At 36.7% G+C, this 137,109-nt stretch overlaps 2 protein-coding genes across 2 annotated transcripts; both read right to left on the bottom strand.

The window, feature by feature from the left end:
* Positions 1-6,453: 6,453 nt before the first annotated feature.
* On the bottom strand, positions 6,454-29,708 carry LOC149793398 (uncharacterized). The gene is made up of 3 exons (XM_089967380.1): positions 27,759-29,708; positions 16,941-17,018; positions 6,454-9,217 (listed from the first exon to the last, which is right to left on the bottom strand). The coding sequence occupies exons 1-3, from the start codon at positions 29,158-29,160 to the stop codon at positions 6,873-6,875; spliced, it is 3,825 nt and encodes a 1,274-aa protein (XP_089823506.1). The 5' UTR covers positions 29,161-29,708; the 3' UTR covers positions 6,454-6,872.
* A 30,018-nt stretch (positions 29,709-59,726) lies between these two features.
* Positions 59,727-116,718, bottom strand: LOC149793399 (protein ERGIC-53-like). Its single transcript, XM_089967381.1, has 15 exons — positions 116,540-116,718; positions 107,140-107,196; positions 103,715-103,812; positions 100,606-100,713; positions 97,488-97,549; positions 95,334-95,433; positions 91,381-91,504; positions 85,662-85,717; positions 83,468-83,559; positions 82,438-82,483; positions 80,208-80,390; positions 77,853-77,950; positions 77,039-77,225; positions 73,381-73,484; positions 59,727-70,856 (listed from the first exon to the last, which is right to left on the bottom strand). Exons 1-15 carry the CDS (start codon positions 116,685-116,687, stop codon positions 70,820-70,822), a joined length of 1,500 nt encoding a protein of 499 aa, XP_089823507.1. The 5' UTR covers positions 116,688-116,718; the 3' UTR covers positions 59,727-70,819.
* Positions 116,719-137,109: the final 20,391 nt, after the last annotated feature.

Below are 137,109 nucleotides of genomic sequence, written 5' to 3' on the forward strand. Positions count from 1 at the left end.
AGATTGTTAACATGTTTATTATCATATCTGATAACACATCAGCATTATTTTCAATCAGAACCAACTAGATTTCATAATTAATCAGGTGGAGTAACACAATAACAAACATTATCAAGATAGCTGCCATGGGGGCTACACTGCATGTCTGATCAACGCAAATTTTTTAATTATGACCAACTAGATAACATACATCTTCCACTGACAACACAATGCTGAAAAATATTTCATCTGAACAGGAGTAGTAATAACAATATGGCTGATGTGATTGCCATAATGGAGGTCAGATCATCAGCTGATGTGATGGCCATAGTGGAGGTCAGATCATCAGCTGATGTGATGGCCATAGGGGAGGTCAGATCATCAGCTGGTGTGATGGCCACATTGGAGGTCAGATCATCAGCTGATGTGATGGCCACAGTAGAGGTCAGATCATCAGCTGATGTGATGGCCACAGTAGAGGTCAGATCATCAGCTGATGTGATGACTATAGTGGAGGTCAGATCATCAGTTGATATGATGGCCACAGTGGAGGTCAGATCATCAGCTGATGTGATGGCCATAGTATAGGTCAGATCATTAGCTGATGTGATGGCCACAGTGGAGGTCAGATCATCAGCTGATGTGATGGCCATAGTGGAGGTCAGATCATCAGCTGATGTGATAGCCACAGTGAAGGTCAGATTATCAGCTGATGTGATGGCCATAGTGGAGGTCAGATCATCAGCTGATGTGATAGCCACAGTGGAGGTCAGATTATCAGCTGATGTGATGGCCATAGTGGAGGTCAGATCATCAGCTGATGTGATAGCCACAGTGGCGGTCAGATTATCAGCTGATGTGATAGCCACAGTGGAGGTCAGATCATCAGCTGATGTGATAGCCACAGTGGAGGTCAGATTATCAGCTGATGTGATGGCCATAGTGGAGGTCAGATCATCACTATTTTCAGCTAGGACCAAGTACATATCAAATGGACATTTTAGCGACCATCAAAATAACCATCCATATTTACAATAGCAATTGTAAAGGTGGCTGCTATGGTGGCCATACTGGATGCACAGGCAGCACTTTTTTTTCTATTCAAGAAAAGCAAACACAATATTTTCAAGATGGTCACTGTGGTGGCCACATTGAATATCCAAGCAGAAACATTTTTATTTAGGACCAGTCAGACATTATAAGAAGTCTTCTGGTGAAACCACTATGTCATTAAAATTTTCCATTCAGAAGAAGTGATAAGATTCCCAATACAGCCCCTGCAGTAGCCAAATAGGACATCGATAACACCAATTTCATTTCGGATCAACTGGACATCAAATAAAATCTAGTGAAAACCCCATGTTGATATGGCTTTCCATTCAGGACAAGAAGCAATAAGTAGATTTTCAAGGCCCCAGTGGTCACATATTAAACACTGGACTAGCACCATTTTCACTTAGGACCAACTAGACATCATAAGTAATCTTTTAGAGAAAACCCCATGTTGATATGAATTCCACTCATGATTGGTAATAAAAAGATTTTCGAGTTGGATGCTGTGGTGGCCATGCTGGATATCATGTGCTGGCAGATCTGGGTCTTTGTGCAGTTTGTTAGAAATCATCACAACATATACCTCGATCTACCAGCACAGTATGCAGCGGCAAATCGGGGTCAGTGTTGTTTGAAGTGTGCTTGACTTGTGAGTATATAGGGTACTTTAAGAGAAGTCTTATAATACATATGTATTTAATCTGATGAATAACAGAACATCTGATTCGACTTGATCAGCACCATTTACTATTAGTCATTAAAACTGAAAAACAAGACAAGATAAAATAAAATAAAGATCTCGAAAATTTCACTGCTATAAATTTCATTGAAGAGAGCAGCAATGGGACCTGTTGGCAGCACAAGGACCTGTTTCCCTGTTCAAACTTCAAACTCCTTTTTCTCCCACTAATTAATCAGGTTCTCTGTAAACATTTCCAATTTGTGGGGAGTTAACAATTTAACACATACTATTGTATGTAGACCAATTTTCAGTCTTCATTTTGTAAACACCAGTAAAAGTGGTTTAACTTTTTGATTCTATCACCGACAAAACCAAGGCATTAAATGTCTAATAAATTGATTCCAAATCAAAGTAACTGGCAGGCATACTACATTTACTACATTTATTTCCTAATTTCCAATTTCCCCACTTTAATCAATATTTATATTGACTGAGACTAGATTTTGTAACACATCCTTCTACTTCAAAATTAATTTTGTTAAGTAGTGAATTTTTTGATTTTAGAAAAAATAATATTTCAGCTGCAACAGTAATCACTCATTATAACGCTGTCCATGGGAACCATACAGGATAAGGCCTAACAGTTAGAGTGCCTTATAATGAAGTACATGATACAGTCCTCCCTCCTTTTAATACCATTCAAAAGGAGTAAGAAGATATGGCATAAATGTGAAACTGCCTTTTAACAAAGTACATGATACAGTCATCCCTCATTACAATGCTGTCCATGTGAACCATAGAGTATACTGTCATAAAGTGAGACTGCCTTATAAAGAAGTACACAAATATTTCCCCATAAAAACAGTTCACGGGAGTAAGATTATACTGTTTTCAAGCAAGATTGCCTTATAATGAAGTATATGATACAGTACTCCCTTATTATAATACTGTAAATGGAAGCCATATAGTATACTATCTTAAAGTGAGATCACCTTATAACAAAGTACATCATACTGTACTCATTATAATGCTGTCCATGGAAGCCATAGATCATCTTAAAGTGAGATACCCTTAATGAAGTACAAGGTAATGCACTAAAGCTGTACCAATGTCACTTTTTGCCGATTATGCCAATACCGTGTATAGCCGATTATTAAAATTGTTGATACTGATTATGAGACTGATTATTTCAAGAAACTGCCTGTTCTACAGCTAGTGAAAGCACTAGCATTTGATGGCAAGTAAACCATGCCCTATTTTTTTATAACTAACAATGCCTAAAATGGGTGCAAATTAATATTAACAGTTGAAATGTGGTCTCAAGCTACCATACATGTGATAACTATTTCCCCATTTTATATCCAACCTTATTTCTTATTGTTAACTCATATATGCAAATAAAACTTAAATAACATATTTATTCCGAATTAGTTTTTAGGGGGCACATATGGTCTGTGATATGTTTCTTCATTCCTTCTTTTAATTTAATGAAGGTAATCAATGCTTATATATATGGTACAGTAATGCCTGGTCAAGTTGACTCTTTTAAGTTTCATTGGTGGGAATGGAGATCATAATTTGCTTGTCGAGAAAAAATCTACAGCATTCAGTGATCCTTCCTGGGATTTAGGAAGCAATTCACTAACAAGCAAAGCATGTAAAGCGCGGAAAAATAAATGTCTGAAGTAGTCTCCTGGTTGACGGAGATGTACTTTGTGAAGCTAGCCACGGGGGGGGGGGGGGGGAGGGAGGTCAATTCTTGAATGCATGAAATCGACGGTTGCATTATACGTCACTTTACTTACATTGCAAAGTACGATCATAGGGTTTTAGTATTAAAATGTCATTATCTAAATAAAGTTTCTTACAAAAGTATTATTTGGAAAATAATATATATAATATAGATTTGCTTAATACCTGATGTTTCTATTAAAAAAAGAAAAAGAGAGACTGTAGGAAAGTATACATTTTACATCTGATAATGCATTTATTTCAGGTGACAACAGTTAGATCTATGCACTAACTAACGGTGATGTGCAATGCAAAGACCATGGAAGTAGTGCAAAACAGTCATGTAACGATTTATTTTGTAATATTATGGCTGTATTGCTTGTTGTCAATAAAGTAATAACTATCCCATCTTTTTCAATTTTCATTGCCTATTACATTAATAGTCTTGGAAAAATATTCACTACTTATTCTGACAATATTTTTTGAAAATTGGCAACAAAATACAATGTATTGAGATTGGTGAATTTTTTTGGGGCGACCACTTTTTAAAAGCCAGGACCATCCCTGTAATGTGTATGCTGGAAGTTCAACGGCCACACGAGGCCTCGCTGGCTGCTGTGATTATGATGAATGCATGCATGGTATTGATAATTTGTTGTGAGCAGACAATCAGCGGTAGTTTACAGCAAGCGTGTTAAAAAGTATTTACTTTTAAGAATATCCTGTCTTTCAATTAACCCCCAAATCAAATGTTTATTCCTTAATTTCCACTATTTAATTCTGATTTAAAATTCAAGACATGTCAAGATGAATGTTATGATTCAATTTATATTTTGGAAACATGTTTACATCGACATCGATTATTTCTGCCGATATCGATTATACCGATTGTTCTAATAATCGGCCCGATTATGAGTATGACCGATTAATGGGTACAGCTTTATCATGCAATCCCTCATTTTAATGCTGCCCATGGGAGTTATAGAGTACATTGGCATATTATGAGACTGCCTTACAATGAAGTACACAGTCCAATAATCCCTCATTTTAATGCTGCCCATGGGAGCCTCAGAGTATATTAATTTATAAGACGTAAATTTACTGCCACTTAATGAAATGAGATCAACGACGACACCAACCTTTTAACAAAGACTATAATAACAAAAGGGTCTTATAGTGGGGGGGGGGGAGAGCACATAGTATACAGTCTTAATGTGATACACGCTATAATGAAATGCACAATACATATAATTTTACTACTAACTGATAACTATATCTGCCTTATAACAGGAATCACATTATAACAATGGTCCTTATTATGAGGGCATACTGTACTTAACACCAATGGATTGGAGCAAAAGTCCTATCATATCTACAGAAGGGACAATGTCAATTTTTAAATTAAAATGTTGTATCAGCATTTTTACTTGCAACTCATGATGGCATCACGTATGTTTAGCAAAAAAACTGAACTTGTGTATTAAGCACATTGGCAGTTCACAGCATACATTACATATTCATAGTCAACACAATCCCATTAAAACTCAAAGAATGTTCTGGTCTGACACAATCCCATTAACACATTAACCCCTAGCAACGACTTGACGGGGCAGGATGTAGTAACCTACTGCCAAGCTCTGTAGCGTCATGGTCTTACAAGATACACTAAAGTGGGTGGTATTATAGAAAGGTAGACAGATGTAGCTCCACAATGATACCAAATAATCTGGAATATCTAGATGCACTACGAAATACAGATAGAAAAACCTCATTTTTTGGACCTGAATTTTTTTTACACAAAATTCGCCCGTCGTCGGAATCCGATTTTGTGTCCCGACTTTTTGGTCTCAGATCCAAGGCAAACCAGTATGAACGGCAAACAGACAGATGAGCCTTTGCAAAAACAGACAGATGAGCCTTTGCAAAAACAGACAGATGAGCCTTTGCAAAAAGTAGGAGAAGATGGGCATTTGGAACAAAGAGTGGTCTCCATACAAAAATAATGGCTCCATTTAGAGCACCAAAAAAAAAAAAAATCCAACTTTTACCCTTCTGCTCATGTGTGAGTCAAATAGCCAATGAAAAACGATGTTTCTAACACAACTAGGCAGTATGTTATTAAAATATGACCTGGGATTCGGTGTTTTCGAGTCTATTCAGAAAGCTCCAGGGGTTAATGTGTTAGAATGTTCTACACATTATACATGTAAACATAACACCTATTTATATAACTACTTATTACTTCAAGCTTGGAATCATCAAGGGCAGTTTTTAGTAGCAGATGGGAAGAAGTTCCTTATGTTTTACACTTATTCATTTCAATTTCTCACTGACACACAACTTTCATATACATTTTTAAATTACACGTGTATTTTAACAGCAATATCATATCCTGGCATTATATACAGTCCTATACAGACATGATGGAAAACATGTCTAATAACACTGGATTAAGTCCAAGTATTTTTAACCTGAAACCAGAGTTGCAAGCAAAATGTAAAACAAATTCTCACTCAGTTACCAACTCTAAGTTGCAATATAAACTGTACTCTGTAGAAGCCTAATAACTCTGAGCAGTGTATACACATTCAACTTAGAATCGCTGTTTAATACAGACTTTGTATATATCAAGCTGTTTACCCTATTTCAGGGCCAGTGAGTCCATGTTTTGTTTACACAAATATTTACACCTGTAAAGAACCCGTAAATGTCATCAGATCTGTGTTCACCTGAAAAGGAGATCCTCAGCCAAAAATTATGAAGCCAGATTAAAAATCTGGATGTTAAAGGTGGATTGATTGGGCAGAGGGGGGACGACAAACACACACACCCAGCTGAAAATGCTTCTTCAACAAAGAAGGATATATGTTAATATCCAAATTTCTGAATGTATATGGACTAAATATCAGGTAATTTAAATGTATTCAAGCAAAGAAATAAAATGTTAAATATATTGCCCATTAAACGTAGCTTTCAAATCCTTTAATTATATAATTTACAATCAATCAAACCTTCTGTTTTCCCATACACAGTGACACAGTATTTCATCACATGATCCCATCATGTGACATATTTTCATGAATGAAATTTGTAATGGCTGTTCCGGCGACACAACCAAGGCCTTGTCCATGAAAAGGCAGAGCTTTCTTCTATTACTGTAAACAAGGTAATAAAACTCTTCAGTGCCTCATTAGAAATTTATTCATACCAAGAAAATCATGAGGTTTATTGCACTTACATATTCTTTTTCTTGTAATAAACAAAATCCTAACAACCAAAATTTATTAAACAAAGGTTACGCTAAACATGAAGTTTATCTTCTTCTCGCCAATTCCCAACGCCCAAATTCATGTGAGATAGCTATACCAGAAAAAAAGATTTTTTAAACTTTTACAACCAATTCTTTTTAATCATACTGAAATCTGTGTTACCCTTTATCTTCATTTGAATTCTGCTGATGAAATGCTAAATTAAATAAATTTGGCATTTCTTTGTAAACATTGATGTAGACTTGTTCAGAAATCATCTGTGCTCTTTGCATAGCAGCTATTGTCTCTTGAGCACTCGGATTAGCAGCCAATGTGAGTGCCTCAGTACCAAAATGGCCTTGTGCTCCCATAGACAAATCAACAGCCAATGTTCCCATGGTGCCTTCAGAATTCTCTCCAAAGTTCAGAAATTTGGAATACTTTGAGATCCATCCTGACAGAGTACCTAGGGGAAAGTTGAATACTCTTGCAGTGGGGCGAATACCCACAAGCTTAGCACATTTCACAATCTCAATTTTATCCTCATGTGTGATATTCTTAAATTTAAGTGATTTTGCTTTTTCAATTTTTTGTTGTAAGATTGGGAATTTGTCTCTTAATAAGAATTTAAGAGCAGTCACTTCTGATTTTTCCTCATCATCAATATTAAGTGGATATGTTGGTTTGGCAACAGAGTTGGAAGAACTAGCACCAGTTTCTGAAATGTCTTTTGTTTCAGAGTCATTTTGAGAATCATCCATTGAAGTGTTTGTTTCATTTGCAAACTCCCCATCTTCTGCAGTCTCCTGATTTGGCATAAAGTCCAGATGATGTTGATATTTTGATATCCAACCAGACAATGTACCGGTTGCAAGGTCCATCAATTTAGCAATTCTCCTAACTCCTACACATTTTGCATACCTCACAACCTCTAATTTCTCACTTGCCTTCAGAGATTTATACTTGTCAACTCTAGTTTCCACAACCCTCTTAAATATTTTTTCAAACAAGTCATCATTTTCCAATATTCCACCTTGAATTTCTTCCTTAATATCTTCAAAGCATTTATCAACATCAGGTTTGTGCATAGATTCTGCAATTAATCTGTCAACTTCACTGGCCACTTCATCCTCATGATCAGGGGCTTCACGTGGGGGTGGTCTGCCTTCCATGTTATTATCCTTGTATTTACCTGTATCATCTGATATCCCTGACTGGTTTTCTGTCTTTATTTTCTTTTCAAACACATTTACAACATCAGATTTTGATTCATTCAACATGTCTGCATTAGATACCACTGATGGTTTTTTATCTTCATGTGAGTTTGAGTTGCCAGATTTGATAACTGTTGATTCATCATCTGAGTTGTTCAGTGCTACAAATCGACTGAGTAAAAAAGAAGAACCTGCACTTTCTGAGTCTTCTGGTAAATTTCCTTCTCCATCTTCATCCTCAAAGCTGTTCTTACTTTCTGTAGAAGATTCATCATCTTCTCCATAGTATTTTTGTTCTCTTTTCCGAGTTTGCATTTTAGATTCGTAGGGGGTGGTTTCCAAATCTGTGTTGGTCTCAGTAGACAGAGGACATGAAAGATCCAAGGGAAGAGAATTTTTCTCATTTTGCTTCTTATCTTTCTCAGATGCTGCTGTTACAGTATCAGTGGTCTGTCCTGATTTTACCTTATATGGAAACTGCCTCATCCAGCCCGACACAGTTCCAAGTGCAATTCCAAGACAGCGTGACATTTCGCGAACCCCTATCAGTTTTGCATATTTCACTACCTCATGTTTGTCTTCTGCACTCAGACCCTTAAACTTGCGTTCCTTTTCATGTTTAACCCTTTTAACCAAGGCTTCAAATTTCACATTACCAGTCATGCAGTGCTTTTTCTTTTTAAGGGTGTCATCATCTTCATCCTTGAATTCCATTCTTGTCCACATTGAGACCGCAGATTTTGAGACACCAAACAACTGTGCTGCAACACTGACTCCATGAATTCGAGCATATGCTGCAATTCTCTTTTTCTCCAGCACAGAAATTTTGCGATACCGAGTGAATTTGAGATCCATTAACTTGCGCATCATTTCAAGATTATGTCCCATGGCAATCCGTGCAGGAAAATCTATGTGAGGTAACACTTGAAATCTGTTACTGGGAGGTGTGAGGAAGTTACTGGTAGGTATGACTAGGTTATTACCAAGAAATGGATGGGACGATAAAGACATATTCAGCATAGCTGGTGAGAACTTGCTTTCCAGAGAAGGGGAAAACTTTTCAAAATTAATTTCACAAGTACTGCTGTCATTAAGTTTTGTCATGATCCGTCTAGGCGTGGACTGTTTCCGTGACTTTTCTGGTTTAGAAAGAGTAGGACTGAGAGTGCAGGACATATCTGGCTCTTCAGACTGGTCTGCATCTTCCTCGGTTTCTTCCTGGGATTCTTCACTTGATGATTCCTTCATTATTCTCTTTGGCACCTGTTGCTTGCGAGACTTCTTGTTTTTACAGCCATACGTTTCAAGTGCTGTGTTTGAGAAGAAATGCAAAAATTAAATTAATCACCGATGAAGAAGTAAAAGACTGCAAATGCTATATAATAAAAAGGAAGTAAACATAAAATAAACTCCTCTGTATGGGGGTGGGGAATGGGATGTGTATATTCTGGAAGTATGGGAGGACACCTCTCAGGCTGGGTTAACATAGTTAGGAAAATACAATACTCAAATTGGCAATTTGTGTATTAGGATTTAATTTTTGCCCAGATATTTAACTTTTGTAATAATGAGAAGAAAAAAAAAACTGTTGAACAAGTTTATACAAGGATCTCAGATGCTAACTGATGAATAAGAAATTGCAAGCATTTTAAAATCTGGAGGCATCTGGCTAATTCCAAAGCAATGCCTAGACCATTAAAATCTGGAGGAATCTGGCTAAATCCAATGCAATGCCTAGACTGTTTAAATCTGGAGGCATCTGGCTAAATCCAATGCAGTGCCAAGACCATTAAAATCTGGAGGCATCTGGCTAAATCCAATGCAATGCCAAGACTTAAAATCTGGAGGTATCTGGCTAAACCCAATGCAATTCAAAATCATTAAAATCTAGAGGCATATGGCTAAATCCAATGCAATGCCAAGACTGTTAAAATCTAGAAGAATCTGTCTAAATTCAATGCAATGCCAAGACCGTTAAAATCTAGAGGAATCTGGCTAAATCCAATGCAGTGCCAAGGCTGTTAAAATCTAGAGGCATCTGGCTAAATCCATGCAATGCAAAACCATTAAAATCTGGAGGCATCTGGCTAAACCCAATGCAATGCCAAGACTGTTAAAATACAATTTCCATGAACAGCTTTGCAGAAATGTTTCTTGTTTTTCTTGTGTTCAGCCAATATGGTACTTTCATGGCCTTCTTAGAATTAGTATGCAAACATGAAGGCAATGGACTCCCTGCCAAGCCAATGCCTAAAATGAAAAACTTTTACTAAAAAATGCAGAACCAGAAAATAACTTTTCTCATTAGCAATTTGCTGCTGATTTCTAGATTAAGTTTTACTAGGAAATATTTGTTGATTGTCTCTCTTTATACAATTATACAACGAAACTATTACTAAAAGAATAAACTCACTTTTTATTCTTCCTGCTATTATTTGGCGAGAAAGTAACAAACTTTAACACTCAGCCTAATTTAAATACATCTCTTCCTTGATAACTCGAGCACAACAGGGTCCACAAACATAGACCACACTATAAGCAAGGCGTGGGTTACTGAGGGACCTCCACAAATTGAGAAGAAAAAAATCGCTTTAACATCGAGAAAACCCTTTGGTGGGGGAGGCAGCATTAGGGAACTGGGTTGTTTATTGACTGAATCCTCATTTTACAATCACGTCGATAATAACTATTAATAACGTGCTTTTTCTATTGAAGTTATTTGTTATTCTGTTTAAATAACATTTGTTTTCAAAATGTCCAACATATGCGAGATAGTTCCAACTGGTTTCAACAAATATCACATGTATGTGAAAAAATCTGTGTATTATGTCACTGCTTTTTGTTTTCTTGATGAGTCTGGTTCCCATTGTGGTGTTAATATTATCCTGCCAAATCAGGAGTCCCCAGTGCAGGGAAGTAGACTAAATGTCGATACACCACCAAACAAGATTCCTTTTATTTCTCAAAAACACACAACATTTATTTCGTGAGACAATTGTCAACGTTGAAACTCAATTTTTGTATAATTCAATTAGTACAATACTGATGTCGTGAATTAATTAATTGGAATTAATAATGAAACATCTTATCATCCTTGAGGATATCCCTAAGTGCCAGTTCAAGAATTCTCTGAAACTTGCTTGCCCACAATGGTCTGTATCTGTGAAATAAAGGTCTTTATTTTATGAAGTATTTGTTTCACTTGACTGAATTGTTATGTTTGATCACAGGTATGAAAGAGTTGGTTAATTTAAGGTAGTTATGTTATATACACCATAACATTTATAAGTGTTCGATTGATCAAATGAAGTGAGTTCACCCAATATATGACTGGGGCTGCTAGATTTTAAGTTTGTAGGATTTTTGTGCCTTTAATTTTTCTTTTATTCCACCTCCATTATTTGATCCAAAAGACATAATTAACGTGATAATACAAAGGTGGCTAGCTTTTAATTCAGTGCAACAATACAACAAATACTTCCAGAAGTCAGTTATCAAAACATGGTTGGCACTTAATAAGGTTCTCAGAGAAATGCTTGCAGACATAGCTGTTACGGTAGATTTACTCATTTTACATTTAATTACAAGATAACACATTGCATTTATGACAATTACACTTAAAAGAAACTAAAAGATAAAACTAAAACACAAAATTCAATTGACAAAAAGAAATGATTCAATATTTATTTATTAATGTACTGCCTCCACTCGGAGTGAGTGACATTTCCATTGATCAAAATTTCCTTACGTTTCACTAATTGCTGTGTGCTAGGAATGCTGTTTGGAAAGAAAATGTAAAAAATTGTATGACCTATTTTTAAATTTGATATTTCATAGTGTTGATTAAAATTTCCAGGTCCTATCGACCGTTTTTTTTTAATGATAAAACAAGAGATACATCTAAGTTTATGTTACCAATTTTAATTGCGATTTTCTTCAAGTTCAACAAATAGGGATCAATTTTTGGGGGTATTTTCTGGTTTAAAAAATGGGATCCATGCCTGACCCCACATTATAAGCGGGTTCGGTTGTTATCAGGGTGCAAGTTACTGAGGGAATGGTGTAGTTTAACACTGAACTTTATCAAAAATATGTTAGCAATGCAGCAAATGTAATCTTTAGTGTTGGTGGACACAGAGATGAAGTGATTGCTTTGTTTAACGTTGACCCTAATCAAGGGTTTGAATGGACATATGGACAATGAGACAAGCATGGATACCAAAGTGATTGCTTTGTTTAACAATGATCCTAATCTAGGGTTTGAATGGACATACAGACAATGAGAAAAGTCTGGATGGCAAAGTTACAGCTATGTTTAACATCAACTCTAATCTTGGGTTTGAATGGACATAGGGATGATATGACATGTATGGTTTGCAAAGTGATTTTACTGTTAGCTTTCATCAAGGCAGGCTTAACATAACTGGCATTTTTAACAGTGAATCCACTTGCCACTAGCAAATCAAGATTTCAACCACCACAAAACTATAAACTAGTCAATTTCCAGTCGATAAACGGCTGACAATGAAATTGTTGCCACTGAGAAAAATTAATATGTCTCTCTTTTCTACCAGTGTGGGTTTGAAAATAAAATATTATAAATTAACCAAATCAACTTCATTTATTCACATCAACACTCTTGCAGAGCAAAGTCAACATTTCTAAGAAGAAAACAGCCCATGGCAGTGTGGCTTAACTTATTGCAAAACTTTGTTTTGTCTTTTTGATGCAGTGCTCTTGATGATGCATCTAGGTTGCTGTCTGCTGTAGTGATGAAGAAACTGAATTAAATGCAAAAGTTAGTGCAGGTCAATGAAGCATGAAATACTGGTCACAGTAACTTATATCTGAGATGTGTAATACTGCTCATGATGTAATTAAATAATTCTGCTGGTAATATTGTCTCTGAAACTAAGTTCAATGTATGGGTTAATGCAAGCCATTGGAGAGTAAAATAATGGATGCTATGACCTAATTTAAGTGAAGACTAACACTCTTCATGAACTTATGTCACTCTACAAGCAATAATGTCTGAAAAATGGCATAAACAGATCCTATCCAAGAGAAAATGAGCTTGCAAATCAATGAGCCATGAAATATAGGTCAGTGACAATGTTTTCAATGACAACTATAGTTATCCGCATTAAACATTTTCATATCAGATCATGTGACTATAAAAGCAACAGTGATTGAGAAAATGACCAGAATACAAACTCTAACCTTAAGGTTGATACTAAATACATGTACACAGACATGATCACTCCATAATCCAAAAGTGCTTTACAATTAGGCAACAAATATAGTCTTTGACCTTTGGCTAAAATCTTAATCCATATCACCACATGTAATTAATTTGAGAATCAATCATCAGATGCTTCCCAAAATTCCATATATAATTACACATTAAAAAATTGTAAATTACTGCCAAGTGATGGCCTGAAAAGAGATTAACATCTGAGAAATATTTCAGCTTTTAACACAAGAATGAGGTAAAAATATTTTTTTTGATAATAACAAAATCAATATCATATACAATTTATACCATGCTTCAACCCAAAAGATTTAAAATGCTTGTTGCCTGGACAAGTGAATATCCACACAGGCTAGCAAAATCCCAATGCAGATTACAAGCTGGGAAGTGTTGTTGTTGTTATAGGGTTTAACGCCATTTTTTCAGCACAAGATAGGCTATACATGGTGGCCAGTATAAATAGTGAAGGAAGAACCAGGGAAAACCCCGGAAAGAACCACCAACCCATGAGAAGCTACTGGCAAGCTTTCTCACATACCCATAGCTGCCAACCCCCGACTACAAAAATACTGACTGCTTATGACAAAAATACTGATTGTCAGGTAGAAATACTGATTTTTATAATTTTACTGCATATATAACTATTTACAACATCTACAACTGTCACTAAAGTAGGACAGTAAGTTACTTAATTATTTGATGTCAAAGATACACGTGTTGCTCTCTTGCACCTTCTGAGCAAGTCATCAGACACAGCAGGGCTTGAAATTAGCAGTAGTCCACTAGCCCAAGGTTAGCAAATTTCCTGTTGGACTAGTAATGTTATTAGTCCAATGGGCTAGGAAGTTTCTGTTATCAATAGTCAGCGTTTGTTTAAGCCATTCCCTAATAAAGACTTGACTTAGCAGATGTTCTGTTGAATCAAAGCAGTGGCCGTTGTAAACACAGTCATAAAATATTAGCATGAGAAGATGAAGTCAATTTTTGCCTTGGAAAGGTGCGTTGCTATAACAAGAATCCATCCGATTTTGTGCATTTCACTTAACAGCGCAAATTATGGTCCTGTCATTAACAACAGAAGTTTGGTAATTGAGCCTAATTAATCTAATAATGAATTAAATGTTAAAAAATGACATGATATTACACTTTATTCACTAGACCACAGTAACAAACTACAAAGCGGTATACCACACAAAAGAACGCGGAAAAAACTTTTCAAAGAAATGAGTTTGCACGTTTCTGTTTAAAGGTCTTTTTCTTTGCTCACTACCTAAACACTCCAACAGTCACAAACAGGAAACTACATATTTTACATTTCCATCGAAATAATTATAAGAATTAGATCAATTTATTACGATTACATTATTGACACATCCTTTCCATACAACTACTTTTTCTATGATGATAAGAATAGTTTTTATAGTTGTCCCTTACAAGAGTGAAAAAATAATTGAATACATGTGGAGATATCCATGCAGAATGCTGTACATTTGTTGAGAATTAAAATCTCTGAGCATGGGCATCTAAGATTTGAAAAGTTTCCGCCTTATTATTAATTTCAACAACACACTGATTTTCAATTAATTAGGAACAATTACCAAACTTACGACTTATGATACCGTAATTGGAGCTGTTAAATACAACGTGCCGAGTGTCAGATGGCTTCGTTTGTTGGGAACACACCCTTTCCAAGCTGAGACTAACACTATCTTCTGATGCTAATATTTTATAACAGTGTTTACAATAGCCACTGCTTTGATCATGCAGAACATCCGCTGAAGTTAAGTCTTTGTTAGGGAGAGTCCATTTAATTGTGGGAGGGGGCAAAGACACATGTTTTGAAACGTGTTTCTTGCTGACTTTCTTATATAAAGGACACTATGCCATTCCTTTTCTTGCTTTAAATAATTCGCATCAGCTATACTATAACATCTCATATTTCAGAACAATACACAATTCCCTCCTTATAAGACAGGCAAAATGTGGTATTTGATACAAGGTGTTCAACCACCATAAAAAAAGTCAAAAGTTGAATGAGAATGATGAATAATTCTCATGAAAAGTGTAATGGAAAATTTCAGAAGAAATGGACAAAAGACGGAATGGCTGAATTATGACGAGGAAAGGAACGTCATGTAGTGTAACTGGTGTATGCAATTTGCAAAAACAAACACACAGAAAACATACAGTTTTGTTGTGGGTTGTTCGAACTTTAAAACTGAATCGGTAAACATACATGAAACTGTGTGACGTTGTTTTGTGAACAGGACTACGGTAGTAAAGATTTGGCAGGACTAGTAACTTTCTCAACATACTAGTCCTTCTGGCTACACAGAAATTTGTGATAAATTCGAGCCCTGCACAGGATGGTTTATTTGAGTCTTTTCCACATCTTGTCTTTTCAATCATTGTTGATTCCATTGTACCATCTTTCATGGATTATCTGAATTGTGTGCGATTCTTTTTTATTGCACTAAAAATCCTCTCACAATCAGCATTAGAGTGTGGTAAAGAAATAAGTCCTAACATAAAATAACTCAGACAATTGTCTCCACATGAACTCTTCATCTTTGACATCAGAATCCACAGTCCATCAACACTATCACAGGAGAGTATTGTTTCAGTCAGGGAGCTGATCTGATGGCATGAGGCAAACTGCTCTAAACTTGTTCTAAGCATCAGAAGATTCGCTATCTTTTTTCAGCAGTAACATGGAAAATTTCTTGAGAAAGAACCTGATGTCTGCAAAAGAGACCCCTAAGCTTGAGCTAATTTTTGCAACTCCTTTATGAGATGGTTTCATAAATTTAAAGATGACAGAATACCTGCCCTTCCAGTTCTGCTTTCTTTTCTTTGCTGGAGAAAATTCTGACTCTTCTGCTTTTCTTTTCGACACACCATCAAGATGAGATAAAGTGACAGCAGCAGACACTCTGCTCAATCCAATTGGCGGCTGGTGGTAAAATTTGGCATGGCAGCCTCGATTTCAAATGGACCAATTGTATTTTATACATGTAACACATTTACTATAATAAAGGAACTGAGTCCCGTTCAAAACAGAAGATTGCATGGAATTTTTTTTAACAATATTTTTAATCGAAAAAATGTATTTTAAATAAAAAAAACATACACCCATATTCAGGTCCAAAATACAGGACAAATATGGAAAAAATGGGACAGTTGGCAGCAATGCATGATACGTAACATTGCCACATTGGCCAAAACATGCTGGGAAGGATGAAATCTTGTACTACCTGTTAGGTATTTCCCATCTCTGTACCCTCTTTAAATGCTATAGATGAAAGCAATAAAGTGACCCATATTAAAAGTGAGGGAACCTGATATTAACCTATGTTCTAACAAGTCTGTGTCACAAAACAACAAGGTATTTATGTAAAATCACAAAACAAACTTTCCTCATAAGTCACGAACAAAATTAGGTGAATCAAATTAAGACTCATGAATACTACAATTAATAATGGGATTCATGGCGACATCAACACTAAAACAGAGGCAGTGTTATAATGGGGGCATTTATAGTGGTGGATAAGTGAACATGGATATTTCCAAAATTTTAGATAGTGTGCTTGTAAATATCTTATCCAAGGTTTCTGACCAAACACCCCTACAGGTGAACCAAGAAACCAGCTCATTTAAGTCATCGAGTCTGGCATTCGATTAATTATCCAGATTTTGAGTTGATTCATTTTACATGTTGGCATTGTGGATCTTGTATTGTAGCACACGCGCACACACAACATAACATAAATGCAGTTACGTACCTTTTCCCTCCTCACCAGAGTCGGCTCCTGGCTTGATCCACTTGTCATCGACCTCTTCATATCCTTCCACATGCATCTCTGAAAAGAAATCATTCTCTATGACATGGAAAAGAAAATATGAAGTAAACTGTACGATTATCTATCATTCTCACCTTCCTAAAACATGCATCAGTCCTAACTGCAGAAATTTTATGCAATAATTTAAATAAATATATAATATACGGTACACACTTTTACCACAATAATTATGGTACTTAATTTATTTCACATCATTTTAGTTATATGTTAATCAGAACAAGTTAAAATGTGATTTCACATGATTCAATAATACATTCATGTTTTAATGTACTATTATGATGACATCCCTCAATATAATGCTCATTCACTTATAACATGGGCAACATCCATGAAGTGTTATAACGAGGGGCATTGTATTGTCTGGTTTTCAATATATGTGTGTATGTGCATGTATGTGTGTATATGTATTCATGGCACCATGATATCAATTTTCAATTACCATCTATACTCACTAATAAGTCCAAATGCAAACTGCACATATTTGCAGGCACATAATGTACTGGCAGATCTTGGCCTGTGCAGTTTCCTACAACTACTGTTGCAGTGCTCAAATTTCTTTTTTAAAGATGAGCTACTAGTCATAGCAGGGTATAGTTTCCTTTGTTATCATCGATTATCATCAATGAAAATCTTGAGATATATTATAGAAAAACTTACATATTTATGCCTTGAAAAATGCTATGTGACAGTTTAATATCCAAAATATGAAAAATAATAATGATGCCAAGCAGTGTCGAACATAAAACTATTTCCACGTATTCTGCATTTTTGGGTAATTTTCATGTTTGAAAAATGTTTCATTTTGCTTTTGGGAATTTGCCTTTTTCCAGATATTTCATGCCATAAAGTTAAAAACTGTTGCTATTTGTGACCAGATCACATATGTGCAAAACTGAAATGACAGAAATGTCTGCATACACATAAATATAATTCAGACATTTAGCGTGCTCAAACTGATATAGATCTCATTCATTTGACATGTTACTAGTTTCACAAGATACATCTGAATGCAGAAAATTTAATCTCTTGACAGAGATGCCAGAAAAAATTTACAGTTGCAATGTGATTAACACTGAGATCTCTGACCCAACAGAAACTCTAATGTTGACAGAAATACCAGATAAATTGACATGTATACATATGATGTGATTAACATTGAGATCTCCGATGTAACAGAAACTCTAATCTTGACAGAAATACCAGATAAATTGACAGGTATACATATGATGTGATTAACATTGAGATCTCTGATGTAACAGAAACTCTAATCTTGACAGAAATAGCAGATAAATTGACAGGTATACATATGATGTGATTAACATTGAGATCTCTGATGTAACAGAAACTCTAATCTTGACAGAAATACCAGATAAATTGACAGGTATACATATGATGTGATTAACATTGAGATCTCTGATGTAACAGAAACTCTAATCTTGACAGAAATACCAGATAAATTGACAGGTATACATATGATGTGATTAACATTGAGATCTCTGATGTAACAGAAACTCTAATCTTGACAGAAATACCAGATACATTAAAAGGTATACATTTGATGTGATTAACATTGAGATCTCTGATGTAACAGAAACTCTAATCTCGATGGAAATGACCAATATAATGACTGGTATACATGGAATGTAATTAACATCAAGATCTCTGACATAACAGAAACTCTAATATTGACAGTGATGACAGATAAAATTACCAGCCTAACTAGAGTGTGATTAATACTGAGAACTGATGGAAACAGATTCAAGGTTATGTTCTGCTGACCTTTTGATTAATCAATCAAATTAAAGCCTGCACAATTATGAAAGTGATGAACACCATTCAGAACTTGTTTCTAATGACAACTCTTCTAACACAATATGTAAAATTATACTTGATTTGTTACTTAATCTAAATGGACCTAGTATTCCACAGGTCTCAAGAAAATGGACTTTTATCAATGTCTGTCGGATCTACTTAAAATTAGCTGGATATAACAGTGCAATGATTTTATTTTCTGCATGGAAAAAAGAAACATGCTGCTTAACCACAGGGAAAGACAGGAGTGTCACAGTGTATTGACCTATTACTTTGGCAATAACGATTTTGGGAATACTGACACAAAACCTGTAATTTTTTATTTCTATTTTTCATAAATCTGTGCACATTACATTAAAATTTAATTGTCCAACATGAGCTTTTAGCTGTCTAGGCACAAGTATTCTAATCTTTGTTGTTGCTGTTGTTGGGTTTAATGCCATTTTTCAGCAGATGATAGGCTACGCATGTCAGCCAGTATTAATGGTGGAGGAAGAACCCTGGAAAACCCAGGGAAGAACCAACGACCCGCGAGAAGCTTCTGGCAAGCTTTCTCACATACCCACATGGGCCAAATCCTAGACTCGAACCCACACATACAGAGGTGAGATGGCAGTGATCCATAACGGAGAGTGCTTTAGACCACCCAGGGCCCCTATTCTAATCTTGTGGAGTCTATGTTTCACATAATAAACTAACAACCTGACGTTGAATTTGAACAGTAGGATTTACCTAAATGGCACCTCATGATTGGTGTTGGCATGAACAAAATGTCAAATGAAGAATCCTTGATCATCAGAAGGGACTTCTCTTCTTTTGTATAACGTGGAAAATGTATCTTCAAGGACTTTTCAAAAGCCTCCAAAACTTCAAGGATTATTTTGTGTTATGAAATCTGTACCTTCTCTTAGTCTGTTAACTACCAGTGTTGTGTATTATTTAGTTTGATCCACCATTTATTTTTTATTATTGCATTAAAGGTGTATAACAAAAAGTCTTAGTTGAAAAGTGATATATTTTAATTTTAATTCTTTGCATTGCAGGGATAATTAAATCCCGCCGCCCAATGTCCCGGATGACTCATTTTCTAAGTCAACGAATACAATTTTCCAAGTTAATAGTCACAGACATTTTTTTTTAAAAGTTGGGCAAGTCCATATTTTTGTGCTTTAATCACTTTTACCTATATTCATCTGGCAAGTCTTGCCCTCGGGGTGCAATGAATGCTCAGTTGTACCCATTTTATGCATAAATTTTTTCATGCATGTTACTTATTTGCCCATTTACTGCTGAGTGTTAACAAGGGTTAAGTTTAAGGAATTCTTTAAACCGAGAGGTTCAAATGAACATTTCAGCAAATGAAACACAGCCTGAGGACTTAATCCAAACTGGCTAAGTGCTGGTCATGGTGACAGATATGTACACATATTTTTCAAATCTAGCAGTTAAAAAATATATACATGAAGTTGCCAAATGTGTAATATCAACCAATAATTTGGAATTTTTTAATATTCTTTTCATAAATAATTATTTGTACATTATTTCATTTGTTATTTCTATGGAATAAAGTACATTCATCTTATCAACTCTAGGCAAGTGATTATAATTTGGGACAAGTGAAGTTTCTAAAACCACTTGTCCTAGACTAATGGTAAACTCAAGGAGTTTTTGGCAAAATTCAGCAAGTTCAAGGACTTTCAAAGTTAAAGGTGGCAGGGTACAATTTTGTAAATTGGCCCCTGGCAAATTTCTTAACTTAAGGCTATGGTGTGACTTTTTCAGCTATTAGTGTTTACTATTTAAAGATAGGGATATATTTGTGAACTGGGTGTTTTGGGCTTGTCTTCTTCTTGATGTGTGTTGTGATTTGTATTTTTAACGTAGCTTTAACAATTTTTCAGTCATATCGCTACAATGTCTGCAATGTGGCAGTTTATAGTGATGTCTATCAATGGGGCATCATGCCGCAGACATGTAGCATGATGTCCCACCCAGTCACATTATCCTGACACTGGGCAGACCAGTCCTAACACTAACCTCTTAATGCTGAGCACCAAGCGAGGCAGCTGTTAGTACCATTTTTGTAAGTCTTTGGTATGACTCGGCCGGGGATCGAACCCATGACCTCCCACACCCGAGGCGGATGGTCTAACCACTAGGCCACCGGAGCAGTCGTGTTCTCTTGAAATCAATGTCAGACATGTATACCTTCCAGTTACTCTGCAATATGTTGATAATGAAATACCAATAGTTGGCTAGGAAGAAGAGCTGGCCTCCCATAGCAGTAAATATGTTGGTTTGGGGCAAGTAGAATATCTCAAAAATGGCTTGGATGACAACTATCTTCAGTTGCATCAGCCTGTTTAGTAGACACTTTTGCAGAATTGTCATCTAGGAAAAGGGCTTGTGTTTGCACTGTGAACATCACATGGTGTCAAAAATGACATTCAGACATGAAAATTGCAGGTAGAAATTTTGCGGTTGGGGTGCATAAACTTCTTCTGCTATGAACTGCTATTGACTTCCTTGTCAAGTGGATAATATTCTTATGCTTTGTTTTAATATAGGTATCCAGAAATATGGACCTTTTTGACCTCACTTGTGTATTTGATTTTTTATGATTTTTTTATACTGGGTCACTGCGGCATTACATTTGTACATAAAAACTGGCCCCTGCCCCCTAAAACCAATGTTTCTTAATTTTCAGTTTTCAAGACAACTCCTCAAATTTATGACTTTTCAAGATGTACAAACATTGTTTCTGATGTAAAAGTAAAAATTACATTTCTCCAAGAATTCTAACTCAATAATTAATGTTAGGGATTAACTTCCACTACTTCTTGAATCCAGACCTCCATGGGAGAAAAAAGAAATGAACTTTTCCCCAACTATCTATCATTCAGACTTTGAAAATAGCAGCTAGGGGAAGAAACTCTTCTAAGACACAATTATAATTACCTCCCACTGCCACTTTAAGGTAACTACACATATTCTGGATGCTATCCAGTTCAAACTTATGCAAAACATCATTGAATATGCTTGCATTTGTGCAGAGGTGTGTGAGGGATTAATCACAATGTGATGAGGAGTGTATTCTCAGAAAAACATAATTGTGACAAAAATTTACTCACTTTTTTAAACAGATTACCTGATAACATTAACGTACGCAGAATTGGTAAATGACATAGCAGATGAATGAGCCTTGAACACAGCTAATTGGAGGGGATATATACTGAGCCCTTGTCTGAAGGATAAAACTTTTCTCCTAATGAAAGGCAGCAACATTCAATGTTCACATGTGACACCTACTTAATTGCAATAAGAAAACAATGACATTTTTTTACCTGGAACAAATTATGGGTGAATCCTACAAAATATATAAACACATGGAGAGGAAGTGATATTATCAGGGCCTGAGCATCAACAACTGATGTTGTTGTTGTTGTAGGGTTTAACGCCATTTTTCAGCACATGATAGGCTATATGGCGGCCAGTATTAATGGTGGAGGAAGAACCCGGAAAAACCCGGAAAGAACCACCAACCCACAAGAAGCTACCGGCAAGCTTTCTCACATATCCACATTATCTGAATCCGAGACTCGAACTCACGCAGACAGAGGTGAGATGGCAGTGATCCATAACGGAGAGCGCTTTAGACCACTCGGCCACTCGGGGCCCCTCAACAACTGAACCAACCATATTTAGTTCCCTAAGACTGACTATGCATGCAAACTGAATGCTTCACTGATATATCAGATCATAAGATTGCATTTGAAAGCTTGTGTTACAAAGACCATCAAATCTTATGAGGTTTCCCTAGTTTCTTTAAATATCACAAAAAGCTGAGAAAAGATGCCAAGGCATGTGGACATATCATGCCTCCCAGCTTTTACTGGAATGAAGAGACACTGGGCTTCAGAGATGTTTTATTAAATAGTACCAGAGAGTGTAGACCAGACCTAGCAGAGCTGCCTCTCTTGAAGTAGTGGTCAAGGACAAAAAGCATATACCTTCTGCTTGCCCGTAGATGACACTCTGTTCTTAGCTACAAAACTTGTTTGCATCATATGGACAACATAAATGTCTGATCAAACTGGCAATAGTTTGGGTCAACCAAATGACCCAAGATTTGTCCATCTGAAAGGTGTATCGGTAAAAATTTGCAGGTTGGGCCTCTTATCTTCTAATTATTCTCAGGATAAGAACAGTTGGAGGAAGGTGTAGCCACAAAACTTGTCCTAAATGACTGAGAGAGTGCTCACAGCCCAGGCCTCTGTGGTTCCACCTCATTAAAAAGAGAACTTCCACTGGATGCCAAAAATTGTGCAACTTGACGAAAGATTGACAGGTGAAGGGATCACTCAGTATAAAGAGTCTGGTCCATCCTCAGCAACAAATTGTGCAGTACGTTAAGCCTGTTCTGAACATGTCTTGTCTGGAACATAACCTTATGCTAGGGGCACCAGTGCAGAAAGTTGAGACCAGAATACAGAGCTGGCTCCTCATGTTTATAAGGCAGGTCATCACTACAATCTTGATTAAAAATCTGATCTCCACTTTTTGATGTAGGATAATGGAGATCTGATTTTAATTAGATTATAATCACCAGAAAGTTGTCAGACATTATAAAGGTTACCCTCCTACAAAGATGATCCTTCCATGCATGAAAGGAGCCAATTATGACATTCATTCTCAGACGATTTATCTAAAGGACCATCTCCTTTGGCCCCCAACTGTCATTAACCTCAGTGAAGTGAGGCAGCAAATGTGACAACCATCCACGTGAACTTGTATCTGTGCAAACCATAATCTCTTCCTGGTTCCCACCCCCCCCCCCCAACTCCATGAGAGAAAAGGCTGCTCATGTCCTGAAATAAAACCGAAATTACTGTATGTTTCTAAAGGATGTCATCCAGATATGCTGCAGCAGCTGCTGACAAGATCGAACAAAGTAACGTTGTCTTTGTGAAAACCCACGTTCTCAGGCTGAATAAATAACAGAAGTGCACAAAACTGGCATGCGGTTCCTTGAAATGCAGAGTGAAAAAATTTGTGTAAAGCTGGATGGATATTGATATGAAAGCTTGCATTAGTCAAATCAAGACAATCACAAATTCATTCCTCTCTATGGAACCACTTGCTTTATCTATCTGTAACCTCAGCACAGCTACATATATGTTTAGCCAGTTCAGGAATATAACTTGCTGGAGCTTTCCACTGGCCTTCTCCACCAGTAACAGAACCACACATAATTCTGCTATGAACTATCTCTACCATATGCAAGGAAAGCAAAGAGCATATGTCCTCCTGTGTAAAACCATTGCCTACTCTGGATCCATTGAACCTCAGTCATGAAAGGGGAGGATGAAAGGGGCGAATGCTGGATAATGAAATCTGAAGCCCATCTGAAACAACCTGAATCACCCATTCATTTTGCAGGAAAAAACGTTGACCAAATTCTACCAAAAAAGAAGCCTTGTGTCTATGGGCAGGTTGTCAGCAGGTAGAAAGTCCATCCTTTAGTAGGCTGCCTATATTTTGACTGGAGGATAAATTACAGTCGCCTAGCAAGATTCTGCCTTTTCTCATTCTGCTTACAATCCTCTTTCCATTGGGACTGATGCGGATGAAAAACCAAAGGAAGGGGCATTGCGTCCAAGAACAAAATGAACACAGAGCCGGCTATGCATCTTATGTCAAGACAAGTGGAGAAGTTGTCTCATCTCAGTAAGTCATGGCTACACAACACTGGCCACAAAGTGGCGTGCAGACCTGGTGATGCTGCAAGCTGACTCAGAATCATGTTCATTAAAACAAATTGGCCTGTTAAAAACTTTACTTACAGTAGTGACCAAGTCTTCACCATGTTTTTACAAGTCTGGATGTTGCGTGAAAGAAAGGACACTCAATTATATAAAACTGTAGGGTGGATCACTTCCATGGTATTTTTTATCCAAGCTCAGGACCTTAACCATGTATGAGTGCATACTGTACCAGCAGGAGGAAAAGTTGGCAGAAAACTCCAAATAGCAACCCCAGGATGTCCTAGAGTCCCAGATTTTGTCCATGAGACGAATGGAGGATGCCTTAATCATGGAAAGATGGGTCTTCATCCTCATCATCTGCATCTCCAAGGCCTTTACCTTATAGGCCTAACCAAGCCAGTGATGGGGGTTGTTGTTGTTGTTATGGGGTTTAACGCCATTTTTCAGCACAAGATAGGCTATACATGGCGGCCGGTATTAATGGTGGAGGAAGAACCAGAGAAAACCCCGGAAAGAACCACCGACCCACGAGAAGCTACCGGCAAGCTTTCTCACATATCCACATTGGCTGAGCCCGAGACTCGAACCCACGCAGACAGAGGTGAGATGGCAGTGATCCATGACGGAGAACGCTTTAGACCACTCGGCCACTTGGGGCCCCTCCAGTGATGGGGGGACAACTAGCCATTGACTAAATGGAGTAAATTTCCTCAGTCAGGCAATTAAAATTAAACTCTTGTAGCCCTATCAAGGGTGAGCTATTTAGGTTTTCTCTGCGATCAGTGAAGGAAGGAGGCTGTATTGTCCTCCCCCCATGTACATCATAAAAAAGCCTAATGGAAGAAGTAGCATTATTCTTGGGCATGATGTGTTATGTGCCCAATGTAAAATGAACTGGCAGATCAGTAAGAAACGTTTTGTCAATGGAATGGTTGGATAAGTGGACAGCTATGCAGACAGACTAAACAACTGGGTCCTCACAAAATTTCATATCCAATGAAATAGCTGGCTGGTTTGAGACATGACTCATCAAAATGACTGATCTTGGGTTGCAATCCATTAAGAATGACTGGTTGGAATGGTTTCTTCGAAACTGGGATATCGGTGGATTGTACTAATAACTGAAATTACTTGATATAAAAGCCAGTGAGATCAGATCTATACCCCATGTACCCAGACTTACTGGCACTCTGACCCTGCCGAATCTTAGTAACCTCTCTTATCATGTCCAAGTCTGTATTAGAAATATGACAAAATAAGTCAGGAGACAAAATCTCCCAGTGGTAACAACTGTTTCATCATTTCCTGAACAAGTCTAATCTGAAATGAAAGAAATGTCTCTAGTGGGGTATAGCACAGATGCATCCACTGTACTCTGCTTTCTGCTTCTAGCTGATCTGTTACAGTTCCAAATTGTAACTACAAAAATCTTGGTATGGAATTGGTGGTGGTGGTGGTGGTGGTGCCTTGTGGTATCAACCACTAAGCTGGCTATTTATGCAGCCTTTTTATGTAGACTAAAAGCACTGCTGTCCATAGATTTAGACTTAGCTTCTCTCTCTCTCTCTCTCTCTCTCTCTGCCCTTCAGATTCTTATGCAAGATGATGGTGCACATCCCCTCTGGCCGTACTGTACAGACAAATGCATGGCAATGAGTAAGTATATGTTTAATACAGGCAATGTTTATCATGTGTATCCTGAGAACTTGAATTCTTAAACTTCACGCCTTTAATTGCCAATGTATATTTGAAATGACAATGAAAAAATTACAATAACCCAAAAGTGCAAACTACTGTATATGCTTGCTTACAAAGTCATGTCAAACTGCAAACAATGAAAACCATGATCTGCAATAGTATAATGCATCTAATGATCAGGATCTATGGTCATTGTTCCATTACTCATAACTGCACAGACAGATCTGCCAGCATGTTATGCAATAGCAAATCTGGGTCTGTGCGGTCCACAGTTAGGCATGCCTTAAAAGTGAGTAGATACATTATATCAATAAAAGCACGGAAGTAAAGCACGTGTAAAAATAAAAACAGGGTTTGAAACATAAACATAAGAAAGAATGAATATCAACTATACTAAATACAAAGATAAGGTCACAGACAACATAAAAAAAGTAGCAAATAGTGCAAAAATTGCCTGTGAAATAACAAAAATAAAGTTTTTACCAATACTGGAGGCAACCTTAAATATCAATAAGATACCAACATACAGGCAGAAACTTGGAAATGATGATGAAATCTGATGGAAATGAGGCACCAATTATGCAATGTTGATTATATATCATAGTGAAAGCTTAAAATGAAAAATGTCTGGTATATGGGCACCCACCTAATAGTAGTAAGAGGGAGATAATTATAATGGTGTATAGAAAGAGCCACTTTCATAATCTATATGATGTAGAGATGAAAATGATATACTTTTTCATATTTTCAGGGGATATGGATCTGATAGGTAACAAAAGTAAATCCTTAACCTTAACATGTATTTGATGGAGAAAACAAATTTTAAGACATAAAGTTTGCTCTGTAGATGCTAAATTCATTTCTAATTATGTGATTAGTAACATGGATTTGATCTATTTACCTCTTTCTGGTTCTGCCTTCTTGCTATAAATTCTTTCATTCATTACCTATCTTCATATTATATTCAAATCCTAAGTGTAAATGTAGAAATTTATGTTTAAATATAGAAATTTATGACAGTAGTGCAATCTAATTAAAATCAGATCTCCACTGTCCTGGGTGAAGATCTGATAGCAACAGCTTAGAGGTCATGTTCTGGTGACCTTTGAGTTAGTCAATGGAAATGCAGCTTTCAGAAACTTAAAAGTGAATCAAATCAATAGGCACACATTGATGATCTTCAGCTATACTGCTCAGTCTCCCAAACACATATATATATAAGGCTTTATCTGATTGGCTGATAAAATTAAGTGATTATGTAAATAACACAGGTCTCTAGAACATGGCCCCAAAGCAGCTGCTGTCAGATCTTCACACAGGACAGTGGAGATCTTACCTTAATCAGATTGGAAAGTTGTGTATCTAAAACAAATTTCTATCAATAAGAACATAACAAAAAAGTGTGTACATCTGCATTCATTGAAAAATAAGTATATATGCTTATTATCTGAATTTTACTGTATACCTGATGGTTTATTCTCCTTAGTAGGCAGTGCCTCAGAGGTAGCCTGTGCACTGGGACTGGTGTCATCAGATGACTCATCTTCTTCCTCCAGTTCATCTGTGTCATCTACCTGTGGATGAAGGTGACCTTTCCTAAAGAAGTGGGAGTAGACCTCAGATCCATTTCCAACTTCATCAACAATATCTTCCCTCCCTCTGGCATGACCTTCATTCTCAATATGATCCTTACCTTTTGTATCATCATCAATGTCACCTTCACCATCATCTTCATTATCCCCTTCATATTCCATGTGACCATCTTCAAGGTGACCTCTATCCTGATCATCACATTCAAGGTGATTATTAATATTCCTATGGCATCTATTTTCCAAATGACCTTTGACTTTAATATAATCTTCATCCTTAATATTAGTCTCATTTTTGTTTTGATGTTCATCTTCAGTGTGACCTTCATTGCTCATGTTACCTTTCTCTACAGTGGATGCTTCAATCTCACTTTTAACCTCTGCGTGTCCATCAACTTTAATATGAACCTTATCAATCTGTGTGTAATTATCTGCAGAGTTCTGAACATCCCCTGCTGGTCTGGCCGACAAATTAAATTCTATCCCAGCTACTGATTCAACAAAGTCCATTTTGGTTCTTTTTGACAAAGGATCCGATATCTTAAATGAGCCATCAAAAACTGAGAGCTTCCTTTTCAGTGTATCATTGGCAGTAAATTCTGGTTCCAGTCCATGAGCATTCACACTGAAATCTCCACCAGTATTCTCAGTGAAATCTGGCTTCCACTCTTGTTTCATAGATGGAAAATCAATCAAATTTGTGTGAGAAACTTGTGTCTCCCTCCGTGTGGGATAAGCAATGTGAGATTGTAAATAGGACGCAGATCCACAAAATTCAGATCCTTCTCCAAACTGAGAGTTCAATAATCCTTCAGATCTTTGGATATTATTTGCATCATTTTCCATTTTGATGTCATGAGACCAATTTGTTCCAAAATTAGTAGGCAGTGTTGAATGTAAAAATCCTGTGTTTTGATACTGCAACTGGGTTTCATATCCATAAGTATTTTCTGGTTTGGCACTAGGGTATGAGCTTTCATATCCCTGATTCATGGGCCAAGACCAATCTTGTCTCATCTGTGTCATTTGAGGCACTGATCTCTCCATGTTTAGCTGTGATCCTAATCCCACAGGTCGAGACATGATAAGATCCATGTCTGGAAGCTTAGGAAATGGTGGAAATGATGCTGAGGACATTGTTGATGGAAATGGTGTTGCCATCTCATAATTAGGAACATTGATGTCATCTGGATATCTTTCACTTGGAAAGTTATTGTGTCCCTGCATCATATTAGCCGGGTTTTGGAAGTCATTATATGGTGAAAAAGGGTTGTTCATTTCCGACTATTTATTTCAACATACAGATCACTCTGATATGTACAAATTCTTTTAAACTGTCATTTTGGATTGCATCAAATGTAAACAGAAACAATTATAATTTGCAGTGTGGGTTCTTGGGATTCTTCGTATCGAAAAAGGTCGTTACAATGTTTTGCCAAGTTAGATGTCCAAATTCTCAGGACACAAAATTCTTTACGAATATTTTGTGAAATCATACTTCTGACAGGGAATAAAACAGTGTCAATGAATAAGTCATATTCATCCCAGCAAAATACATGTCATTTTTCAAATGTCTAAATCATGATTGGTCTGTTTCTAAAGTAATTCCTGAAGAACAGTGCTCAGGATTATCTGCTGAACATATTTGTTAAATTGAATTTTATATTTTAGATGTGTCTTCTTGATACCATGTCATGTGTGGTAAAATACTCAGCCTTTAAAGAAATTTGCTATGTTTTCCATTTTGATTCTACACCAAGGACAATTCTAAAAATGGTCCCAAAAACCACCATCCTTCAATAGGACTGTGTCTTCTGTCACTCTATACCCTGTAAAAGAAATTAAAAAAATATTCATGTGAATTACAAAATGTTTAACATTAAAAACAGATAACATTCTCTATGCATTATTGAATTTATCTGATCCAAGAACAAAAACAAGTTATCATTGTTTATGGTTTTTTAAATATAATTTCTGTTTCTATTGCCTGTCAAAATCTTCACTTTTCCTGCAAAATCTACCATAGTTTTCTTAAGCACAGGTTAATGAATACTTCACAAAACTCAACCTACAGTAAAACAACCTACAAGATAGTTACAAATATACATAGTGAATCCTCCCAAACCCAAAACCCTTGGGACCAATTTTTTTCTTCTTCGGTTTTGACAAATTTTTGGTTTAGTTAGGCTTTTGCAGATGTGAAAAAGACTTTTTCTGAATGATTATGCAATGAGAGAGAGAGAGAGAGAGAGAGAGTGGCAATGAAAGCATCAGTGTCTATGTGTGTAGAAGTACATAAAACTAAGAAAACTTGCTCTTTTTTTAAACATACATGTGTTTAATGAAGAATCAACATAACTATTGGCTTCTGAAAATCACATGAAAAAATACAGTTGTTCCTCATGGAAATACCGTCTTCATCCAAATAATCATCCAACGACCTCAGACTGGCCTACTGTCAACCCTAATCTGTGTTGGCATGCATGTTAAATATTGTTTCAACCTTGTGTGTGTTTGGAAGATTTTTCAGGTTATTGTCTCACAGATCAGCCCACTACCGTACTTGCTAACCATAATTAATCTTGTTTCAGTATGATTCAGAAATTTAGCAGCTAAAATATACTTCCAAGTAGAACTGAGTTTTGGTGTTACTTGTTTTCTTTTATGCAGAAAATTGAATTTTTTCAAATTGAAATTTGTTTTAGTATTTGGAGGTGTGGGATTTCAATTTAATGGGAACAAAAATTATGATATTAAAGAAGGAAAAATGTAGGACTAAACCACATTTCAACTTTGAAGGGATTCTGGTATACTGAGGTTTAGGTAGCTATCCCTATCCATTTGAGGCAAAATTAAAATGCAATTAATGGAACAAAATTTATTTTTATAACTAAAAAGTGCTATATTTAAAACATAATACATCTTTAGAAACAAAATTTCTAAAATCCAATATAGCTTCAGCTCAGCAACATGAAACTTCCAATCATTACTCTTAACTTCAGCAACCTCTACCCAAATTCTTTAAAATCTGATAATAAAGAAGTCTTAAAGCCTTATTATCTGGTTCTAAGGAGTTTCGAGAAATCTCAGTTTCACAAAAAAACTTAAAATAATAGCTAAACAAAATTTTTATAGCAATACAAAATTACACAGAAAAATAAACAAGGCTTTTTAAACAAAAACACTTTTTTGCAAAATATATAACGACAAAATGTTATCTTAAAACAATGATAATAATATTATCATTATTGAAATTAAAAGAATATTTATTTAAATCATTTAAATTAGCACATTACAGTGCTCTTAAATATGGTCTTCTCATCAGAATTGTACATCTATAAACAAATGTCCACCACAATTAAATAAATAAATAAATAAATAAATAAGGAGCTAAATAAATAAATATATGTACCGGGTAAATTAATAATGAAATCTCTGAACATTAAATTACATTTTAAAGGAAGCTGGGATGAAAATACCCCGTGGGAACCTCCTTGCGTCGACAACAGTGGCAGTACATATACTCATGGCTATACACGTTCTTTTTTATAAAAAAAAGACATATATGTATCGATATATTTACCGTGTTTAATAAAACTAATGAAGCAAAAGTAAAGTGGATTAACTTGTATTTAGACTTGTGAATGTCTTCAATTTAGTCAGACAAAAGAAATTACTGTCGACAGGTGCCCTATTTGTTTCAACCCACAGTGAGCCTCTTGCGAAGGCATTTTTGCGGCAAACACAGACTTTTCTCTGTATACGCATGCTTTTTATGATTAAAATTAAATCTGTTGAAAGAAAAACACGTAAATTTATAGAAAGAAGATGAAAACTGAGGCAATTATTGTCCTTTCATGTTTTGTTCACCAAACGAAACATGGCGGACAGACAGACGAAGGACAGACGGACAAAAGGACAGTTTTGATTCTAGAAAATTACAGCATAATTAGCTTATATATTTCACTATTATATGCATTGTTTTAACTATTTAAGTAACCTTTCAAGCAAGGTACACACATTTAAAAAAAAGAATAGCGAAAAACCTTAAAATTAATCGAAAATCGGTGGAAAGCAAGCCGTACCAACCTGACAGGAAGTGACCCATAAAGCACGCGTTAAAGCCATTGGCGGCATCTTATTGGTCGAGTTTTTAATGTTTATTGTTACTCAAACACAGACGCTCAAAACGAGATCGATCAATAGAGAGATGTGTTAGTCACCTGATACTGAAACTAGAATGAATGGAATAAAGTAAATATTATATGTATTATATTTACGTTTGAAAACAATGCATTCATGACGTTTTGTTTAATAATGACAAAAACAAAAACAAAACATGTAAAGGCTTTACAAAGGAAATGAGATGGTTCACATGTTCATGTAATGTCAAACAACATTCAAGATCCAAAACAAGCACACACAAAACACAACCATCAATACGTGACATTATTTGCATGAATTTACGGAATTTAAATTGTTTAGAAAATGAGTGATACGAAAATGAAAATTGTAGGAATATACTTATCAATGTTCCAACTATTATAAGAATTTCTGACAGATTGGGTGGAAACAATTTGGGCCTCTGAGAAGAAGGGGCAATTTTGTTAAAGGGAAGGGCAATTTTGGCAAATTATATACATACATACATACATACATACATACATACATACATACATATATATATATATATATATATATATATATATATATATATATATATATATATATATATATATATATATATATATGTGTGTGTGTGTGTGTGTGTGTGTGTGTTTTACATAGATAAAGATACATTCTTTCTCTTATCAAATCATAAATTAGATAAGAAGAAAATAAACAAATTAAACCTTGTAGTGTATGCAATAAATGGATGGGGGTTGGGAGTTGGGTTAGGGTAATGACACGTTAAAGATATTATTGGCTGTATCATGGCAAGGAAAACGGAGCTTAGAGCCTTACTCATGCGCCCATGGAGGCAGCCGACTCAAGCGAAGGTGTGAGTATATTCAATAATAAAATGTAATGGGAAAATAAGGTCAACAAGGAAAACAAGCTAAAATAAAATAAATAGCAACAGCTCTCTCTCTCTCTCTCTCTCTCTCTCATAATCTGCAAGCCATAAGGAATGCAAGATTTTTGTATCCAGTACCTCTGACACTTATGAAATATTTGGAAGTTCGCCTTTCAGTGTTTTTTTTCTTCCTTCTAATATTTTTTATCACACACACACACACACACACATACATACATACATACATATATATATATATATATATATATATATATATATATATATATATATATATATATATATATATATATATATATATATATATATATATATATATATATAATGTATCTGCTATTTGTATATTTATTTGTCTGTCTGTCTCCCCCTGCCGCTCAGTGAACCGTTTACTATGAAAGAAACGGCTTTACTAATTAATGTGACCGCCCCTATAAATTACTTAACAAGAAAAATAAAGAGCACATCCGTTTCTTGCTTGTCTTAACCTCGGGTAAAACACTTCTAAGGAAAAATGGAGACAAAGAAAACCTTTGATCTTCTTAAATCCCCGATTTTCATGGAAGGTGTTAACGTAGGATAGAATGTTACATATATTCAAATTTACCGACAAAATACAGAATGAAAGATATCGATATATTTTCCTGCGCAATTGTATATTCCATTGTTAGGTATATCTAATTTGCATTGTGTGCTGGCTTCTCTCCGCGATTATATATACCGGTTCGAGTCTCGGATTCAGCCAATGTGGGTATGTGAGAAAGCTTGCCAGTAGCTTCTCGTGGGTCGGTGATTCTTTCCGGGTTTTCCTGATTCTTCCTCCACCATTAATACTGGCCGCCATGTATAGCCTATCGTGTGATGAAAAATGGCGTTAAACCCCAGAACAACAACAATATATATACATTTAGGGCCTTAGATTATATCATTGTGATACATCGATACTATCAGCACATAGACACTTTTCCAGGCTATTGGCATATCAGCATCAGCATAGTCATTAGTGGGGAAATTCTATAGATTTTGGCTTGTGATCGAACATTTATGACTATTACACATAATGATGTTAGGTTCATTTTCAATTTGCAATTTTTATTATCGGAGAAATAGTTTATTTGTTGAATTGTACAAAACTTGTTGAGTTTCGCTCTTTTCTGTTGCTTAGCTTACGACGATAGAATCATAATAAAATTAAGAGAAATCATCCGGGATATGAATTTCTTTAAAATGTTTCAGAAAACGTCAATTTGTTTTTGACGTTTAAATTGATCTTGTTTCGGAAATTTCTCGGTCCCTGGCATTCTAATTTCACATAATTTAGATCTCTAAAGTGAAAACAAAAAGGTTTCACAATGTCATCTAAAGTGGAGAACTTAATTTTAAATCCTACACAGAAAGGGTTAGAATCCTTGAAAAGGACGAATTGCTCCAGGTTGTCAGACAATAGATCTTTCTGAGGCGAATGCTTCTTTAACAAAATAAGAAATACAAACATATTTTCTGTTCAATATTGGTGGAAAAGAATGTTTTGGATAAAAGTGTTTTGGGTTTGATTATTAAGTCTCCATCTGGCTCTGAAAGGTAAGTAATAGAATTTTTGACTGAAAAAAAGCTGACTGAAATTGAGAGAGAGAGAGAGAGAGAGAGAGAGAGAGAGAGAGAGAGAGAGCAAATGCGAAAGGAAGAGACGGAAATACATAGAGAAAAAGAAAAACAAGAGAGATACAAATACAAAGAGAACGAGAAATGCAGAATAACAACTGGCAGACGAAAAACACTATTCTCGTTGACACCCAAGTTCAGGTTTTGGTGTCAACAGAAACATTAGATTAGTACCCGCTTTTAATGAATAAGAAATAGGTCAATATTTTTCATAATTTGAGAAGTGCTTTAAATTTGCAAAGTGAAAGAGCTCATTACTGTATTATTACAATGTGTACTCTGCTTCACTGTCGGTACAATAAAGTACTAATTAACATGTCGTTATGGAATGGTTATGGAAGGGTTGTGAGTTAGTACTTGAGGCATATTGACAACGGTTATATACTGTAAAAAAAAAATAATTAAAAAATGGACAGACCCAAGACAAATTTGCAAGAGAAATGGAACAACTGCTGGAAAGGTGGTTCGCAAGCAAGAAGGTTGATAAGATTACGATAACCTTAAATAGATCATATTAGTTGAAGAGTTTAAGAATTGTGTCCATAGTGACGTCAATACCTAACTTGAAGAGCAAAAGTGTTCTCAAAATGTTCTTATTCTGGGAATAAAGTACGTCTTTGTTAATGCTGTTCTCCATAGTGTAAATTTGTCATCAGACTTAGTCTCAGGACCGGAGACAGTTGGAACAATGACGTCTTTACCCGAAGACGGTATTGATTTATTACTGGGCAATGGCCTATTAGGGGTTAATGTTGTGGGTTAATCCAACTGTAATTGACAGATATTGTTTGGATCAAAATATCGATCCTAATGAAAACGAAATCCCTGATTTATACTCTGCTTGTGCAGTATCTAGAGCTATGGCAAAAAGAGCTATTGAGAATGATGTTGATCATGAAATTATTCCTTCTGCTGACACATTTATATGACAGGCATTTGGTGAGGTCATTTACGCTAGTAGTAAATGGGGCCACTTTAGCCTCAAGGGGAATTAGCATTAAAAACACCCCTGGGCCACTATAGCCTCAATGGAAATTTAACATTAACCACCCTGGGCCACTTTTGCCTCAATGGAAATTTAACATGGGCAAAAAACCCTGGATAAGATTAGCGACAATGGGAATTTAACAAGGGGAATAGAGTTTGGGTCTGTCTAGGGACAAGGGGAATTGAACATGGGGAATAGAGTTTGGGTCTGTCTAGGGACAATGGGAATTGAACATGGGAATAGAGTTTGGGTTTGTCTAGGGACAAGGGGAATTGAACATGTTAGAAAAAAAAGCTACTTTAGGGACAAGGGGAATTGAACATGGGATTTTTTTTTAAAAAAAATTTTAAAAAAAGGGTAGGCAATGGAAAGTCAGTCTCTTTTCGAGAAATGTGGGTGGCCCTGAAAAGGGCCTTTGGGTTTCTTCTTCTTCTTCTTCTTCTTCTTCTTCTTCTTCTTCTTCTTCTAACTCCTTAACTTCTGTAGCCATCCTCTTATTTTTTCCATCATTCCTTTCTTCTTCTTCTTTTCTGTTTCTGGTATCCAGTCCGGGTGACCCATGGCTCGGAACTTCTGTTGGATTTTTATCCAGTTAGCGTTCAGTTTCTCTAGTTCTTCCTTATTCTTTCTATTTTCTTCTTCTTCTTTTCTATCTTTTGCCCACCTGTCCTTTATTTTCTCCACTTCTTCATCTATCACCTTTCTCATCTTTTCTTCCCCTTTTTTCAATCTTTCAACACTACTTTTGACAAAGGGCCACTCTGACCTTTTTTCTATCTCTTCCAAAAACCTTCTTACTTCTTCTACCTTCTCCAGAGCCTCTTTTAATGTTCCCACTCTGACATAAGGGGGATTTATTAGCCCTCTCAGTCTCTTCACTTCTTCTTCAATTAATCCTTCTATCATCTCCCTGGCTAATTTTAGTTCGTTCACATAGTGCACACTGGTTCTTAACCTCCAATCTCTTTCAATCCTTTCAACTCCATATTCACCATCCACCATCCAAAAATAAACATGTCTTAAATCATTGAACAGTTGGGACACTTCCATCTTCTTTTTTTATTCTTTGTAGAATGGTTTGAACATCAAACCTTGTGGGTTCTTATAGTGAAAGCTCGGACGTGAAGGAAAACATCCCCTACTTTTCTCATTTCATATAATATACTATCCACATAAGTGAAGCAACATTTAACAAACCCCTAATCTACTATTTACACACGCAAAGCATTAAAACTAAATTCATAATCTACTATCCACACAATCGTACGTGAGCGGTTACAAAACACAAACACACAAACACATACACTAACAAACAATAAACAAATCCATAATCTACTATCCACACAATCGTACGTGAGCGGTTACAAAACCCAAATTATACTCTCCACATACGCTAAGAAACAATAAACAAGCCCATAATCTACTATCCACACAATCGTACGTGAACGGTTACAAAACCCAAACTATACTTTCCACATACGCTAAGAAACAATAAACAAACCCATAATCTACTATTCACACCAACTTACGTGAGCGCTTACAAACACAAACACACAAACACAAACACAAACACATACACTCACACTATGAAAAAAGAGTCAGTGTTTATATTCACACTACTCTACCTACACACATTGGCAAATCTATTGTTATTTCTTTTCTAGAGTATTGGGTAGCCCTGAAAAGGGCTGTTTGTTTTTAACTCCAGATGCACCTATCTAATGATGGCACCTTCCTGGCCTGGCGCCACACACACATCTTCTTCCCCAGTCTCTTTTCACTCTTTTTTGGGGGAGAGCAGAGGTGGGATATGTGGCTTCAGAATCCCAATTTTCTGTCTCTGGGATTCTGAAATTTCCTCTCTCCTTTTCTTCCTCTTCTTTTTTTCTTCTTTCCTCCTCCTCTTTCATCCTTCCCTCTTCGACAATGGCCTCCGCGGCCAGTTCATTTAGTATGCGCCTGGCATATTCCAGGTGCATCTGGAGTTCTAGAAGCTTTACAGTTCTGGTGTTCATTCTGGTGGTGTTGATCAATCAACAAGGGTAGCTAGACTGCCGAGCGAGTTTCAATTTATAGTAAAAGCGCGGTCGTGATGGAAAACATCCCCCTAAAAACATAAAATTGATCTTACCTAGATCATGACTAAAACAACGCGCGGACCTAAAAGAAACACTCACTCACTTTTTTATACTACCCATTACTATTCTAAAAAAAATTTTCATTAATCACTTCAATATACTATCCACATACGCAAAGCAATCCAATCAAACCCCCATATCTACTCTCCCCACACCCCAAACAGCCAAAAACATGATCTTAATCTACTATCCACACCAACGTACGTGAGCACTTACAAACACACAATCCTATACACAAACACATACCCTCTCACTATAAAAAAGAGTTAGTGTTTATATTCACACTACTCTACCTACACACATTGGCAAATCGATTGTTATTTCTTTTCTAGAGTATTGGGGTAGCCCTGAAAAGGGCTGTTTTTTTTTGTTTTTTTTGTTTGATATGACAATCTTTTAGTTTCTAGGAATGCGAAGTCCTCTGAGGATAGACTTTCTGACGATAGGTCTGCTTCTTCGGAAAGAGAAGAAGAACTCTTTGATGTCGATACGACAATCGACAAAGCCTCTGTCAGGTTCAGGTTCCTGCTGCTGCTGCTGCTGTTGTTGTTGTTGCTGTTGCTGCTGTCTCTGAAGTCTGTACTTTTCTGTCCATTCTTCTTTCTCCCTGTTCACTTCTTCTCTGAAGAGCTCTTCTATCAGGTCTTCAGTGACATTTAGCATTCTCACATTCTCTATCTCTTCTGGCTTCGGTATCAGACTGTGTCTGACCCTGTGCAAATTCACGTAGGCTTCGTTTAGCTTAGCTAGTTTGGAGCACATCTTCGTAGGAGGATGAGTCGACAATGGATGGTTAGACTGGAAACTGCCCCGGTTCTTAAAGTCAAAGCGCGGACGTGAAGGAAAACATCCCTCCACGGTTTTCTCGAGCCGCAACGTTCAATGAGTGTCATGAGAGGGATAGTAAGAAGTCAAAGAGCATAAATCAACATTCTTATAGCCAAACAAACCACAAAGGCATTTTTTTTTCAAAACACAACAATTTTTATTCAAAATCACTTAACACTAACCAACAACTCTAACATTTTTTAACAATAATCCAACCATATAACATCAAACATTTTTTTCAAATCACAAACATTTTTTCAATTTACACATTATTTTGGACAGGGCTGACAACGTTGTGAATGAAATTGTGATTTCCACTGTTGGAAGTCATTAGGCCATTGATGGACACTACGTTTCCTAGCTTGAGATAAAAGATAAGCATAATGGTCACAAAACCATCGATCTACTTTCACATCGTTTCTAGAAGAAGAACGAGGATCAAAATGAGTCACTAAATGTTCTAAGAAATAGCCCTGGCTGCGATGATGCAGAAAATACACACAGTACTGTCCGCACACCAAGGAATCTGTGCCTTGTAATTTCACATTATTGAATCGGGTAGTCTGAACATTTCTTCTCATAAAGTCGATGATATCGTCTTCCAAAGGGGGCAATCCATACGAATCAAAATATTCCACACATCCTTCTTGAGGAAAGTAAACGGCTACCCAGTGGGTTCCTGGGAGATGACTTTCGTCCGTGTTGATGACATAAGCTTGATGGTCTTGAGGTTTGCGATGAGGGAGTTCATCTTTAGCACAGACGACAGGATTCCAAGAAGCCGTATACGAACTGTGGTTCAAAAGGTAATAAAGTTCCCAGGTATCCATGTTTTTTTCTTCTTCACAGGTAATAATAAGTCATCAATTCAATCCTGACTTTTTGCTTGAAAATGTCTGACAAATAACCGTTTCTTCGTTTCGTCTCCTCACTCTGATTCAGGAGAGCTTCGATACGATGGATCTCTTGAGTGGTTAATGGTGGACAAGAATGTTCACGCAAGTCTTTATACCACTGATGCCACACGACTTCATCCGAGATGAGACTCCAAGCTTCGTCCAGATACTCGTCCAATTTTTCTTCTTGACTCAACATCAGGCATTTATCGTGTTGAATTTGACTGGGATGATCGTTTTGACATCCATAGCAATTTTTCTTGATCAATTCCGTCATTTTTTCGACCAAGTGTTTGGCAAAACAGGAGACTAAATGGGCTTCTTGTTCTGGCCATCTTGACTTCATCATGATAACTTCTTCGTCTTTGTCTTGGGATTCTTCTTCTTCCACGATCTCCTTACATTCCATCTCCAAAGTTTCTCCACTAGGTAAAGAGGGATAACAGTCTTCCATGGCTTCTAGTATTCTAGAATGACTTCTCTCAAACTGTTGATTTCTATCGTATTATCGAATTCTGCATACAGGATGACGTTCACCGTTTCATCAGGGACTCGGTTTGCAAACTGAATTTCCACACGAATCTGGCCGGATTTTATAGGGTGGAAATGTCCCTCGTCGCTGCCTTGGTCTGGAGTGAAATCAAAAGCCCACAAAGCATAGCCTCCTGCATAATCCTCGTACGTAATGCCGTGACTGGTGTTGGTTCCTAACTGTCCGGTGGCTTCGTACAAGGACAAGTACGATCTTAAGTAATTCTTCTTGGTAAAGTCAGGTTCGAAAGGTCGGGTACACAAGGTCTTGCCATCGCGACTGACTTCGATCTTGGACACGCCAAAGTGTTGAAAGTAGAAAGGATTTTTTTCGGCAGCTCCGTTGAAGGCTGTATTCTCGACGATACCAACGATCAAACGTTTGGGTAGCTGTCCTTGGAACAGATGATCTTCGATCATGGATCGCTGTCCCTTGGGAATGGTGAAGGTTTTCACTTCCACGCGTCGTATGGGATACTTGGCGGTTGTTCTGCTCAACGTCTGACTGACGTCGTTTCCCACTTTAGGTAACACTTCCACACGGCGTACGTAGAGTCTGGCTTCTTGGATTTTGGTTTTGTAATCGTCAGCACCAGCCATTAAATGGAAAGCGCTACTGCTACGATTCAGTCTCAGGCGGACATCCACCCCGTTCAGCAAATATTTTTCTTGCAACCACATGTCCAAATGCAAACGATCCATCAGTTCTAAACTTTGGTTGGGTCCCATGATTCTCTTTCTTCGTTCTACAAATCCCTCATTGTATTCTTTCTTTCTATCAGTTGTATCAGTTTCCAATGTTTCAAACTGGCCTGCTTCGTCAGCTTCCCATACCACACAGGCATCGAGATGAGTGTTCTTGGTGTCTATTCCGTACGTCAAGAGATTTTCCAGGTAGGCACGGTAAGGGTAAGTATCCATGCTGCTACTGACTAGTTTGTTATTCAAGTACAAGTCCACTCCACTGAACAAGGAATGCATGAAATTGTTGACGGGAGCTACTGCTTCAGTGTTTATATCACCTCCTGTCTTATCTAGAACTTTGACTTTCAGGTACAAGTAACTGCTATTCAGATGGATGTAATCTTCGGGCTGTCCTTTGATTTCAAACTCGATGGGAGCGGAATCGGTCAATGAGGAGACGGGATGAAATTCCACCCATTGGGATTCTTGCATCGTCATCATGGTGGGTGGCGTGGCAAACAGATCCAGTTCCGACTTGGAACAAGCGCAAGACTCTCGGTGCATCATTTTGTTCTGTTTTTTCTCAATAATCGAAAACGTCTAAGTCTCGAACGGTTCTTCTTTTCTTTGTCTTTCTAGCTTTAGAGTGTGAAGTCTGGTGAAAGGGTGTTTTCTTCGTCGTCTCTTTCTGCCTTGTCCTTGTTGAATGCCTGACTCGGTAGCGTGCAGGGCATTTATAGGTGTTTCTCGTTGGCCCAAAAGGTCTTTGCCCGTTTGCAGCAAGACATTTTTGCCTGCCCTCATGAAGGCTTCTTTAGGGTTTTGTTTGTCGATGATGACATTTTGGAGAAATTCTTTGCCTTGCGTCAGTGCCGCATCTTTCAAGGCGTGCAATCCGCGTGTCACCATCGGTTTCAACACAGGGGCCACCGAATGAAAGGCCGATTTTAACATATCTCCTAAACCGTGTCCTCGCTGTCGAGCAACCCCTCGGTACACTGGATACATGACTTACGAGTCGTGAGAGAACCGTTTTCGAAAATGGAGTTTCACCGTGACTTTTCCTTTGGTGAATGGAATATTTTGTCCCAGATCTCCTTTTATAGCAATGTTGACCGTGTCCAAATAAGACTTACTGACGGGTAAATAGTGAGGATTTGCAAATTCGCGGTGGACATGATAAGTGTTCCCACCTTCCTGGTCACTGGTCGTGGCACTATCCACTTTGAAAGGAATGACACGCAGTAACGGCACAGAGGTGTGTCCCACCACCATGTACTCCACCACATCGGAATACACAAAGATCAAATTCAGTCCTTGGTTCAGTTCTACAGGGAATCGAAAAAACTTGTAAAATTCCGTATTGCTGTTGATCTTCGGTTTAAAATTTGGAGCCATTTTTGTGTCTCCACCTAAAATATCAAACAAGTCACGATTAAAACTGATGGACAACGTTTGGGTATCCTGAAATTTCATCAGGAAGCGACGAGCCACTTTATGGTACTCCAGGGCGACACTTTTTTTGATTCTGTTCAGGGCTTTGCCAAAGGCTAACTCGAACCTGGAAGCAATGGTGTCCACCAAATGTTGGCCACTAAAATAAAACCCTGACGGAATTTTCAAGGTGTAGATATTGAAGGGTGAATTGTTGGATGGTCTTATGTCCCCTGAAAACCCGATGTCATTCATGGTTTCTTGCAATTGTTGGTTCAGGATTTCGACCTCAAAAGTGTTTTGCTTTTCAGTGATGTTTTGGATTTGTGTAGGGTGAATCATTTCTACCAAAGCCACTTCCCAATGGGCTTCGTGATCTAAGGGAATGGCTTGAGGTAATTTGGCCGTGTAACAGCACAACGTGTTGTGGGGAAACACCTCCATGGAACTGTCACTGGGTAAGGTTAAGTAAAATTGGTTTTGGTGACTCATAATTCCAGAGTTCTGTGGCTGTCCGAGGGGTTACTGGACGTCAGAGGCGTGTCTCCGCTCAAAATGGGGTTCTGGTTGTTGTTGGAGTGGTGACTGGCACTGGCACTGGACACAAGGTTCCGGTGGTTCCCGTTCGAGGAGAATTTCAGGGAGGGATTGGGAAGCAGGTAACCGATGCAACTGCTCAATAAAATAGTCCACAATTGTTTGTCTCCTTGTTGCAAACTCAGATTGGCAATGGCTGCCCCGATGACACAATACACCACGAAGATTTGGCAGAAAAAGACGATTTGCGTTTTAGGCACACGTTCTCCGCACCACACTCACAAGGGGTGTTTTTGTAAATCTTGTACAGAAGAACTGGGTGAAGGAGTGGTCGACGTAGCTGCGTCTGTGTGAAAGGGCATGATGGTCACTTCTTTTTATAGTCGATGACTTGCGAAGCGTCGATCCAAGAATCAAAACTGGGTGGATATCCTTTCCAACGTACTTTGACTTCTTTGACACGTCGTTTGCCTACTTTACGGGTTCTGCGTTCGAGAATGCTTTCGATGTCGTACACGTCGTCTTCTTTTTTGGTCACACGTTGTAACTCGGGCAAATAAAACGTTCCTTTGAGCACTTCTCCGTTCATGTCTTCCAATTTATAGACGGCAGGATGACGGCCATGCACTCGTCCAGTGACACGAAACAATTCGGTCGTCCAGTTAGGTAAGTAACCTTTGTCGACAGTGCGTTTGGTTTTGCCATTGCGCACCCAATCTCCTATGGTCAACTCTCCACTTTTCTTGGGGACAGCCCTCGTCGGGGACGTACCAAACAGGCGCTCAAACACCAGCACTTCGTTCTCGGGAGTCACTTCTTGCGGGGCACGTCCGATGCTTCGATGGTAAGATTGGTTGTACGCTTGCACCAGGTGCGGTAAGATGTCGATGTACTTCAGAGTGTGGTGATGCGTAAAATATTTCCACATGCGTTCTTTCAAAGTGCGTTGAAAACGTTCCATGATGCTGGCTTTGGTTTCAGGATTCTCGGTGGTAAAAAAAATGAATGTCACGTTTCTTTAATTCTTTTTGGAAAGCTTGGTTCAGAAATTCTGTACCTTTGTCCGTTTGCCATCGAAGCGGGTGACGACCGCTTTGTTTCAACACTCGTTGCAGGGCTCGCACTAACTCCCTGCTCGATTTGGAAGTCAAGGGTACGACCCAGGCAAATTTGGAAAAGACGTCGATGACACAAAACAAATATTTGTAGCCACGATTGTAGCTGGCCAAATGAGAGACATCGGCTAAATCGGCTTGCCATTGATGATCGATGCCTTCCACTCGGGTGCGACTTCTGGCAAACTTGCGTCGAATGGGTTTGTGTAAAGTGTAGGTAGCTTGTTCTTGTAACCATCGTTGCACTTGAGGTAAACGGAGACTTTTCAGTCGAGTTTTGGCAACACGATACAATTTTTGAACTCCTGCGTAACCTGCAGGATGGGAGGGATCGTAGTAAATGCTGGCTAAGACTTTTTCCATTTTTTTTTGTGTTGGTTGGTGTGTTAATAAGACACCCACTCTTGGAGGATGCTACTCTTTTTCTCTTGGGGTACTTTCTTGGATTGCAATGCTTTGCGTGTGCGGCCGGCAATAGGTGTTGAAGAGGAGGATGTCTGAGCGGGGGATATCGGTTCTTGTTTCACTTCTGTCTTCACTTCTGTCTTCACTTTCTTTTTCTCTTGTGATGAAGAAGGGGTGGCCATCATCTTTTTAATCCATCCAATTCTGGATGTAGGTGGTGTTGTTAACTTGCGTACTTTTTCTGGTGGAGTTTGAAACCCTTCTTCTTCTTCTCCTTTTTCTGTCTTGGTCACTGGTAGTGGTGGTACTGGTACTGGTGATGGTGCTGGACTTTTCATCAAGGTCTTAAAATCTTTCAGAGTGGGTAGAGCTGTTTCGTCTAAAGCTTTCTGGTGAAAGAGTTGCAGTCGTTGCAAGAGTTGACCGTACTTTTGCGATTTTTCTGTTTCGGACAAATCTTGGCGATCCATCAAGGACTGCAATTCGTGTTGTAACTGGGACATCTCGCTCAAATGGGGATTGGGAGGTAAATGCGGGGTGCGTTGTTCTTGCCAACGATGGTATTCCATCCATCGTTTGTAAGGCACTAAAACCAGTTTTCGTCCTTCCATGGGGTTGTCAGGGGTCGATTCTGAGATCTTGGGACTTCCGAGGGCCTTTTTATCTTGCTCCCACCAGCCCTCCCAACATGGTTCCCAAGACTCCGTTCAGTAAGGGACCTAACAAGATGGGTAAAATGCCTCCACGTTGGACCAACATCTTCTTCTTTTGACGAATGGGAATTTTCTTTTGAACCATTTGGCGAAGAACGTGACGATGTTTGCCTAAGCATTGTTTCTGGTGTTTGGACAAAGGGATCGTGCCTTTCAAGACGTTCAAACAGCATTCGCACACGGTATCGATGACCTCTTTGGAGGCTGATTGAATGAGTTTTTCTCGTAGAGGTGGAGAAGCTTTGGACAGGACAGATAACATGTCCCCATGTTTGACTAAACGAGGAGGCAGTCCTTTCCTTTTCTTTCCTTGGGGTTGTTTAGAAGAGGGATGTTTTCTGGAGGGTGACATCTTTGAGTCTTCAGGAGCACCAAAAACACTGATACCCTACTTGGTCACACACCTTTTTTTATACTGGAACGCGTCGCCACTGATTGTCTTTACGTCGTATCAGTTTGAGGACAGGCATGACACGTCGTGCAGGGGTACGCAACGGACTAAATCGAGCCAGTTCTTGCTTGGACAAATCCAGTAAACTTTGTAGCATGCCCGATCTTTCTTGGACTTTGATTTTGGGAGAAGGTACTTTGTGAGCAGCAGCCACTACCACTAAATTGGAGGGTCCTGCCACTGGGGAAGTTCTTCTTGGGGTCATCAACGGAGATGTTTTTGGTGTGATCAACGTCTCCAAGTACTCTTCAGTTCTTGGTGTCATCAACGGAGAAGTGGATGAACTTGAGGCTGCCGGAGACGCGGTCACCGCCGTGGCAGGTCGTGGTTTGCGAGTGTAAAGTTGCGTCCTGGCCGAAGTGCCTCTCTTGCTACTAGTTTTCTTCTGTGGACTTTTCTTTTTCTGGGGGTTCTTTTCTTTTTCCGGGGTGATGTCTGGTAAGAGGAGGGTCCCTCCACTGGAGAAGTTCTCCTTGGGGACCTGTTCTTTTTCTTCTTCTTGGAGCTTCGTTTGACTTTTTTCTTGGGGAGAAGTTTGGGGGCATTAGGATCTCATCTTAAGAGAGAGCTAATGATGACCCCTCCTAGAGTACCCCTCCCTCCAGGTTTCAAAATGATTTGTGTTTTGGTTTGAGTGTCGATGCGGGGATCGGCCAGTTGGGTCAAAGCGACTTTGTTTCGATCAAAAAAGCGTTTGGTTTGAAGAGGAATCTGAATGATTCCTTGGAGTAATTGACGTGCCGTCACCGTGAACCATCGTAAGACTTCTTTGAGACTAGCTTCTAAGACACGAGCTCGTATTTGTGGATTTTTTTCTCGACTGATGCCATACAAGGCACGAATCAATTTGACGGGAAGATGCGACTGAAGGGACGTCATGTTCAAAATGTGTGTGAGACAGACGAAAAGGGTCTGAGGTTTTTATAGATTTTTTTTGTGGAGTGAAATTAAGTCGAGGACGGAGACGTGTACAGGACAGGACCTCCGTCTTGGCACCAGTGGTGAAACAAGTGGGTACGAAATCGCAAATCCTCGGGGGTCGTAGGTTTCAAATCGACGAGTAAATAGGCGTGTGGAGTTTGAGTGGCATCGTCGTACGCCTGAGTCAGCCAAGGTGTCCCTAACTGTTTGGCTAAGACTTGCACTTGCGATTTATCTCGAGGGCTTTTAAACAAGACCACGTAATGCGCATTGAGACTGATGGTGCGATGGGCTTTACTTTGTTGAAACAAATTTTGAGTGATGTAAACGACACTGGCATTACGATGATGCCCTTTGCGCGTGAACCACAGTTTAATTTCTTCTTCGTCTTCTCCTAACATGTCGTCGAAAATGACCAAATGGGTTTGACGGGAGTCAGAGACGATGCCGTCGTCTTCTTTAGGAATGCCTTCCACAAACACGATGGAATCGCCTTGACTTTCTCGCAAGAGGCTGTACGCCGATTGCCACTCTTTGTAACACCACACGATGCGCTGAGGTGGTCGATCGATCAAATGATGTTTATGTTCGATCAAACGTTTGACGAATTCGGTTTTGCCTGAACCGCTAGGTCCAGCAATGAGCATGTTAAAGGGATGGCGAAGATACAAAGCCTCCCAACTGGCACGATCTAAGTATTCGTCGATCACTTTGACAGTAGAGGAAGAGGGAGCAGAGACAGCAGAGGTAGCCATAGTGTTAGGAATGTCACTTGTGACACGAAAACAGACCAGACAAGAGTTTATATACTTTTTTCAGGACACGTTTATTGAATGTTTCAAAAATAAACAGGAAAGACTAAAATACATCAAAGTCAAATAGTTATGTACAACGATACAAGGCACATGAAAACGATCAACGTGAAATAGAAACAAGTCTCTGTAAAACATGTGTTTGGTCACTAAGATGTCTTAGGGACAGAGTGTAATGTTCTGACAGTCTTTACATTGGGTATTGTCACACAAGTGTCCTCCCGAAAGGGTCTTTTGGGAATGTAAACGAAAGTCCTGTCCTGAAGGGAATGGTTGTCCTCGGTAACGGGTTCTTCTGACACTTGACCATTTACTATTGGCCTTGCATATGATTCCTTTTGATATACTGTCCGATATCGATGTGACCGTACGGCAAAGTAAAGTGGTTGGGAAGACGCACTCGCTTCTGGTACACGATTTGATAGACTTTTTCCAAGGGTCGACTGACGATGTGGTGAGTGGGTAAACGTACAATCTTGCTGGGTTGATAGGTTGTCACTTTAAAGTGTTCATCTTCTCCAGATTGCAAGGCTTCTTTCAATACCCCAAAGTTGACCACACGACTGGTACGATAATTCAGAGTCAATCCTTTCACTTTACACTTCGTGTGCACTTCTCCTTGTGGGTCCCGGTATTCGTAGCCGTAATTTTTGGGACCGCCACTGACGAAACTTAGAATCTTGTCGTCGGGATGCTCGTCTGTCCAGGCTCCTAAACGGTCTCCTTCGATGTCAGGGTGCTGTTGACTCGGGTGATGGATGTAAATGCAACTGTCCGTGTCAAAGTACAGGACGCGTTCCCCTAACAGTTCTAAAGCTTCGTACAATTTTAAGCGAGCATGAGCTGTCACGTAAGCCGCAATGATGACATTTCCAAAGGGGTCGTCTTGTACAAAGTCCAGATCTTCTTCGTAATTGACCAAGATCAAATCCTCGCGAACGACGTCCACGTGTTTCATGAATTTGGTTTTGTCGTGAATCATCTGAAAGTAGCGGGAAGGTTCTGTCAAATACTCCGTCTTGGGTAAACACGGACGTTGTGCCATTTTACCCCACAAGCAATTTAACATCACTTTGGCAAACGATCGCCTGCCTTCGTTTTTCTAGATGTGATCTAAAGTAATGCCTTCTTGTGCCCAGTATTTCTCTTTGAATTTTATTTGGTCTTCGGGAGTGTGACACCAGAACGGATAGCCACTGGATTCTTGTTTCAGTTTCAAAAAGGCATCCACGTAGTCTGCGAAAATGCCTTTCTGCGTGGGGTCACCCTTGTGGTATTGTTGTGTCTTGGGAAAGTGACAAATTTCGTACACTTCTAACAGTTGATATCCCATGTCCAGAGCTTTGAACAATTCTACGCTGACCCACGTCCCCGTCAAGGCGCGTTCTTCCTGGGTGTGCTGGCAAGGTTGATCTTGGTTGCACGTTTCGGCACAAGTACGGTACAATGGAAACATCAGTTTGCCTTGACAATGATGAGGTAACACGGGATGGTACAAGTCCGTGGAAGGCAAAACTTTGCACTTGATCAAGCCTTCGTATTGTCGAATGTTTTTCAGGTCGATCTGTTCCGTGAACAATTGTGGGTGTCCTGCAGGAAAGCGACAATATTTGCACACGTAGGGATACAGCGAACACACGTCCAAGTATTTGATTTCTTCTCCTTTCTCTTCGTCGGCTTGGTACAGCAAACAGGTGGCATTGGTCCTTCCTCCGTACAAACTATCCCTCGGGTTCAGCGGGTCCATGAACTGGTAACTTTCCACGAGGCGTTTAAACTCGGGATCGGTTTTCAAACGGTGATCGTATTCGTGCTCCCACATTTCCACCACTTGGTATCCTTGCTGTTCTAACTTTAGGCGTCGCTGACAAGTGGTCTGGTACAAGTCTTCCATGGTTCGTTGTAAAAACTGATTTTTAGTGCCACGGTCAGGATAATAGACGGGACATCCGTGAAATAAGCAACCGTTAAACTCGTACACGATCTTGGGGTTTTCTAAGTCCCAGCCATCGACCGAATGCGTTCCGATGGTCTTTTCACCCCCTCCGTTGCGGGCATGCTGAATCCACTTGTCTTCCTTGTCGCACAAGTAATGTAACCAGCGTAGGGCTTTGACCGAGTATTGACGTTTGACATAGTTGGTCGTTTGAGGAATGATGACAGCCACGGTGTTTTCAGGCATGAATCGTTGTCGGTACACTAAGGAACACGCTTTGGCAATGGTGCAAGCTTCTTTTAAAAGATCGACCCCTCCGTGTTCCATGAACAGTTCTCGAAATTTTCCACAGCAACGTCGTAAAATGTCCATGTCGGAACGACAATACTTTAGCATTTCTTCCTGAAAGTCGAAAGGGTCCGAGGCGTGAGCCTGGTACCAAGCGAAGAAAGCTTCTCGTTGTTAGGTACGCATGTTGTCGGGGTCGTAATAGTGAGCCTCAGGCAAATGGGGTAGAATGGCGTGTTGATTGGCTTCCGTATTGAAAAAGTGTGGAAAGTACCCTTTAGCCATTTCTGTCATTCCAAACGTTTTAGGCATTCGACTCAAAGGCATGGCCAAGTAACTCATCGAATCTTTAAACTGCACTTGTCCCACTTGCATGAAAATGATTTTGGCTCCGTTCAAAGTGACTTTAGGCCGCTCGGTGCCTTGTTCCGTATAATACCTCAAAAGAAACTGTCCATCGTATCCGGAGAAATTGTGAGCCATCACTGTGGCATGACAATGACAATCTCCGTAACGTTCGATGTCCTCTTGGCTCCACGTCTTGTCGATGGGGTCTAAGACCCATTGGGCAAAATTGGCTAACGTGTTCGGTCCTCGAAAGATTTTTTCACGCCCTCCAGGAATCTTGCTGCAGTGAGGGCAATGACTGAAGATAGGTTCTTGAATGCACTTCTCGCACGCTCGATGAGCCACGCAGAAATTAGGAATGTGAATACCAGTCTCTTGCATGGATTCGAAATCGAAAAAGATGAAATTGCCTTTCTTCTTGTGTCCATCCTCTTTCTCTGGTGGGGGTTGGTATTTTTGCACGTAGCATTGGTGTTCGAAGTCCACGATGTGGTGACAAATGTGACATTTTTTCTTTCCTGAACATACGTGTGCCTTGGTACTGTTGGTACGTAGGCCTTGTCCACATGTAGGTCACAATCTCAGGAGTTGACAAGCACATTTCTGCTGTGAACCTTGCGTCTTCAGATGTTGTTGGTAACAGGCAGGGCTGACAAACGTGCGCAGACAAGCAGGACAATGCACTGGTTTTTGCCCTTCGCTCAGACAGGGTGGAGAGGCCAAACATCCTGAGCATTTCAATCCACAATGCTTGTGTTGCTCTCGATTATTATAGCCATAGTCACATTTCTCACAGTAATATCTGTATCCCAGGAATCCAGTGATAGTGGTAATGGTATTGAAATGGTCATCGTGATAATAGACATGAATGTATTTTCCATCCTTAAAGTCTTTCCCTCGAAACAACAGAGGCCCACGCACTTCTTGAGGGTGTACTTTCAAGGTGTAGCGTGGAGCTAGGACATCTTGCAATTTTTGCATTTCAGGAATGCCACAGGGTTTGTCTTTGGACAGGCCAGCTTGTTGTAACAGGAGTTCTGCTTCGTTTCGTTGTTTGGCTCGGTCCGATTGTCGAATAGTTTTCCAGGCTCTTTTCCATTCTGTCGTGTCGTTCGTGTTGGCATAGGTTCGTCCCACCACGATGGCTCGGGCTAAACACATCTGGTCTTGAGGGTTGTTAATTTGGACGAGACTCTTTTTGGTGCTGCGAAGGTCATTCACCAATAAGACCTTTTTGCGTCCTGTCCCTTGAGGAAGAGAGACGTGAGCCATTTTCAGTGTGGATTTACCATCGGTGATGTCAAACTGATCATTAGATTGTTGCACGTGTTGAATCTTGTCCATGACTTTGGAAGAGGTCAGTTCTGCGGGTCTGCTAAACTCGATCCAAACAAGGGATTTCAAGCTGTCGTGATCTATGGATAGTGTCAAGCGATCGTCTTCTTTGGGTTGACATTGTCGCTTGAGTGCGGTGAGCAAAGAATCCCACATCTCGGTGATAAACCCTTCTGCTTTCTCTAACGGTACGTCAGCCTTGAAATCTTTAAACTTCACTGTGTAGGTGTAAGCCGTGGTTCTAAATTTTCTAGAGGAGCGCTTTTTCGTCTCTCGAATGGAATAGTACTTTTCAGGGTTGACTAAGGGTGGTGAACTTTGTTTAGAGGGTTCGGATTCTGGTTCACTCATGTCCTCTTCAAAATCACTGGCATGAATTTGTGTCAAGACTTCAGCTCTGGTACGAGGCGATAGATCACGTTTCTGTCTCTTACTTTCTTCTTCTTTCTTCTCGAACGAATAGGATCGTTTCATCTTGAGTGCAAAACGTCAAATGACTCAAGTTTAAACACCATAGACTAATTTATAGTCATGGCAGACCAGCGTATATAAAAGGGTGTGTGTCTTGTCCTTTCACTATTCATTTCACTCTCAAACCGAGCACAACGATGGAAGAGACTAGCCAAATCGAACGTTTCATCAGAGCTTTGCGAGGGGTCATTAGAAAATTCTCTTCAGACCAGCCCACGGACTACTCTCCTTCCTTTCGAGATAAAAGTCAAGATACTTGCTATATCTGTCAGAAGAAAGGGCATTGGTCTTCAGAGTGTCCAGCCGTCAAAAAAGAAAAAAAAAACAGGGGCTAGAAAAGACAAAAGTCAAGATACCTGTTATTATTGTCAAGAAAAAGGACATTGGTCTCCAGATTGCCCAAAAAAGAAACAAGAGGAGTCAGAAGAAAAGAGGGATTCTTCAGAAGAAGAAAGCAGCCTGGTGAAGAAAAAGAAACAGGAGAAGAAAAGAAGAAGGGAAGAAAGTGAGGAGGAAGAGGAGGAAAAGACTGTGACGGTGAAGAAATTGAAAAAACAGAGAGAGTAAAAAAAAAAAAAGGAACAGAAGAAGTGTATGAACTTTTTAAAGTGCTCTGTTGTGAATTGGATTGTAACTATGGACAAAAGAATACATTAATTATATAAGGTAAGTGTCTTTGAGTTTTGATTTTAAATAAGAAGCTACACTCACGCACTCATACACTGACACGTACTATAGGGGTAAAATGGTTTGTTTTTTTTGTTGATTTTTGAGTTATTGGCAAATTGAAAGGCTATCTCTTTTCGAGAGAAGTGGGTGGCCCTGAAAAGGGCCTTTTTTTGGTGTAGGGGTGAGTTTAAGCAATCAACTTTAACTGCCTTAAGCCTTTGCCACGGCCGAGGCCTACTTCTGATGATGATTGGGTTGAAATCACTAAGGGTGGTACGGTAGGCTTAGTCACAGGGTTGGCGTGTTTAGCTCGGGAAGGTCGTATTCTCTTCGGTCGTGATAAAGAAGTCTGATACATTTGTTTCAGACTTCTTAACTCCGCTAAAATGTCCAACAGTACCGTGGCCGTTTGATTTTCACCCTCTTGTTTCTTTGCTGCTACTTCTTCTTGTTGTTGTTTTTTTCTTACCTCTTCTTGTTGCTGTTGCTGTTGCTGTAGGAGAAAAGCTTGTTTCGCTTCCTTTTGTCGTTGCATAAATTTCTCCAATTCTTCTGTCTGTCTCTGTCTAAAATTCTCCACTTGCGGTAATGAAGAATGAGACGAAGGTTCCGGAACAAATTCTTGCGAGGTAAGAAAATCCACAAAATCCCAATGTACCTCTTCTGAAAGTAAGTCCGGGTTCCCTTGGGTGGTCTCCACTGCTGGTGCACCCCAGTGAATCGTTTTCTGAGTTTCCGTCATGTTGAATCACTGTCGCATAGATTGACTGCACACAGGCGCTAGCGAATCTATATAGACCACGTGACGTCACAGACTGCTCTCTTCGGATTGGATGCGGGCTGACTGAATTTTGTCACGCGTGTTTGGATTGGTCAATGAACTCAATCCGTTTCAATCCTGCCTCTCCCTATAAATAAACGCAGTTCAGCGCAATCACTCACCTGTTCTCGGAGCCTCAAGATGTGGACCGACGTTCAATCTTCCACCCTTGTGTCAACAATGATGTTCAGGACGGACATACCCATGTATGTCCGATCCAAGTGGACTGTTGTCGATAGGACAGATACTAGTCTATGGATGAGAAGAGTTTACATAGAAAGACAAGGATGCCTCAAGAGGGTACTTGTGGATGGACCTGCAGTTAGAAGGAGTTTAAGAAGAAGAAGATGTGACAGATGCCGTCTATGTTAATATTAACATAAAACCAAAGGCCCTTTTCAGGGCCACCCACATTTCTCGAAAAGAGACTGACTTTCCATTGCCTACCCTTTTTTAAAAAAAAATTATAAAAAAAATCCCATGTTCAATTCCCCTTGTCCCTAAATTATTTTTTTTTCTAACATGTTCAATTCCCCTTGTCCCTAGACAAACCCAAACTCTATTCCCATGTTCAATTCCCACTGTCCCTAGACAAGCCCAAACTCTATTCCCATGTTCAATTCCCCTTGTCCCTAGACAGACCCAAACTCTATTCCCCATGTTCAATTCCCCTTGTCCCTAGACAGACCCAAACTCTATTCCCCATGTTAAATTCCCATTGTCGCTAATCTTATCCAGGGTTTTTTGCCCATGTTAAATTTCCATTGAGGCAAAAGTGGCCCAGGGTGGTTAATGTTAAATTTCCATTGAGGCTATAGTGGCCCAGGGGTGTTTTTAATGCTAATTCCCCTTGAGGCTAAAGTGGCCCCATTTACTACTTACGCTCCTCGTATGAATCATTTAAGAGGTATTGCTCATACTGATCCTCATTTTACTACTCATTCTCTTTATTCTAATTAGGGTGAAAACAATAATCACTCGTTGTCAAACAGGAGCAAGATCACGAGGTCTCTTGTCTGTTTCAGAAGGCTATTATAATGCGAAACTGAAGCCACACAAGTACGTGTTTGCTATTTGGTGCAAAATGGGGTTCTTAAGAGAAAACGGAGACCACATGAGGTACCCGCTGGTGACGAGTGATCACTGATCTATCAAAGTTTTGTTCCCAAGTCGTACAGACAGCGTACTGTTTTGTTTAACCCATGAAACTTCTTTGGCTGATCATTTAGGGATCAATAAGACTTCTAACAAGATCTTTGATCAATTTTATTGGCGGAGAATAAAAGCGATGTTATCAACACTGTAAATCCTATCACAATTGTCGGATGGTAGGAACACCCAATCAGAAGATACCTAAGGCTCATATGGAGCCTATTCCTGCATTTGGCGAACCATGGAGCAGAATAATGGGAGACTGTATTGGTCCCTTACCTAAGAACAAGTCAGGCAACCAATACTTGCTGACAATAATGTGTTAGTCTGAAAGATTACGATGCTATTCTTGCAAGGAGTAATAAAACTAAAACAATAGTTAAAAGGTTTGATACTTTGTGGCCTTCCCAAATCTTTCCAATCTGATCAAGGGTCAAATTTTATGTCTGGAATTTTCCAGCAAGTTATGCAGGAATCAGGCATCCAACAGTTTATGTATTTTGCCTCTCACCCTTAAAGTCAATGGGCTTTATAAAGATTTCATCAAACTTTGAAGAACATGATTCGGTTATATAAAGATAAAGAAAAGGATTGGGACGAGGGTGTTCATTTACTGTTGTTTGCTGTTATGAATCAGTTCAAGAATCATTAGATTTTATTCCTTTTAAACTGGTTTGTGGACCTAGTGTCCATTGGACCATTGAAGTTATTTAAAGAGAAACCTATTTCAACCAAAGATTCTAATATTAGTCTTATTGACTGTGTCTCTAATTTCAGATATAAGTTGTGAAAAGCGCGTGTCACCTAAAAAGATACGTTTCCAATGCCAAGAATCGATGACTGCATTGACAAAATTGGAAATGCAAACTATGTCAACAAGCTTTACCTTTTGAAATGATTTCTGCAAATTCCACTAACGAAAACGGTAACGAAAAGGTCGGCATTCGTAAGTTATCAAGATAAAACTATGTCGTTCGGGAAGAAAGGTTCGCCTTGTACTTTCTAATGTTTAATGAACATGATTACATCTGATCTAGGTTGACGCTTAAATCGATGTCGTCATCGTCAACAGCGACACCTGCAAATATTACTTGGAAACCATTCGGAAATTCATTGATCGACTCTGTGATCCAAATTTGACAATTAATTTAGGTAAAAGTGAGTTTTCCCTTGCTTGCGTTAAGTAAAGTGGGTTTTGCCTTGCTTGTGTTACATTTTTAGGGCATAGTGTGGAACATGGCTAAGTCAAAATTATACAAGTTACGATCAAGACTATCTATGAATTCCGTGTCCATCAGTAAAGAGCAATTGAAGCGATTTTGAGGTAAGGCTGGAAACTAACGGAAATTTTACTCCAGTTCATCCATAATCGCTTAACAATTGACCATTGTGATGAGAAAGAAATCCAAGTTTCATTGGTCTGACAAATGTCAGGAGGCTTTTGATAAGTTAAAGGCCATACTTAAACGCGAACCAGTTTTTTCAGCTACAAAGTTCAGTCAATCCTTTAAAATGTATGTTGATGTAAGTCATGTATGTGTTGGTGGAGTATTTATGTAAGTCAACAAGCACCAAAGCAGTCTACAATCGAGAAGGAATGTTTGGTTTTGATACTGGCTTTGCAATACTTAGAAGTGTCAATTGGTTTAGCTCCTTCTCCAATTATTGTATTCAGTGATCATAACCCCCTTACATTCATATGCAAAATGAAAAGCAAACATCTGATTATTTAAGTAGAGTTTAGTGTTGCAGGAATACATCACTGACATTAGACACATCATGGGAGAAGATAGGATGCAGATGTATTTTCACGTGAATGGAAGTATTAGGACTATATAGCTTCATCCATGTTTTGTGCTATTAATAAAACATCTTATGTAATTTTAATTGGGTAATATGCAAACGAAAACTTTACTGTATAAATCTTTCCTTTTCTTTACGAGCAGTAGTATTATCTATATTTCATTTGTATTGTGTGTTGGCTTTTCTCCATGACTATATGTGATGTATATCTATATTGTGTAATTGATCTTAAAGAAGTAATTGAGTTTAGGGCCTACACGCCTACCCACATCTTTTTGTTTTATTTTGGTAAACCTATTACATAGCTAAATCCAGTCTGTGATTATGATCTTAGGCTGTGTTAAGATCATGCTTAATTGAAGATAAACAATTTTACTGATGTTGAGTTCAAGGCTTATCTCTATTTAGAAATTAAGAATGTTATAGAACCAAGTTGTTTACGAATTTGATGGGAAAATTCTGATATTGTGTCGAAGCATTTTATGCAATTGTTCTATTTTTTGTACTTCGTAATTACCAATTCATACCTTAACATCCCGAGTGGAAACACTATTACTGTTGTGTTCAGTTTTTATTCATTTAAATTATTCACTAGAATAACAAAATGCTCATCAATACTTCTTGTACTAAATCACTATTTTGGAATTATTGTGAATTCATTCAAGGAAAATTTGGATCATGATACATCTAGACTGTTTGTACATAACACTATTCCAGGCTATTAGCACGCCAGCATATTTAATAAGAGTTATTCGGAACAACACTAGAATTCATTTGGAATAGTCTTTACTTTTAGACTTGTGATAAAACGTTTATGACTATCTGGGATGTAACTCACTATACTGTAATTTCGTTTTAAAGTTTCACTTTTATTCTAGGGAAATAAATGAAATTATTATCTCAGTTTTACAAAACCTGTTTGTTTTCGCTCTTTCTCTTACTTAAAGACCATATAACCGTAACACCAAGAGTAGAATCTTCGACTCTGACTTCTATTTATATGCTTATTTTGACATAAATTCTTTGATTTTGAAAGAAAATATTTCTTTTTGTTAAAGATTTGTTTTAAATTTAAAAGAGAGACATTATCCAATGTTGATCGATAGATGATTCCAGATGGTTCTGCTACAAACTGAAACTGGCCTTTTCACACACACACCCAAAACACTCCACAAAAATTAGCCTTAACCTCTGAGGTCTAGGCGAAATGTATGCTGACACGAGAAAAAAAAATCGCTTGTACTTTTTTAATCCTAACATGGCCGAGCCTCCTACAATATTCAGCTACTAAATCAACTGATCGCTTTCAGGCGAAACGAACTTTTTCACAACGTTAGGAAAATAAACACTGCTAACTTGCAAATCCAAAACTCGAGGCGATTGACATACTATCCAAGAGTTTCTATACTGTCATACGGATCGAAACGTTCAAGTGCAAGGATCAACCTAAGCCCATCAACTGAAATCCTCACAAGACATTCTTCAGAGTTACCCGAGTGTATTACCCACTTCAGCCACGATGTTTGGGCTTTAGGATTCTTCGTTCCTGACCTTCATCGGAATAAAAAAAAACAAAGGATCTTGCATCGCCCTATCTTGATGTATAGATATCGATCGAGAGAACATATGATCATTCTTCGATTGATCACTCTTTGAGTGCACACTGATGCAAAGCTTGGTTGTGTAATTAGGACCACTGAACATCTGACTGAACTAGAGATAGTTTGGGCCCATGGAAAGGGCATGCAACTCACCGACTCCGCACGCCAAAGCTAAAGCTATCAGAAAGCACGTCTTGTCTGAAGCAGTTCGGCGAAGTTCTGCCTAAAAATTCAAACGGATCCGAGTTAAACCCTGCTAAAAACCACGGAAGACTCAAATTAAGAAAATGAGAAATTTTTGTTAATTAAAGTCAAAACGGACTAGTAGATACGATAAATCTTTAATGTGATCAATATATAGTCTCTCATGATGCAAGATGTCAGATATCATGAAGCATTAGCCATTGATGGTAATCGGAGCTAACTTTTTCTTCTACAAAAAAAAAAAAATCCCACTCACCCACGAGGATAATGTGTGTGTGTGTTGTGTGTGATTTGGATTTTTAACGTAGCTTTAACAATTGTTCAGTCATATCGCTACAATGTCTGCAGTGGGGCAGTTTTTAGTGATGTCTAGCACCGGGGCATCATGCCGCAGACATGTAGCATGATGTCCCACCCAATCACATTATCCTGACACCAGGCCGACCAGTCCTAACAGGAACCTCTTAATGCCGAGCGCCAAGCGAGGCAGCGGTTAGTATCATCTGTGTAAGTCTTTAGTATGACTCGACCGGGGATCGAACCCACGATCTCCCGCATCCGAGGCGGACGCTCTAACCACTAGGCCACCGGAGCGGTCCCACCGAGGATAAAGTAATCCAGTTGCGGGAATTGGAGGAGGGGGTTCCAACTCGTGATATTCTTTCCACAACTGAAGGTTACAATTCCTTTCTTCGCAAGACTATTCGATCAAACAGATCGTTCACCCAGCACTTGTTTCATCTCATAAGATGCATCATCAGAATCAATTTGCAATTTCGACCCCTTAATTGTCGCTTACAAAACTGGGGGAGAGATAGGAGAGTGGTAGGCATAGGCCCCAAACGCCTCCCAAATTAATGCATACTCTTCCCAGGCTTCTGAGACCTGAAAGGTTGAGACAATGGTGGGCAGTTTTTGATTCCACCTTGTCACAAAAAGGTATATCACTGGCCTTCCCTAAAGTGCACAGATCAGTTAGAACAATTGATGAATGGACAACTCTGTGCGACGGATCTTGCCCCTTCTTGACAGCTAGTCAGCCAGGATCTCAAGAATGTATCTGAGCATCAAGGTTATATTCAGATGGTAGCACCACCGCAGAAACTATCCAAACCATATTTGCATAGGTCGGGTGATTCCACCCCCTCCCCCACCTCCGTCTGAGAAGGTAGCACACTACCACCGAGTTGTCCGACAGGAAAAGGGATACTTTTCGTAGCCTTCATTTCCAGAAGGTTGATGTGAATTGATAACTTTTTCGGGTTCCATTTGCCACATCTGGAGAGGACTGTAAAGGGAATGATGTTGGCCACCCATAGCATGGTCAAACATTCAATATGCTCCGGATGACCCAGTGGTCTAAAGCACTTGAATTTAAGGATATATGTGACCTCAGTGTGGGTTCTAGACATGGGGCTGGACAAAGTCGGATTGTGAAAAACTTGCCAGCAGTTTCCCACAGATCGATAGCTCTTTCTAGGATTTTGCCAGGTTCATAAAGGCCGCTATGTACAGTCTATCATGTGCTGAAAAATGCGTTTTTAACACACAAAACCAATCAAACACTGGATCAAGTTTAAAGGAACACATACAAGGGGAACAAGAAATGTTTTCCATGAACATTACTGCCCCACAATAACTTTCTTTTGGAATATATTAATTCGTGCCAGTAAAACCATAACTTAACCAAGATCACTGAAGCACAATCTAGGTTGCCATAACCATCTCGGTACTTGCTATCATGGCACATGCACACATATATCTGCATAAATGTTTAACCAACAATTTACACAGGACACTGACTTAGCGGATAACTTAACCAAATTTACAAAAGCATGCAATATAGATCTAATATACTTTGATGAAAGAGTGTTACACGTCAAGTTGAAATCCATACACTAAGTGCTATAACTTGAAGCAATCAATTAGCTTCCCTACACAAAGTCCTTCAACTTAAAGCAAATAGTGCACAAGAAACAGATCTAAATGCAAAACATATTGGATGGAGAAAGAAAACTATATGCACCTTACACATTTATAGCAGGGCACAAAAAATGAATAAAACTTGCATATGATAAATAATTTTACTTTAGTAACATTACCATAACCACATGATAAGATATCTAGATACATGAAATCTATTAATGACTAGAGAATATGATTCACTTTATTCTTTTAGTGTCAGGTACACTTTCACACGCCTTACAAAACAACATATGATGTATTGGTACTTTCATAATGGGTTCACTACAGGTTTACTCGTTTATTTAGATTTTATATAACATAAAGGTTTCATGCTCAACAGAACCTACTGTATGCTTAATGTGTGTGTATACATACATACATACATACATATATATATATATATATATATATATATATATATATATATATATATATATATATATATATATACACACACATACATACACACACAAACACATACACTTGCACACTCTTTTACAGAGTTCTAACTTTATCAAAATTAACATTCAAACACTCTCCTGCTAAATCATTACTATATCAGATATCTCTGAAACTATGTCAAATAGTCATCAAGCGAAAACCTGTTTAATTTAACTTCTACAAATGTTATGCTCCATGCATCCTACTTCCTACTGAAGACAATAGAAAAGTAATTCACATTCACTTTGACCTGTACTGCACATGTGCAGTTATTAGTTCTAAAAATGAATGCCAAGTCAAGTTTCATGACTGTGCAAATAGAAGTATCAGAGAAATGTAGTTCAACACAATGATTTACATGATCACTGGAGTTTAAAAGGTACATTTTACTGACCTGCTAGAGCAATGCAATGCTGCTTCCAACAAAGAAAACCTTATTAGGTAAGTAATATGTATTGCCTAAGTTTTAAAGGTTGGATGATAAAATATGCCAACTTTGAAGTACTCATGTAGTATTTACATGATGATTCTGACATACCATTAATTAACAGTCAAGCATTACAAACAATTCTACTGAAAGGCACAACAAATACAATACAAAATGGTCCAGTATGCATGTGTCCAATCAGAAAATGTTCAAATATTCAAATGTCATTATGTTTGGTTACAGTGTGATTTTTTAACTGTAACAATTTTCCAGTCATATCGCTACAATGTCTGCAGTTTTGCAGTTTAAAGTGATGTCTAGCTCTGAAGCATCATGCCGCAGACATGTTGCATGATGTCCTATCCAGTCACATTATCCTGACACCAGGCCAACCAGTCCTAACACTAACCTCTTAATGCTGAGCACCTAGCGAGGCAGCTGTTAGTACCATTTTTAGAAGTCTTTGGTATGACTCAGCCATGGATCGAACCCATGATCTCCCGCATCCGGGAACACTAGGCCACCAGAGTGGTATGTGTTTGGTTACAGGGTATTTTTATGCACATACAGTACAAACTCAATACAAGGCCCTTCATTATACAGTAGATACGGTAACTGACCCCACTTCTTTAAGTGGTAGTAAAATTACATGTCTAATCTACTTCTTTATAAAACAGTTGGTTCTTGTGGGAAGTGTATTCAATGGAAGTGAAAAGAAATCTTTAGAGGATTATGAGTACTTAAAAACAATTTGCCTAAAAATTAAGACTACATTATCTTCAAGGGCTACTTTCAGACAGAATTGTGAGATTCAAAAAGAAATCCCATTTTACATGGTGTAGCAGATGGACATGAAAATATGAACATCCTAACAGTTATAAATTAGTTCTTACACACAAAATTAAATGGGCATATGAATAAAACAAGTATGACAATTGTTAAATAGTTGTTTAAGAACATAATTAACAAATTCCCAATATACATAGCATACAAATGTTACAGGCATGAAATGTAGCATACACACACAAAATACATGTCTAAAACCTACAAAAACGGAATGTCTTTTCTTTTCACAAAACTCTTTCCTGGCTAAAGGTACAGTGCCTAGGAAAACCTAGGTTCTTGAAATATTATGATTACTCACTGATGCCACTTTTAAATTAGTATGATATTATATTGCCTAGATTATTAACGTTAGATTGTTTACTTTAAAATTATTTTCTACAGCAACTTTTACTTTATGGTACACCACTAGTTGTAATGTTTGTCTGAAAAAGACTACCAAGCAGCTTTACAAAAAACAGTACCATCTCTTATGACATATATTTGAGTAAAAGCCTGGTTAAACTGTAAACAATGTAGAACACGATCTTATGTAACATAATGCACAGGTACATTTTAATTCAGGGTCTATGTTGTTTGTTCTATTAAGGCCTACAAACAGACTCTGCTCTTCCAATGCAATTTGCACTTGGATCTGACTAGACCACAAGTCCATATGACAATGTCATTACAATGGTTCAATTCAACAGTGAATATTGCCACTATTCAACCGTGTATATTTTCACTATTAACAGTGTATATGCTGTCACTATTCAACAGAGTATAGTTATTATTCAACAAAGTATGTTGTCACTATTCGACAGTGTATATTGTCACTATTAACAGTGTCTATGCTATCACTATTGAAGAGTACAGTTATTATTCAACAAAGTATGTTGTCACTATTCAACAGTATATATTGTCGCTATTAACAGTGTATATGCTATCACTATTCAACAGAGTATATTGTCATTATTCAACAGTGTATATTGTCACTATTCAGGACTATATATTTACCAATAATACCCTAGTAAAGTGGATACAATTACTTTGGAGATCTTGTGTCCATAATATTCAACTCTCATTCAGAATTAATGGCAGATGAATCTGATGTAAAACAGGCCTTTCAGACTGGTTCACGGTCCTGGAGGGGTTATCATCTTTAGCAAAACATAAGAATCATGGGAACAGAATATCCTCCCACCCATCCAGTACCAGCCTTAGCAAATGCGGTGCCAGATTTGGGTCATTTTGGCAGGACCCCCTGGATTCATGTGAGCACGGTATTTGGAAATAAACTTTTAAACAAGTTTTATATGAAGCCTATAATAAAACAGCACCAGTTATGAAAATTTCTTATTGAATTCAGAGTGCAAGATCTTTTTATGATATCTGAAACTAATATACTAAAACGTTACAGTCCCACCCCATATTTTGCCTTTTTCTTTTCTTTTTTAGGCCTTTAAAATGTAGAGTCTATAACATCCTGTTGCACAAATTTATAATAAGAACCTCACTCTGTGCCATAGTCGCTACATAAGCAACAATGTCATCTGGTGATTTACTATCCAATTTCGGATATTATCCCTACGCCAGCCAACTCTGAGGTCACGTATGTATGTCAAGAGCAAAAAATTATGTCCAAATAAATCTCCATTACTTTGTCAAGTTTCATGACTTAATGAAGTCAATCCAATACATGTCTCAGAAGTAATAAACTATTAAAGCACAATTCTTTTAAAAAAAGTGTGAAATCTTTTTGTCGGCATAAAATTATCGGTGCTTATTGGAGCACTTCCACTGTCAAATCTTCATTTGCAGAGGCATGAGATTTTGCATGTTGCAAAGCTCTTCTATTTTGGAGGTAAGTAAATCTTGCTTGTGGTTCACAATCCCATAATGCCTAATAGAAGTGATCAGTTTTTTTTTTTAAAAACACCAGAACTTGTGACATAAGCCTAATAATTATTCAGTGGATGTATATCATTGTAATTCTTGTTTTGATTCCTTCTGCAAACACCTCATGTGACATCTCCTCCATCAATCACCCCCCATCTCAAAACTTCATTCCATTTCAAAAGTCACCCAGGCAATTATCAGAATTTTACAGCAAGCCTTCAAGGTGAGCAACTGGACAATTCAAAATTGTTCATGATGAGACTGTTAAATTAAAAAAATAAAAGTACCGAAAGGAAACTTTTTGTAACAAAATATTTTGATTTCAGTATTTTGAGACTATCACAGACTTCATTCTGAGAAATAATGATATAGTATACCTTATATACTCATTGTAAGTCGAGTCAAACCGCAAACAACAAAGACCATCATCGACTGAGGCATGTTACACCAGCAGATCAGGGTCTAAGTTGCTCAATCTACTCAATACTCCTAAGAAACTGCACAGACCCAGATCTGCCAGTGCATTATGTGACAGCAGATCTGGGACTGTGAAGTTTGCCGTTGGACTTGTCTTATAAACTAGTAGATATAGTTCTGTACATAAGAAGGCCATAATAAAAAAACAAAACAAATGTGTGTTTGAAAAATTCCTATTCAAAATGGTACATAAAGCTGCAAAACAGTATAACCAACTGTGCATTTCAAGATATCTAACCTTTTTATGCCGTTATACAAACTTGAATGAAATGAGCACATTTTGCAGCTTTGATAGGCAAATAGCCAACAAAAAACAAAGCTTTCAAGAACATAATATCACTTAGAGGTTTTGCCATTATAAAGTATATCAACAATATTTTGATTACATATACCGTAAAATATATTATGAACTACAGCTAGCAGCATTGTCGAGGGCCAAACTCTGTAAAATCACTTTGTCAACATCTTAAATAGCAGAATTTTTGCTGAAAATCAAAGTTGTGACGAGATGGACGTTCTGCATTCAGGAGTCACAATACTGCTAAACGACGACAATGGATGCTGAAAACCTAACTCATTCAAGGTGTCATTTTTAAGGTGTGTGATATCTTTGGATAAAAAGCAACTCTTAAAACAGCAATGTGGGATACCTGAAACTAACTTCATTAAAGGTTTCATCCCTATAAAGTTGCATGCCAAATTTTGTTAAAATCCAACAATACTGGCAAAATTATCCTGTGGAAATCAAAGTCAGTAAAATAATCAGAGGCCATAATTCTTGTAAATCATGTTGTGGAAAGATCTTAATAGAAAATTCAAGGTCTCATTAATATAAAGCTCCAAACTGAATTTGTTAATATGCAACAAAGCTTAGTAAAATTGTGACAATTTTTTTTAGACAGTTATGTAATCAGAGGCCATTTCTCCAATAAATGATGTTGTGAAACTCTGGAATCAAACTGATTCAAAGTCTCACCGAATTGGATGCAACATACAAAATTTGGTGATATTGGTTGTATGAAGTTCAGAAGGTCAGGTAATATGTGGATATAACTCTTGCAAATTAGACCAAATCCATGTTCATATTAAACTACATCTGAATCGGATGAATGGTTCTTGATCAATGTTAGTTTTAAGTAACATCCCATGTGAAGATAAAAAGTTAATTGCCAAGGGCCATAACTCAATCCAAAACAAAGTTGATAAGACAAAACCCATGGAAGATATGTCTTGCATCAAAATTTGTAGAATTTGTAGAATAATTCTTGAACTATGCTGGTTACTAGGATTGGGTATATCGGAGATGTACAATTCATGAAAAAGTCCATCAAAATGACCAAACCATTAAAAGACATCCAAATGTATTAGGCAGTTAACCCAACAAATGGCATCTAAACACATTTTATCTTTTAAAGAACAGTAGTTGAAATGGCTCTGGTAATACAGCCTCCAAATTGTGTACTGCAGATAGCTTGCACAATGATACAAATGTTAACAGGTCAAAAAAATAAAGTCCACTCTCATCAATAAAATAAATTGACACAACAAAAATAAAATGTAATAGTCCTCGAGGAAGAACCTGGTTAGAACCAAGGACACAAAACACATGCAGACTGAGGTGAGATGCGTGTGTGTTTGGTCTGTAAAGACAAGCACCGTAGACCACTTGGCCACCCATGACCCCTTGAATAATATAAATGTATCAACATGTCATGTAAGGAATAAAAATGAAGTGAAGAAACTGGTGAATGTTTTAAATAGTGCAGGGAATTGGTTGAAATGTAAACATGGATAATTCATAAAATAACGATCAATTGAGTTGAATTCAATAAGCCTAATGCTACTACAATTAAATTTTCCTTCCTCTGGGAAAATTAGTTAAAAAGAATAATTTTGATTTTTTGTCTGCAGATACAGTGTCTCGCATGTACTTATGCGACACAGAGTAGCATAAGTTTTCATTAATAAAGTTATCAGAAATGGGCATTAAATATAAACCTTTAGAAAATGCATGTATACGTCTACTAAAATAAATTAACACATTCCATATAAAGCTGTTTTGATTCACGCAAGTCAAATTAAGAAAGTGCGAACAATCTTTAAACACATATATTCATAATATCTTATTATACACCAACATTAGTTAAATTTGGCAATTGATTTTCCACCATTTACATACACTCCTAATGGCCCATCTAGCCATAAATGCTGAAATTACTTATCTATACTCTTACACATTGCTACAACAATTGTAAAATAAATCAATATGATTTCAAACTAAAAGCTTACTGAATTTGGACTATTTAGAAAATCTCTGAATACCAATCCAAACAGGGATTATTCAGACATGACCTCCAATTTAAATATTTCAAATTCTTAGTGTAAAATGGACTCAGCATCAAAATGTGAATGAAATAAGACTGTATTTATACCTTGTCTTCCATAAGATTATCTGCAAGTTATAGTGGGTAGTGGTGGTGGGATGGAGGCTAGAACATCATTTAAAATAAACTTTCCCGTATATGGCTACCAGTGGAAATATCAAGACATGAAAATAATATGGTATGAAAGAAGACCACTGGCTCAATGCATCTTTTACTCATCCAACAACACTTGTCAATAAAGACTTTAAAATAATTTTGAGTAAGGTAAGTTCAATGAATTCCCACAAAATATAAAGCAAACATTAGAGAAAATGTATCAAAACTTTACCAAAATGTAGTCACTATTCAACATAATTATTCTACATCTGCTTCTTCCACCACAATTCTGATTTTCTTGTTTGTGTAATTCACACATGTACATATATGTAATATAAACAAACAGGTAAAAAAATAACAAATTATACTGGCTATTCATACTATTAAATTCCTAATGAAACAAATAAATGCTTATTTTTGATCTCTTTAGCAATTTAAAAGTAGATTATACAAGCCTAGCAAATTTTATTCCAAGTTTACTTGTCCCATGGGCAAATGAATTTCATATTTTTGCTTGCTCAATTTAAATTTTCACTTCTTTGTAAAACCAAACATGTTTTAAAGTCTGAATATACCTCCCCATTTGTTTGTATCCCCCTACCAATTTAAAAGACGAGAAGCGAAAAGGATATAAAAAGATGCCCAGAACATAGTTCATTTATTGATTTTTATAATTTCAAACCTGATTAAGACCAGGTGGGGCCCTAATACCATTACTCTCTGCATATTTAATTCCAAACAATTTTTCAGTGTATAAAACGACCTGTTTGCCAGTCATTTCCAGTTCCTGGACAAGTCCATTTTTAGCAAAGGGGTGTATGCATAAATACACATGTATGTACATACTATGTCACCTGCTTCTGATATTTACAATGTCAAATCAAGCAAAGGAAAAGAATGACAACTACAAATTTGTCTTTCATGTGGATTTAACAAGTGGTGTAAATTTCTACGTACATGTGTGCAACGGATAAAACTCTAAACTCTCAAAGTTATGGTAATTTATGGAATTATCCAACAGTTACTGAATAGGATGAACTACGTCACAATATTGTAGAAGGAAATCAGCTTGCCCATAGTGTATGCAACATGACGCCATGTTATCATGGAAAGTTCACTAAGCAAATGGCACTGAGAATGCCAGTGGTAGAGCTACTCTGGTCACATTCAGTTTAGAAATTATAAATCAATGAATCAATTGACACAGTTCTGTGCACTTTTCATCGCATTAAAGATTACCATTATTGAAATCAGTAGGGTACACAAACACACGGGGAGGTATAGCCAGGCTATATTAGATGCTGGTAGTAACAGATTTCTTCCTTACTGACGTGTTATTAAAATTAACTTGCTCCAAACTTTCAGTAAGGGACATTTCTGATGCCTGACACATTATTTTAAATACAATAAACAAGTGCATGAAACATGAAGGATAAATTAAAAACAAACATTTAAACAAAGATTTTATATAAAGTACAAAGAAAATTAAATCAAATAAGTATTACATTGTTTAAGAAACTGAAAACAAATGTGAAAAAAAGGGTCCCAAGCTGGCTTGATATCACTCCCCTGGATTACATAAGTAAAAAGTTGACCATTTTATACTAAACAGGTGTATACATTACTGAAGGAACACAAACATGAGAAATATAGTCATCAAAATGTTGTGATAACTAGTTCAGCCAATCAGATGCAAGATATCTCATTAATGTGTGTTAATCTCACTTACAACATCACCTGTCTATGGCAAAGTTATGGTGTGAGCAAATTCTGACTGGAGTTTGGTCTCTGGAGTGGTAACAAGCTCAGCCATTTAGATGTAAGGTAATGCATGTAAAACTTGTTCTAACCAAACTGATTTAGGATCTTGATAATATAAAACTATTTGCAAGTACGATTGGAAATGTTATATTACTGACAATCTGAAGCGACATTGCATCAAATAATATGCATTAATTTCACTCGTAATCGAACTCAATGAAGTCCTTTCTGACACAGACCCTTTTCACAAAGTTTGATCAAAATCTTATTAAAAAAACCCACAGTATATAGCATGGTAATGAAAGACTCGGATATCAGATCAGAATAACATATTCACAGGTCTCAGTCATAACAAAAATCATCCAACATTTGATTAAACTCACGTCCTAAATAAATTCTTGCAGGTGGTATTCAGATTAGCCAATCATTTCATCAGCATGTAGATCTTGTTTTTAATATGACAATATTTGCCAAAATTAGATCTGAATGATGTAATATGCTCAGCCAATCAGATGCAAGATCACCTGATTAATATGTATAGGATTTGCTCATTACTGAAAAGGCTCATCAAAATCAGATCATAAATATAGCTTCACATTTTGCAACAGTTTCTTCCAACCTGATGCAAGATCTTTATTAATATGTGTTCATTCATTGCCAAACTTATTGATGTTAAGCATATATTCCAAGTTTGATAAAAACCTGAATCAGAAATATGACCTCCAGAGTGGTTACAAGCTCAGCCAATCAGATGCAAGATCACCTCCTGTATCTTGCTAATTACTGAGAGTGTCTAAGGTCTTGATGATAAAAGTATATATTCCAAGTTTGAACAAAATCAAATCAGAAATATGGCTTCCAGAGTGGTAACAAGGTCAGACAATTATATGCAAGATTACCTATCTAAGATGTACGAATTTCACTATCGTATCCTTCCATGATCCTGGTGCCATAAGCCTATATTTCAAGTTTGATCAAGGTCAGATGGCAAATATGGCTTCCAGTGGAACAACAAGCCCAGCCAGCTGGAAGCAACTGCAATTAATTAGTATGTGTGGATCTCACTCATTTAACTTGTATGCAATCTCAATAATATAAGCATATATAACACAGAAAAATTGGATCGGAAATGCAGCCTCCTTATGGCAACATGATTAACCAGTCAGATGCAAGATCGTGTCATTGATATGGATGCATTTTACTCGTTAAAAAACCCATCTGAAATGTTAATGCTACGAATCTGTATAGACCGAAATCATAACTGAAACACAGAATCCAGAGAGATAACAAGCGACTGTTCACAAACACACAACAGATGCTGGGCCATACCATCAAGACCTTGCAGCCAGATGAAATAAAAATGGGTTTTGGTATAATTTCTTCACTAAAATATATCAGGTTTCCAAGATTAGTATTCAAGGCTTTTGCATTTCATAACTTCCCATGAAAGCTACAGCTTGAATTTTCAATTCCTTGTAATGTATCTGCAATGTTATTTCCTCATGATGTCATTCGTGGTTTCCCCAACAGGAAGTTTGCAGCCAAGGGACTTTTGGACAAATGAGTGCTGCAGAATGGGTTTCCTTCACACACTGCATGACAGCCATACAATTCATGGAATGGTAGAGGTACAGAAAAGGGAATTACATCAATTATCAAAATCTTCAATATGATTGCACAAAATCTATTACACACAGAAAAATATTAATATTGTTTGATTTTGAAAAATAATGATTTTGACCAGTACTGTTATTAACAAGAAAATACTTACTTCCCTTTCAAAATTGTATCAGTTCCTTAATACATGACCAATCATTGTACAAAAAATGAACAGATAGTTTTAGTTTGAAATAATGTTATTATTTTTGTAATAATCAGTGTGTTAGCAGAAATACATATAATTTCCTTTTAATTTTCCCAAACTTTGTATTTTGGGCTGAAAATAATACATCACTTGTGAAAAACCATCCTAATGTTAAAAACATTTTGAAGCAAATAAATGACATCACTTGTTTAGATATTTTCATAATTGTAGATAATAATTAGAATACTTTTTATTTTGGTTAGGTGCTTTACAGCAAAGAAACACAAGAAGGTAATTTCGTGCCAAGGCAAATGGAGCAAATTGCTTTGCCCATGGACACACCATGGTAACTGACACAGGATGGTCTGATGGTAGGATCTGAACCTACACCCTTTTGGTTTTAAGTCAGGGATATTAACCACTGAGCCACCATGGCTCCCTAAAAATTAGAATACAATCATTGTGATTGTTTTTAAACAATAGTGAGCAAGATCAACATGTTTCATAGCTTAATCTTGTGAAGAACATACTGCATAAACTTGCTTCTAGTCCAACCACAAACTGTACGTACCCAGATGCAATGCTGCAGAGTGAACTGATAGATTATGGTCTCTGCAGTTAATTAGGAGTAATCAGTAAAATAAAGAACACAGATCCTGATATATCAGTACATTATGTGATAGCATATCAGGGTCTATGATGTTTGCAGTTGGATTCAACTTGTATGCAAGTATGCACGGTACTTATTTATATATAAAATTTTAACACTTAAATTGGCAACGGCATAAAAGTCTGAACTGAAAGTAGAATCTGAATAGTTTGCATGACTAAAATTGAATAAGCATAAAACAAATAACATATATAATAACATCTTATCTGCAACTTCTCAGAAGTGTCCAAGTATGCAGATAGGCATAACTTTTAAAAATAAAACTTAAAATCAGATTGACCCAGTTTTGGCATACAAACAAAGTTCCATTTTCCCTTATGAATAGAGTTTTGTGTGAATGTATTGTGCTTAGATTCTCAAGTACAATATCATTGTTAAAATAGCTGTTTTACATTATTATAAAAATAACCTATGTTTTTAATAGAACTTCTTGGCTTGAGCATCTTTACTTTGCCTGAAAAAGAAATAAGAAAATGTTAAAATGTTATGTACAGTACATTTGGTATGCTAGGTTTGATTTGGTTAGGTGTTTTATAGCACAACACAAGTAGGACCAAGGACACACCACAGTATCTGACTCAGGCTGTTCAAGTGGTAGGATTACCCTCACCCTTTTGTTCAGCACATTAGCCATGGAGCCACCATGGTTCCTGTAAGTTTGTTTAAAAAAAAACTTATTATTATTATTATTATTATTATAGTCCATGTAGTCTCTTCTAACTATGATATAAAAGCTACTGAAAAGGGCCTGAAAAGCGGTAGAATGCTTTGCTTTGCATCCATGTGGCTCTGGGTTCAATTAGTAGTGCTGTTACATACAAGAGTTAGTGGTTGTCAACAGGTCAGGGATTATTTTCTTGGTTCTCTATCTTTTTCAACTCAAAGACAACCACATTCATCCAATTTTTGTTGGTACAAATCTTTATAACAGTTTCTATAACTTTAAGTTCAATATATCTAAATGAGAAAAAGCTAACTGGGACCTGGACAGAGCTGCGGTAATGCAATCACTTTATACCTCAGTGGTACCAGGTTCAATTCTGGGTGCCAACCTTTGCAAGAATAGTGGTTACCCATTCATGTTTAGTGTTTCCAATGGAACAGTGAAACACCATACTATGCTATCACTAAGGCACTGACATTGCATTTATACTCAAATAACAAAACCTTATTTGAGTTTTTTTTTGTGTTAAAATTTGCAGATTTCTTCTTTAGAACCCAGAGATGCTGCCACAAGTTGGAGGAGGGAACATTCAAAATTAAATATTTACCTTACACATCAATATCTGTCTCTTTCTTTCTTCCTGCCTCACTCTGTATTATCTCTAGTGAAATGAACATGAATATTGTTCTGTGCTGAGATCCCCTTTTGCAATCCACCGACTGAAGGGACATAAGCATATTCATGCTTAGCCAGCGTGAACAAGTTGGGAAACTGTTCTTTATGGCTGTTATGTACAATTGTCCACACCTCATAGGTACTCTCACTTTGATATATCTGCTACAAAAATGGATTTTTCACTAACAAGAACTTTGTCAAAGTTTCACTTTCTTGAATCAGTCCTTTGCTGACTACTATGCCAGATTTCCAAATGCTCCATAATGCTGTATTAGGGTTTTAAATCCATCATTGATGTGGTCTGTTTGTTTAGATAGAGGTATTTTGATCAAATATATCCTTACTTTTTATTTCATTTTAGATTCTTATTTATTCAATTTGTATCTAAACCCGTAGAGATCTATATAGTTTTGTAGCAAGTATTCCTCATTGGGATGATCTGAGAATAGAAATGAAAATTGCAATCTACTTTTAAATTTCTTGCATGTTAATTTGGCTTGGTATTCTACATTTTCAACAGTTAATTTCAATATATTGTGGAATTGGGACTGACTGGCATGCCATCTGTTTTTATACATCCAGTACATACAGTGGACTAAAAACCATTAACTGGTATTTCCTGTAACACTTCCTAAGCTCAAATAATCTTGTACACTTAACATTTTTTTAAAATCAATGTTATTATCTCTATGATCTATCAATATGTGCCAATTAAATCATTATCTGATGATGAACCATATTGGGAGTTGGCCATTTGGTGCATCCCTTATTTTAAAGAAGCATTTGTAAAATTTCCTTGATAAATGCACAGTTCAAACTCAACAATGCATGCACCAGATTCAAAGCACCAATCAAATTTGTTTAACAACCATTCATGTCAAACCAAGGTACTAAGATATATAAATAGTTGCCTAACTGAAAAAAGATGTCAGGACAAATGCTAAGAGACCTGTTTTGACTGAGCAAAAATTACTTTAAGGGTCAGCAGTCATATAAAAAATGTATCCAGTGAAAAGTTGTTGTTGTTGTGGGGTTTAACGCCATTTTTCAGCACATGATAGGCTATGTATGGCGGCCAGTATTAATAGTGGAGGAAGAACCTGGGAAAACCCCGGGAAGAACCACCAACCCACGAGAAGCTACTGGCAAGCTTTCTCACATACCCACATTTGCCGAATCCTAGACTCGAACCCACATAGACAGAGGTGAGATAGCAGTGATCCGTAACGGAGAGCGCTTTAGACCACTCAGCCATTCAGGGCCTCTCCAGCGAAAAGTATTGCAAGGGTCAGCAGTAATATAAAAATTGTATCCAGCTAAGGATACATTTTTTCTATGCACAACTTTTATTAACTGATTTGTGGGATTTCTCATGCATTACTGCTTTTCATGTATGCAAATTTGTTTACACATTCACGCACCCTGGCAGCATCTCTGAGAACCTGAAGTTAAAGGCTGAACACCCCAAATAAGGTTTCATGACTAAATTGAATAACCATAGATTAAAGAATTTAAAACAAATCTCTGAAATATGGCAAGCTGTAACCTGTATCACCTTCATCATGACATAGCAGTCAACATGCTTGAAGATGTCACAGCAAACCAGACTAGTCAGTGAAGAAGGACTTCATCTACTCACCTATAAATCAAATATCCTACTATGATGACCAGTTGGATTCCTATTGCGACGAAGAATAACACAGGTGAGACACAGGAAGTCGGGGGAGGACATGCTGTCCCAATCTGAAGAATAAAGAGATAACATGCCTTATACAAATGTCATTTAGTACAAAATAAGGTCGCTAATTAAATGTAAATATTTAAAACTAAGCAGATGAGAAGCCGTACAAACTCAGTTACTGACATATAGCATGAGATAGACATATACTGGATATTCAAGGTTATCACAAAAATTTCTCAGGCTAGCACTAAATTTGCACTGGAACAATTCATAGAGCTAGAATACCAGAAAAGGGGTCTGGAATTTTCCATTTTGGATATGGTTACAATATATATATATATTTAGTCGATAACCATTACTAGCTTGCATTCTCCTTTGTAATCTACCTCTTTATCAGCAACGTTTTTTTTAACCTAATACAAATCTGATTTGCTGTGAAAAATGCATTTTGCATGTTCCATTAATAAATTTAGTTACTTATGTAATATATACAACCTAGAAGATATTATACACTTCAGGGGGCGCTCACCAGTTATTATGTACTTTTGAGAGAGTGATGTATGTAAGGTGAAGTTGTTTGTATTTAAAACAGGCACAGTGGAGAGAATGTTGGCATACCTCTATGCTACATTAATATAATGTGGATGATATTTCTTTGAATATTGTACTTTTGGAAATTGTACATAGATCTAAGTACACTGATAACTAAAATGACTGCTCCCTTGTGCTAAAAAAATCAGCCAAATTAGTCTAAAGTACACTATACATAGCAGCTATTAAAATAGGGAAAATGAATTTTGCCAGACTAGACAAAACCAGCTTCTGAAAGTGCAATAAATAAATTACCAAATATATAAAATGTAAAAAAGGTTATCGTTTCTTTTTTTTATACAATTTACCTCTGAACTTCAGGAAGTGAAAATGACCAAGTGGAGCTAGCACTTTTTTTGAAAGTTGCACATCTGGAGCAAGGCCAAGCTGTATACTCTATAACCCATATTACACCCATCAATCATACACCAACATATAGGGAATTAAAGGTTCTTTCAATTATACCCAAGACATACAAGGTTATTTTTAAATTGCCAGTATAACCAGTGTGAGGAAAACCAGGGAAATTCTTTTTCTTTAAAATCCTAACCCTATGCAAAATATGAAACTGTAGAGCGCCACCTCAACAACATTGAGACAAAACTGATGACAATGGCTCCACATGTTTAGTCATCAAATATATGCAATTCATTGAAATGAATCACCATCTGAAAATTATAATTACCATTACCGATTTCTGAATCTATCGAAAAGATAAAATAATAGTACAAGCAAAAATAGGAAAAAACCCGTTCTAAAGTAACCATGATGTTTTGTTGATGAAAAAGCAAATTTTGATACATGTTTATAAAGTTACAATCGATGTAAAAAGCAAAATATCAATTATCTTTCAATTCAAAACAAATATTTCCATGTACAGGGTTAGAAGTGAAATTAAATTTTTAAATTAAAGGGTATTTAAATGTTTTTTTTCTCACAGTTTTAATAAGGGGGGAGGTTCAAGATACGAAACAGTTGAAAGATTATCTCCATGGTGAGCATAACATTTATTAACAATTTTTGAAAAGCATGCTTTGTTTCTAAATAGTATGAAAATAAAGTGAAACTTAATAATTATAAAAAAAGTTCCACTGAAATGACCTCTTGCACACTGCCCAGCATAATTAGTTGGTTTCTCTAATGTGGGACTAAAAAATTTCTAGTGGGGTCAGGTAAGAACACTTCATCATTATATATATATATATATATATATATATATATACACACACACACACATTATATATATATATATACACAAACACACACACATTATATATATATATATATATATATATATATATATATATATATATATATATACACACACACACACACACACACACAAAACAGTTCGGTTTCTCTAAATTTTGAAATGCCTCTTTTAGGTTTCTAAGGTATAAAATAAAATTTTAGGTTTTCTGGGGTCCACTCCTAACTCTGATGTGCTTATCTAGGATGATATGGAGAAAATATGATCTAGTGGTTGGCAAGAGAGTGAGTTGAAATCAGGAGTTACTGAGTTTAATGCCCAACATGATCACTGCCTGGTGCCATCTTTTCTTGGAAAAAGAACTTAAATATGATCACTATACACATCACAGCTGTAAATGGATACTAACTTTGACCATGTGTGTAAGTGGGATCTCATAATACCAGAATCAGAGGACCTGTGATGTCTACACAGCCACACAACAATAACTATCTGAAAATGAAGCACATCTGTGGGCTTTTCTTATTGTTTTATCTGTCTTCTCTTGACTCACATAGGCTAGACATGTCAAGATCCCAAGGTGTCTTCTTTCATGGATATGATCAGACAGTTCTTTTTCTAACATTCCCTCTGCATCATTTGCAAACATAAAAGGGTCTTTTCTTTTTTCTTTTCTGGATTACAATATACACACACAAAAAAGATGCCTCTCTAAAAAATGGGCGTGTGTTTAACATGTAACAGAGTGGCATTCCATTGGTGGTGTTGGTGCTTCATTAGGCATACAATCTGAGTCAATTCACAATATAAACAGCAGGGTAAGATTATACTTTGTGGGTCACCCATTGGTACTGAAAAACTTTACCTTATTAGCCATGATATATTTACTGTTCAACTGGATTCAGTGGCGATTCCATGAGATCTCTACTAAACAAGGCCCAAGGCTCGGCTAGCATGGGTATGTGGGAAAGCTTGCCAGTAGCTTCTCGTGGGTCGGTGGTTCTTCCCTGGGTTTTCCAGGGTTCTTCCTCCACCAGTTATACTGGCCGCCATGTATAGCCTATCTTGTGCTGAAAAATGGTGCTAAACCCTAGAACAACAACAACAACTAAACAAGGCTTGAATATAAAACTAAATTTTCCTCTTGGCAACACATGATTTTCCCCAAACTGGAAAAGTCATTTCATTGGCTAACAAGATGATGTCAGTCAAAATACAGCATTTAATGGCACATCAGCACAATCATGGCTATGCAGTACTGAATTAAGTTTAGGTACCCTAAAAATGGTGCACAAAATAAAGCCATAAAAAAAGGGTTAAAATCTATAACAAATCAAGTACATGAAATAAAAATCATTATTTTAAAAAGACCTAGACCTTCCAGGCTGGAACATTATCAAGAAGGGGAAAAAGTTAGTTGCCTGTTATGATCTGCAGGAGGGTACATGGGCCTACTCTGCATCCAGAGATGAGGTCATGTTTTACGTCATTATGCTGATGACATAGTTCTTTTACAAATGGATAGTTTAATTTGCCAATGGAGACTTGCCCCTTGCATCAAAATCTGCTTACAAAGTGAAATTCAATAAAGTATATCTACAAAATTCCTACGCCATGGAGAGACATTGAAGTAGTTCTGCTTCTACAAAGTTTATAATAAACTTCCTCCTTATGGTACAAGAGGTCAATGAAATACATCACTCCCTTATTTGGCTAAGATCTCAGAGAAGAATGCAAGAATCTTATAGTTTCTATCATAATAAGACATATCAATGCCCACTTTTTAAAACGCCTGAATTATTATTATCTTCTTACATGTGGCTGCTGAACTAGATTGGTAACATCAGTTCTAACATTTCTTAGGTTTTCTTGAAGTTCATGCATAATCATGGACATCTGTGCAGTGAGGCCACCTCCTCCAGTAGCTCCACCCCCTTGATGCACTTGGCCTAGGCCACTCTGTATGATACCGGCCTTGTATTGTACATCATTTAGCACAGTTCTGCAAAAAAATACACTGTGGTTAGTAACAAATCAATGTACCGAAACAGTGTTGGCTTGGATGGGTGAAGAAATACCAATTTACTGAAAATCACATGGAAGAACATAGCTCTTGAGATACTCCTGTTCATGGTCTTTGATCTATTACAGACTGCTGTAAATGGTCTTTAGACTATTATTCTAAATTTTCTCTTGTTGTATGACACTAAAAAATTTATAGCAATATTTGAAATAATTTCAATGAATTGTTCTGATTTCATTTTCAAAGTAGTCTTCTATCAAGTATTATCACCAGTGGAACAATATTAAGGAAGAGAACTACTATAACAGCTAAGTATGTCTAAATCTAAGTTGCTTCCCTTGACTTGCAAAACTGATCTGAAATAACCAGTGGCTCAATACTTTTGTACTAATTCTAGCAAGTTCATAAATTTTTGTAATATAATTAATAATACAAACTATATTTGGTTTAAGAGAATTGGTTACTAAACCACAAATATGGGATTGAAATCTCTCCAACCCAAACCAAAATATCTTCATGACTACACAATTTATTATTGTGTGTCAATTACTATGTTCAGAACACTAATAAATCATACAGGAAGAAAGTAATATAAAATTGGTATACCTAATATCTCGAGCTTCCTTCAAAAGTTCAGCATGATTGTTGAATACTCTTTCTACCTCATGTCGTTTGATGGTGTCTATCATGGCTGGCTGCCCTCCCTCAATAAGCAAATAAAATAAACACTTGAGTTATAAAGAATTAAGATCTACAAATATAAAGTATGAATAGTCTTTCCAGCAATCCTCTGTGAAATGGTAGGGATATTTTATAAATTACTGAAAAATAAAATCTTTCCAAATGTGAATGAAAGCGTGTGTATACCCACATACTAGCCATGTCTTTAGTTCAGGTATGCTCTAAATAAACACCCAGCTTCACATCATGGATTCTTAGTCATTGTGACTGACATGCATAACAGTTCTAGAAATTTGGGACTGTTTTTAAAATTTATTTCAAAAGCTGTTTTCTTTGTGAGGTACATTTATATTAGCAAAATGTAACCTCAGTCAGTATAGGTTAAATTTAACACCATGAGCAGCAAAATCTGGCATTGGATTTCATCTTAACAGCCACATTTCTTTGTACCATGGTCATTGGGGTAAAGGAGTACATGCATGCACATTGCTGTATATATGCGTGTGTGTGATTTAGATTTTTAACAGCTTTAACAATTTTCCAGTCATATCGATACAATGTCTGCAGTGTGGCAGTTTAAATTGATGCATAGCACTGGGGCATCATGCCTCAGACATGTAGCATGATGTCCCATCCAGTCACATTTGCATATGCAGCTTCTTTTGTAGGTGCTGTTCCAAACTCTTTCAACCCTGATTACCGTAATTCAGATATTTCTTGCAGAGGTCACAAAAATACGTCCTCTAGCATTAAGTTTTCTTATAAACTGACTAACTAAATTTCTGTCAACTTTTCACTCCAGCCATTCCCATACGTTTTTCAAACTTTTTCTAAACTTTTTGTGTCATGGTTTCTCTCAACAACTCAGGATGCCATGTTTTGCAAGCATGCTTCTTCTTTCCATTACCATCAGTTTCCATTACATGAAGATTCATTGCATGAATTTAAATGTTTGACCAATCAGAATACCCTTTACGAGAGTTGTGTGTTAACTAATATATTGAACGAATAATTTAAAAGGGTTGTTGTGGAATGGGACCAGACAGACCGTTAAAAAACCCAGATCAGAGATGATATAAAAAACAGACTATATCAAGAAAAATCTAATTCAAATCAGGAGAAAAGTGAAATTCCACGTTAAAACGGAGACAAATAATGTCCAAGATCCTGATGATTATGCCTATTTGCCAAGTTGATCAAATTCAACCATGAATACAGCCTCCAGCATTGCAGCCAACTCAGCCAATCATATGCAAGATCATCTCATTAATTTGCATCGATCTTGTTCATGATCAAATTCATTAAAGGTCTTAATGATATAAGCATATATTCCAAGTCTGGTTAAAGAAAAATTGGTCAGAAATATGGCCTAAGGTGTGGTAATAAGACCAACCAATCAGATATAAGATCACATTATTATGCATCGAGGAATCTTGTGCATTATCAAAGAGACACAAAGCCATACTGCAAGCTCACTCGGTCTTACGGCTAAGTGAGCTAAATTGGCTCATAATAGGAATCAAACAGACTAGATCATGATAATGATTCATTTAAAGAATTAGGCACACACCTAATATATTACAGTGAGTCCCTAAAAAGAGTCTGATGAAACTTTTCAGCTGCCATGTTCCCAACCATGTCTATGCAGTTCCCATTTAATAGCAAACTAGATTTCTAGATCCCAGAAATTAACATATATACTTGCTTAATGTGCATAATGCACTGGCAGATCTGGGTCTCTGCAGTTTGTTAGGAGTAACCAGTAGAACAAACAACACAGACCCTGGTCTGCAGGCACATTATGCTATGTCAGATCAGGTTGTTTTCTTATTTTATAGTTTGATTTGACTTGTAAACCAGTACATGTGGTATTCTGAAATGGTATTCTCAATGGAGTTGTTTCAGAACTGCTCTTTGATATTGATAACAAACAATCTTCATCAAATGTTCAAAAAAAGAGAACCATAATTTTTACTGAAGCTAAGGAATGATATTTCCAATGCACACAATTTTACCGTCACTCTTGTAAATAAAAACATTGGGAGTACACTTTTTGATGGGAATGAATTTTAAGCTTAGTATCACTGGTACAAGTTTATGCCTCAAATTGATCACAGCTTATCCCTGCTTTCTTTGGTTACTGAGATGAAAAACCATAAATGGATAGGTGGACTGATACATAAATTGGCAGGCAGACGGGCTTGAGGATGTACAGACTGGGGTAATACTATAATCCTATTTCTAGAATACCGCAGTAGAATAAACTCTAACTCATCTAACCTGAGTTCCAGATCCCTGAGGTACTTGCACTCCAGATGACAATGAAGAAACTCTGGATAAAACAAGTTCTTGCCTACCCAGGAGTTCATCAAGCTTGTGACTAAGATCACGGATGTTTTGGTGGATCAAATTCTGCCCCTCAAAAATCATTTGGAGTTCTCTGTCTCCTTGACCGACAAACTGCTGCAGAAAGAATACATTTCAGGTTAAAAAAGTTATATCAGAATTTTAAAAAATAGATACCAGTGAAAACAACATTTCTGCTCCCTAAGAGACATGTACAGGATAATTCCTGCAGTAGCACCCATCTCCCTCAATTTCTCGCTGATAAGAATAGTGTTGCCTGCATTCTAGTGTGCCATACTTAGTATATATATTAAGCATTTCAAGCTAAATTAAAAAACATTAAAGATACTCTTAATTGTATCCTATATTTGTAAAGAAACGTACTTCATTCTTTTGAGGAAAAAACCTTTATCTGTCAGTAAGCAAATGCTTGCAGAATACTCCCCACTACAAACAAATGCTTGCAGAACACTCCCAACCACAAACAAATGCTTGCAGAACACTCCCCACTACAAACAAATGCTTGCAGAACACTCCCCACCACAAACAAATGCTTGCAGAACACTCCCCACACAAACAAATGCTTGCAGAACACTCACCACTAAAAACAAATGTTTGTAGAACACTTCCCACCACAAACAATTGCTTGCAGAACACTCCCAACCACAAACAAATGCTTGCAGAACACTCCCCACCACAAACAAATGCTTGCAGAACACTCCCTACCGCAAACAAATGCTTGCAGAACACTCCCCACCACAAACAAACGCTTGCAGAACACTCCCCACCACAAACAAATGCTTGCAGAACACTCCCTACCGCAAACAAATGCTTGCAGAACACTCCCCCTACAAACAAATGCTTGCAGAGTACTCCCCACTACAAACAAATGCTTGCAGAACACTCCCCACTACAAACAAATGCTTGCAGAACACTCCCCCTACAAACAAATGCTTGCAGAACACTCCCCCTACAAATACTTGCAGAACACTCCCCCTACAAACAAATGCTTGCAGAATACTCCCCCTACAAACAAATGCTTGCAGAACGCTCCCCCTACAAATACTTGCAGAACACTCCCCCTACAAACAAATGCTTGCAGAACACTCCCCACTACAAACAAATGCTTGCAGAACACTCCCCCTACAAATGCTTGCAGAACACTCCCCACTACAAACAAATGCTTGCAGAACACTCCCCCTACAAACAAATGCTTGCAGAACACTCCCCCTACAAATGCTTGCAGAACACTCCCCTACAAATGCTTGCAGAACACTCCCCACTATAATGCAATAATCAGATCATTCTTGATTGTGACAAACTCTTTTCTTTAACTATTCCAAGAATATATCTCAGACTGTTTGGAAGCATAAACTGTGCAAAGTGTGAAGGAAAGATGATCCGACACACTTTTTATATATAAATGGGGATAGTTCTGAGGAAACAATGCTAATTCTTTTACAAGACAAATTGCTAAGTCATGATACAAGAGCAGACCAAGTGTCATTAATATATCTCAAACATTTAACGAGGTATGAAGTGTACATACAAACATGGGTGGTTCAGTAGATATTAACTGTCAAACGTGTGACAGTGATGGATGGTCACACTATTTAAAAAAAAGCTATTGTTGATCTGACGGAGCCCATCTTTTTATCAAGTTATAATACACAGCATGTTTAATGAAGATGCTTCAAATGGTTAGGCACATGTAAATACAACTTCATTTAACTATGACACTACTAATCTGACAAAACTGAATCTTGAGCAGGTCACAAACTCATCACTATATAAATGCATGACAAGTTTCAGGAAAATATCACAAACAGTTTACAAGATATTAACCACATAAGAGACGAGAAAAACCTGTACCAAAAATGGAGATAACTGGTCAAATATGTTTCTGACTCCATTTTTTAAAGGACACTGCGCAGTCATGATACAAAAGCATGCCAAGTTTTATGAAGATATCTCAGACCATCAAGGAAGCAGACAAAAGGTATGATGGCTGGAAGGAAAGATGGACGGACAAACACACTCTAGTATACCCCTATAACTTGTTTTGTGGTAAGTATAATTACATGATCTCACATTTTCAAAACTGTGTGAAAATTAATTAAATAGTCTGACTCCTAAACTGATTAAGAGAACAAAATGCACATACATCATTTCCCAGTTCCTTGGCCTTATCTGGATGCTGTTCTTGAAATCTGTCAATACAAAAACATTGGGTAGCATAATAAACAACAAGCTTATCAAAGATTTTAATTCAAGCTGAATTGGACTGAAAACTAATGGATATGATTGTACCAACAACAACAAAATTAAAAGCAAAATCACGAACTACTGGTCATCTAACACGCATTAAATCAAATAAATTACTCGACTCAAATAAATTTCATTTGGCTAATAAATAACAGTCGAGAACCAAAATTACCATATGTACATGCTTAAAAGAAGAATTTAACTGCAAACTGTACAGATCCAGATCTGCTGACACATAATGCACTGGCAGATCTAGGTCTGTGCAGTTTGTTAGGTGTAATCAGCAGAATAAACAGGATAGACCCTAAAATACTGGCACATCATGCTACAACAGATTGTGATCTTTTTTGTTTCCATTTTGACTCGACTTCCAAGCAAGAATAGATGGTAAAATTTTACAGCCTTTTTGTTGAGCCCATCATTTATTCGATTAGAATGTAATATTTTAACATCAAGCCAAGTGTACTGAACAGCATAATATAAGTCCACCCCATTTTAATAAACTTCTATACTGGCACTAGTGGGGCATGGTTGACTCTGGAGAATTTTAACCATCCAGTCTCAATGTCATTGACCATTGAACTGAAACATACTTTTCATAAACAATTATATTCTTATCAGACTTGCAATGACCATGACCGCTAAAAACGACAGTTTGCAATATTAGAGAATCACTCTGAAACTGAATGTTTCAATACATGTAGGAAAATTAAAGAACTTGCTACAAAAAAGTATGGCTTCAAGCCTTGGGTTGACCAATGTATGTTAATGGGAAAGATAGTAACTTCCCATGGGTCAGTGTTTGCTCCTGGGGTCTTCCACTATTCTTCCTTCAACAAATATACTGGCTGCCATGTATAGCCTATCATGTATTGAAAGTGGTGTTAAGCCCAACAAAACCAAACCAAGCAGGACAATATAGTACTTACTCTTTCTTGGCTTGTTCCAGTTGTTTCTGGTAATCCTCAAACTCTTTTTCATACTTCTTCCTCTCCTCCTCTGCCACTTTAGTCTCAACAGCCTGCAACAATGACAACTTACCATTAACATACAGAAGAACTCTGGAAACTCCATGTAGGTCATCGGAGGTTTTGTTTTGGGACATCCAATAATTCTGAATTGTTAATAATGCATACAAACACAGGCTCTGCCCTGTGACAGAGCTTAGAGTGGTGCAGACATTCTGGTGACTGGTTTTTGATTTATAGATAATATTTTGGGAAATTATGCTCTCATAACATTCTATAAAATATACAATTTTAAAAATTTCACACTAAATTTTAATCAATTAGCAACTTTACAATTATTATGCAAGTTGAAGTATTTGTGATTAGTGATTATGTTGCCTTTTGTTAAAAGTTTTTGATTTCCATTTTCAAGGTTATGAATGATAGGACTTTACACTGGGATAGAGGATGTTCCACAGTGAAGAACTGTAGTGTTTCCTCCAGATTGTTTTATAATGGCACTGCACCATTCTGTTCTTTCTCTATGCCAGACTATTCTTTGCAAAGTACCAGCCTCCCCCTCCCCAAACTTACCCTTTTATAAGTTCCAAATGCCTCTTTTCATTTCTCATGAACATACACAGTGAATGTACTTGATTTAATTCCAATATTTTTATAATTGTAAGTGGCAATATAAATGTATCCAAAGCTTAGGCTATTCAATGTGTAACAGGTTACCAATAAATAATACCATGCAGTAATGCATAAAGAAGTTATGGGAATAACGGAATGGAGCTGTTTGTGGCAGTGTGTACATTCACAGGATAATGTTTTAACCTGTAGCTGAGTAGATATAATTGAAGGGCTGATCTTTCCCAACATGAATTGTCTTTGCAGACAATAGCAGGGTATCATCAATTTTGTTTATTCTAAATGTCCTGCTGATTATTTTGACGTATCCATGAAGTTACAATAATTAATTTGGGACAGCATTACATTGACTCATAGCCTATCAGACAGTGTTCTAAAATTGTTTCTGACAGATTTCAATAATCAGTTACATTGACTCATAGCCTATCAGACAGTGTTCTAAAATTGTTTCTGGCAGATTTCAATAGTCATCAGTTACACTGACTCATAGCCTATCAGACAGTGTTCTAAAATTGTTTCTGGCAGATTTCAATAGTCATCAGTTACACTGACTCATAGCCTACCAGACAGTGTTCTAAAATTGTTTCTGACAGATTTCAATAGTCATTAGTTACACTGACTCATAGCCTATCAGACAGTGTTCTAAAATTATTTCTGGCAGATTTCAATAGTCATCAGTTAATAATTTAAAGATATTCATTAAGACAATTGCTTCAAATTAAAGCAACAAAAACTGAAAAGGAAATATCCACTACCATTTTAGCAGTACAACTCTATTTTTGAAAGGACGAAATTGACAGGTTGTAGCACCATTTTTTTTAAGGTACAGCAAGTAAACACACAGATCCTGCCCTTGAATAAATTAAATCATAGTCAACTAAGGAATTTAAAAGACAAATGAAAGATGACGCAGAAATCTGAAGCCTAGTAAAATCAAGAAACTTCTTATATGTCACCTACAGTCACTGTAATTAATGATAACTTTTGCTAATAGTAAGATTTTAAACTTGTGCATGTACCCGTAACCATGCATTAATTTCCCTTCAATGCACTACTGCTGCATGCATCTTTTGCTAAGGAAAAAAATAAATGAATATTTTGCAAGACTGTATGAAGAATTTTACTCCTGGAACTTTCTGGGTGAAATACATAGGAAACATGGATAATTTTTCACCTTACAAGGCAACAATCTCATAATTTGCTACTACTACTACTAACTACTATGAAGAACAAGAAGAATAAGAATAAGAAAGGAAGCCATGGTATTACAAGACACTGTTCATTTTTCAAGTTTAAGGTGTCCTTTTGGAAGGATAATTACCTTTTTTAGATCCTGGGTGAAACACTAAAGCGAGGTTTCTGTTCATTTAGTTTACCTATACCAAGATGGAAATGATGAGATTTTCTTTCAATATTGCTTTATAATTTCAAATGAACAATGCTGACCCAGAACAATGTTCACTGTGTTTGCATGTATGTGCATATTTTAACAGAAGATTACTGTATTCCTTTCTTGCAGTCTTACCTGCTGTCCTGGTGGGACTAGTGAGTGGGTCAAAAAAGCCAACACATCATGGTCATCTGCAAAACAACGAGCAGCATTCATTTAAGTATTTTATTGCTGAGATTCCAAGCAAGAATCACAGTACTTTTTATACAGCACAGCCATTCTAATTGGTGCACATTTCTAAGTATGTAGTCAAACAGAAAGTCTAAGTATACATTTCTAAGTATGTAGTCAAACAGAAAGTCTAAGTATACATTTCTAAGTATGTAGTCAAACAGAAAGTCTAAGCATATATTTCTAAGTATGTAGTCAAACAGAAAGTCTGAAACAAGTCATGAGAACAGCTATGAATTTTTCTCAGAAGCAAATTAAAATGATCTACATATCAAAGAACTCCATCTTTAACACACTATTCATGGGAGTCATACACTCGCATTATAAATAAGACAGCCTTCTACGGGGGGGATTTCAACATTCAAACAAGACAGTGTCATTACAGTGAACACAATACAAAAACAGGGCATTTAGTTATGTGAAATCAATCAGTGGTTCCCTTTACCTAAGGGCTAAATTAATTGAAGCAGATTAGGTAGCAACTAGAGCTATCTGCAAATGGAGTATAGCAGTGGGCCCACCTCACCACAATTTGCTCAGTAGGTTGATTGACTGATTGATTGTTATTTTTACTATATTGTGGGTGGTACTCAACTCAGTATTTTTGACCAGAATATTGGTTAATAATGGGTTCTACAGTGTTCTATTGTGTAGTAACTGAAGTACTGACAGGGAGTCAGAGAAGATGATGCAATTTAAAATATGTTTGTTTTCGATGTATTGCAAAGCAAAGTCTACTGTTTGATTTTGGCTGAAAAAAATGATGTACCATTTGACAAGCGAACTTGTGTTGTTTGTTTTCCACTAAAGAAGGTCACAGCTTCCTTTTCCGCATCCTTTGATCCATCAGTATAAATTCTTGTATAGGTTTTAAATTCAGTGGGGAGTTCATGATAAGAGTTGGATGGGTTTGTCTGAGATTTTTCCCCATCATGACACATAAAAGTACATCTGGTTAAGTAGCCAGGGAGTGTTTCGGAGACAAACGTTTTCTGAATTTTAGAAAGATCAATTTTGTTACTGTCAAGGCTGGATAATATTCTAATGCCAAAGGAAGGTATGGCATTTGGTTTATTTTCATATAAGGTTTTGTATTTGGGTTGAAAAACAGCCACAAAACAGGGTTCAGGGGGACTGATCTTAATTTGAGAGCATGTGCGGAAAGCATTTCTCTATCATGTGATAAAGGTGGTTTGTTTGATTCAGTGATAATGCTTTCACACGGGGATGTCTTAAATGCTCCCAGAGCAAGTCTTATTCCTTGATGATGAATTGGGTCGAGCATCTTCAAATAGCACTTCCTAGCTGAACCACAAACAATGCAACAATAGTCAAGTTTGGAGCGAATAAACTTTCTATTTAAATTGAGGATGACTTTTCTATCAGCACCCCAGTCAGTGTGCGCTACTACTTTAAGTAGATCTAGAGAGTTCAAGCATTTAGCTTTCAAGTTCTTTAGGTGTGGAATAAAAGTTAGTTTTCTGTTGAAGATAATACCTAAAACTTTGTTTCCTCAACAACTGGAATAGGTGTTCCGTCCAGCTTGAGTTTAGGTTCATCATGATGTCTTTGTAACTGATAGAAATGCACACATACCGTTTTTTATTTCGAGAATTTGAAACCATTAGTACTGGCCCAATTTTGAATCTTGTTGATATTTTGTTGTAGTCTGTCTTTCAATTGTATGTATGTGCTTTGATCGATAACATATTAGAAAATCAGTGTATAACAAGCAATCCACACCAGGAGCCAAAGACTTGGTGATGCTAATGATTTTGATGTTGAAAAGCAACACAAGATAGAATACTGCTCTGGGGCACACCCATCTTACAACATCAGAAACTCCCCCTGAGGCCCTGTCAACATTCTGGGAGTAGGTGTTAAACAGGAAGTAGTTTTTAAGTGTAATGTTATCCGTATCTTTCAAGAATGTTTCCTGAAGACATAGTACTGCAGGATCATGTTCATTTAAAAGCAGAAGAATATCATGGTAGTTGGCTTTAAGTCCTCTATAATTCCAGTATATGATGGTGTTCTTCATTATAAGTTTCAACTGAAGATTGTGGAGCTAGATTAGACCCCTTGCGGAGGCAATCTATGTGGTTATTTCTCTGGAGGAAGTATGCGGGTGAATTTTTTGTTGGTAGGTCTGGCACTACCTTCTGCATCCATGCTCTCAATGTCTCCAAACCTGTTACAGAGTTTGATGGGGTCATCTGACCCCTTTTGCTGCCTATTTCCTTGATATTTGTTTTTATTCCTTGGTGTTTTTGGTGGTGGGGTATCACTGAAACTTGTCTGAGTAGATGACGTGTTTTTCTGTGCTTGGTAATAAAGGTTGTAAGTTGCTGTTGTTGTTCTAGGGTTTAACACCATTTTTCAGCACAAGATAGGCTATACATGGCGGCCAGTATAACTGGTGGAGGAAGAACCCTGGAAAACCCAGGGAAGAACCACCGACCCACGATAAGCTACTGGCAGGCTTTCCCATGTACCCATGCTAGCCGAGCCTTGGACTCGAACCCATGCAGAGGTGAGATGGCAGTGATCCGGAACGGTGAGCGCTTTAGACCACTCGGCCACTCAGGGCCCCAAAGGTTGTAAGAGCCTGATGTTGAATCGGGTGGATCTGCCTGTGTTTGAGTGTCCATTATTTTGGGATTGTTCTTCACTACAGTGGAGAAGGATGGGCTGTTTTGGCCTGCACAAGTTTTCTGGCTTCCTGATAGGGAATGTTAGATGTGTATTTTACCCTCCATATTTCCTTCTCCTGTTTCCAAGTATCACAATCCTTGGAACTGGTGTGGTACTCCTTTCCACAGATGACACAATGCGGAGTTGCTCTGCACTCAGATTCCTGATGAGAATGGTCTCCGCAATGGCCACATATTTGGCTTTTTTAGTAACGGTCTTTGTGTTGGCCATATTTCTGACACTTATAGCATCAAAGGGGGCTCGGTATGTAGATCTCAACCTTCACTTGCAAAAAGCCAACTATGACCACTCTGGGTACTGTGGTTTGTTGAAGGTGAGAACAATGGTGTTGGTGTCCTGGAGATTGTTATTACGGTTAATTTGCATTCTACGGACTGCAATGACACCTTTGTTTTTTTATCCCTTCGATGATATCTATGTCGCTGACTCCATCCAAGTCACAACAGCGAATCATGCCTTTGGATGTGTTGACTGTTGTGTGAGCAAATGATGTCACTGGAATAGCAAAGAAAGTTTTCATTTTCCTCACATTTTATGTTTGACCTTGTCGCTCACAGTCAACAAGAAGGCAACCCAATTTCAATTCTGTAACACTTTTTGGTGTTCTGATTGATCCTGTATTTGTATTTTCAATCACAAATGGAAAAAGTGTGGAAAGCAGTTTTGAGGCATCTTTAGGTTGTATAACCAAGAAGCATGGAAATGACTCCACACTACATGGTTCGTCATTGGAGCCAGCTACAGTTTTTGTATGTTTGTTTTGTTTTTTGCTTTTTTAAATTCCACACTGGTTTGTTTAAAATTCAGCACCCGTGCTCCCCACTCACCGTGAAGCCCAACAAGGGGTCACTTTTCAAGTGCAAGGGATACACAGATGCTATAATCAGTTGGTAAAATTACCTCCTGATTGACCTGTAAAGCCACTGCCTTCTAGGAAGTCTTCTAAGACCTGGGAAAGGGAAAGCTAAAGGGATAGATTGTAGGAGCAACACTGGTATCAAGAGAGACACAAGGAGAAAATTAAAGGTGAGCGATAAATAAAAACTTCCTAGTGTTTGGCATGACCAGTCAATTTGCTGAGACCGGGCCCATCCCAACCACCCGTCTACAAGAAGTAGAGGCCAAAGCAGTATATTGCATTGGAAGGCCTCTGCTCAACTACCAGGATCCTTTCCTCCCCCGACAAACAGGTTGCCTCTACTTAGTTGCCTCTTATGATACGTAGTGAGGTCACGTCTGGACCAATTCTACAATTCCGGACCCGCAGGGGGATGCTCAGTAGGACTTTAATCGTAAGAGCTCAGTGGCTCACTAAAAAAGGGTGTGGTTCAAATACTATCAGACCAGCCTGGGTCAGCTACAACAGTGTGTCCTCAGCACTTAAAGAATTACTTGTGTTGCTGTGCTGTAAAGCAATACACCCAAACCAAACCTTAATAATAATATCAAAATACTAAACTCATTCAGGGTATTATCACATGGGTTTTCAAATTTCTAAAAATCCACTTACCCAGTCAGGCAAAGTAAATTTCTTGTAGAGACTATGTACAGTCAATAACTAATTTGGCAATATTCTTGAAGGAACATGTAAATAACATTAAAGAAAAATGCCAATCAGCCTTAAAATCGGGCGAGTACTGGAAAATCAACTTGAACACTCCTTTTCAAAGTTGGGCCAATTAGTTTTCAACCTGTGCATCAGTATAAAAGTGTCCAACAAGTATGGATGAATTCAAACAGTCCTTGGTAAGGCAAAGCCGCAGAATCCACTGGTAGGAAGATGGGTAATCAGGGGAAATAACTCCAGTAAATAGTATATTGTGTTCTTCTACACATTGCACATCTCAATCTATTGTGGTTCCTACATTTTACAATTCTGTCCACAATGGAGGCAACAAGACAAAACCACACAAAGGACACATCTACATTAATATGCTTCACTGTAATTTGATTCTGGATATAATGCAGTACCCCTATGGACCCCCAGGAGAAAACTTGTACCAACGCATAACAAAATGGATTGAAAGGAAACAAGATGAGCTTCACCTTATATTTTTATTTCCTTTCCAAAACACATTTAGTTTTTACAATGTTGCTAGTCCCCACTATACCATGATATGTAATGGTATATTAAATTATTCTCAGTATAATGTGGTCTCATGCATATTGCAAATCTCAACATAATATGGTTCAGTACATAATGCAGTGGGCAGTCATAGACCCCAGATACTGCTTTATGTGGAAGAGATGTATATACTTTGATTACATAATCAAACGAGTGGCCAACACCTGAAGTGTGGTCTTTCACCTACATCAATCACACAACACTCAACTATGGAATATATGGAGATCATTTGGGCACCACACAATAGGTACAGTGAGGGCCAAATTAAAGATCGAATGTTTGTTGCTGGAAAGTATATAAAAGTTGCAATATAATTTTTTTATTAAGCTCACTGTTAACCAATATTCCTTGGTTGCCCAGCTGGACTTTTAAAAAAATTGGTACTTGGCAGTTTTCTACCTCTGGGATATTATGTCTAACTGAAAATTTTGAAATCAGGGAATTCCCCAAGATTTTAATACCTATGGACCGTTAGAACTAACATTTACAAGAAATGTGTTCAAAGAACTCACATGCCTGATCACAGTACCTGACAAAAAACTTAGATGCAAAATATAACCAAATGGATGGCTAAACATATGAATGCTCAAGCTTATCCCTGTATCCTGTACAAGTTAAAAGGTGCCAGTAGCTTCTCGTGGGTCGGTGGTTCTTTCCGGGGTTTTCCCGGGTTCTTCCTCCACCATTAATACTGGCTGCCATGTATAGCCTATCGTGTGCTGAAAAATGGCGTTAAACCCTACAACAACAACAAGAAGTTAAAAGGCATATAAAAGACATTACCTGCTAGGCCTCCAGTTGCAGCACTAACACCAAAGTACCCAGACTTTGGCAACTGCACATTCTCCACCCTCAGACAGAGCTCAAAATCATCCTTGTTGTTGGTTAGGCCACTGTTGATGAAAACCTGTAAAAAATACCCACAAATACTCCTTACTTTGTAATCATAAAAGATCAAATTACAAATTAGTGTCAATCGTTACATACCAACAGCTTTCACAGGTGGCAACACAGCACAATCCTTGATAGCTAATTATTTTGCATATCACAATGCAACATAACAGGTCTATTCTAATTAGCTAACATATAATCAATACACTGTCACTCATAAATCACACACACACACACACACACACACACATATATATATATATATATATATATATATATATATATATATATATATATATATATATATATATATATATATATATATATATATATATATATCAATCAGGGTTCATGCCACAAATCTAGTTTTAAAATATTAAAGACCTTTTCCCCCCCAGAAAATAAAACAAAATCCAGACCTAATAATGTGACAAGTTTATTGACCTGCATAGCCAACATGATACTTTAGTTTTAGTTTGGAAAGCCATATCCAGGCTCTGAAGTCATCAGCGTCTTCCCACAAGGGTTATAAACACAATGTCCAGGCAGTCTTCAAAAAACAGGTCCACAATATCACACAAAAAGATCGGTTTAAGAATGTCAAATGAAATAAAATGCAACAAAATTAAAATGACTACTCGCTAGCACAACACAAAACTTGATGAAATAATCCATGGAACAGGGCTAATACAGATCAGAAGAGCTGAAATTCAATGACTACTCACGGTATCAAGTGTTCTGCTTTGGTTACTAATTTAAATACAGGAAACAAACACAAAACCAATACAGAAATAAATAAATGTAATATGAAAGAGAAATGATATTTAAAAAGAAAGTAATTGTAACCCAGATGTTAACCATTACCATTTAGGTTCTATACTTTCTTCTCCAGCTGCAACTCCAGTGCTGCCAGGATTTGGTATGAAAAGGGGGGGGGGGGGGATAGAACAAAAAGGAGGGAGAGGACAAAATGGCCATAGTTCACTAAATACATAACACTACAATATCCATCTAGCTTTCTTCCAGCTACCAGCTACACTCTGTTAGAGTCCTAGTGAAATCAAAATCTTTAAAAGATGTTACCTCTGGTTGTGTACTCATTAATTTGTTGGTTTTTCTAAGCGTAATCTGTTCTCAACAGTGTATGAATATTATTCTATGCTGAGAAACCTCTGCTGATGGAGCATAATACATAGCTAGTATAGTCGGCTGGAACAAGCTTGGAAACTGTTCCTTGTGTTTATTATGCACATTTTTTCACGGTTCATGTGTAATGTCTTTTCGTTACTTTAGCTACAAAATAAGATTTTTTACCAACATAAGCCCTGTTTCACTTTCTTAAATCACTTGATCCAATAGAGGTATTTTAATCAAATAAATATATTTACTTCAGAATTTTATTTTTAGATTATTTATGAATATATACACACACACATACATATATAGTAGTGCTTTATGACAACTCAGCAAAAAAGTGCCTAAATGGTTCCAGCTAAAGGTATGTGTCTGAAAAGAGCGTAAAAAATGAATTGCTTAAAAACTCGAGGAAGATAAACCCTTCTAAATAAATAGAAACATTAAGTACAACCAAATAAAATATACAACATAAAAATGTTGCAATTCTGTATTTGTACATTATAAAAAAAGATACAGCTGACATGTAAAATCCTTAAAAGATACAAAAATTTTATACATAAACCAGTTTCTAATCAAATGCAAAATTTTATTTTCATCATACAGTTTTTCATGCAACTGAGATCAAAAATCTGTCTCAGAGACTGAAGAAGCTGACTCACTTGACAAAAATGTTTTCCATTATCAGTGGACACTCGCATGGAATACATTCTGGTTCAGGATCACCATTCAGAATGCATGTGTTTTAAGAGCTGTGTCACATAAGTGTTTCAGAAGTTGATACTGAATATCACCAGATCTTGCTGAAGTATCACAGGATAGGCCATAAGTCTTTTGTAACTTTCTGAGAGTCAAAGATTTATTGTAATCTTCAGCAGCATCTTCACTAGCCAAGGTTTCAATATCATAACCCAATGTACATCTTGGCAGATCGAACAGATATATTGATGCTTTGTCCCAGTGACATCAGTTGGATTTCATGAGTTGCCTCCCTTAGTATGTAATGCCAACTAACCAATAGCATGGTGCATTGTACATCAGCTGAAAATGGTGGAAGCAATTGATCAAAAAGGATATGTTGTATGTTTAACATTGAAAGTATGACTATATACCAGAAGGAAGCCATTTCAAGTTTATCTAAGTGAAAGGTATTTTACAAACACAGACCGGCAGTGGAATACTGCTTATTTATCAGTCCATTCAAGTTGTGTGCTCCCCTTGTCTCGATCATGAAGGAATAGTGTTCAAAGTTAAACAACTTCATACTAATTGGATGTGGTGGCTTGAAGTTCACAATATCATGATGTGATAGTGTGGAGATAATAAGCACAGAAATATCTGCTTGAAGCGCCAAGGTGTAGAAGGGTCATCACATTGGAACCTTGGCTAGCGAAGATATCTTCAGCAGTAGCAAATTTGAAATTAAGAGGAGCCTTTTCTTTCAGGTTTTTGAAATGGCAAAGTTTTCAGAATGCTACAGCCAATGTATTTGGTATGATTGTTGCCTTTCATCAGGTATCATTGCATTTTATTTATGTCACTGACTTTTTGTACCATATTCCAAATTAAATTCATACAGAAGCATGATATTAACCTAGACATATAGATCTCCAGGTTCTCCTCTTGCTCTGGTATGATGAGCTTTATCTCAGTATCTTCACTATTTATTCAGATTTTTAATTGCTGCATTAGCATGGAAATGTTTAAAGGACCTTTTTTTAACCTTCATTGATGGCATCTTTGCATCTATCATGAAACCATGGCTTGTTGACATGTTTAAGGAATCATCCAAGTTTTTAGTATTGTAACCCCAGCAACATAACAGAGTATCTTTGTAAACTGGATCCTCTGCATTGTCAGAAAGATCAGCTGTCGGATTTGAATTGCAGTGTTTCCCAATCTGCCTTGTATAATTTCCATCTCTGACCAAGCCCTTAAGGTTTAGGAATATTGGGTCCTAAATACAGAGACAAAAGCCTAAAAGAGCTAGGGACTCCTGACATGGAACCATCAAAGAGCTAGGGACTCCTGAGACAGAAACACCAAAGAGCTAGGGACTGTAAAGACAGGAGCCCAAAACAGCTTATTTGTTACATACAACTTTCATGACGCTTAAAGCTTATAATGCACTTTCACATTTGATTCCAATGAGCAAATGGATCAGTAAGAACACACTCATCATGTCAGCTTCCATTACAAACTGAATTTGTATTATGTTTTCCCTAATATTTATCCAGTCATGTGTCCTATTCAGCATTGTTTTGCATTCTTATACTACATGCTTGATACATGCTGACTTAGCTTACATTTCTGATTTTAACATTGAAACTAGTACAGACAGTCTAAAAGAATCAAAGGGAGCCAGGTACTTATTTCAAGTCTCCATTTTGGAATACACTAGTGTGAAGATCTTTGATGCTTGTTCTCATAGTTCAATTAGTGACACGTGTTGCACATGTAACATGGTCTGAACATTCTAACTCACATAAACTGTGCATCTCTTGCACATGATTTCCATGTTATCAGGAAAACTATCAAGTCTAGTGACTTTGTTTTTCCAAACCAGCTGTTTATTCAAAGTTAGGGTCAGTTAGGTGAATTTATGGATGAACAAACAGATGGTGGGTATCATGATGTGAAAGTGTGGAGATAATAAGAACTAAAGTCTTTCGGGTATCGATGACTGTAACTAGGATTTTAAAACTGCTTACTGTCAGAACTTTTTCATAGTATTCCACTTTTGCCCTGATTGGGAATTGCTTATTTCGGAAGTCACGTAAACATCCTCCCAGTTGCTGTGTCGATCCATCACTGCAAATTAAAAGAACTTGGCAACTGATAATGTTCTCTCATTTACGAAAATGTCTTGCTCAGATCAATTCTTGTCAATTTCTATTAATGAATGTTCAGTTTCAAAGATCATTTATTCCACATTCATAAATACCAACCTATATTTAAACATAAATTGTTTTGATAAAAAAATCCATTACTTTAAAACCTCCCCTGGCATACATCTCTATATAAAAGACACTTGCTCATAAAATACAAAGTTTAGGAGTCCCTTTTGTTAATATGGACATCACTTACCTCTATATAAAGGGCAAAGCTTATCTGCATATGATATGTCCACATAAAGGACACATTTCCTTTGTCCTTTAATTATACTCTAACAACTGAAGAAAAAATACATCTAATGCATAAGCCTATTATACTGAAAATACATTAGCCCCGCTAATAAAACAAACGTTGTCATTGCTGATCCAGTCTCACCACCCTTCAAAAACAACAAAACATGAATTACCTGGACTCAGTAGATTTCAACTGGTTGTCTAGTTCACCAATATAGAGATTTAAAAAAAGATGTGACTCAGACATAATAGCTGACCTCATCCATCAAATTGTGCTTCAACATGCGAGGAAGGCAAATGCAACCTAACCTAACCGCTATATTAATTCCCAAATCCCACAATTCCAGCTATTTAGTGTTAAGAAAAAGCAAAAGCTTGGTAGCAAAAACAATAAAAGCAAAAACTATGTAAAGGTATTGTGTGTTTTTTAGTTGTAAACCGATACAAAATAGCAGAGACATACTTTATAATCATCTTATGTACAATGAGTTAAGATTGTAGTGCCAGTCACATGTATGCATGTGTTTCTTGATATGTCAGCACAAATTTGTTGAAACAGCGCCAATGAAAAACAGATAATTCTAGGACTGTAATGGTAAGAAGCAAAATGTTAGTCCTCTTTTTTCAGGAACAGTTACCTTTTAGTTTGTTGTTGTTGTGGGGTTTAATGCCATTTTCAGCACACAATAGGCTATATATGGCACCAGTATTAATGGTGGAGGAAGAACCCCCGAAAACCCCAGAAAGAACCACCAACCCACGAGAAGCTACCGGCAAGCTTTGTCACATACCCACATTGGCTGAATCTTAGACTCGAACCGATACAGACAGAGGTGAGATGGCAGTGATCCGTAATGAAGAGCGCTTTTATTTTGAGATTACCTAATGCAATAAAAGAAATTATGCAGCAGTTTTTCTGGTACATAATGGGAAGTTCTGAAATTGTATAAGTATTGCATGTTTCATTACTAATTACTTTACTGAGCCATTATAAGACCAACTGTTGATAAACTTATTTTGTTATGAAATTTGCCTTCTAACTCAATTCTTCCCATTTTCATATCAATTCATCCTATTTAGATAGAAGGAAGAAGTCACTTCGTCCTAACTTTTGAGTACAGTTGGACACCTGCTGACCATTTTACACATACAGTAAAATCCGTCTTAAAAGACCACAAGTCTACAGAGACCGTATTCTCAATGCATTTATTTATTGATTATATGGTGTTGTAACCTGTCCTGAAAGACTCAGTCTTTACAGACCAGGACATTTTGTTTGAGGTGAATCTTTCTACTGTAATAATTTGTGTATCTGGAAGGCAAGCCATTGGTCCATATGATCATAAAGCTCAGAGAAACTGTCTTTATAATCAACATTTTAATGTTGCCAGGAAGGAGATCACAGCTGTAGCATGTTCATTTTAGCACATCTGCTGTCCTAGGTTTGATTTCCAATTGTGTCAGATGGAAATCTAAATTTCATCCATTTAGGGTAAATGTTTTCCTCGAGATTCTCCTGTTTCCACTACTTTAAAATAATATACACCTCTACACAATTATCTGAACCAATTAAAGAACTTGCATGTGACGAGAAATGCAGGTCAGTTTTCAATGTATGTAAAACCATTTTTTAAAGTACTTAAAATCCATTTCTAAAACACAGTTTAGTTGAACAGTTTGGTCACCTATTCATTCTTATCAATATTTATAGAATGATATGGCTGGAAGTCAACTTACTTTTGATGCTCAAAGGTATGGGTTCCATCATTAACAAAAGCACTGATGTAAGGGTTATTGTGCTGAAATGTAAAAATATACAAATCAATATTCATTTACTTATCAAGTCTGATTCAAAAACAGTCACAAAATGTTTAGTATAAAACCACAGAAACTGTTAAAAGTTATGAGAATTCAAATTTCTAGTTACAGTTTAACTCGAGTGTGGTGGAATTTCCTTGATGTAAGTGGTATTTCAGATGTAATACCAGTTTAAATTACTGTATGCAAAATTCATATCCTCCAATATTCAATAAATGCCAGCAAATGGGAAATTTACTGACCTAAATCTGCCAAATCAACTAGCAACTTTTTACCACTCCTTGTACCCCTGTTAAATTACCACCCCATAACCCACCCCCATTATTTGAAAATCTTTACTGGCCAATTTAATGTAATGCCCAGTTGAAATTACTGTATAAACTGTTGATTCTCATCTGAGGGTGAGAACTTAAAAAAAAGTAGAGTATCTTTAAGCATACATTAGGAAAAGAATGAAAAACTAATTCAAAAAACATTTGTATGTGTATGATCCTACAATGGACTGGCCTTATGTAAAGGCACAGAAGTGAATACAATGACAGTATCTATTAAGGCTCTGGTACATACATGATCAATATATTACCAATCCCAAAAACCAGAAATCCTTATAAATTCTGCCATCAGAAAGATGTCTTGACCCATGGGTCAATGTTGACTAATTGCTTGTGAGTACATGTATTTGTCATTTTATGTCAAGGAAGTATACAGATGGCTATACGGTTGGGATTTTGATGGTTATTAAATTCAGACCCATAGGCAAGTTCTGAACTCCAAGGCCACAATCCAGACCCTGTATTAGACACTCATGTGAATTCATCTCTTTATACGGTGGGGATCTTAAGAATTTCCAAGGTATGATCCAGAGGAATGTCCCTTATTCCAGGATTATAACTGTAATACCTTTCACAACCAACATGGTTACTGGGTGGGAATCTCATCAGTTTCCAAGTGCTGACCAAGGGACAATATCCTTGCCAAAATTCAATGATTATCCATGGAAGAGAAATGATTTATTAAGAAATCAGTCTGCCAATATTAACAATTTACCTGATATAAAGCAGATGTATATATATATATATATATATACAGTAGTCCCCCTCTTGAACGGCCCCCCTGACCAGCGGCCACCCGCTCCTTACGGCCAGAATCCGTTGGCACCGACGAGTTTGTGTTCAAAAGTACCCCTCGCGAAAGGCCACCCGCCTAATGCGACCAGCATATTAGTGCAAAATCATAAAATTTACCCCTCACAAGCGGCCGCATTTTATTTGAATATGTATCCAGAACCAGTATTGTATTCATAACGTGTGTTAAGTAATCCGATTTCTGTTTCCCGATGTCAGGTGTTCGTTACTGAAAGAAGTGTTGAGTAAAGTACATTTACCACTAAAGTTAATATTATATCATTTACACCTCACGAGAAGCCAAATTTATTCCATAAAAACCGAGAAAGACTCAAATTTTAATCCATACAAAAGGGTACGTACATGTATTCCAATTAGCCTTATTGCTGTGTTATCATAAGATGTTCGGTTTAGTCACTCTGATAATTGTTAAGAATACAATTATTGAACAGTAGTAACAGCTGAGAAGTGGCAGTATCAATGTACAATACACAAGTCAGCAGGAAAATGGTTTAATAGCCTTTATGGCTTCCCTTAGTAAGATGTTGAGCTTGTTCACTTTGGTAATCAGTGGCTATTACTACTGACAATAATTGTCAAAATTACGAATCCTAGCGGCCGCGAGGTCAGATCTGCGTGATGTTAATGGTACATATCGAAGCCGTTTTGGCTTCTCACCTAGTTTCAAGAAATGTATAAAAACAAAAGGGTACCAGACTGCGACTAACGAATCACGTGACAAGATCACTTCCTTTAAAAACACAAGGCAATTTGTTTAGATGCATACAAAATTGTTTTATCAGTATTGTAGTTGGCAACATGAATAACTTTCTGCAAAAAGATCAACATGTCATGGAGGAAAATACAAATTCTCAGTTTAGAGGAGAACGTGAAAGTAATTCAACTGACCGGGTGTGTGTGTGTGTGTGTGTGTGTGTGTGATCGAGGATCCTTTCAGAAAACTAACGTCGGGAAGACTCAGATAAACAATATCGTGAAAGATAATGAAACAATTCTGCAGAAGTGGAAAGGTGAAATGGATGGAGAAAGGAAGATTGTTTTGTTTGAGCCAGGAGACGTTTGTATCCTGATTTGAAAGACAAGAAAAAGCAAAAATTTTGTCAGTTGAACTGGGATATGACGACTTTACCGCAAGTAACGGATGGTTGCACATATTTCAAGTGAGACACAATATCAAGTGTTCTGTCATTAGCGGCGAATCAGCTGATGTTAATAATAAAGTTGTCGAAGATTGGAACAAAAGACTAAACGATATATGCTGGGGATATAACAGCAAGGATATTTTTAATGTGATGAGACTGGTTTGTTTTTTAGACTATTACCAACAAAGTGATGTGATGTGAACTGTAACATAATTATAAAGACAGTTTTAAAACTGTATCATTGGTTATTCATGCATTCTTTTGCAAATGATGACAAAGTTTGTTTTACATTTATTTCACATCATGCATGTGATTTTTTAACTAAAATATTAAATATTTAAAATTAAATGTACTTGTGACTTTTTTCATGTGTTTACTATTCGCATTTGTCATCCCCCTCTAGAAAGGCCACCCGCATTATAAGGCCACTTCCCTGCTGCATTAGGGGTGGCCTTATAAGAGGGGGACTACTGTATATATATATATATATATATATATATATATATATATATATATATATATATATATATATATATATACATACACACACACAAGTATATTCAACAATAAGTATAAGTATGTTCAAAAAAGTCCTATTTTGGGAGACATTTTCTGTAAGATAAAAATTGGGTCTACCGATTATTAGGACACTACAGCATGGAAGCATAAGTTGATCCATGCTGCTGATTACCTGTAAATGTATCAGCCTGAATTATCTCTCCTACATAGAGTATAAAGTGAGTACCTTACCTGTGCATCATTATCAAAGGAATCAAAGATCACTGCCAGTCCTTTCCAATAGTCATTGCTGCCAAACACAGGGCCATCAATACCTTTTGATTCAGTGAACCATATTGCCTGCAAAAAGGTATTAAAATCATCCTAAGTTATCTTGTTTCCTAAAAGAAAATGTAATTTAAGAAGATGAATGTATATACAGTAAAGCTTCCCTAAAATGACCCCTACATTGACTGTCCACATATTCTGATCTCATTAAGTCCATTCTTATACTAACTGTGCCTCTTTATATTCACCATCTCTTCAGTATGGCCAAATATTGTTTCTCCCATGGGTCTAGTTTAAGGTAGTTTTTATAATTATTTATTGTTGATAATTTTTCAGTATTGTACAGGAAAGCAAGTGGATATGAGCTATATTATTACCATAATTTAATCAGTAAAAATGATCAATATGTGCACTCTTGTGTTGTGGACAAGTCTATCTGCAATAAATCGTCAAGTTTTATGTATAGGTGAGATCAGCACCCAAACCAGCATCAACAACAATACAGGTTAGGGGGCTGATTTATCAGACCAAGTTATTTGATATTGATTTTCATTCTGTCTTAATACATATTTCTATTGTAGATACTGTTTTTCTTTCTTCTAACTTTATTATTTTTATTTTATTATAATATGGCACCCTACATAACTGAAATACTGTTATGTAACTGTAGTAATATGGTACAACAGCATACACTACCAAGGTCACTATCTTTGTTATTGTCATAATTGTACATCCTTCAAACCAATTTCTCAAGCTGTTATTTAAAATACCCATTCACTATTGATGCATTTTATCATTCTAGAATGTTCTGTTTGTCAAGTTTCTAATCATTATGCCAAAGATCTGCATTTGAAAGCTAACTTATCCAAAGGCGGCTACAATAACAGATTGGTATAACTGAACACTGTGGGGTCATGTGGACCTTCAAATTCTTCATTCTGTACTGTAACTGTCATTTTATTGTCTTGCTAGAAGCTGAAGTGTTCTTCACTCATTGCATTCCAAATATCTAGAGCACCTGGCCATCTTTTACTCCACAATAAACATGCCCAGGTACAAGTTTAAAAATCAAAGTATTTTTTTTTACTCGGACTAGTCATGGTTAACTTGGACATTGTGTGTTCCCGGAATGACCATATGATCCTGATGATAAGCATGTGCTGCTCAGAAAGGCTTCAGGATGTGGCCATTTTCAGTCAATGTAAAACCACACAGATGAGGTGGTACTGATAATTCTCAAAGCATGAAACCGGCCAGGATATGAAAACTGATATCTAATTCCAGACTTCATGAGACTTGTAGGAAATAAATTCTCTGTCGGATTAAAATAGAGATCACTGATATAATGGAGATCTGATGAACACCAATGCACGGTAATTTTCTGCTGGCCTTTCGATTTACTAAACAAAATACAGCTTTCATATTTATGAAAATGACAAATGTCAATTTATGACATGTTTCTAATGCTAATTCTCACAGCCACAATTAAAAGAAAACCATGCAATGAAACATGAAGAGCTACTCTGACCTCATATATTTTTTTATAACAAACAAGAAAGCCAAGGTTTATTTGGCTGTAGCAAGCACTTCAGCATAATTTTGCTGATACAAACAAGGTAACCCGAGATGGAATTTAAAATTTACAACAGACCATAGGCCCTTAACTCGAAACAAAATACTGAAAATCTAAGCAACTTATCAACATTTAAAGAACGACAATCGAGAAGAATTGTCACTGGTCTATATTTAACCCTTTTTAAAGTGATGCAACAGTCATATATACATATATAGCATGGACGAATGAAACAGAGCAAATTAACATGCTACAAGATTATTTGGGGGTAGGCTACAAAATCCTCATGTTCGAAACCAATGGTTGATGATTTACAATATTACACATTGTCCTTTGACAGTTAGCCAAAACGGTGTTTTGAACAAGTGCCTTCTTGTGTATGAAGAGTTTCTGTCGTTAGCAAGCAAAATAAATTGAACAATCATACATCCTGTAACTTGTCCAGTTAGGTTTTTAATATGGCGCCTTCTTCAAAGCCCACATGCCATAACTCCAAACAAAAAATGTTCATGAACAGATTCAACTGGAGAAACTTGCATGCATTGTGTCACTGTCTTTTGAGGCTGCTATGATTATTCCAAACTATCTTCCAAACTAAATGTAACAAGCAATCTGACCGCATGAGCTTCAATCAGGCGTGTCAGGTACCATTTTACCTAGGCACGCATCTTAAGGGTGGATGTCACATGAAATGAACCAATAACCCTTGGCTAGCAAAGATAAAAAAATCCACGACCCATGATGGACTCAAATGTTTGGGTGAGATGACTTCCTCCAAAAAATGTCTGTGATAGGAAAAATAGTGCAGAGTGATCAGAAATTTGAATATTTAAAACATACCGCTAATGACAGCCAAACTGTATCCCCCCCCAAAAAAATATTCATGAATCTTGATGCAAACATTCATCAGTGTGTTGCTGAAAATTGGATACATCACTTTGCTTCTGCAAAGGCTGGTAAACTCAAAAATATGCTACAAGTTTAAACAGGTTATATATATCGATGCACAAATCCACTTTTCCTACTTATAGAGAAGAAAAAAGCTCTAACTTTTCCTTTAATAACTATCAGCATATTAACCCCTCAAGATAAAAAACGTGCTCTCAGTTATGCTACAAAATACACAGAATTTTACCTCTTCAAGATTAATGAATGCATTTTTGTTTGAATCTAAATACAACTGCAGGCATAATCAATTACTAAATTTACAGAATAGTTGAATAAAAGCAATAAAAATATTCTTAAACTATTTTCCAATGTTCCTTGAACAGAAAAAAGGCATAAGAGTTGATATTGTACGTAAAGAAAGTAAGGCACTTGATTGCAAAAGAAAATCCAAAACAACGGAAGATGAAGACGACAAAAAAAAAATATCCCAATGTAATCAGCTATACATGGGCCCAATGACATACATGGAACTGGCAAAACTGCCCAAATCACCCCAAAGCACAGACCCCAAAAAAATCAAAATTTCAAAAAATATGAAATCCATCTACATACCAACCCATCAGCACCCACACGCCCTCTGCCAGTCACTTTGAACACCACCTCAATAGAGAAATGTTCAAAAGTTGCAGGGTTTTTACACCAGACAGCACCTGTTACAATACATTAAGAAAAATGCTTTATATTACACAAATGATTGAAACAGTTTAATATATATATATATATATATATATATATATATATATATATATATATATATATATATATATATATATATACACATATACACACACACATACTTTAAGTTAGGTCCAACTGCAAACTATATAGACCCTGATCACATAATGTGCCAGATCATGGTCCATGTTGGTTGCTGCTGGATCTGACTTGTGTGCAAATACAGTAGAACCTCTCTTGAAAGACCACCCCTTCTGTCAATAAATTTGTGGTCTCTCAAGACAGGTCACGCCACTATATAATCAATAAATCTGTGCATTGAAAATATGGTCTTTCAAGACAGGTGGTCTGACAAGACTGGTTTTACTTATGTACAAAATGTAATTCAAGGTATATTTTGGAACTTAAAAAGGAGGATTTTCCCCCCTGAAAACAGCAAGGATTTAATGAAGAAATAAAGGTGGGGCTTGCAAACAGATGTGTGATTTTTATGTATTTTGTTAACTTTTCAGTGTGATTAAAAAAAATAAATATTAGTTGGTGCTAATCTCTTAATCATATGACCTAGAACTGACCCTGCATATTTAAAAATGTCATCCTGGTAACCTTCAAAGGTTACAAAATAAGTGTAGGTATGCACAATTGCACAGAATAGTGACTTGTTTCTAACCAACCAATGTGGCATTGTCTTTACCGGTAACCAAAATACCTACTGGATGGAAACTTCTTTTTACAAGAGTTGTCCCATGTCTATTTAAACAGAATGTCACACCCATACTGAAAGGATCACTTACCTCTGGAGATTTAATGATATCATATCTAAGAAAGATTGTAGATAATAAATACATAACAATTACAAACCTAGTGTCAATGACCACAAGATTTTACAAGATTTCAAGTGCCATGGCCTGGAGACAAATACTGTTCGTATGCATCACTGTGTTAAAACTATTACCACTAAAATTAAAAACAATACCTGAAAATTACATTTCCACGTACATAATGTGCATCCAAATTTTAAACCCAGTATGAGGTAAAAAAAAAATAGTGATGGTTTGGTTTGGTTTTGTGGGGCATAATGCCATTTTTCAGAATATGATAAGTGACATTTGGCGGTCAGTATTTTTTGCAGTGGAAGATCTCTGAAGCCCTGGGAAGGACCACTGACCTGCTGGAAGCTACTGACATGTTTTCTCGTATACATTTGTCAAACTGGGACTCAAAACATACATGGACAGAATCGAGATGTTTGAGTGATTTGTAAAAAAAGACTACCTAAGATTATTTGGCCTACCAGGGAAACTCTGCCGCATGGTGTGCATGTGATATCCCTGCATATAAGTTTTTTATATAAAATTTCACTCTAGTTTTTGTTGAGAAGCAAAATTCTGCTTGGATGTGTGTGTGAAACGATTCATTGATAAATCAATGATAATATACATCAACCATGTAAAGGAGACTTTTCAAAATCCTGTAAGATTTAAATACTTAACTGATCATTTAATAGCCACTTTTACATAAAGTTTCTCAGTCTACCTGAATCAAATTTGGAGGCCTACAGGTGTGTCATGTAGTGAACTATGGTACATTCAATTCTGGTTAGTGATTTATTGCTTGTTCCTGTCTAGGGTAAGCAATAACCACCAACCAGACTTGAATGTAGCTTATATATTGCATGATACCCTGAATGTGAAATTATCCAAACTTGACGCAATTACCAGGTAAGGTACAGTACAAAGCAACATAATTTTTTCCCCATAAAAAATGACTGCTAACCAATCAGTAGAGTACTTAAATCATACACGTGGAACATCTTTATGTTGGTATATATTATAAGTGACTGAACATGGTAACAATAAACAAATCTGCAAGGGGCAGATTCTGAACTGCACGAGTTAGTTACCTTGTGTTATTCTGTAAAAGAGAAATGAGTTGTCAAGAATTTTCCTTTTTCATGGACAGAAATGAGTGCCTATGGCCATGGCAACTGTTGTACAATCATATCACTTTATATTCTGAAGGAGTATCAATAATTTTTTTTTCAAGATGGCTGTGGAAGCCAAACTTGATATCAGATTTGAACCATTTTCATTGGGAACCAACTGGATGTCATAGACTTTTAGAGAATATCCCATTTTGATACGACTATCTATTCAGGTGGAGTTTGTGTTAACAAGATTTTCAAGACGGGCGTATTAAATAGCAGTTCAGTGATATTTTATTTTGATTATCTAGACATCATTAGAAGTCTTTTGATGTAAACCACATGTCAATATTCCATTCAAGAGGAGTGACAAGATTTCGAGTGATGGCTCTCTGTAAACCTCATGTCAATATGACATTCCATTCAAGAGGAGTGACGAGATTTTGACTGATGGCTCTCTGTGAACCTCATGTCAATATGACATTCCATTCAAGAGGAGTGACAAGATTTTGAACAATGGCTCTCATGGTTACCACATTAAATGTCGGATCAGTACCAGTCTTTTGGTGAAAACATGCATGTAAATATGACCTTCCATTGAGGGGTAGTAATAATAATATTTTCAAGACGGCTCATGCAGAGCTGCACCATTTTTATTTTGGGCCAACACTGAGATGAATGTCTGCATGTGTAAAGTTCGTAGGAATCCTTCGTGCAGTATAGGAGTCATGATAACAAAACCGTGCCATTGGACGAACAGCAGACAAAAGACCATCCCATAAGCTAAAATGTCAAACTCTGATACATTTAAATTATTCTTTGCGTGGTACAGTTTGAAATTATCCATGAAAGTAGATGAACAAGTTACCAGTCTCTCATGTGTAATCTGTTTTAGTCACATAAATAAAATTTGCAATGGTCTGAAATTAAATTAATTTTTTAACAAACAAAAAGGACTATTGAGGTCAATAAGCCTTATTTATTTCTAAAATAAGGCTAGTAAATAATGTAGTTACAATGCAAATAATTCAATATTTCATACTGAGTGAATGTGACGTGTGCAGGCAACTTCAGTTCCATGATCTTCTCATTTGACAGTTTAAAAAAAAAATTCTACCATAAAACAGGCACTCTCTCCTGAAAATAAGACAAACAGATATAAATGTATTGATTATATATACATGTACCAAAATATTGTATTTGTAGGGGCCAAGTTGGCTACCATGGAGCAAATGTTCATCTTTGTGAATGCACGAGGTACCATTACCAAGAAATACAGGAAAGACGTGCGATGTCCTTCTGGTTCTGCTATGAGGCAATTCTTATCTACAATTCTACACTGGCAGAGCTTGTCCATGATGACAAGAAAGACACTCACCTCTCTTGCTTCTTAATGATGGGGTTATTCGAAGGTAATCATCGCTGGCAATAGCATCTGGAGAAAAAAAATTAGAAAATGTCTTAGCAGAAAACCCCCAGCATTTTGCTCAAAACTTAGCAGAAAAAAACAGGCATTTTGTTCAAAACTATCTTCCAGACTGAATTTCATTCTGATTGTGAAAGTACATCTAAAATATTAAAGCAGAAACAGGTTGATACCCAGAATACCCATAGAAAATCAACAACCACTGATGAGCAATAATCTATCATTGTGCATAAAATCAAACTTCTAGGACCACAGAAACACTGCATTAAGGTCTGACTCTATAGCTATATGTAAATTTATGTTGAATACAAAATACCAGTTTGGATAATTATGCACATTACTGAAACAGTCAGTATTAGAACTGTTCCAGCAGTCATTGCAACTGGTGCAATGATGTGTGTAACTGGATTACAGCTAGCATGTATAAGCAACAAGCCAAATGAAAGATAATTTTATGGTATTATAAGTAATAAGGGAAATGGAATTTGATGGAGGTGAGATAAAATGAAAGACTTACTAAAAATGATATAGGCAGAAACACTAGAGTATTCTGATTTGTTGTTTATCGACTTGTTAAAAACTACAGCAATGTTCAAGATGTTTCAAGTTAAAGTTTAATGAATCATAACTGAGCTGTCCCTTGCTCATGCTTACACTACCGTAATGCAACACTGGTTAAACATAATAAGCAGCACATATGCCCAACATCCAAAGAATAAAGAAAAACTATATAAAGCAAGACGTGCCTCAGATGTTATATAAACTCTGCTGATCCAGTGAGTACGGAGGACATTGATATTGCAATCTGTCAATGACTGACATCAGGACCTGGAGGAAACTATCACTATTTTGAGACGTGAATCAACACATAAGTCAATTTAATGACTTTTTTCTTTTAGCACAGATATCACAACTTTAAGTACAAATTTTCAAAACTTTAAGTAGATTTCTTCTTTTCTTTCTAATGTCAGAGATCAATACACGTTCAATCTGGTCAATGTTTTTCAAGTTTAGGAAAGATGTAACTCAGGTTATCATAAATTAAATATGGTAGCCCCATGGCTCAAGACTCGTTATTTATCATTCACTTCAGTACCCATGCAATTGGAGAATACAACCTAGATTAATGGATGGATATCAAAACTTAACAGGTAGATGTCTGAATTTCCTCCAGTGTCATGTTTACCCCGACCCAGAGTAGCCCAGTTTGAAACATGTATAATCAAGGTAATTCTGACGGGTCATTGTTTGATGTTGAACATTGCCGAAGGCTAGCACCAATCCGTTACGTAAGATTGTTGTGGCTAGAATCGAAGGACCGGACATTGGAGTTGCGAAGTCACAGACAGCCAATTATCACCTAGGTGTCGAAATGTTTCCAAGATCAAAAGAAATTGCCTGAAGAAGTGGGAGTGTCCTAACTTCTTTCCCCTGCAAACAGACAGACAGGTTGAACTGGCCGCTAAGACGATTGGACAGGGGCACAGCACCACCCAATCAGAATCGAGATGGGGGGAGACCTTGATTTGGGTAGAATGATATCCCTGCGTTTTCCGGCAAAAGTTAGTTCGCTGAGAGAAATTACCCAGAGAAGAGGTTAGCGTAACTCCGAATAGCCATTCGTTATTGGCGGGAAAATCTTAGAGCGGGAAGGTCTAAGTACAGAAAGCTTCAAAAGGTCAGTAGATATTTGTTCGGTCTTTGTGGAATGCGACTGCATTTTAATTGTAGGTCGTATGTATACTTTATTAGTACTAGAATCGTAGTACGAAGAATTACTTTGTTTTGTTAATATGTTTGCATATTTTGAAGGAATGAGTTGTTTGTTTTGTTAATATGTTTGCATATTTTGAAGAAATGAGTTGATATTTGTAAAGAATTATATAGCTTGCCAGCCGTCGTAAGAGTTAATATTGTAATTTACTATGTGGGTATTTTATAGTGGACTAACACATATGTTCATATGATTATAGATTTTGCCATTGTTGAATATTTGTAATGTACAGACATGCGTCTGATTTTGTCAGATTGTAGTACGATGAGATTAAATATATATGTGTATATACTGACGTGACGCAATGTATTGATGTCTGTATAGCAATTCGCTGATACTGTGTTATTATGCCATTGTTTACCCTGCAAGAAGTGTGTGGGAATTTCGATGTGTATGCATACGTGGCCGAAACAGTGACAGCTATCTGATGGTTAATTGTCGTTATAGTGTGAGGTGAGGTTCGATAAAACATTTGTTAACGCCTTGTGGTTTTTCACAGGAAGCTTTGAGGGACAGACCAGTTAAAGTTTGGTCCCGTAGTCTCGGATAGAGAGACGGAGGAAAGGAGAAGAAAGGAGAGAAGAAAGGTGAAGTGAAGTCTGGAGCGAAGTTGGTGGAGATAATAGAGAGGGAAAGGAGAAGTTGAAGTCTGGAGTGAAGCTGGAGGAGATAGTAGAGAGGAAACAGAGATAAAGAAGGAGTTAGAGGAACGGAAAGAAGGAAGAATCAGCGGGAAGAAATAGATGAGTAGATGCAAGGACAGGGGGAAAATCGAACTCACACTGTAAATCACGGGATGAATTAGGCTGTCACTTGGTCGAGGGAAAGACGAGTGATTGGAAGTTATCGTTTTTTTTTAAATTATCACATTTATTAAATTGTTATTGATTGAATTTCATCTTCGTGTTCTCTATAATTTAACCGTCGGCATTGCTGACTGGGGGCTCAGAGCTGTAAATCTACACCATCACTAATTTAACTTTCTAACCTAACGAGCCAGGGTGGAACTTTCAATTTAATTTAATTAAATTATATTGGGAGAACCCCACCCCAATATGACAGAACGTCACAGTGGGCGCTCCGTCCGGGATTTGAATTAGACATAAATATTATTTTACGACCTAAAAGTTTATTTGTTAGGAAGTATTAGTGAACAGTGTGAGATATTTTCCATCCTATGTATTTTGAATTTTTATGATTTTCTCATCTTGTGTTTGTTATATTTGATATTTGCATGTTTGGTAGATCTTTAATTACTTGCAGTAATTGTGAAGCAAATATCGAGCAAATATCTTACCTGAACGAAATTAGTTGTTGTCGACAGGTAAGTATTTGGCTGGGAACTTGTAGTATCTGTCCATTGTTAGTAAGGTCGAGACAAGGTATCACTTCCTATTAGTATAACAATATGGCTACAGAAAGGCAAATGATCAAGGAGTACCGTGCCATGGGTTCGGAAGATCTCGGCTACGAGGGAGATTGCCTGGCAGCATTTATTGAAGAAAGAATCAAGGAATGGAAGGCAGAAAAAGCAGCAGACAGAGAGCTGGAGTTGGCCAAGATATCCGCGGACAGAGAAACCCAGAAAGAGCTGGAGCTGGCCCGGATAGCCGCCGAAAGAGAAACACAGACAGAGTTGGAGCTGGCCAGGATATCAGCGGCCACAAAAGAACGAGAGCTTGCTCACACTCTCGAAATGGAGAAGGTCAGGTTAGCCGCTAGGGACATAGATCGGGACGACGCTAGCACAAGTTCTGGAGGGACTGGACGACCTTTCATCGACCACCGAATGGTCCAGATAAGTATGTCGCGGTTCAGCGATAAGGAGGAATCTATCGACGATTTTCTTGTTCAGTTTGAGAAACTCGCTCATGCTCATAAAATTCCTGAACAACATTGGGCAATTAATGTCTCAGCTTTTTTGCAAGGTGCAGCTCGTGAAGTCTACCACGGCTTAGCTGCAGACAATGCTGACAACTACAATGCGCTCAAAAAGGCCCTTCTCTGCCATTATCGGCTGACCGCCGAAACATATTGTAAACTTTTTCGGGACTCGGCGAAAAAGGCAATGGAGACCCACTCTCAATTCCACACCCGTGTTCGAGGGTTATTTGAGAAGTGGATGAAGATGGCCGAAGTCGAACGATCGTACGACGGGCTACGCGAGGTTATACTCAAGGAACATGTCCTGAGTACTTACCGTCGCGAGTTGACAGTCTTTCTAGCAGAGAGAGAGCACTGGACGCTCGAAGAGATCGCTAGTATGGCGGAGCGATACGAGCAGGCACACTCGAAAAGTGGAGGTTCCGGGGGTGCGGACCGACCCCGACCCACTGAGTCGCGCCGTGTGGTTGAGGTAGAGCCGGCTGTCCGTAACCGTCAGGGCAACGGGAGGGTCGGAGGGGGATCTACAGGTAAGGATGCCAACCATAGACCTGGACAGGCCTCACCCACGAAAGCGGGGCTTGCAGGTCGGCGAGGGCCGCCGACGTGTTACAACTGCAAGCGCCCAGGGCATATTGCCAGGGACTGTCCCAAGGGCAGGCAGACCCAGGTGAATGCCGTCGCTAGGAAGGAGCGCGAGCCGGAGGCAAGCTGTAACCCAGCCAACCTCGCGTCTGCTACTGTCAACGGAGAAGGTGCCACCATCTTGTATGACACTGGGTGTAGCATCCCAGCCCTTGTCGACAAGAAGTACGTTAAGCCCAAGGACAGAAACATGTGAGTGATGTGATGTGATTTGGATTTTACACGTAGCTTTAAAAAAAATTCAGTCATATCGCTATGATGTTTGCAATGTGGCAGTTTATAGTGATGTCTGTCATGTAGCATGATGTCCCACCCAGTCACATTATCCTGACACCAGGCCGACCAGTCCTAACACTAACCTCTTTTTGCTGAGTGCCAAGCAAGGTAGCTGCTAGTACCAATAGTGTTGTTGCTGTTGTGGGGTTTAATGCCATTTGTCAGCACACAATAGGCTATACATGGCGGCCAGTATTAATGGTGGAGGAAGAACCCAAGAATACCCCGGAAAGAACCACCAACCCACGAGAAGCTATTGGCAAGCTTTCTCACATACCTACATTGGCTGAATCCATGCTGACAGGTGAGATGGCAGTGATCCATATCGGAAAGCACTTTAGATCACTTGGGGCCCCTGTACTATCTTTTTAAGTCTTTGGTATGACTCGGCCATGGATCAAACCCATGATCTCCTGCATCCGAGGTTGACGCTCTAACCACTAGGCCACCAGTGCGGTCTCATTCATGTGAATCTGCCTTGATCTGACTAACTTATCAATGGATTCAAGCACTTGATCAAGGTAGAGTAATAGGATCTATATTTGTAGATTTCAGAAAGCCTTTGACATGGTAAACCATGAAATCCTCTTGAAGAAACTGAAAATGTGCCATGATTAAAGCACAGTCAGATGGTTTACTTCATACTTAAGCGAGAGAACACAACGTGTTTATATAAATAATGTTCTGTCAGAACCTGGAACAATTAGACATAGTGTACCACAAAGGCTCAATTCTAGGTCCATTACTATTTATATTATTTATTAATGACCTACCACTTTTACTGAAGGACTCAATTTCATCTACATATCTCTATGCAGATGACACAATATTGCTAGACATCCAAAACAGAAAGCATGAACTGGAAATTTCTTTACAGGATGCCCTAAACAAACTGGACAACTGGTGCACATGCAGTGGCATGGCGGTAAATAAAATATTACTTATCTCAACATGGCAAAAGAGTAAAAATCTTGTTTGTGATGAACACTGTTTGAAGGATCAAAATTTGCCAATGGTCTGTCAGGATAGACTACTTGGTGTTTTGGTAAATAACTAACGTATCATGGATAGACTACTTGGTGTTTTGGTAGATAATAACTAACATGTATCATGGACTGAACATATCAAACATATCAGTAAAAAAGTTAATTCAAGTTTATGGCTTCTCAGTAGGATGTGGCATTTTCTCCCAGAAAGGCACAGTAAACCATTTAATAACAGTTGCATACAACCTAATTTAGATTACTGTAATACAGTATCAGGCAATTCAAATGATAGAAACATAACAAAGCTGACACATCTTCAAAACAAAGCATTTGAGCTAATATAAATCCAAACAAAAAACAAGGAAAATTTAAGTGGTAAGTTACAAATACTATTAAAGACCAAATCTGGTTGCAATAAAGTCAAATTAAGGTACAGGATTTCCAGTAATAGTGTTCCTGAATATTTACAATCACTATTCCGGTATAGGCTACCCAGAAATACTTCCCACCTGTCATCTATGTCTATCAAACAATATAAAATTCCCAATCCAAATAGGAAATTATTCAAAAGAAAGTTTCCAATACTCTGAAATGCCCACTATATTTCCTTCTTCCAAACCAAATATATCCAGTGGATTCAGAGATCTAGTTAAAATCAGAATGAAAACAACTATATTTGTGTTAACAAATGCCTCTGGGTATCATTAAATATACTACTTATCTATTTTGTCAATAATGCATGTGATTGTATATGTGTGGGTTAGCATATAAGCAAGTTCCTTTGTATAAGGGCCTCAAGGTAGATTAGTTCTTCAGCTAATTGTGTTACCTTCTTTTAATAAAGTCATTATTATTATTATCATTATCAAAGGATAACTTATGCAGATTGGGCAGTGATAGGCCTAGTTGCAAACTTACACAGGAAAAGGTTAATGGACAGTCAGCTATCAAAACGCAAACTTGAGAATGAGCAAGAGTTTGTTTGTTGGGCAAAATTGATATCATTAACAACACCAACTATCTGATGGCTTGCAGAGATCTCGACACGCTTAATTACGTGAATTTGGACTCCAGTTTTTTATCTGGGATGCAGAAAATCACTGAGGCGGGAGTCCTCCGTACCCATGTAATAGGTGTGCGGCAAAATTCAAAGACTTGCAAGTCCTGCTTCAGCCACCTGCATTGTGGGAAAATGTGTTCATCGTTTAGCTGTGCTGATATTTACAATGACAGAATCCAGTGACTGAAAGACCCTTTGATGTACATACATGTTGCCATTTTATTAGAATACATAAAAAAAAGAACATAATGCAATAGCTGGGCGGCAAGTTCAAAGGCTTTGACGCGGCTGGGTGAGAAAATGTACCGATATTTATAGTGATTGAATTCAGAGGCAGAAAGACCTAGAGATGCACGTGTGGTCATTTATAAAAGTACATCAAATAAACAACTTTAGCTTTCATTATTGTGTTCATTTCCGAATGTAGCGGAATAAGCACTGCACGTGTCTGAAGAGTACTTAGACAAAATGCCATTTGTAAGTGGGTGACAAGTTGCCTAAAAATGTAAACTTTGCCTTCTTCTGTTATGAAAGCAAAAACGACTTCTCCCTGTGATTATTTAAGAGGTACATTGACTGACCATACCATATGTTTTTGTTAATGCCCCTCGCCTTAGCCCAGTTGGTTCTAATGTTGTAGCGAAATGTATTCATCACGACATCAGTAGCTAGGCCTAGTTTTTATATCAATTACGTTGACAAACAAACTCTTGCCCATTCACAAGCATTATGTTTTAATAGCTGATTGACCATTAACCCTTTTCTGAGTAAAGTAGCAACTATCAATTTCCTGCATGATATCCTTTGATGATAAAACACACAAACTTGTGTTTTAAGATCAGAATCGATGATCTGGACATTTATTATCTGCCTCATACACTATTTCATCATAAAATTAGTTTGAAACTTAAGTGAACCAGTAGGCCTAATGGGAAAGTCTGGGATGAACCAGTTTATTAGATTGTGTGTTTTCTTAAATCATTGGGCAAATATATTCAGAAAAAATATACAGATCATTGAAACCAAAGCCCACGTATTATTTTATTAAAGATTTAACTTTAAAATGCAAATTATGACGGTCAGAAACATATGGGACAATGTTATGTGTGGAATTAGCGAGATGCGCTTTAAGATCTAAGCTGTTTTCTGACTTGACAAGTATTTATGAAAATACAAAGAAGAAAAAGCAATCAGATACTATTTATTTGAATGAAATTACTACAAGTATACATACAAATAAATCAACTATAAATTTGCGATTCTGTAAATGGACTATTGTAATGAAGCTATATTATAGTGAGTGATTACAGTACGAAAACCTCTCTCCATCTAAAAATAGATGCACTCACGTCTGTGTTGATTCTGTAGGAAAGAAGGGACTGCAACTTTTGACAGTGGGACTCTTTATTTTTACCAAAATGGGAGTCCTGGACTCCTAGTTTTAAAATCATAGCGAGACATCTGGCTTGACGCCTACATTTTGCCTTGAGCTATAACATAGCACTGGAACTAACCTGGCTAAGGCAAAGTCATTTCACTTTCCTAACATTAGAAGGCAAAGTTTACATTTTTTAGATGCCTTCAACATTTATTTATACTGATTACAGCTGTTTAATGGGAAGCGTGACACTAAAGAGAGAGAGAGAGCTGTATGAAAGATTTGGGTTGTGACTGACACATACCCTTAGTTTTAATGATGTTAAGGCCACTGTATACAAAATCATGTGGATATTGTTTTTGTAAAGAACACACACAAAAAAATCAGCCATACAGGTACAAACTTTGAATCAGGAGAAATTGTTTATTACATTCGTGGATAAAATGTTTTCTGTTTAAACATTCTATTCTAATTTCCGATTAAAACTTTGGAAAAACATGACATTCATATGATGCTATTACAGTGTTCACTGGCCATTCAAACAACAAAGGCAACATCTAACAAATGGATGATCAACACAACTCAATGATAATTACTTAATAATAAAAACATAACAAAAATGCCTGGTAACAATAAGATCTCACTGATAATCTGTAATTTAGAACTCCTAACCTTTTCTTTACTCAATTCTGAATTCATATCAGTGCACAAGAACATTTTACTGAATTACACACAATTGCTTTAATAATGTCAACTTCTGTACAATGACAGGTTTCATGCCCCCCCCCCCCCCAATCATTGGGGGGGGGGGGGGGCTTTGTAAAATGCCCAGAAAGACTTCAGAAGTCCCGGCAAATGGCAAAATATAATCTTCCTTTCAAAGTTTAATGTTTATAAACCATTTCTATATAACCACATGTAAGAAATACTGAAAAAGTCCGTATTTTGAGAAGTTATAAAAGACCAAATATTAGAAATATTATTAAGATTCGTGGACGGTGCACTTTCTTGAATGCTTGCTGTGAATTAATTTTAAAAACTATCATATTGGAATTAATTTTTTTAATTCTGCATATACAGAAAACGTTCGATTTTTTTAAAATACTAATAATTCTGGAATTAAATCTGTTGTTACTCAAACAAATTAAATATATTATAACACAACGTTTCAGGTTTTAAGTAATATGTGTTTACGTGCAAACGAGATGGACAGTGAAAATTACAAGAGCAACAGCACACGACATAGTCTTCAATGCATTTTGTAAACAACGCCATATGTTTTGCCGGTGTGTTACACGTGTCCCAAACATTGGCCAACCGAGATAGTGAAGCAACGTCAACTCACTTACCTCCAGTATATTCCCAGAATGGAATCGACCGATCTGCCTGTATCAGATGTGGCCCTTTAAAACTGTATTTATATTCAAATTTTATCTTTGGCAAGGATGCATTTACAATGAGAACAGCTGAAAAACAAAGCAGTGTCTGGAGAAACATTGTGCTCGTCCTTAGGAGAACGGAAGACTAATAGGACATCTACATCGACAAGGGCGATAACTGTAAGCAGTCAGTTACGCCCGAGCGCACTACTAGTAAATATTCTAAAATTTGTTTGGTGTGAGAAACATTTATCTTCAAGGTTTATTTACTTTCTTTATTCCAAACTGCCCAATCGAAGGAAGCGAAAATGAACACTTAATAGAAAATATTATCACTATGATTGTTGTTACTATTATTATTATTATTAATATTTTTGTTGTTTGCAGAATCGAATAATGGCGACGCAGTATATTCAAATAGGCAATTTTAATTTTTAGTTCTTTTTTAACATTTGCGTTTTACTTGATTGATAACTTATTTCTTTATTTTTTAAACAAGTGGCTTAGAGATACACTATAGTATAATTTTCCAAGTTTCAGTCTCCGAAATTTCGCAAAACGTCTGTGCGATTTTAGTAATTTTTTTCAGATGATGTCGTCCATGCACCTTGACTGATCTGAAATGTACCATTAAAAAAAAAAATCTTTGTCATGGGATGAAATAGGCGTTTGTGCATTAACAAATTGCAAGCTTTATGCAACCGTAACATTGACCCCAATGTATGTAACTAGTTCATTTTCATGTTAATGAAACTTAAATTAAACTGCCTATCATCAAGAAGACATTATGTAAGTTTAGTAAGCGACGCTGAGTTGTTACAATTCTATACGTGAATCAATTTACCATATGTAAATATTTAAGAATATGTTTGGGTTTTTTGTGTGACTTAAGGAGCTTTTGTTTGTTGTCTCCCTCATTTGAGGCGGCGAAAGACTTTGTTTTTATCAGTATTCTCACTACGATTTTCACAGATAATTCGACTCATAATAATTCATTAATGTGAATATGCCTCTTGAAATTTATGTTAGAAAAGGCCATTAAAACTTAAGCCAGATATTAAATAAACGCATATTACTATCAGTTCAACAAAAGAATGCCATAATCTTGGTGATTCGCATTAAGGACAATAATTTAGATTTGATCTCAGCCGACTTATCGTTTTAAAATACCCGTGTGTAAAAACTGTGCAATAGTTTTTTCATGGAAAACCTTGTGTTGCACTTAAACAATCTTCCACATATTCAAACCCTTAATTTCTCTGTCACTAATACGTGAAAATAACCATGGTAAAACATCAAATTTTAAACAAATTTTGTAAAAAATTAAAAGGTTAGTCAATAGAGCCAGACTAGAGGAAAATTCACATCTCTTTCAACCCCCTCCTCCACTTGCAAAATAAATAATATTCTCAACACCCAACATGTAACATAAACATGTCGGTGAGCCATGCATAACAAATGGGATACAACTTGAGAGGAATGGCTTCCACGCATGTCAGTTATATAATTTCCACAATGATGTGTTTTATATGCATGCTATATATTTATATCGTCAAGTTCAGGGTTTATATATTCTCAACAAATTATCCATAATTACATTTTTATGTGTGCAAGTCATGGTAGAAAAGTAGGCGACTTTTAAATAATGCAAATATGCATACATAGTCTTGCTCTCTCTCTCTCTCTCTCTCTCTCTCTCTCTCTCTCTCTCTCTCTCACACACACACACACACACACACACACACACACACGTACGTGGACATAAATTGTATACATATAAAACATATCATTGTGGAAATTATCTAAGTGACATGCGTGGAAGTCATTCCTCTCAAGTTGTATCCCATTTGTTATGCATGGCTCACCGACATGTTTATGTTACATGTTGGGTGTTGAGAATATTACTTATTTTGTAAGTGGAGGAGGGAGTTGAAAGAGATGTGAATTTTCCTCTTGTCTGGCTCTATTGACTAACCTATTTATGTGTTGTAAGACAGAGCTTAGACTGAGATTTTGCCTCACATAATACACATAATTACGTTTTACATTCATTCAGTTAATACGATAAGAGAGTTTTTACATTCATTCAGTTAATACGATAAGAGAGTTTTACATTCATTCAGTTAATACGATAAGAGTGTTGGGGGTAAAATCTGCTCTTGATATTTAAACTAAGTCCACACAAGACAACAAGATAGAATACACACTAATTTTATATACCAATCTGCGCCCTCCTATGGGCGGCAGAAAATAAACAAAGCAGAAAAATCTACTTGAATACGTATAGAACATTATAGAAGGAGCAACACCTTCTTCCCCATTCAGTGTGTACCAGTGAATAAAACAGTTTTTTTTATAAATACCTAATATCATCCATGCATATATGTTTGGGAATAAGGGAAGTATTTTTCATCTTTACATTTAAGCTAGAAAGTTGTTGTTAAACATTAGCATCTTTACAGCTGGAAACGGAAACGGAAAGAAACTGTTCATCACATAGCCGGTAACGTGTCCAATTATTATAGGTTTTCCCTACTAGCTGCAATGTACAACGAAATAAAAAGATCGTTTAATCCCCCTTACTGTTTAAACATTTTGCCCACAGCTACCGCACATTTACACAAAATAAATAATATAAACTGTCTAATCCCTATTATTATTTCACCCACGGCTACGGTATAAGTACCAGACGTGACAAGTATATTTCCCGTGTGTAAATTAAGAATTAAAGAGTGCAATATTGTATTTATCTCTTTACCATATACTTAAGTCTTTTTCTTGTTACTTTCGGAGTATAACTACTATTATATATATATATATATATATATATATATATATATATATATATATATATATATATATATATATATATATATATATATATATATATATATATATATATATATATATATATATATATAAGTAGTTGTCGTCTTTTTGGTCACTATATCATGTATTTTAGTCGTATGTACACACACACACACACACACACACACACACACATATATATATGAGAGAGACAGAGAGAGAGAATTAAATTAGAAATATACACCGAACAGAACGGAAAGTGTTACAGGAGAATGGCTGATAATACTAGGCAGAAATGGTATTTAATACAAACCATACTCTCATACAGGTTAGATAATTCATAATTTGTACTTTACGGAGATTTGAACACAGGTACGCGAATAAACGACACCCATCACCTTGCCTGCACGCACCAGTCCATATACCATCACGACAAAGTACACACCACGCAAGTGATAATACAAGGTCGTTGGCATATGCACTTGTGTGTGGCAGACACTCTCTCGTGTCGACCTGGTCATTAATTTTCATCTGACTACACAGTCATTCCGGATTCCTACGACAGAAATCAAGGTATATAGAATTAATTATAGAGACTTACAAATATACACTGAACAGAACGAATGGATTGCTTCAGTAACACCAATGACCACTGATTTTATTACATTACCACTAAGACAGCTATGATATGGTTGGTGAAGTCAAATTTTGATGAACTTTTGGAAAAGAAAAGAAATAAAAATGTTGTAGTTGTCATTCATAAAATGTTGCTTCTCATATGACCCAAGTATGTATGTATGTATGTATGTATGTACGTACGTACGTACGTACATACGTATGTATGTATGTATGTATGCATGCATGCATGTGCGTGCGTGCGTGCGTGTTTGTGTAGTTGTTATGCAGTGTCAACAAATATTAGATGCACATACAAATTAATTACACACAAATGTAGGAAGATATGCACCCCCTCCATTTAAAATCAAGCACAAGATGATAAAATATCAAGTGTAAACTTTCGAATTCTGTAAAATGTATAGAATAAAAACAGATAAATGTAACACATGTAAAATCTTTAAAACTAAATTAACATTTGTTTTACAAACCGCACTTCCTCAAAAAGTTAAAAAATAAAAATAAATATCGGATAGAACGTCAACGTTTAGTTTCCTCAAGCAGTTCATGGCATGACCAAAATGGTGACATTATCCATAACGATGCGACCTTTGTGCGTTTAATGTCGTTATATTTATGATAAAACGTTTACTTACACTTCCCACAAATATGTTGAATGCATGCAAAATATCGGTTTCTGAAGAAAGATTTCTAGAGATAACCAATACTTAAACATCTAGAAATACCCGATACTTAAACGACTAGAGATACCCAATACTTACACGTCTAGTGATACTCAATACTGAAACATCTAAAAACACTCATTACGTGCACATATAGAGATGATCAGTATTTAAACACATAGTGATACCCAATACTTAAACATAAAGAGATACCCAATACTGAAACATATAGAGATACCCAATACTTAAACATATAGAGATATCCAATACTTAAACATATAGAGATATCCAATACTGAAACATATAGAGATATCCAATACTTAAACATATAGAGATATCCAATACTTAAACATACAGAGATACCCAATACTTAAACATATAGAGATATCCAATACTGAAACATATAGAGATATCCAATACTGAAACATCTAAAGATACTCATTATGTGCAAATATAGATATATCTAATAATTAAACGCCCATAGACACCCAATGCTTAAACGTCTATCTATCTATCTTTCTATCTATCTATCTATCTATCTATCTATCTATCTATCTATCTATCTATCTATCTATCTAACTATCTATCTATCTATCTATCTATCTATCATGCGTAAACGTCTTGAGATACCCAATACTTAAACGTCTAGTAATGAGTATTTTTAGTATTGGTATCACTAGACGTTTAAGTATTGGATATCTCTAGGATATTGTATATCTCTAGACGTTTAAGTATCGGGTGTCACTAGACGTTTAAGTATTGTGTATCTCTTGACGTTTAAGTATATGTTACTAGACGTTTAAGTATTTAGTATCTCTAGACGTTTCAGTATTGCATATCTATAGACTTAATCTTTTCGAGATAATCAATACTTAAACATCTAGATATATTAATTCTTAATCGTCAATATACACTCAATATTTAAACATATTTAGCGCACTCAGTACTTAATCATCTAGAGAAATTCAATACTTAAACATCCCACATATATTAGCTTTCACGAAGTCTGAAGGTTACGCTATACTTATTTGCCTTTTGGTTAGAAAGGAAATAAACGTACCAAATAATAATAATAATAATAATAATAATAAGTGGCAGGGGGTGGGGGTGGATTTTGCTTTAATAATGCTAATAATTGCCGTTAAGAGGAGGATACAATGACCTACTTTAAAAGCTATGGGGATCATACGTACATATTTCAGAATGATTTGCATACCCATAGTGGACACATTAGTATGATTTTTAGCTCCTCAATTGACCGCTCCAATGGCATATTGGTTATAGCGTCCGCCTCGGATGCGGGAGGTCGTGGGTTGGAGCCCCGACCGAGTCATACCAAAGACGTACAAAAAGGAACTAACAGCTGCCTCGCTAGGCGCTCAGCATTAAGTGATTAGTGTTTGGATTGGTCGGTCTTTTGTCAAGATATTGCGACTGGGTGGGGCATCATGCTATATGTCTGCGGTATGATACCCCAGTGATAGACATCACTATAAACTCTCACAGTGCAGACATCGATCGTATCGATATGACTGAAAAATTCTTAAAGCTACGTTAAAAATCCAAATCTCTTTCTCTGTCTGTCTCTCTCTGTCTCTGTCTCTCTCTACCCCCCTCTCTGTCTCTCTCTCTCTCTCTCTCACACACACACACACACACTAGAAACCTCAATTAAAGGTTTCTAGAATTTCCTATATGCAGGTCATGCGAATTAAATCCCATTAAGCATCAGGCCCCGTCTAGTTAGATCTGATTACGAAAGGCATCCACGGACACAATATATGACACGATTCTCACTATGATTGGAAAACTGTTCACAACAATTTTGTTACAATAATGGAATAAAGACTTATATATACATACATATACAACTATATATGTCCATCTATATCATTACCGTATTTTTGTATACAAGGAAATCTTCAATGAAAAAAGGAAACGTGACTTTTTTATTTGTAAGAATTGTGCATTTCATTTTTACAAAGATATTTTTTAAAACAACTTTTACATCAAGAAACTGTTTTCCTCGCAGTTTTCTTCCCAAAAATTTGTCTAGTTAATACTTTCAGAATCTTCAAAAAATATTTACTTTTTAGCATCATTAGTGCGTACCCTGAAAAAAAAAAAGTCTTGTTCTATCGAGTCCTCGTCTTTAGAACGAAATCATATTTTCATGTAGCCTTTTACGCTAAAAGAGTAACCTTTCGTGAACATCTAGCTTTAATCGTGATAAACTTGATTTTTTGTGGTGCAAAATGTTTAGGACACGTTTTCAATGAAGAACGTTAGATTGTAACGCATACATAACTGTTAAACTTAAGTTTTGTCACGAAAACTGACTTTCTTGCGGAAAAACCAGCATCGAGGCGAAAAGATATTCTTCACGAAACCCTATGCCATTCACGAAATAAGCAACCTTACGTGAAACTTTTTCGCGAAAGGTTTGCATGCACGTGACATTATTCATTTTCCATGAATAAAGTGACATTCTTGATCGACATTACACATTTTTTCCAGCAATAAAATTACTGCTTCTATGAAAACTGGTCCTACCTGCTGACACTAATCGCTATGTTATCAGATCTCTCTCTCTCTCTCTCTCTCTCTCTCTCTGTCTGTCTGTCTGTCTGTCTCTCTCTCACACACACACACACACACACACACACACGCGATTTTTTCTCGATGTGCAACAAATATTTGTTAGCTAGGTTCAAGGTTAAGGTTTGTCCTATAATTTCTTCTAGCTTGGGTTTTATGTGTTTACCATAATTTTTATGAGTAATTTTGTGAGAAATGGGCCCGTCTTTGTTAAAGTAGTATTTGGGGCGCAACTTTACGCAAATAATAAAGTCGAGTTGAATATATTCATGCCGATGGAGCTGATAACGGGCTGCTTCAAAACTTGATCAGGTACTTCCTTGACTGCGGTCGTAACTGAAAACCTTTAATGCTATGTTTACCTACGATAGCAATCAATTTCGGTATTAATTAGGAGTGCCACAAAGTATGGATATTATAAGGGAGGTAAGCCTTATATAGCAATTAACACGATCCAAACAGTGTTGTCCCGCCAAAACTAGCAATCCAATATAATAGTTGCCTGGAACCCTGGCCTCCTATGATGTTCTCCACACGAGGCCAGGTTTACTCCATCAAATACTGGACTCAGACACCATTATTTTTCTACATGCTCTCTACATTTGTTTCTTAGTATTCTTAGTACTTACTTTCCACTGTGTCTTAATTTAATAAATCATGTCAATCAGCATAAATGCCTCTTTACTCACTGTGCACTATGGCTGAAATACACACAGACAAACGCACCATAATGTTAAAATTCTAAAGAATAAACAACTACCTTTAAATCAATACCAAGGCTGCTTAACTCTAACTCTCGTATACCACCAAAATGAGAGAGGAAAAATTACCCAAGAAATAAACCGGGACTACATTCCTATCGAATTGGAAGTATTCATTATGACCCGAATCGAGCTAGCGGAGTCGTTTACTTAGCGCCGATGGCGAAGAGTGCAGAACGGAAGGACTGATCTACCGGAAAGTTCGCTGCTATTTCTGTGAGAAAAAAATATGCATTGTATGTATGTTGGCGCTGTAATTACTGAAAATAATAAATTTTGTTTGCCAGAAAGTTCTTTGCAATATTAAATCTGCAAACTATTCTATACAACACGGCTATTTCTACGATTAGATTCGGTGTGTTCGCAGTTCCTCCTTCAATCCGTGTTTCGTTCAACTGACTATTTCATTTGAATCCCCGCATCTGCTGCTTAATTGTCTTTTTAGACTGTACATGGTATTTAAACAATTTGCAGGCTTTGGGCATGAATCATAGATATTATGTGCAACTTCTACCGATTTCCTTCCAGATTTTATTTAAATGCTGATGATATTCCTTAACCGCTGATACAAGCAAAAGAGTTTTGTTTGCTCAAACTCTGCACGATTAACCCAATGGAAATTTAAAACTTTCAAGACTGTCGACAATGGTACGTACAACCTTGGTGTGTCCTTGAGTACGGAACTTGACTCTAGTGAGTACGATATAACTGTAAAAGTGTTGCGTGTGTGTGTGTGTGTGTGTGTGTGTGTGTGTGTGTGATTTGGATTTTTAACGTAGCTTTAACAATTATTCAGTCATATCGCTAAGATGTATGCAGTGTGGCAGTTTATAGTGATGTCTAGCACTGGGGCATCATGCTGCAGACATGTAGCATAATAATCCACCCGGTCACATTATCCTGACACCAGGCCGACCAGTCATAACACTAACCTCTTAATGCCGAGCACATAGCGAGGCAGCTGTTAGTACAATTTTTGATAAGTCTTTTGGTATGACTCGGCCAGGGTTCGAACCAACGACTTCCCGCATCCGAGGCGGACGCTCTAACCACTAGGCCACCGGACCGGTCCCAAGGCAAGCCAAGCCTTGCTTGTTTGCTTTAGCGTGTAAGTGGAAGAAGCATTTAGCTACCGTTTCATCAGCATTTTGGTGTGTTCAGAGTGCCGTTAAAAAATAGATAAGATACAGGAGGGGAAAAAAAGAAGAAAAAAGAGCAACAACCAACCAGTTTTCACAACCTTTATCTGTGCTAACTTCGTTCACGAATAACTCTATTTTTCAGTTCTGCTTCTATGCTCAGCCACAAGTATATCGGCGATGGGTTTGCAGGACTCACAGTACTAATGACATGGAAGAACAATGAGGTCCAGTCTAAAAATTGGTGAAGATAAAATAGAATATATATGGGTTTGGCTGGCAATGATTAGTTGATAATAAATGTAAGATCTTAGTAAAAAATAATCTTTTGAGAGCTTATCAAAGTTTAAACTGCAAAAAGGAGATATTGATTTATCGATGTAATTTAAGTCCTTTGACATACTTTAGTTTATATATTGCTAAATAACTATATATATATATATATATATATATATATATATATATATATATATATATATATATATATATATATAATTTTTTGACGAAAAATGTTGGGAAATTCCTTTTGGACCTTTGTGTGTCCCTCTCTTATTAATTTGGCTGTTTTCGTTGCTTGTGAGTTACAGGTGGTGACATATGGTAAATTTTCTTCCATTTCTTCATGTAGAATGAGTTAAACGGGGCTTTTTTAATTTTCCAATCCAATACCCCCTCCCCCCTTTGCCTGAGATTTTCTTTATTTGCAACTGTTTGAATCAGGAGGAGGGAGCAATCCGCATTTATTTTGATCATAGTATACATTTTGACGTTGAAGTACGTGACTGGCATCATATGACAAGCGCAACATTACAAGATATGTTTCGAACAGAAATGACAAAATCACTTTCAGAAGCTACGCTAATTCTGATGACATATCTGAGTATAACAAAATCTATTTGGATACCATTGATAATCATGTTTCAGCACTCTCCACCCACCCCACCCACCCCAGAAAGATACATATTTCGATATGTAGAGTAAGCCTGGATACGCTGCATAAAACGTTTATGGTACATTGCAGATAACATCAAAGTAGAGATGAGATGTCAGACTTCAACGGTCTGAAGATGTCAAGATACATTTATTAATTTTCTAATTCTCGTGTATAGTTATATTTTTGTGTTCGTAAAAAATATGACTCCATTCATTTTTTTTTTCTAAAAAAAGAAGATATTTTGAGGATGTGATTAATCAGCTCTTTGAAGAAACCTGTCACCTTAGCATTTGCAATTAAGTATTGGTTAAACCTCTATTTTGACACTTAAGGAACATTCGAAAAAGCAGAATGAAAAATGTTACCAAAATAAAACTACATTGTCAATAATCAATAAAAGATTCGAACGTATCTGATTATTTACCAAACTCCATAGTAACTGGAGACAAACATTTGGTCATTGCTCCGTCTTGATAGGTTAAATATGCTTTGCTTGGTTTAGTTTAAGGGCACTACATGAACGATATCTATATATCTATTTAAGCATCCGATGTAGTACTACTGTTTCTGATTGAGCGTAGCAGAGGCTGCCCTTGTCAAACGTAAAACGGACACATTTATAAAACCTTATCATCGTACGTGTTGAGTATGGCGTGTTTGATTGATTGATTGATTGAGAGAGAGAGAGAGAGAGAGAGAGAGAGAGAGAGAGTTCTATTACGATTACGACTGATTGAAAAAGTTGCACATGCTTACTTTTAAAACAGCTGAAGACTCGTCACGTGTATACAGGCTGTTACACTACATCGGAAAAAAATATATTTTTACTGCATCTATGACTAAAATGAACGGGAATAAAACACCCGTCGTTCATGCAATAGAAAATCTCTGTAGCTTGTTTGTTTGAGATAGTTTCTGTAAAAAGAACGCACCGTCAATGCTGTACAAACATACAGCTTTGCCTCGACAAAGCAATAACATACACATCGATCAATTCGAATCGGTAATATATATGCCATTCTACATCGTGTAAAACAAACGTAAAATACAAAATATTGTGGAGCGTCCATTACGACGACAAAATCAAATGTTTTAGTTAAATTATTTACTCTTTTGCACGTAGTGTGTTTGGTTCTTTAATTTTATATTCACAAATTTCTAATCGGAATTGAGCAGAAACTGTCAATCAATATTATTGCTATTGCTGTTAAAAGGTAGCAGATTTAGGTACTATAAGCCTTATTTGCAGCTTGTATTCGTTGTTCAACAAAAGTAAATTGGACAAGACATTTGCACACATTGGACTGTTAGCAACAAGTACAATTCACAGAGCGATTATAATGCTTTTTAAAATTAAAAATATGTTGTTATTATTATATTGCAAGAGATAACAATATATTTTCAAACTCATTATAATCATACTGAAAGGAGATCGAATGTCTAATGTTATATTTGTCATGACAGTATAGTCCTTACAGCATGGACGTCATTTTATTTTTTCTAGGAGGGGACAAAACTTGATGGGGGAAAGACTTGACGGGCTTGTTAATTTTCGTATATAGGCAACAGCAGTTTTACATTTTACAGCACATGCAAATTCGGGGGGGGGGGGAGGGATGACCCCCTCCCCTCCCCCCAATGACGTCCCTGCTTTACAGATGAGCAGCCATGTTTGGATGAGTAAATAACATCGGTTGGTAGTTTCGTATGCACTCATAATCGGTTTTGAGTATGTATGTTCACGCGTTTTGAAATAAAGGATGATTATTGCACCATTAATCTGAATTATTCTGTGATGCAATTACCAGTAGCTAACTACTATGTTGGTGCCAAAACAATTTTTTAAAAAAAACATTTGTCCCCGTAATAGTTTGACGATTGGGTAAGGGAAACATCACAAACATCACATGGTCACATTACATGCTTGCATTTTCTAGGAACAATACACGTAGTCTATGAAAACACACACACACACACACACACACACACAACAGGCGCGCGCACACACGTGCACACATTATTATAGTGTATGCTATCTCTTTAGATAGAAACATACAAACGTATAGCTTCTAGGTGACATATACTTTGTCATATTATAGTTCGTTGTTCCTGTTAACCATCAAATTCAGACTCAATGAAATATTTTTGGTTACTACAAGCTTATAATAACACACATTATTCACATTAAGCTGATGCTATTAAACGTGTTGAATTATAACCTGTCATTCCTTGTTACTGGTGTAAATCAACATAAATGCTTCTTTCTTTTCAGATTTGATTGCAATATATTTTTCCAGATTTTTTTGGTCTTTAAGAAAAACTTCCAACACATTTACATCTAGGCATATCCCCTTTCATTTCACACACACACACACACGCACGCACGCACGCACACGCACACACACACATATATATATATATATATATATATATATATATATATATATATATATATATATATATATATATATATATTTATATATTTATATATATATATATATATATATATATATATATATATATATATATATATATATATATATATATATATATAAAATGTATTTGGCTAGAAGAAAACAAAATTAAAAAGGTTGTTCATATGTTCCATCTCTACCTGTATCTCCCAATATAAGATTTCGCCCTTTGCACAATATCTTTGTTCGTTTTATTCCGAATCCAGTAGGACACATCATACATCATTCCATAGCCTGATTAACACATTACACTCCCAAAACAAATGCAGTTTTGCTTCAGGGACCTTTCTTGTATGCAAAAAGTACATTTATCAATATTGGACAATTGCATCGTGTACATAATTGAAATCACTGGTTGAATGTATTATACAAAATAAATTCCAAAATGAAATGGTCTGATCAGTGTAGTTTTATCTAACTGTAACCTTTTACATAAGATAAAAAGATAATAATTCTTTATTTCACACTACATAGTCCATACATTTAAATTAAAATATAGATATAAATTAAAAACATTGTAAACATAAAAGAACACACACACACACACACACATATATATATATATATATATATATATATATATATATATATATATATATATATATATATATATATATATATATATATATATATATATATATATATATATAACAAGTATGCAGATGCATCTACACAATTAACTGTGCCTTGCATTGTTAAGAATGAAATTAAATGGCACATTTAAAAAGCAATTTGTTCCATCTGTTAATAATATGAGAATTTAAATGAATGTCATAGTTCCAAAGAGATTTCAATATACAGTTCTTGCTATTAGATATTCATTTTCCTCATTGAGAATACATACTTTCTCATTACTTCATCAAAACTGAATACATTATAATTTACAAACATGTTGGAGGTACGGTTCCATCTAGGAAGATATAATAAAAACAAAGACAATTATTATAACCAATAACTAGTTTTCTTTTTATACATTCACCAAAATTTGTCCACAGAAGAGCACAATACGTAGTGCAGCAATAAGAGTTGAATAATCTAATTTTGATATTCAATGAAAAATTCGTAAATTTGCGTAGAAGCATGTTTTTTCGAGTACACAAAAATCGGTAATGTCTCATCATATCTTCATTATCTGACCGATTGGATTTCAAAATATGACCCAAATATGTAAAACTACTGTCATACGCAAGAGCATTGCCGTTAAGATGTACAATGGAGGAAATGGTAACTTGAAAGAAGTTCGCTGAAAGACCACACATACTGATTTTTTTTTGTATTATAGATGATATTATTCTCGACTGCCTCTTGTTCACCTTGTTCACATAACTTTAATAATTTTCTTAAACCTGTGATAGAAGGACTTATTAATGACAAATCATCGGCAAAACTAAAATTGTTAAAAACAACACATTTTGTGGCAGACGTAACCCCAGGTAACAGTGACCCAGCTTACGATTTAACTCGTCTATATATATATATATATATATATATATATATATATATATATATATATATATATATATATATATATATATATATATATATATATATATATATATATATATATATATATATATATAAAATAACAAAGGAGAAAGAATACACCCTGCCTCACTCCATTGGTTCCATGGAAAGCGCTGGATATTACACTCCCCCATCGCACATAATACAACTGTTTGCCATACCAGTTAACTAAAATATGAACCACGTAGACAGGTATTTTAATATCAATCAGCTTTTCAAAGAGTGTCCAATGATTGACCCTATCAAATGCCTTACTGGCATTTAAAAAGCATGCAAACACTGGGCTGCCATATTCTACATAATAACTAACAGTTTCATTAAAGTCATATAGGCATAAATCTGTTGAATGGTGCTTTGTAAAACCAAACTGATTATCGGAGATTGTGACTTCACATCTTTGCAGTATTATGCATTCAAATATTTTTGAAATAATAGACGTAAGAGCTATAGGTCTGTAGTTATTTTTGTCCGCTAGGTTAATAATTTTGCTTGTTAGTAGCGGTATAATTGTACTTTTGTGAAATCATCAGGTACAAAGTTATGCACAAACATACAATCAAATGAAATCATCAATAACACATGAAGTCTAGTATATGAAATTTAAAAATGTTCCACAAATAAAAAAATCTGATCTTGGACATTTACCACCTTTTTGTCTTGTTATTGCACTTTGGGTCTCAGATAATGTGATTACCTCAATACGAGCAGAAGGGTTATTCAATGCTGAAAGCACATGCTTCTTATTTGATTCATTTTTAACACTCTTGAGTAATCCTTCAAATTGTTTTTGCCACATGTTGCATATATTATTCTGACCATGGTTCCCATCAATGCAAATTGGTAGTTTACTGGAAGTTGTCATATTATTTTGTTTAACTTACTTCCAGAATTCATGTTGGTCGACATTTTCACATTTTTGTACTAGCGAGTCTGCTCTATGTTTTACTTCCTCCTTCTTATATAATCTACGAGCATACTTAAATTGTGCATGTTACATAAGGACTTTACACATTGAATTATACTATTGAATTATACCATTGAATTATACCATTGAATTATACCTTGAATTATACCATTGAATTATACCATTGAATTATACCATTGAATTATACCTTGAATTATACCATTGAATTATGCCATTGAATTATACCATTGAATTATATCTTGAAAGGCAAGGAAATTCCTATTAAGACCATATCTAGCTTTAAAACTATCAAAGTCATTAATATTTCCGTGATCTGTAAGCATATTACCAATATAGATTACATTATGTTCAAACCATTTCCTATAGAAAATGTTTACCTTGTTCACCCTTCCAAGTGAGTTCATCCATAAACTTGTTTTCATAACATCTTCTCCTGTCCGGGTTATATTTTTCTCTGTTAAGTTACCAATGCAGTAAATAGTCACGCCAAAAGACGTTTCTTTGTCTTTCTTGACAAGGTCATCATATTTTATCTCATACTTAGAACAGGTACTAAATCTCGCATATTTCGTATTCAAATAAATTGACCAGGTTTATATGAGGTAGAGAAACTATACGAATCCATGTTATTTTCAAAAGTTAATATAAATTTTTAAATATCCATCATCATTAAGCTACTTTTAGAAGAAGTTGGAATCATAACCTCTTTTTTTTAACTTTGTCCAGTTTAATTTTCATGGAAAGGTGAAATTTAATTCCCTGATACAATTTTGGGGAGGATTTGGCAATGAGAAAAACAAATAATTAATATTTGGAATAAGTAAGGTTTTTAAAACTGATATTTGAGCAATTTTGCTTCGGATAACTCTTCAAAATTATTAAAAAAAGTTTTAATCATTTCTTTTTTATTTTCAACATTTTTTTTTACCATTTTATCCAAATCCACAGAAAACTGTATGCCCAATGATGTAAATCCAGTCACGTACTGCAATTATAACCTGTGATGAAATGTTTCTGCACTCTACTTCTTGGTTCCTTTCCAAACTGCTTTTGTTTTGGCAATGTTAAAGTTTCAGTCCTGAAATTCTTGTAAAGAAGCTCATTACTTCGATAGAGGCTTCAAAGTATTTAAAAGATCCATCAATAATTAAACTAGTGTTGTCTGCAAATTGTGACAGTAAGCTAAATATGTTCCTTTAGCTCAGGGGTGGGCAAACTACGGCCCGCGGGCCGCATACGGCCCGCCAAGGGTTTTCAGGCGGTCTAGGAACAAGTCATCATTCGCACCGACTCTATTTACGTTACTCTGTTTATCAAATAAATGTGCTTCTTTTGAAGTTTAAGTTTTCAAATATTAACAACATATTAACAACTTAAAATTAATTAGATGTTATTTAGAAAAACCTTTTGTTTTTGCTATTTCAAATATTAATTATTTTACTTAATGAACTATGCGGCCCGCGACAAGATGTAAATTTGTGCATGCGGCACTTGCACTGGAAAGTTTGCCCTCCTCTGCAAGTTTAGCTTGATATCGTTGATTATTTTAAAAATTCTTTAATAGCGTATACACACTATTTCTGCACATAATAAGAAGAAATATGGGAGTACCCTGAAAAATGGTCATTTGAAAAACTGCTGATGAGACATTACAATAAAAAGTTTTAGCCCAGTACCTTATATTTGGTCCAAAGTTTAATTTTTTTTTAGAACATTATGACTAAATCTCCACGAGATAGAGTCAACTGCTGTTATAAAATCAGTTAATAATGATACATATGGAATTTGTAATGCTTCTGTAACGTGCATACTATAATATACAATCCTTGTATTTTCATCAATGTATCTTCCTTTTACAAAACCAATTTGATCGTCAGATACTATTTCATGCAATACTGTCTAAATCCTTTTGGCAATACGTCCTGATGCTAGTTTGTAAGTACAGACAATATATGCCAGTTTCTCAGGTACTGCTTAGGTTTATCCTCCTTGGGTATGCAAGTTTTAATACATTGTCTCAAAACAGTTAAGAATGATCCAATTTCACGTGATTAATTGATTATTCTAATAACAAATTCCCCAATGGCAACCCAAAAGCTGTGAAACCATATGAACCTGGACTTTTACTGTTTCTCATACTTTGTCAACAATCCAATACCTCTGTTTTGGTAACTTTGCATTCTAATCCTAAAGATTATTCTTGGTTACGCATATAAATTTGGTAGTTTTAGTAAAGGTCCTCTACGTCTGTATCTTCTACCTCTCTTTCCTTATAATACCGATTATAATACTCTTTTACTTCATCTAGAATATCAAACTGACCAGTAATAATTTTAGTTTCATCTTTAATTAATTTTGCAATTATTTTATTCACAACGTTTATATATTTTTTTACATGGCAAAGCTATCTGGAGGGGTTGTTTGGCCCATATACATGAATACAAGAGAAAATCTTTTCCTCAATTTGAACATCTAATGCAGTCAAGTTACCATGCCATACCTTTTTACATTCTTTTATATCGTACTCAGAGTTGTTATTAAATAGAATGCAAAGTTCCCGAGAGTTGGAACTGTAATAATTTACAATATTTTCTTAACCCCCATTGTGCCCTAATATACGGAGCTTTATCCTGTGCAAAATGAACATCTTGTAAGCATATACATTTCGCTGCTTGTATTTCGAAGATAATCCAAAACATCAGTACATTTTTCAAACTTTCTCTCTCTCTCTCTCTCTCTCTCTCTCTCTCTCTCTCTCTCTCTCTCTCTCTATCTATCTATCGTTGTGGTTGTGTTTGATTTAATAACAACTTCATCAGGTACGCCTGAAGTCAACAAGGGTTTCTTCTGCTTAAAAGTAGCTCCTAACGCGTGGAAATCACGCCTGAGACGACCCAGCTGAGACAACCGGAATGAGATAAGTAAAGTAACGTTAGCAAAATAGCTAGATTTCCCTGTCGCATGAGTGAGAAATTTAGGTATAGGACCGTTATATGATTTCCCACAGAACTTGATTATGATATATTAAACAAACAAAAAAAAAATCATTTCTGCATTAGACTGGAATAGAAATTGAACATGCTTCCATTCATTAGAATTAGAGGAATTTGTTTCAGCTTAAACAAAGACGTGTTCTGCGTGATTCTTTGAGTATATTGCTGTTGAATAGGGTGACTCACTGTTCTGCACCTAATAACATATCCTCGTACTAAGAGTTTATATGCTAGCTTGTCAGTTGAATACTAAATACAGGATATAAAAAGTAAATATTTTATTGTCAACTACAGTACATAGTTTGAAGTTTATGAAATTCATGGGGAAAAATGTACTTACTAGCCAATAAGTGCTTCTCAAAATACATAGTACTCTATATTTTATCACCCCAACACACACACACACACACACACACACACGCGCGCGCGCGCGCCGGTAGATTGGTTCCATACCTAGTCTTTACTCTCCATGTACATGGTTGCACCTTTCATCAGGTAAGAAATCTCTCTTGCTTCATGGCAAAGCAATAACGGAAATCGTTTTCTTAGAATCGCATTCTTCATTAGAAATAGAGATATTTTTTTTTATGAAAGTTATAAATAACTATTATGTCATGTATCATTATTTTTGATTGCCTGATGATGAGGCTACATGGTTATTTTGAAAACCTCCGCCTTTCCAACCGTCTATCTGCCATGATGTCGTCTATTTCTTCTAGATCATCATGCGTAAGCAAAACATTTGTAAACCCATAATCATTTTCCTTCATTCCATACATGCACTTTCCCCCCATCAATCAGTCATTCGTGTCAACCTTACAGCCATCTAACACCTGTTCGATTTTAGCCGGTGATAGAAGCGCTGATTCTAGAACCTCGTTGTAAGTTAAGCTTTTCATGATTCCTTTTGCGAATATTAAGTTACACATGAATAATTGTTGTTAGTTACAAAGCCTATACAAAACGTGCGGACGGGGTCAATCCATGTATCTAAAAGGACGAAACATTAATATGAATCTAAGCTATACAGGAAAACGTCATCATCAAAATCAAACATGTTAGAGAGTTATAACTTGTCGCCCACCGGAAATAACGCCCCAAATTATGGCCGCTCTCTCTCTCTCTCTCTCTGATCACAAACACACACATTAATTTGAGACTCAGCATGTAACATTTTTATTATGTTTTAACAAATTATGGCAGCACTCTCTTTCTCTCTTTCTGATCTCTCTCTGTCTCTCTCTCTCTCTCTCTCTCTCACACACACACACACACACACACACACACAGAGTATGATTCATCTGAGACTCACCATGAAACGTTTTTAAACTCCTCACATAACTTGCAAGAGAAATTAGCAATTCTGTAGAAGGTCTATGCATCCCTACCATCTTAACTATGATGGAAATCCATACGATACAGACTAGGTATAAAATGCACAGTACGTTGCAGAATATGCAGTTCTAGCTCATACATGCACATCATTTATTTAATATAATAGACAGACGGACAGACATATATATATATATATATATATATATATATATATATATATATATATATATATAATATATAATAGTCAAACAAAACTAAACTAACTTAATTTGTGATGTGAGTGCTGACTGTGGAGTCGGATAAAGTGTTGGACTAAATTCAGTATGTTGGAATCTGTTAAGCTGTTTAATTATGGCCTTAAAGGCCTGATTTGTTTTACACAAGAAAAAGAAATACCCATGGTTTTCATATATCCGTGCATCCTAAAGTTAGCAATCGTACAGGCGACCGACCTGATAAAAGAATGTTTAATTTAAGATAAACAAAGCATGCATTGTTCTATGACATGTCGAACGTTGCAATATCAACTTAAATTCAGTCCATTTTATTTCCATTAAATATTTCGTAGTTATCTGTTATAAATATAATACTATTTTTTTCAGAAAATTGCCACTTTCACACCATATGGTCAACTACACATTAAAAGTTTTAAATCACAAGAAAAGAGGTAATTACTGTTTTCAGGATTCACGATTATACAAGAGATGCCTAAGGGCCAAACGGTATAAACGATGATGGATTTGCTCAAGCTATTTCCGGCGCCAATGACATATTCATTACTTTGACTGACTGGTTGACAACCCGTCCATTAGTTATGGATGTCCTGTAAGCCTGGTGATCAAAATATTGCTTGCAAATCAATAGAATCCTTTATATGCATGGTGTAAGAAGGAAAATTCCACCCGTTGGTCAGAATTTTGCTTCAGACACGAAGCCATGCTACATGTCAAGCTCACAGTTACCGCCGCACGATAAATAATAGTCAATGTCAAAATGGTACATTAAATTTGTCAATAATATTGCAAAATCAAAACAACAAAATGAAATGAATGGAAAAGATCCACACTTTGTGATAAAGCTAAAACGTTCGGTTTCCACTAAAAAAGAATTCAGTGCAAACTTTAAACTACCATTGAATATACATCATCATTTAAAGAAATGTGTTCAAGACCGTCGATGTAATGTCAATATACTGGGTTGTGTACACGTAGGAATGTGAGAACATAAGCATCTCTCTCTCTCTCTCTCTCTCTCTCCACTTAACCTTAACTACAGTAAACAATCGACAGCAAATTATTTTAAACTAGGTAATAATAGACGTACACGTTAATTTCATAGCTATGCAGACAACGTTGCCAATCGATGCAGGTTAAAGGTGAATTGAGGTCAAAGATGAATCGAGGACTATTTCATTAGGTTTTGTCTGTCTCGATTAATCTTACGGAAAAAAGTGAACTTCGTTTGTCGACCCATTTATATTCGTGTCATTATGCAAACTATCTGCAGGACATTGCCATTGCTGCAACAATTTCAACTACTTTCCGTTGAAAGAGATAACGTATTCAAACGCCATTGAAAATTTGCACTTATTTTACCAGTGTAAACCTAACCTTTCACGCTCTGAGAATCAGGGAAATTTCACTATGCACAGCTGTGTCTGACACAAAATTCTGACATCTGGATGGAATTTTCCTTTCCCACACCGATGCATAAAATGAGTTATATTAGACCCTTTTTTTTTTGGCATTTGT

This window comes from Sinohyriopsis cumingii, chromosome 8 (assembly GCF_028554795.1).
Source record: "Sinohyriopsis cumingii isolate HCF-2022 chromosome 8, ASM2855479v2, whole genome shotgun sequence".
NCBI classification, from domain to species: Eukaryota; Metazoa; Mollusca; class Bivalvia; order Unionida; family Unionidae; genus Sinohyriopsis; species Sinohyriopsis cumingii.

Coding starts and splice junctions, on each gene's coding strand:
- LOC149793398 (XM_089967380.1), bottom strand. CDS start 29,160: ATGAACAACCCTTTTTCACCATATAATGACTTCCAAAACCCGGCTAAT. Junction 17,019..27,758: donor TAAGGAGAATAAACCATCAG/GTATACAGTAAA, acceptor ATTTCTTTTCAG/AGATGCATGTGGAAGGATAT. Junction 9,218..16,940: donor CTCTGGTGAGGAGGGAAAAG/GTACGTAACTGC, acceptor TCTCAAACACAG/CACTTGAAACGTATGGCTGT.
- LOC149793399 (XM_089967381.1), bottom strand. CDS start 116,687: ATGTTTCTCCAGACACTGCTTTGTTTTTCAGCTGTTCTCATTGTAAAT. Junction 77,951..80,207: donor CTCAGGGATCTGGAACTCAG/GTTAGATGAGTT, acceptor TTGCTTATTGAG/GGAGGGCAGCCAGCCATGAT. Junction 70,857..73,380: donor GTAGGATATTTGATTTATAG/GTGAGTAGATGA, acceptor TTTCTTTTTCAG/GCAAAGTAAAGATGCTCAAG.